At 33.6% G+C, this 118,382-nt stretch overlaps 4 protein-coding genes and 3 non-coding genes across 13 annotated transcripts; 3 read left to right on the top strand and 4 right to left on the bottom strand.

Annotated features, from left to right (window-relative positions):
- Window positions 1–13,620: 13,620 nt before the first annotated feature.
- On the bottom strand, window positions 13,621–13,761 carry LOC130648330 (U8 small nucleolar RNA). The gene has a single exon (XR_008982937.1). It is a non-coding gene; the product is annotated as a U8 small nucleolar RNA (small nucleolar RNA).
- Window positions 13,762–16,722: 2,961 nt separating this feature from the next.
- On the bottom strand, window positions 16,723–16,863 carry LOC130648332 (U8 small nucleolar RNA). The gene has a single exon (XR_008982939.1). It is a non-coding gene; the product is annotated as a U8 small nucleolar RNA (small nucleolar RNA).
- Window positions 16,864–19,818: 2,955 nt separating this feature from the next.
- Window positions 19,819–19,960, bottom strand: LOC130648327 (U8 small nucleolar RNA). The gene has a single exon (XR_008982934.1). It is a non-coding gene; the product is annotated as a U8 small nucleolar RNA (small nucleolar RNA).
- A 256-nt stretch (window positions 19,961–20,216) lies between these two features.
- LOC130647327 (cilia- and flagella-associated protein 299-like) lies at window positions 20,217–30,607 on the top strand. The gene is made up of 11 exons (XM_057453137.1): window positions 20,217–20,529; window positions 25,670–25,723; window positions 26,097–26,173; window positions 26,370–26,460; window positions 26,672–26,710; window positions 26,801–26,839; window positions 27,256–27,320; window positions 27,424–27,478; window positions 27,576–27,650; window positions 28,031–29,138; window positions 29,538–30,607. The coding sequence occupies exons 1-10, from the start codon at window positions 20,422–20,424 to the stop codon at window positions 28,127–28,129; spliced, it is 702 nt and encodes a 233-aa protein (XP_057309120.1). The 5' UTR covers window positions 20,217–20,421; the 3' UTR covers window positions 28,130–29,138; window positions 29,538–30,607.
- A 14,335-nt stretch (window positions 30,608–44,942) lies between these two features.
- On the top strand, window positions 44,943–70,715 carry LOC130647326 (solute carrier family 35 member F3-like). The gene is made up of 6 exons (XM_057453136.1): window positions 44,943–45,149; window positions 53,277–53,521; window positions 67,689–67,944; window positions 68,309–68,540; window positions 69,318–69,443; window positions 69,556–70,715. Exons 2-6 carry the CDS (start codon window positions 53,344–53,346, stop codon window positions 70,021–70,023), a joined length of 1,260 nt encoding a protein of 419 aa, XP_057309119.1. The 5' UTR covers window positions 44,943–45,149; window positions 53,277–53,343; the 3' UTR covers window positions 70,024–70,715.
- Window positions 70,716–79,195: 8,480 nt separating this feature from the next.
- LOC130647325 (uncharacterized) lies at window positions 79,196–101,710 on the bottom strand. 4 transcript variants are annotated; one of them, XM_057453133.1, is made up of 5 exons: window positions 101,602–101,710; window positions 95,131–95,175; window positions 88,284–88,367; window positions 81,593–81,741; window positions 79,196–80,400 (listed from the first exon to the last, which is right to left on the bottom strand). In XM_057453133.1, exons 4-5 carry the CDS (start codon window positions 81,694–81,696, stop codon window positions 79,923–79,925), a joined length of 582 nt encoding a protein of 193 aa, XP_057309116.1. In that variant the 5' UTR covers window positions 81,697–81,741; window positions 88,284–88,367; window positions 95,131–95,175; window positions 101,602–101,710; the 3' UTR covers window positions 79,196–79,922. The 4 variants fall into 4 exon arrangements, with proteins under 4 accessions (XP_057309116.1, XP_057309117.1, XP_057309115.1 ...); XM_057453134.1 differs by having other exon boundaries at window positions 88,301–88,367; XM_057453132.1 differs by lacking the exon at window positions 88,284–88,367.
- A 214-nt stretch (window positions 101,711–101,924) lies between these two features.
- Window positions 101,925–115,056, top strand: LOC130647324 (transmembrane protein 18-like). Of its 4 annotated transcripts, none has more exons than XM_057453129.1 (6): window positions 101,925–102,013; window positions 113,087–113,246; window positions 113,445–113,562; window positions 114,121–114,172; window positions 114,433–114,526; window positions 114,773–115,056. In XM_057453129.1, the coding sequence occupies exons 1-6, from the start codon at window positions 101,952–101,954 to the stop codon at window positions 114,890–114,892; spliced, it is 606 nt and encodes a 201-aa protein (XP_057309112.1). In that variant the 5' UTR covers window positions 101,925–101,951; the 3' UTR covers window positions 114,893–115,056. The 4 variants fall into 4 exon arrangements, with proteins under 4 accessions (XP_057309112.1, XP_057309110.1, XP_057309113.1 ...); XM_057453127.1 differs by having other exon boundaries at window positions 101,926–102,013; window positions 114,118–114,172; XM_057453130.1 differs by having other exon boundaries at window positions 102,005–102,114; window positions 114,118–114,172.
- Window positions 115,057–118,382: the final 3,326 nt, after the last annotated feature.

Raw genomic sequence — 118,382 nt, 5'->3', positions numbered from 1 at the left:
AATGATGTGTTATTTAACGCGTGCTCTCTGATTGAAGACATTTTAGACACTCTATTCGATAAAGATCTTAAAATTTTGCCTAAATTCTGTCGATCTGCCACTATATAGACACACTACTAGAAGAGTGCTACTTATTTTGTGTTTTTGTCTGCTAAAAGACCAGTAAAAAAATAAAAGTCAGCTCCCAGACACTGTCATAATTTTACAACATTCCCTTAAAATATACTTACACCATCACAACAAGAAATTATGAAAACATTACCTACAACAATGCAATGCTAACGCGTTGAAAAACAGAGTAAGCAGGATATTTCATTTTCAGAAGAGAAGACGTGAAAAAAGCTACAAAACAGAGACGTGAGATTGCTAGAACACATATGCATAATTCATGTTGGACTGAAATCAAGTTTGGTGTGACTGCAATGTTAAATTATTCAGATGTAATTTTTTGAAAAAGAAATTGCAGTTGGCAATTCTTCTTGTTGAGTGTTCTTGTTCATTTTATAAATAACACAAGGAAAATTATTGTTGTTAATGTTTGTTCGATGTTGAAACACAAACAACGTCAAATAATTTTCACAGTTAAAAAGGTAGACTAAAAAAAGTAAAGAAAAAAATTCCCTGCAACACGATCACTTCCAGAAAAGAAGTGAAAAAGGCGCTACTCCATCAAGCCTCCTTTCTTAATAAACCCCCTATACCCCCTCCACCCCTCTATTATAACGTGGGTATATTTTTGACGCTAGTAACTGATCCAGCTACTGACTGACAACCATTCAACTCATTTCGAGCAGCAATATATTAAACTAGTTGTAAACACGTCGAAGAATCCACGAGAATTCTCCCGTCGCTACTTGAAGCTACCATCTTGATCTCAAAGCAAAGACAAACCACAAGAATTAGAATATAGAATGGCCTTTGACGCTGGGGAAAAAGCTATGAGAGTTCGTTCGAATCGTACAAATATTTCCTGCAGCTGCAGTAAGTATACCCTTGTTCACCTGTTAACACAAAGTTATAAAATTTTTACGTGGGAATTAAAAAAAGCTGTGACGCAACCACTTTTAACAAACAGAAATACGGGTATTGTTACAGAGAAGCTAGTCGATAATATGTATCGCATAAATACGGGTATTGTTACAGAGATACTAGTCGATAAAATGTATCGCATAAATACAGGTATTGTTACAGAGATACTAGTCGATAAAATGTATCGCATAAATACGGGTTTTAATGATACAAAGATTTCATGTTTGAAGAATTTTGTATTAAATTCTTTTATATTAAAGAAGATCACTCCGGTTTTGTTTTGTTTTATTAAAGATATTTTTAATTGGTAAGGTTGCCAATTGATTGAAGCCTTTCTAATAAGCCTTCAAAAACTCCAACTTAAAATCATTTCTGATAAATTAACCCATACATGCGTTATACTATAAAATGCAGATAAGGAGGAAATTACACAATACAAGGAACGGCCCCCGCTGTTACAAATCTACAAAGCGATTCTTTATGTGGTTCACACATTAACGCAAGCGTTTCTTGATAAATATAGTGTCCCGATCGATAGCCACAACAGAAATTTTCTGGTTTCGTATCAATGAACTAACGTAATTAGAGCGTTAACCCAAAAACAAGCAGAAAAATACTACGAGCTAATTTTGAGCGGTAGTTTTGGTGATGCAGACCATGGCACTAGTCTAGCATCGAAGGAAACGAAAGTTAAAATACAAGAACAACAAAACAACAACATAATAAAAACTTTTCCCAATATAACTTTCAATTCCATTGGCGTTACTTCTTTTCATAATTATTTTTATAATTTTTGTGGATACGTATACACAAATATTATTATTGGTAATATATATCTGCAACAATGTTGTTCTGGATATTATTTGACATTTGCAATCTGCCACGACCATCTGTAATTGTTGATTTACAAATATTCTATAAAACTATTGTTCTCCGTTTTTTACAATTATTTTTCTTATCACAATTTTTTTTTTGGCTAAGTTGTAAATTTTATATTTCTTTTCTTTTTATTAGACTTTTAACAATACAAATAAAAAGGATTATATATTTTCAGTCACATCTGTACTTGCGATTTGAGACGAACTTTGTGTTATAACAAACAATAGAAGAACATAATTCTTTTAATAGTGAAAAATTAGAATGAGATTTCATTCCTTACTTCACGGAATTCCGTGAATAAGCAATTAAACGCCCCTCCTAAATGATAGGTCACGTTTGAATAAGTGTCCGAAGGAAAATCTTAGTCCAATAAAATCGGGGTGAAAACATATCCTATTTTCTTCGAAGTAATTGCTAAAACTGAACAAACACGTAGAATGTTATTTATTTAAGGTATGATTTTAAATATGTCAGAATTGTAAGTGAGGATTTCAAATAAGACAAAGCTGTGGTAGACCAAACAAACTCTTTGGTGAATGTCTATTGCCAGCATGAAAATTTTATGTTAACTGATAAAACTTCTTAACTTTATGAATTATTGCATTCAAATATTTTGTTGCTACGTGCACGTAACACAAATGTTTTATACCTCTTGCAGAGATTTAACGACAGTTACGTGCACTGGGTGGGAATATGGGAAAGAAATAACGAACGAAAGTGTTCAGTGTGACACTAAAACATCCAGAAATGATGTAATCCCGTCCAAATCGACCTATAGACATTAAATATAATATATTAGTAAAAGTAAAACGAAATAAACAAAAAATTCAAATTGGCGAATCTACATCTTGTTGTTTCTTTATTTAAGATTTGCGCTGCTTATTTCGTATAAAAAGCGGGAACATCCATTGTGGAAACATGAAACGCTAACAACAACGCACTTGCTAATGCTGATTGCTGATGGTAGAAATTTTTAGCTAATATATTTCAATGGACGTGTCAGTAAACAATGCGAGTGGTTGAAACGATTTCGACTTTCACATTGACCAAACGATAGGGTTTATCAGCCAACAATGTTTCAGGAAATACCTTTTTCTTCAAAGTTCGATTTATAAGTGATATCAAGTCTAGAAACAACTATTCGATTCGCATTGCTTTTCTTGACTTTGATTTGTTTTTCTTCTCATGACTTTGGTTTGCGTTACTTTATTTCGTTTTGCTTTGGTATTCATCGCATGATATTGCACGGTTAAAAAAATATCATTTCATTTTTTTAACAAATCATTATACTGCTAATTGACTTGTTACTGTTTTATTTTGTTCTTTATAATTTTTTATTTTTTATTAAAAATTAGTTATTTTAATAACTATAGAAATAAAACATAACGCTTAGAAAGTTTTATTGATCAGTTTTTTTAGTAATATTCCGTTCATAGTGGCATATAAAAAACAATATAATTAAATTTATTATAATATAAATAACGAAGATTCCAGAAATAAAATGAAAGACGAGGCAGACAATTAAGTGAACAAAAACAGTATATAAACTCATTGTAATACACTTTTAAGTTAGTCGAGAATAGACATGCTTTTGGAAACAGACGTAAATGCTCGTTCGCAAACTATGATCCACGGTACAGAAGATAATTCATCTTTCTATACGATTTAAATTTTCAACGTCTTAAAGATATAATTATGGAAAACATGACTATTATGAGATACAACAGTTTCGTTTTATCATCTCGAGGACGACCAACAGATTCTGCTTTGATTCCATGGGCAGCAACATCAACCTTTTTATCTTTGTCGATTCTAACAGTCAATTTATTGTTTTTATCCTGTCTACAAGTAACACATCAGACAAAAACAAAACCTCAGAAGTTATTTCTACTATTAAGTAGCGCTGATTTGTTAGTTGGTATATCTGCTTTACCATCATACATATTTCTCGTTACTGTTTGGCAACTGGAAATACTGTTTGTGATATCCTATTGTTGTCTAATCATACCGACAACTCTATTGGTTGGTGGTTGGTTCCCAAACTGCGTTGTATGAAAGTCGGTACCCGTTATTTCGTGGATTATACCCTCCCGCGAAAGGATTAAGTTGAGGTTGAAAGATGGCGGCTAAAGATATCTTAGTAAATTACACCGAGGATATGGAAACATTAGAAGAAAGCGTTTTGCAATCTATTAAAAATATTCATGGAAGAAAGAAACGTGCAGATATGGACAGTATTATTGTTGAGTCGAAAGAATTCAGTCCAGAAAAGGTAAAATATACTGTTCAACGACTTTGCGATACTGATAAACTTTTTCTCATAAACAGACGAGGATTACCTAGCTATAGGATAAGTAAAAACATTTTTACTGGCAAAATTACGAGTGTTGATAGGGAAGAAGGAGAAGATGATATCCAAGAACCAGATGAAAAAGTAGACCACCTCGATCTTCTCGCTCAGGAACTACAACAGGTTAAAAACTTTGAAGTTTTAAAAGAAATAGTTAAAATGGTATCGGACCTGAAAGAATACGTCTCGTATGAAGTCGGTAAATTAAGAAGAAATATGGTAAATGATTTGGTTGTTCACTTGAAGGAAGAAAACGATTTTTTAAAAAACGAGATAAAAGAATCTCAAAGTTTGTTGAGGGACGTTTTGTTACAAGACATAAACATAAATAATTATGAAAAAATTAAAAACAAATCAGAAACCAATGATTGGAACGAAGTAAAGAAAGGTCCCTCGGGAAAAATAGAGAAACGATATAATAATAGATTCAGTCTTTCAAATCGGTTTAGTACACTTCAGAACGAACAAAACAACAATAATCACTATGACGCACAACCACTTACGAATAATCAAAGTTACGCACCACCACAACCAAATAAATCTATAAGAAGACCAAATCCCGTTATTAACCTTTCTCCAGAAAGAGATCTTTTACAACATAACATCAAATCATCTGAAACCCGTAAAAATAAAAAGAAGATTAGAATTATCAGTGATAGCATCGCAAAAGGCATAAATACTCGAGAATTCAATAATCATTTGAGAAACGGTGATGCAAGATTTAAAGTTTTTCCTGGTTCAAATATTAAAAATTTGGGTCATTACTCTCTACCAACCTTAGTAGATGAGAATCCAGAAATAGTAGTTGTGCATGTTGGAATAAACGACTTGCTGGATATAAAGAGAAATAAATCATCAGTTAATGAAATTGCAGAAAAAATAATCAAACTATCACGCGTATACATCGATCATGGCGTCGAAAAAGTTTTTATTTCAAGTGTTATTATCTGTACTCGTATTGATTTTGAGTTTATCAAATCGTTAAATCATATACTTGAGAACGAGGCAAAGAAATATGGCTATATTTTTATCGACAATAGTAATATTATGGAATCTAATTTATGGAAAGATGGATTACATCTAATGGAAAGTGGTAAAGTTTTGTTAGCTAATAATTTCTTATTTTATATAAATAATTTTTTAGGTCTGGATTTTATAGAAACGAATGTATACTGATTTCTGATAGGATAAGCACTGAACTTACGGCATCCTGCTCCCAGGGTGTAACACATCCATATGGGGTTACTTCTTCTGAATGCAATAAGGAATTAAATGATCAATTTGAGACTGACCAATCACATGATTCTACATATAATTTACAAAATTCTCTGAAAAATGTCTGTGATATTAGAATCAAAAATCCTTTCAATCTATTGATAGGATATTTGAATATAAATAGTTTAAGGAAAAAAATAATTGACTTAAGGGAAATCTTTGTGAAATTTGCTCCAGATTATTTTGTATTATCTGAAACAAAATTAGATAGTACTTTTCCAAATAGTCAATTTACTATTGATGATTATGAATTAAGATCTAGAAAAGATCGGGATAAAAATGGGGGTGGGCTAATTGAGTATGTAAAAAAGGGAGTGGTTTGTAAGCAAATAAACATAGCTAACCTTACAAGTAATGAAATTATATGTTCTGAGCTAAACGTCAGAAACAAAAAATGGACTATTATCACCCTTTATCGTCCACCACGTCATTCTAATCTTCAAAGTTTCTTTGAAGATTTGGAGAAAATTCTAAACAAAACACTCTCATTTTGTGATAACATCATTGTGATGGGGGACATAAACATTGATACTCATAATAAAAACGAAATAATAAATTATCATTACATAACTTCTCTTTGCGATACTTTTGACCTAAAAAACTTAGTCAAAGACAAAACATGTTTTGCAAGTGAACAAGGAACATCAATTGATGTTATTTTAACAAATAAACAAAGGTCTTTTCAAAACACTATGGTTACTGAGACTGGACTCAGTGACCATCATCTGATGATTACAACTTTCCTAAGATCTCATCTGGTAAGATTGAAACCAAAACTAATTGTTTATAGAAGTAACAGAAAGTTTGATAAGAGAAAGTTTCTTTCTGATGTTAGGAATACACGTTTTGATTTTAATGAAAATGACCCTGCTTCAAATTACGACCACTTGACAAAAACGTTTAGTTCTATTATTGAAAAGCATGCCCCGTTAAAACAGAAACTGCTCAGGGGAAATGAAGCACCTTTTATGAATAAAGAACTTAGGCAAGCCATTTATACCAGGTCAAGATTTAAAAACCGATACAATAAAGATCCTACTGAAGAAAACAAGATTAACTATAAAAAACAACGAAATAAGTGTGTTGGACTCAGAAAGAAAGCCATAAAAATGTATTTTAAAAATGTTATAGATTCTGGGATTGTAGAAAATAAAACTTTTTGGAAAACTATTAAGCCGTTTATAACCAATAAAAGTGGTTTGAACAATGATAACATTATGATTATCAAAGATGGTGCTCAGATAACCAATGACAGTGAGCTTGCTGAATTATTTAATGAACACTATATTAACATTGTAGAAAAAAGTAGTGGAACCAAGCCAATATCAATTGATTATCGAAATTCCTTAGACAAAGAGAGACTAATTAATGAGATAATTAAAACATACGAGAGTCATCCGAGTATTGTCAAAATTAAAGCCTGCAACGAAAATATAAATTTTTTTAACTTTGAGGAGGTAGATGACAACACAATCAAAAAACTTTTTACTAATTTAAACATAAATTCCTCTCCAGGTAGAGACAAAATACCCCCAAAGCTTGTGAAGTTAGCTAGTGAATATCTGATTGGCCCATTGAAAAATGCTATAAACAGCAGCATAAAATTGAATATTTTTCCCGATGGAGCCAAACGTGCAACGGTAGCACCTCTTGACAAAGGAGGCAAAGACAAACATAGCATTAAAAATTTTAGACCTGTCAGTGTGTTGAATGTATTTTCAAAATTCTATGAAAACATAATGAAGGATCAAATCATGTCTTTCATAGAATCGAAACTTTCAATATTTTTGTCAGCCTATCGGAAAAAACTATAACACACAGCATGTCTTAATTCGTTTACTAGAAGAATGGAAAAAAAAACTTGATAAGAATTACGTGGTTGGTGCAGTCTTAATGGATCTATCAAAAGCATTCGATTGTGTGCCACATGATTTACTAATCGCTAAACTTGAGGCATATGGATTTGAAATTAATGCCCTGAAATTTGTCCTGTCATACCTAACAAACAGAGAACAATCTACTCGTATAAACGGACACTACAGTCTTTTCCAAATGATTCTTTCAGGCGTGCCGCAAGGATCAATCTTAGGCCCGATAATTTTTAATATTTTTCTTAACGATATTTTTCTTTTTATAACCAGAAGTGACCTACACAACTATGCTGATGATAATACATTGTCAAGCTTTTCCAATTCAATTCCAAACCTCATTAAAATTTTAGAAGGTGAGTCTGAGCAGGCGTTAGCATGGCTACATGAAAATAAAATGATTGCTAACCCTGACAAATTTCAATGCATTATAATCAGCAAAGATAGGATAGAAAACACAAGTAGTAAACTGATAAGAATCGGAGATAAAAACATATATTCGCAAGACACAGTCAAACTGTTAGGAGTTAAAATTGACAATAACCTTAGATTTGATCAGCACTTAAATGAGGTTTGCAAGAAAGCATCTGCGCAACTAAATGCTTTGTATAGATTTAAAAACATACTTCCTTTTAAAGCTAAGAGTGTCTTAGCAGAAAGCTTTGTGTATTCAAACTTTAACTACTGTCCACTTATTTGGAATTTCTCATCTTCAAAATCACTTTCTAGGGTCGAAAAACTCCATAAGCGAGCCCTAAAATTTGTAGATAGCGGATATTCAGAGAGAAAAGAAAGGTACATTTCTACCAAGAACAAAAGTAACTACATGAAAATTATGCGAATACGAAATCTATGTATAGAGATTTTTAAATCTCTTAATAATTTAAATCCGCCATTTATGTTAGACATCTTTCAACGCAGCGAAACAAACAGGCCAGTACGAAGTCAATATTTAAATAATCTTAAAACATTGAACTTTAATACAAAAAATTTTGGGGAAAAATGTCTTCGCTCATTGGGGCCTAAAATTTGGAATACTTTACCTTCCGAATTGAAAAGTTGTAACAGCCTTAAAAAATTTAAAACGAAACTAAAGGAGTATGATTTCAGTCACTCGGTCTATTTAAATATTTTTTCTTAATTTTTATACATTTTTCATAAAACCATAAACAAATTTTTGTCGGATTTGATTAGTTTCCTGTATATTTATAAGTATGTATTTATTTATTTTTTTATATCAGGAAGCTATATGTACATAGTTATTTCTCCGACGTTAAATAAATTAAGAAGAAGAAGAAGAAGAAGTGTAACGTTTGTAATGGCTATAGATATGTATATAAAAGCAGTATATAATTACAACATTACACTAAAACGTTTAGTGGTGCCGGTATTAATCATGGTGTTATTACTGGCACTGCCACAGATCGTTAAACCAATGCTCGTGAGGCTTCCTGATAATATATATTTAGATACATATTTGGATTTGCTTTTTATCGGTGTTTCTATAGCTGGCATAGCGGCTATTACTGTAGCTTACACTCGTCTGATGTATTTTGTTCACAAGCAGTCAATATCAGTCAGGGATCGGCAACATACAGGAAGAAACCAGGTTCATTACAGTAAACGTTTAATCCGGACAGTGAGTTATTTGCTGATTTCGCAGGTGTCTTGTTACTCAGTTTATATTGCAATACGGCTTACACTGACAGCGTTTGAAGAGATTAAGCAAGATAAGTTGTCGAATGCATCATTCGGGATGGTGATAGTGTTGTGCAGCAATTCATTCACAAGTACTTCTATATGCATTTGGAGAAATAAAGAAGTCAAATCCCTTATCAGAAGGAAATTATTAAGAAAACTTTAAAGATTCTTTTGTATATTTTGAAGTGGCATGTGTTTTTTTCTCCAATAAATTCTTTATCTAATAATCTTCTAATAATGATTTTGATAGATGCAGATTCGACACACCGCGTCTAAAATCAACCTCCTCTGTGGGAAAGGATAGTTTGCTTGTGTGAGTTTTACGTTCATCAGCCGTGTGATTTTTCATGTTTGTTTTAGTTTTCCTGCAGGCCAGTATTAAGTATTAAAGAGTCAAGCTTCGTTCAAAAGGTTGAAATGCAAGGTTTTATTTGGCACTAGAATTACAAATGATCCTTAACTTGTAATTGACAAGAAAGAGAATATGTGAATACAATATTTTGATACCCACACGTTGCCATTGTTGGTCTATCTGAAACTGAAAAATGCTAGATTTATTAAAACAATGTTGATCTCGGCTTCGGTACTATGTTTGGTTTGGAAATGGCGAGAAATTAGTTAGCTCACGCGTTTCTAAAGTTCAGAATCTTTCAAGAACATATATAGCTGATTTCAGTCTAGTAAGGTGATTACATTTAAGTAGGGTTTTCGCGAGTATTTTTAACGTAGAAATGATCGACTTTTAAACACGAAAAAATCACACAAGATTCGAACAGCACTAAGTATGACGTTGTAACACAGACCGATACATTGGCTATACAGGGTATAACTGAGTTTAAAATTTGACAGAAACCTTGCTCTCTATTCGGGTAAATTTTCGCATCTTAAAGTCAATCGAAGGATTGCGAAAGTTTTGCTCTAAAACTCACCCATGCTAAACTGATGAAAAGACGGTGACAGTTAAGTAACAGTTGTTAGGTTCAAAGTGATACAAAAGTGACGATGAATATTACACATGAAATTTTTTACTGAGCAAACAAGTTACAAAATTGTTTCACAACAAAACATCGTCTCTTTTTATTATTTTTTTATGCTAGCGTTAATAATTACTTTGTAAGCTTCGCAAACGAACCTACTACACGACTTGTTGAAATATGATGTGAACACGCAGGTCATTTATTTGAATGAAGTGTATAGGTGCAATACATGTATTACTTTCGATCTCAAGATAATATGCATTATCTACAGAAAACCTATACACCTTACCTGCCATATACAGACGCGTTTAGCGTAATATTATATACTAGCTGTTTCCCTTGGAAGAATCCACTGTATTTATTATTTAATTCATATATCAGATATACGTCCATCAAAAAACAAACAATACAGCAGTGCGCATCTTACCTTTGCATTATTATTTAAATGACCAAAAAAATGAAGGTGTCTAACAACTGCAGTATATATGTCACATTTACAATCTAAATCTACTAAAATTAATTGCTCTGACCATCTGACAAATGCGAAATTTATTCGGAAAGAAGTTTACCAAAGCATTTCAAAATACATCTCACCCATAAAATTTAAATCACTCAAAATGTCACATACAAAAAAAAGCTGATCAATGTCAAAGACAAATCTCTCTCAATGTATATGGTAAAATCAGTTAATTTATTGCAAACCCTGCCAAAGGTTGACACAAAATGTGAAAAATAAACAATAAATTGTGCCTCTGGCAGAAATTTTTTATCTAAGATGTAAAAAACTGAATTGCAAGGATAAATTACAATGCAATAAAACGTTTTTTGATATATTGCATACGGTCCTTCCTCACCAAACTTTTACAAAATGTAAAAAAAAGGTTTTAAACCCGAAATTAATAAAAATCAGTCCTTTTAGCAACTTGCATGCTGTTTTACCATCAGTAAAGTCTAACACAAAATTTCAAATCTCATATAGTATTCTGTCATAAATTTTTACATAAAATATATATAAAAAAATAACAGCTTGTATGGTGTGAAACTGGAGTCATAATGAGTCATGTTAAAATAACAACAATCAATCTAACAGTTTATTTTATGTCAAATTTTGTACCAAATTTGCAACACAAAATACAAATTCTAAATAATCCTAAATTCTCTTGTCCATTGCATATCCTCGGTCTCCCACAAAAGTTTATCTTGTAAAGGATAAGAGGTTAACAACAAAGTTTGCAAAATTTTATTATTTTGGTATATATATATCTATTGCGTATGTCCTCTAAAACAATATTTTAATCCAAAATGCAAAAGAAAAACAGCTTGCAACGATAATCAGTTATTTCGCTGATATTGCATACACTCTTTCCTCACAAAAGCTTCACAAAGTGTAAAAAAAGGAATGGTTGTAGGGAGTACATCGGATTCAACAAAAGTCAGTTCTTTTGACATTTTGTATGTTGTCCTTACCCATTAAATCTTACACAAAATTTCAAAAAACTACGATTTGGAACGCATCAAAAATTTAATGAAGTAGGATCAGTCATTTCGGTATGTTGCTTCAGTAAGAATTTCTACAAAATATAGAAAAAGCAGCAGCTATTGCCCTTCCTCGCAAAATAACATAAAATGTCAAATAAAAGTTTCAGTTATAACATCTAAAACAACAAAGATCGGTTCTATCAGTATATGTCATGCCATTGTCTTCAACAATGTTCACCCTAAAGTTTTATAAGCCACTGCTTGTAAATTAAAAACAACTTATCAGGTATTTTGGTCTATTTCATACCATCCTGTCCCAAAGAATTTATATAAAATGTGGAAATTGAGTGGTAAAACAGAAATTTAAAAATTTCTATTTCTTTATATGCATATTGTATATGCCTTCTACAACAATAAGAAGCGACGGGCACGGCTGTACACCCTTCCAATGTTTTGTGTGTTTTTTTAGTACACTGTTAAGGCAGGAGGAGTTATCCTTAGAAAAAAATGGCCAAATATTAAGAACTGTCTTTTATCTATTTTTAAACACCAATTTTATCTTAGAATACAGCGGAAAAGTAGTGCTAATGATAAATTTCAGTTCATATTTTACAATCCGGTAAACAAGCGCCCATAGCAACCATGTTCAACGACCTCAAGTATCTTTTCAACCACTTTACTTGTATTTAACGCCTTTTAATCATGGCATTTCTGAAAGACTTATCACAAGGTCTTATGCTTAGAAATGCTAAATTAATTAAACCACTAGTACTCAGTGCTCTGAAAGTTGAACTCCGAAAATGTTTGGACTTTGCGTTATTTTTCTGAGTAATTACCAGTTTCGACCTGCTTTAGTCTTATTCTCCTTCTAGAAGTTCTGCTTCAATGACGCTTGAGAAAAACGCTTAAAGCCGCACACGCTATTTAGCTATTTCGTTTGGCGTTGAGTTATGAAATGTCATATTTGTGAGACATCAGCAATTTTTTAAGAGTTCCAGAGACCTCCGAATATAAATTTCACTGAGGTAAAGTTGTTGAACGAAACGTTCCGTTTTTACTGAGCAAATATACTTAGTTTGCCATACCACAATTGATTGAGAAAACGAAGAGAAGTTGATCTATTTCACATTTCCGATTCAATTATTATATTGGCGTTTTTTCTCCAACTCGTTTTTCGCGAAGCATTGTTTGATGGTGTTTTCGGATCTTTTAGAACCTGGATCAAAAATTCTGATATACACAAACGTTTTTTAAACTTTTAGCCAAAACACAGTCTTGCACCAACTCGTCTATTTGCTGTCCTCTCTTCAAACGCCTCACCAGCCAAATCATTCAACACTGGCTCAATTTCTACATCCTTGTTAACCTCACCCAACGATATCGCCGTCAGATTTCGAAGATCGTTGTGTCGCTGCATAACAAAACCGCATTTTTACAAAACATTGAATGCTAGCAATTAAACTTTTTCCACAGGCACGTCGCGTCGGAAAATTTGGAGGTTGCCGCCATACCTCACCCTAACCGCATCTCAAATTTCGTTCTTAGTTAATGCATATTTGAAATCAAACAAAGGTAGCGTTGTCAACCAATTGAGCTTTCTGGTTTCTGATGGATCAGAAGTAACTTTCTTTGCTGACCACTCATCGGCTATTTGATGTTTTGCACTTTTTCATCTTTAACGTCAAACAATGTCTAAAGACAGATTATCACCGTTGATAGCTGGCATAATGTCATCTCACAAAACCTCCTCACCCGGGTTAGTATAGTAACTAATATCAGCGACAATTCTGATAAAATATATATAAAAAAATTGTAACCGTGCGTGTATACTTTATAGGGTGCTTGGGAAGCAATCTCAGCGATCTTTAACAATAATTTTAACTTAGACACTCGTCAATCAACCAGAATACCAACATATTGATTCTTATAATCACCACTACCTACGATTGCTCAAAGATAATGCTGACCACGTGAGGTAACCTGGATTTCGCCAAATATCTCCTTCGCAATTCTATATATTTAACACAATGAGGCTCAATTCTTTATTTGTAATAAGATGGTGATCAGACTTGACCATAAAGGGTGTTGTAGACCTTTAGGCCCAGAGCGTATAATCATATAGATCATTCAGCTCCATGTCATCACATACCTTACTGAGGATGACATTAGTTATCCACAGGTAAGGATTACACCATACTGATGATGGATGTAAAAAAACGGTAAAAATATAGCAATTTAGCGCCCTTTGTTAACACTTGTGGCGCAAGCTTACAAACGGTATTGCGTGTAATTGTGTTTACATTTATTCTTTGTTTTTTTTGATATTTCTCCATCTAGATGATTCAAATTAGTTGTATTAATAGAGAAAATTTGATTCAAATTTTGATTCTGGGCTAAAAAATAATTTTTTTTTAAAGGCACAATTTAGTTGCTCAATCAGATCACCTGATAAAAACGATTAATATTGGGACCACTATGGACATCAGCAAACGAAGGGTATATAAACGATGGATTGTGATAAAATTCGAGAATGTGTAGATTCCATTTAAGCAAGCTTATGTTATCGTTCATATCCAGTCCTTTTCGACAAACGTTCGTGTGTGGAGTCTTGACTTGAAATTTCGTGCTTCCGTAGCACCATAGAGTTACTAGTAAACAATAAATATGGAGGACGAAAGTGTGTCAGCCACAGACAATGTTGTCACCGAGTTTGCTTCCTATGAAGACTTTCTAGACAGCCAGATTACACCACTAGATTTGTATTATTTGGAGGTAGGTCAATTTTTTATCCTTTCCTTAATGCTGCTTTTTTATCTTTTCTCGTACTTGCACGATGGTGACGATGAAAAAAGCATGGGTTAAAGTTAGGTAGGGTGATGATGTGATGATAAAGAAAAGACACCGAAAACCAAAGTAAAAGTGTGCACTTCTGACATGAGATTGGTAGTTAAAGACAAGAAAACACTGATTGAGGGAATATTTAGGAAAAAAGACGCGATATTGAATACCTCACATGAGACAAAAGCAACAAACTTGTACTTCAACTTTTCAAGCAACTTTATCAAATAAAACAATTTTGAAGTACAGGAGAGCTTAGCTTAAGTACGTAGGTTCGAGCTTTGAATATGCAAAATACGAACATTGTCTCTTCAATGCCTTTCTTGTACACAATTTCTGTACACTCAGTAGATTTCGCTGGAGACAAATTTATACAGATCTTCTATCACCAATAAATGAAAAATATTTGTTTTGTTTCTCTGCATTTAGTCACACTAATGTGACAAACAAAAAATAATGTAATAGTATATAATAAGAAGCTTAAGCTTAGAAAAACATTTTATAATCTATTTTTTTAAAAAATTGACTTAACTTGTTGCCAAGGATATGTTCCTGCACATAGATGGGAAAAAGTAAATAAACATTTACGGCACTATGTTATACAAAAACTTAGAAGCAATGAAAATAAACCAATAAATACATAAGTATTTACATAAAAGGTGAAGAATAAAATCTCTTTGATTTGGAAGTTCAGTCTTCACTATGCGCGAAATATATTTTAGATAATTCAGTCCACACTGTTAAGGCAGGAGGAGTTATCCTTAGAAAAAAATGGCCAAATATTAAGAACTGTCTTTTATCTATTTTTAAACACCAATTTTATCTTAGAATACAGCGGAAAAGTAGTGCTAATGATAAATTTCAGTTCATATTTTACAATCCGGTAAACAAGCGCCCATAGCAACCATGTTCAACGACCTCAAGTATCTTTTCAACCACTTGACTTGTATTTAACGCCTTTTAATCATGGCATTTCTGAAAGACTTATCACAAGGTCTTATGCTTAGAAATGCTAAATTAATTAAACCACTAGTACTCAGTGCTCTGAAAGGTGAACTCCGAAAATGTTTGGACTTTGCGTTATTTTTCTGAGTAATTACCAGTTTCGACCTGCTTTAGTCTTATTCTCCTTCTAGAAGTTCTGCTTCAATGACGCTTGAGAAAAACGCTTAAAGCCGCACACGCTATTCAGCTATTTCGTTTGGCGTTGAGTTATGAAATGTCATATTTGTGAGACATCAGCAATTTTTTAAGAGTTCCAGAGACCTCCGAATATAAATTTCACTGAGGTAAAGTTGTTGAACGAAACGTTCCGTTTTTACTGAGCAAATATACTTAGTTTGCCATACCACAATTGATTGAGAAAACGAAGAGAAGTTGATCTATTTCACATTTCCGATTCAATTATTATATTGGCGTTTTTTCTCCAACTCGTTTTTCGCGAAGCATTGTTTGATGGTGTTTTCGGATCTTTTAGAACCTGGATCAAAAATTCTGATATACACAAACGTTTTTTAAACTTTTAGCCAAAACACAGTCTTGCACCAACTCGTCTATTTGCTGTCCTCTCTTCAAACGCCTCACCAGCCAAATCATTCAACACTGGCTCAATTTCTACATCCTTGTTAACCTCACCCAACGATATCGCCGTCAGATTTCGAAGATCGTTGTGTCGCTGCATAACAAAACCGCATTTTTACAAAACATTGAATGCTAGCAATTAAACTTTTTCCACAGGAACGTCGCGTCGGAAAATTTGGAGGTTGCCGCCATACCTCACCCTAACCGCATCTCAAATTTCGTTCTTAGTTAATGCATATTTGAAATCAAACAAAGGTAGCGTTGTCAACCAATTGAGCTTTCTGGTTTCTGATGGATCAGAAGTAACTTTCTTTGCTGACCACTCATCGGCTATTTGATGTTTTGCACTTTTTCATCTTTAACGTCAAACAATGTCTAAAGACAGATTATCACCGTTGATAGCTGGCATAATGTCATCTCACAAAACCTCCTCACCCGGGTTAGTATAGTAACTAATATCAGCGACAATTCTGATAAAATATATATAAAAAAATTGTAACCGTGCGTGTATACTTTATAGGGTGCTTGGGAAGCAATCTCAGCGATCTTTAACAATAATTTTAACTTAGACACTCGTCAATCAACCAGAATACCAACATATTGATTGTTATAATCACCACTACCTACGATTGCTCAAAGATAATGCTGACCACGTGAGGTAACCTGGATTTCGCCAAATATCTCCTTCGCAATTCTATATATTTAACACAATGAGGCTCAATTCTTTATTTGTAATAAGATGGTGATCAGACTTGACCATAAATGGTGTTGTAGACCTTTAGGCCCAGAGCGTATAATCATATAGATCATTCAGCTCCATGTCATCACATACCTTACTGAGGATGACATTAGTTATCCACAGGTAAGGATTACACCATACTGATGATGGATGTAAAAAAACGGTAAAAATATAGCAATTTAGCGCCTTTTGTTAACACTTGTGGCGCAAGCTTACAAACGGTATTGCGTGTAATTGTGTTTACATTTATTCTTTGTTTTTTTTGATATTTCTCCATCTAGATGATTTTGTATTAATAGAGAAAATTTGATTCAAATTTTGATTCTGGGCTAAAAAATAATTTTTTTTTAAAGGCACAATTTAGTTGCTCAATCAGATCACCTGATAAAAACGATTAATATTGGGACCACTATGGACATCAGCAAACGAAGGGTATATAAACGATGGATTGTGATAAAATTCGAGAATGTGTAGATTCCATTTAAGCAAGCTTATGTTATCGTTCATATCCAGTCCTTTTCGACAAACGTTCGTGTGTGGAGTCTTGACTTGAAATTTCGTGCTTCCGTAGCACCATAGAGTTACTAGTAAACAATAAATATGGAGGACGAAAGTGTGTCAGCCACAGACAATGTTGTCACCGAGTTTGCTTCCTATGAAGACTTTCTAGACAGCCAGATTACACCACTAGATTTGTATTATTTGGAGGTAGGTCAATTTTTTATCCTTTCCTTAATGCTGCTTTTTTATCTTTTCTCGTACTTGCACGATGGTGACGATGAAAAAAGCATGGGTTAAAGTTAGGTAGGGTGATGATGTGATGATAAAGAAAAGACACCGAAAACCAAAGTAAAAGTGTGCACTTCTGACATGAGATTGGTAGTTAAAGACAAGAAAACACTGATTGAGGGAATATTTAGGAAAAAAGACGCGATATTGAATACCTCACATGAGACAAAAGCAACAAACTTGTACTTCAACTTTTCAAGCAACTTTATCAAATAAAACAATTTTGAAGTACAGGAGAGCTTAGCTTAAGTACGTAGGTTCGAGCTTTGAATATGCAAAATACGAACATTGTCTCTTCAATGCCTTTCTTGTACACAATTTCTGTACACTCAGTAGATTTCGCTGGAGACAAATTTATACAGATCTTCTATCACCAATAAATGAAAAATATTTGTTTTGTTTCTCTGCATTTAGTCACACTAATGTGACAAACAAAAAATAATGTAATAGTATATAATAAGAAGCTTAAGCTTAGAAAAACATTTTATAATCTATTTTTTTAAAAAATTGACTTAACTTGTTGCCAAGGATATGTTCCTGCACATAGATGGGAAAAAGTAAATAAACATTTACGGCACTATGTTATACAAAAACTTAGAAGCAATGAAAATAAACCAATAAATACATAAGTATTTACATAAAAGGTGAAGAATAAAATCTCTTTGATTTGGAAGTTCAGTCTTCACTATGCGCGAAATATATTTTAGATAATTCAGTCCACACTGTTAAGGCAGGAGGAGTTATCCTTAGAAAAAAATGGCCAAATATTAAGAACTGTCTTTTATCTATTTTTAAACACCAATTTTATCTTAGAATACAGCGGAAAAGTAGTGCTAATGATAAATTTCAGTTCATATTTTACAATCCGGTAAACAAGCGCCCATAGCAACCATGTTCAACGACCTCAAGTATCTTTTCAACCACTTGACTTGTATTTAACGCCTTTTAATCATGGCATTTCTGAAAGACTTATCACAAGGTCTTATGCTTAGAAATGCTAAATTAATTAAACCACTAGTACTCAGTGCTCTGAAAGGTGAACTCCGAAAATGTTTGGACTTTGCGTTATTTTTCTGAGTAATTACCAGTTTCGACCTGCTTTAGTCTTATTCTCCTTCTAGAAGTTCTGCTTCAATGACGCTTGAGAAAAACGCTTAAAGCCGCACACGCTATTCAGCTATTTCGTTTGGCGTTGAGTTATGAAATGTCATATTTGTGAGACATCAGCAATTTTTTAAGAGTTCCAGAGACCTCCGAATATAAATTTCACTGAGGTAAAGTTGTTGAACGAAACGTTCCGTTTTTACTGAGCAAATATACTTAGTTTGCCATACCACAATTGATTGAGAAAACGAAGAGAAGTTGATCTATTTCACATTTCCGATTCAATTATTATATTGGCGTTTTTTCTCCAACTCGTTTTTCGCGAAGCATTGTTTGATGGTGTTTTCGGATCTTTTAGAACCTGGATCAAAAATTCTGATATACACAAACGTTTTTTAAACTTTTAGCCAAAACACAGTCTTGCACCAACTCGTCTATTTGCTGTCCTCTCTTCAAACGCCTCACCAGCCAAATCATTCAACACTGGCTCAATTTCTACATCCTTGTTAACCTCACCCAACGATATCGCCGTCAGATTTCGAAGATCGTTGTGTCGCTGCATAACAAAACCGCATTTTTACAAAACATTGAATGCTAGCAATTAAACTTTTTCCACAGGCACGTCGCGTCGGAAAATTTGGAGGTTGCCGCCATACCTCACCCTAACCGCATCTCAAATTTCGTTCTTAGTTAATGCATATTTGAAATCAAACAAAGGTAGCGTTGTCAACCAATTGAGCTTTCTGGTTTCTGATGGATCAGAAGTAACTTTCTTTGCTGACCACTCATCGGCTATTTGATGTTTTGCACTTTTTCATCTTTAACGTCAAACAATGTCTAAAGACAGATTATCACCGGTGATAGCTGGTATAATGTCATCTCACAAAACCTCCTCACCTGGGTTAGTATACTAACTAATATCAGCGACAATTCTGATGAAATATGTATAAAAAAAAATTGTAACCGTGCGTGTATACTTTATAGGGTGCTTGGGAAGCAATTTCAGCGATCTTTAGCAATAATTTTAACTTAGTCACCCGTCAATCAACCAGAATACCAACACATTGATCCTTATAATCACCACTACCTACGATTGCTGAAAGATGATGCCGACCACGTGAGGTAACCTGGATTTCGCCAAATATCTCCTTCGCAATTCTATATATTTAACACAATGAGGCTCAATTCTTTATTTGTAATAAGATGGTGATCAGACTTAGACCATAAAGGGTGTTGTAGACCTTTAGGCCCAGAGCGTATAATCATATAGATCATTCAGCTCCATGTCATCACATACCTTACTGAGGATGACATTAGTCATCCACAGGTAAGGATTACACCATACTGATGATGGATGTAAAAAAACGGTAAAAATATAGCAATTTAGCGCCCTTTGTTAACACTTGTGGCGCAAGCTTACAAACGGTATTGCGTGTAATTGTGTTTACATTTATTCTTTGTTTTTTTTGACATTTCTCCATCTAGATGATTCAAATTAGTTGTATTAATAGAGAAAATTTGATTCAAATTTTGATTTGGGGCTAAAAAATAATTTTTTTTTAAAGGCACAATTTAGTTGCTCAATCAGATCACCTGATAAAAACGATTAATATTGGGACCACTATGGACATCAGCAAACGAAGGGTATATAAACGATGGATTGTGATAAAATTCGAGAATGTGTAGATTCCATTTGAGCAAGCTTATGTTATCGTTCATATCAAGTCCTTTTCGACAAACGTTCGTGTGTGGAGTCTTGACTTGAAATTTCGTGCTTCCGTAGCACCATAGAGTTACTAGTAAACAATAAATATGGAGGACGAAAGTGTGGCAGCCACAGACAATGTTGTCACCGAGTTTGCTTCCTATGAAGACTTTCTAGACAGCCAGATTACACCACTAGATTTGTATTATTTGGAGGTAGGTCAATTTTTTATCCTTTCCTTAATGCTGCTTTTTTATCTTTTCTCCTACTTGCACGATGGTGATGATGAAAAAAGCATGGGTTAAAGTTAGGTAGGGTGATGATGTGATGATAAAGAAAAGACACCGGGAACCAAAGTAAAAGTGTGCACTTCTGACATGAGATTGGTAGTTAAAGACAAGAAAACACTGATTGAGGGATAATTTCCACATAACCAAGGACAGATTTCTATTTTAGACTTTAAAAACATCTTCATAACAAACAAAGGTGATTCAACATGGGCGGGTGAATGTTACACTAGCCCAGGGTTAACCCAAGCTATGTGAGGGAAATTGGGGAGATGGCTCCATGTGTGTGCCGTTGGATGTTGCCAGGAGTTGTTTAGTAGAGTGCGGGCCCTAATACACCGGCTCACAGTTTCAAAAAAAATACTGCATGCGCATATCATAACATGTAATACACATGCGCAGAAAATGCAGTAAAGTATCTTTCGCTCAGGGAATTCAAAGGCAAAAAACGTTTTATTTAAGAATCCTCGTTGAACAGGTTATTAGAAAACTCAAGTCATTTTGTATCTTACCAAATCAGTATGATTAAACTATTTGATGATGTTATTGTGTGTGGAGCGTTATGTAGCCTTGGAAAATCTATTATCTAATGTATATATGAATATATATATTCAAGATTTGTAAATAAAAAAGATATTTTATATTTTTATAAGGTATTTATTTCTTATATATATATACTTATATATTAAAAAAAAATTATAGTATTACTTGTGTTCATTTAATACATAGGAAAGAATCAGAGTCCAATGGAATATCTTCTTCAGTCCTTATCTTAACACAACTAAAGTGAAACCCACCATTACACAAGTCACACAAAATCCCCCTCAGTTGAATTGGCGAGAAGATTTAAATAAGTTTTTAGGGCATTTTCACTCCACATTTTAAAATCTTTCAATGTATTTTCCTTATAAAGGGATGCCTCTAAGTTCGATGACATAGTTAAATTAACTGTATATTTTTTTTCACTGATAAAAATCGAAAGAGAAAGTAATCGCAAAAAAACCCACGTGCGCGTAGATATCTATTTATAAATAGATATCTACTTTGTTTCTCTTGATCTGTTATTTACACTGCTTTCTCTGTTTTAAAACAAAGATGGAAAACGAAACAGTGATCTTCGGTTTCTCTGGCAATGCATTCGCCTTAATTTTGTTATGCATAGATGAATTATAGCTGAAAAAAAAATTATTACATCTAGGTAGAGGCATTATTATTTGTTTTTTATCATATCAAAGCTTAGTTGGGTGATTTTTTTGATTTCCGAGGCAAAAACAAGATAGGGACTTGTATTTCTACGTTGTTTGTTTACATTCTTTACTGCCTTTTCTGCGCGTGCATGTGCATTACGTAATGCTATGATATGCCTGTGCAGTATTTTTGGAAACTGTGAGCCAGTGTATTGGGTCTGCATAGCTTAAAATAAGCATTAAATACTCTAGGACTCTTCATCTAAGCGATGGTGATGGAAATAGACAGGGTATATCCCTCGATATTAGCGAGGCTAGCCATGTAAAATATCTATCTAAAAGATGCAGTCGCTAAGTATAGCGAGGTTTCTTTATGTAGCTAGCAGTACTAGTGATTTTATATTTTTTGTTGTTAGCCATACCCTATCAATTGTTACCAGGAGGGACCACAAAGGTGGAAATTTCTGCCCAATTAGACAATAGTTGTGTGGGGATTAAACCCACAACCTTTTAGACATGAGTTGAGTGCTCTTCTGACTGAGCTACCAATCTCCATGTATATTTTTGCAAAAATATGATTAGCTTGGATGGCTTGTTATGTCTTCAATTACCACATTTGTCATTGGGTTTGCCTTGAGAAAAACGTTTTTGATTTGTGGACAAGTTCATTAATATCAGACCATATTTTAATGATTTTTGGACATTGGTATCAGTTGTTTTAAGTTTATCAGAACATCTTTATGAAGAATAAGTTAAAAAACCAATTTGATTTTAGACTTAGAATTATAGTCAAAAGTTCCTGAATATGAAATCCCTGTTTCATAACAGCATATATTAACATAGTTATTATAGCTTGTTCCAGGAACAATAAATTGATAAAAAATTAACAAGCCCAGAATTTTGAAATTGATATAAAAATCCTCTAAACTCCTTATTTTTATGAGTTATTATGAGTATTTTGCTTTGAATATGATGTTTTTAGGAACTTTCTGCGCAATTTTGCATATTTTTTATTTCCAGGACACAAAATTGATAAAAATATAAAACATTAAAGCTACAAAATTGTTAGGTTTTATCAGCTTGTGACTTGTAATTATTTTATGAAAATACAGTTAACTGAAGTAGTACTGAATATATATCCCATGTAGAGCAAAAATGTGATTATTTCTTAACAAATCTAAATACTCCACTTCTAGTTATTTTGTAACCAAATCCTGTCCAATTCATTCATTAAATATATAGTATGGTAAACATATATAGTAAACATTGTCAACCATATGTGGCAGTAACCATTTATGCACTCAATACTCAATGAGTCTAACACAACAGTCTAAAAAAACTTAAAAAGGCAATATTAAAGTAGAGTTTGGTTATTTAAATTGTTAAGATTTTATCATTTTATTACCTCTAAAATTGTTTTCAGGCATTATTAAAGAAGACTTGATATGATTTTAATGCTCTTTACAAAATACAGGACATCTATCTAAATTAAAAACTGAGTTTCATTTTGACATTTCAATAATTTTTGTTTGTTAAAAGTTTATCAGTATATTGTTCAAATACTCTGATATATTTGTGTCCTGATTTTTTTTTTAGTAAATATACCACTAAATGATAAGGAAATTAAAAACACAGGGATAACCAAAGAAATGATAAATTGCTGACAATGTTACTTTTTTATCAAGATCATCTACCACAACAGTTTTTTTTTGGTATTTTGACTAACTTATACGCAGCATCCCTGAAAATTTTAGCAAACCAAGCGGATTTATAAACAAATTATGAGGAAATTTTGCTTTTTTGCAATGTCCAAATCAGTGTTTGATATTTATGAACTTGCCCTTGTACCACAGCCGACCTTAGGCTGTCATCAAAAATATCTTGCGTTTGCGTCCTCCGACCGACTCCCTTTTGGTAATAAAAACCCGAGTCGGTAAGTCGGAAAAAGACAGGGAGAAAATTTTGCGAGATATTTTTCAAAAAGAAAAATTTTTTTCGCCAGAACTAATTTATGCAAAATTGACAAAAACTTGTGTAAATTAATTTCAGTAAAAATTAATTTCTTAAGGGCACTCCTGTGGCTACTGACAGTTTACAGGGTGGCGAAAAATAGTCTACAAACGATGTCGAGTGGTGCTATACTGTCTTGGCCCTGGGAACGAATTTGCTTGCTCAGATTTGAAAATCCCGGGAAAGAATACGCCTGACCTCCGACCGACTCATTTTTGCAGGGTCTTCAGGACGCGAACAGAACATATTTTTGATGGTGGCGATATGTACAGTATGTGGGTCGGTTGAGATTAAGATAAAACAGTGCTTTGCGTTGTCACTTTTATTGAAAATATATATACATATATATAAAAAATTTGCCATGGAAAAATATTGCTTAGAAGATGAGCCCCTGTGTGGAAAAAATCCATAAAGCATTACAAAAAATGACTGTTACTAAAACCTAAAATGCCTCTCTTCAGCAAGCTATAGCATCTTTTCTCCTGCAACGAAGTTTCCAAAGCCTAAGGAGCCTTCCACTGAAAATGTACAAACACAGAAGTCTGCATGGAAACAGCTTTCATTGTTCACAAAAATAGAATAAAGAATTAAAAACAAACCTAAGAAATTTGCATTGGAATGGGGCATAGTTTTGTCACGTTAACAAATGGGGCATACTGCTTATAAACTGGTTTGCTTAACCGATTCGCCTAAAAATGTTCAGTGCTGTTCACAGACAGGCCAGCCAAGCATTTCAAAAATGGATAATATTTGCAACACATATAGAACAGTTCTTGTTTCTGACTATACTCACTACAACTTTTATTGTACTGTTTTGCACATCAGACAAGGAATTTCAGATCAGCATTTAGCATCTAGAAGAAAATACTTAATTTCTTCATCTTTAAATATGTACATTACTAAAAAATGCTAAGCATCTACTACAAGAAAGTTAGTTTGTTAAAAAAGGAAATTAGAATGTGTAAATACACCTAGCTAGAATAAAACAGCATAATAAGATATGAAGTAAAAATTAGGCATGTATAATTAATTTTTCTCCCTACCGTTAAATGATCGCATAAACGCCCTTGGTCAAATAAATGCCCCTGTGGAATAAACTCCCTCCTCCCCCCCAAAAATGGATTTTTGAATAAACGTCCCCCCCTTCAGACAGAAGATTTTGAATAAACGCCCCCCTTCCGCTCATAATACCCTTCTCTCTCCCCAATACACAAAAACAATCCGTACAAGGTCCTTATTAGAACTGATCAGTCTTAATACAGACATATACAGACTACAAAAGGGCCTGTATGCAGTGTTCTTGCCTTGAAACACCCTTGAAAATCGCTTCCCATTGCCAGTAAAAAGAAAAATTAAGTTGTACTAAACAGATTCAATTCTATTTTTAATGGGAAATTTACAATCTTCGTTTTTATTTTTCCGGCAATTCAAGTCAAAATGTACAAACAACAAATTGCACATTTTATCAAATTTTTGTTTTTTTGTAATAAACGCCCCTGTCAATTTAACGCCCCTGTCGATTAAACGCACCCCTAAAACGTCAATTTTTGAATAAAGGCCCCCTGCGGTTATTCAATCATTTACGGTATACCACATCTTAACTAATTCCGTCCTAGTAATACATTTTAAACCCGCATAAATATTGTGCACCTAGAAATACACAAGTTTTCTATATCAAGCTTATAATACTTAAATTTAATTCCTAACGAGGGTATGGGTAGCCCTCCAATAGCAGATGTCTTTATTTTCATATTTCTTTTTAAAACTTTTGATGGAACATTTGTTTTTACATATGTTGTTAAAGAAAATCAGTGTGTACCTTACATGCTTTGACAACAATGTGTTATACCATAGTTTGAACATATATCTAGGATGAAGAGTTAGCAAGGCAGCTTGTTGAACTTGGTTATCGTGGTAGTGGCGAGGTAAGTTTGATAAACTCTTTTAGGAATGGATATTGGTGCAACCAATTTTAAAGAAGAATAAAGACCTAACGAAACTCTTTTGAAACATTCTTTGTGCAAAACATCATTTCAAAAATGTATGCATGCTTTAATAAATGCACTTCTGCAATACAGAAAAATATTTCAACAATATGCAATAATTAATACCAGGTTTCAAATTTTTCTTGTACATGTAGGCGATTGCATTGTATGAACAAGTCTATGGCTTATATTAGCCATTTTTTAAGAAATAGGGAGATGATACAATATGAGACAATGATTGTTATTCAAGATGATATAGTAGAGAGAAAAATATTTTTTACATAATTTTGTCTTTCTGATAATTATATTTTAGGTTTTAAAAAGAGAGGAATTTGTTGCAAGAAAGCAAGCAGCTGAAGCTAGCAGATTATCTAAACGAAGCCAACAAAAGTTTGTTTTAAACCCTCGTTTTTTATACATGTTTCCATTTGGACCCTGTTATGAAATTAACCACTTTAAGAACATGCTTAGTTTGCACAAAGTACTTGTGTTTTCTATACGTAGCGACTTTGTTTGTTTGTTTGTTTTACTTTTTATTTACTTAAACCAGTTTATTTTACTATTACCATAAATGTCCTATTTTAAGAACTTTGGCTAGCTCTGGTAAGAACATCACAGATCCATTCTTAAAAGCCCTCCAACAACGTGAGGAGGCGAACAGAAATGGGAAGATGACTGTAAGTGAAAAAGCTCGACTTCTGAATTTTAATATCTGTATACATTCAGGATTGTCATAGGTCTTAAAAAGTCCTGAAATTTGGTAATATTTTTGAAAATTCCTATTTCGTTCTTAAACTGTTAATCTCATTTTTAAATTTTTTTTTATTATGTAAAGATTTATTTATTTATTTTCAACCATTATAGCATTTTTGTTAATATTTTTTATAGACTATTGTATTCATCAGAGATAAAAATTCAAGAGGACAAGTACGAAGTTCTTTTTTTCTCAATCTTTCTTTCTTTCATTTCTCAATCTTTTTTTCACCCGTAAACTTTCACACATGCACTAATCTTTAGGAGATTTCAGGCTATATTGATTATGCACAGCGTTTAAAGGTATGGCATCTACTTACTCTACAAAACAATAAGAACTTCATTTAACATTTTCCTAAAAACAGCACGAGCGTTTAATAAAATCTGAATGAGGGGATGTTCTTCTATACGACTATTTTACAGCAATAGCAAAGAGGATTTTAGCTAAAATGTGTTACCTCCATCACCCATTACTGTCAACAATTATCTTTTTATCAATGACTTCATTTAAACTTTAACTCTTCTGAAAACACCACGTGACTTGCATTTTTTCCTCTTTTTTGGAATTGAAAGAAGTAGCTACGTTTATTTAAAGAAGGACGTGAATAGTTTTTTTTAGATTTTTATTTTGTTTGTTTAAGAAAAGCTTATGTTTCAGACATGGGTGTATATGTGCTGGTCACCGTTCATTTTGTTTGTTAGTTTGTTTGTTTGTTTAGACAGAAGATTTTGAAATGTATTTTACTGGCAAGAAAAGATTTCTACCAAGACCATCAGATCTAAGGTATATGTCATATTATATATACCTGCGTTAGAGCTGTTTGTTTGTTTTGTTTTGTTTGTTTGTTTCTCACTACTTGGATTATTTTTAATTATCTTGTGTTTAGTTTTTATAACTGGGAAACACAAACATGTACTTCAAATCCTTCTGCAAATTATCAAGTAAGTTAAGCTGTATTATTTAACAGTTGAATTGATTAAGCAAATTGAAAGAAAACAGTTCAACAATCATTTTCACGTTTCGTTTTTTACACTGCAGGTAATAGCAGAGAACACAAGTGGTTTGTTGTTCAAAAACAAACGCGACAGAAAAATCTTAAATGTCGACCCCAAGGTATATAATGACTTATAAGTTGTTTTGAAATTTTTAGTGTTTCTAGAAGACCCTTTTTGCTTAGGCTTGTATTTTTTGTGGTCCCATAATTCACGTAATTTAAAATTGTATTAATGTAAGCTGCGCATTCATAATTTGGATGACGTAAAGAAAATAGTATTGCGTCGTGTTCTTTTTCTTGGTTTGTGAACGTGTTTACGCTCTCCCCCGGTGTGTGTTTCACAAATGAATGCCATTTTAAAATTGATTACATTATTACAAAGGTTAAAAATTTTTAAAAATGCACATTTAATTCGTTAATTATTTTCGTTAATTATTATTTTTGTAATGTCACCTGTCAAACTTTCGACAGAGTTTTCACGTCTCTCCTTTTTTTATAGGCTGCAACACCTGGGGATAATTCTACCAGGCTAGTCGTCGAAACTCCAAAATACACTCAAGTAGTGTTGTATGATCACATTACTCGGCGAAAAACTTAAAATTGGACCTTAATGTATATTTTATAAGATAGTGCAAAAAGTTTGTTTTTTAACCTGAATGTTGAAATTGTTAGCGTTGAAATGAAATAATTGTACTGGAAAACCTTTTCCGACTAAGTTTTTCTCGAACATTATTTTCAGGACGCTTTTTTAATTTTTAAGATTTTATTTTTGTTTCTGTAAATAATATAAAGTGAAATATGTGATATATATTATTTAAAAATTATAACGATTGATCTCTATTTTGTTTCTTTATAAATTTTAATGTATGTAAGATTACTAAGACAGAGGGCTGTTCACATGCTGGCCTCAGATAAGCAGAAGTATGATCTGGTGGTGCATGCTGTGTTGTTTTCATTCAGTTAACCAATTAAGCACTTTCTCCTAATAAACCCAGTCAATCGGACAAATAATTCAGGACAATAAATTTCGTAACTTCATCTCCAGTGATTTTTTTAGCGCCTGATAGATGCAAGTTTTCGAAATATAATAACTCTGTTTATATGAGATTTCTTTGATGTTCTTTCTTTTAGCTTTTATGAACCAGGAGAAAAAACAGGTTTTTTTTATTTCGCCTATGAAGTTTGAGGTCTGCTTAAAGTCGTTTTCCACTTGATCTTTTCATTTTGTTACAAAAGACAAACGTCCTGGGAACTAGGTTGACTTTATTATTAATTTAAGTGGTAATCATAATAATAGTGATTTTTTTAAAAAAACCTCCCCCGTTGTTAAATTACCACAATGCTTTCACTTAGTAAAACCCCTTAACCACGGAGAGTGACAACATACGATAATTTTATTTTATAATCTCAAATTATTGCTTGTTTCAGCTCAACTGAATGACAACCTTTTGACGTAATGTTGATGACGTCAGAAGTGGGTTCAACTTTGTATAAAATATTTTTGGTTCCGGTTAACATTCTGTCAGCGGAGGAGAGTGAATGATTTAGTATTTATTAAGGAGCGACGTCGAGTAAAATAAGTTAGTCAATACTTTGAACAGAAAAAGGTAAGATCGTTTCTAATTTTCTTTTTTTATATATTAAACTATTTTGGGATATTGGTTACTGTATGAACCTTTGCACTAGAATAACGTTTCACGCCTAGTAAAGACCTTCGTTTCCAGGGCTTAATATCAGCAAAAATATATCCTGCGTCTCCTTTTATATTAAAAAGGCAAAAGAGTCCTAGGAACGAAGATGGCCCAGTTTAACCAACAACATTATTTAAGAAAATCTGCAAGCAACTTTTTAAATGTTTAATTTTCTTCCTTTAAGGACTAAAATTTTTAAAGATTTTTTTAGTTGTAAAGATATGTATATTTAGAACTTATAATGAGCTGGATTCTTTTTGTCGAAAGTGTACGGGTAGTATATTTCATTTGTTGTTAAAATTGTTTTTATTTTAGATATTATTCCCTTATAAAAGAAGAAATGGTTGAAGCACACTTTATTCTCAACATCGTCCATTTGGTGTTATGTGCAGCGACACTAGGGGGCGGTATAGCATACATATACGCCCCTGAACACTCAGACTATAATGTGATATTACTAAAAAATCTATACGTGCCTATCTGGGCTCCGATTTTACTAGCAGTAAACCCAATATTAGGACTGATAGGAAAATGTACAGGTGTTCGTGCTTTCTTTCACGTTAAGTTTGCTTTTGATATTTGGCAATTGATCTGGTGGATAGTTGGTACGATATTCTACGCGCAGCTTGGTCCGAAATATCGCAAATGTTTTGGTAACATGCATATTCAAGACGAAAGCAGCGATAGTGACCGTTTCTGGTTACGACCGCGTTGTTTCGGATCGAACGCTGGTATAACTGGTGCAGATTCATCAGCAGACGAGGATAGCATTCGTTTGGAGTATAGGATAGTTATATATATCACTGTGATGTACTCCATACAAACAATTTGTTTGATAGCATCTTTTGTATCATATTACAAAGAGATTGGATGTTGTTACTGCTGTCGAGGAGGAACTCGAAATGAGGCCATACCATTAAGAACTGCTTAAATGATAAGAACTTAGTAATATTTTATTGTATATTGTACTTCATAAACTTGTGTAGATAGGGTTAATGTTGATACTTTAATTGAATCAAATTGAAACTTGCAAGCATAAATTTTCCCTTTTTCACCCAAATAGACATACCCGCGTCTCTCGCTTCCGCGAAAAAGAAAAAGAAAAACGTAAAAAAAATACCACCCCAACAACGAAAAAGACGTGTTGTATGACTTTGCTAATGACGCAGAAATTTCGCTAGTTGTTGAGTAAGAATACAATGGAGTCTCTCTAAAGTGGACACCATTGGTGTAAAGTCACTTTCAGAGCAAATTTCGCCGAAAACATGAATTTTTTATTTTTTGTTCTATTCCTTTCAAATCAAGGAAGGATATGTAATTTGATGAATGTGAAATTGTATTATTTATACGCTCTATTGTTATATAAACAAATAAAAACTAACAAATACATTGTATTTTATAATCTACTCGAAGAAATCTCGGATTGAAGTTTGCTTTCTTTTTGTTATTTGGAGATCCTCCACCTTTTTTCTTAATTGCATGTCTTGACTTCCTTGTCAATAATAGGGCTGCGACAAATTCTTATGTTTCCGACAGGCTTGGAAACAAGAACAAGCCAATTCGGAAAACAAGACAGGTCGAGATATCCCCTGATTTTCTAATCGATCTAGTCCCCTCTACACGACATCTTGTAAAGTGAACGGTACGTTCCTAGGTTTCCCGGTGTTGCCCCCGGTTTTACATCCATTTTTGTCTGGAAGTTTTTTATCTTACCCGGGGTTTCAAAAAACAACACTGTGTAATAGTCTTACTCGACAAGTCGTCTAGTTTGCAATTTCTAAGAAAATCTCTTCCAAGTAACAAGCTCTCTTTAACAACATATATCCTAGTATTGTATACTCCTATGTTATGCTTGATTTCGGCATTAAATTTCCTTTTTAAAGTTAAGTGTTCGCCCTAGTAAGTTTCTAAAATTACGTCAGTTTTCTCGAGCTTATTGACTTCTCAAAACTGATTATTATGTAACTTTTTGAAGACAATAGTGATTAAATAGCCAGTGTTTATTTCGAAACTAACAGTTCTATTGTTGATCACCTGCCTAATCGGAATAGTTAAGGTGGAAAAAATGACGCTGGATCTCAAACAATTTTCCGCACTCAGATCGCGCTTTTTAATTCGTAATTCTATTGTTCTTTGCTCACGTTGTCAAAATCAGAAAAATCTTTTACTTCAAGCGAGAATGGCTTCATTCACCAAAACAAATGTAATTAATTCTTGTATTCTTTAAGAGGGTACTTGTGACCACGCGGCTTTGTACTTATTGGTTTATGGTAATTCAGGGTTTGCTGTTAGGTGGATTTGAATTTTCTGTTGTCAGTATTTTTACCGCAGAAAAATTGTTTGAGACCAAGCGCAAGTTTTTCTCGGTGCTTTCTTAACAAGCTGTATGTTTTGCTTCTAATAACAGTAAGAAAGACTGCAGTTTGCTTTAGTTCTTCTATTTTTACTTGCAAAAAAGTATAATTCCAAACGTTCAACATACTCCGTCCAGTCAACTCACCTAGAATTGAAATGTTCTATAAAACCAAGTAATGTAGCCATAGCCACACAGCACTGTAGAATATATTCAAAATATTTATGCAGGAACATTCTTCATATTCTTTTAAACATTGTAGTGTTTTGCATTGAGTGGATTTACCTTTGATCTGCATTTGTACCGATGCAAGACGTCTAGAAAATGTTCATCTTCATAAATTTTCTGATTAGTGGTTTCCAAAGCTCTACAAAAAGGTAAAAAAAATATGCAATGCAGATCCAAAGACAGATAGATAACAATGCTGCTGCAAATTTTAAAAAAAAAATCAGTTTCTCAGCTGCCCACTCTTAAAATGTTTCACTCTCAACGAAGTTCGTAATTATGATGATTTGAAGAAGAATGTCCTTCTCCGTAGTTAACTTATACAATGGTTTCATTTATTTAATCTCATTAATCACGGAGAGTGACACCACAACATAATTTTAGTGGGTCCACTGTATAAGCTATTTTTATTTTCAAATAAAATAAGAGTGAATGGTTATATATCCAGAAGTGCGACGTCGAGTAAAATAAGTTAGTCAACACTTTGAACAGAAAAAGGTAAGATCGTTTCTATTTTTATTTTCTTGTATATTAAACTATTGTGGGATATTGGTTACTGTATGAACCTTTGCACTAGAATAATGTTCCACAACCAGTAAAGACCTTCGTTTCCAGGGCTTTTTGCCTGCTTGATATGATAAATATATTTTATGTTTTTTCGTATTAAAAGGCAATCGTGGGAATGAGAATGGGCAATTTTAACTACTAACATGTGTTAAATAAATACTGCATCGAACACTTCAAGTATTCTTAATTCGGTCACTGCAGAAAATATTTTAAAGATATTTTTTTTAGGTCTAGGAATGCACAGGGCCGATAGTCTTGATTTTTTTTGTTAAAGAGACAGTATATTTCATGTGTTGTTAAAATTGTCTTCATTTTAGATATTATTCCCTGATAAAAGCAGAAATGGTTGAAGTACACTTTATTCTCAACATCGTCCATTTAGTGTTATGTGCAGCGACACTAGCGGGTGGTATAGCATACATATACGCCCCTGAACACTCAGACGATAATGTGACATTACTAAAAAATCTATACGTGCCTATCTGGGCTCCAATTTTATTGGCAGTAAACCCAATATTAGGACTGATAGGAAAATGTACAGGTGTTCGTGCTTTCTTTCACGTTAAGCTCGGTTTCGATATTTGGCAAATTTTCTTGTGGAGTATTGGCACGATATTCTACGCGACGCTCATGCCGGAATATCGCAAATGTTTTCGTAACACGCACAATCAAGACGGAAACTTTAACAAACACAATGGTCTTAAATTCATGTTAGGACCGCGTTGTTTCGGATCGAACACTGGTATAATTGGTGCATATTCATCAGCAGACGAGGATAGCATTCGTTTGGAGTATAGGATAGTTATATATATCACTGTGATGTACTCCATACAAACAATTTGTTTGATAGCATCAATTGTATCCTACTTTAAAGAGATTGGATGGGGTAACAGCTTTCGAGAAAGCAGCCAACGAGAGTCTATAGCACTCGAAACTGCTTAAATGATAAATATTCTTTGCGTATTGTATGTTATAAACACTCTTAAATGATTCAAAATCTAAATACTCAATCTTCGATACCATAATTGAATCAAATTAAAACTTGTTGGCCTAAACTGTAATTGCCGCGTCTTTCTTTCTTTTTTATTTTGCCGTTAAAGAATATACAGTTTTCCGTAAGAATAAAATACAAATCTAAAGCTATTATATCGTATAATCTAAAGATAGGATTGCATATGCTAAAAATATTAGCTAGAGAGGTAAAAAATGGCAGGAGCGAGAAGAAGTCTATAATAGCCTTATCACTAAGCCCCCAACCTATATAAAAGGTTAGCATTGAAGATGATGAGGAGTTGTGTTATATGTGTCGTACGTTGTAACTTTCGTGTGTTCTAAAATAAATATAGATTGTCAGTAGTCAATAGTTTATGTTTTAGTTTATGTTTGAATTCGTTATGTGATGTAATAGTTTTCATGTCGTTATCAAGAAATGTATTCCACAATTTAGGTCCTCTGCTAGTTATAGAGAACTTTGTGATTGTATAATTAATCCTAGGTTGAAAAAAACTGTTAATTGAAAATCTGGATGAATATTTATGTTGTATCTTCTGAAGCTTTGGCGGATAACAGCTTTGGCGGATTTAGAGATATATTAACCCTTATTAGGCCTGAAATTTTTTGGAGCTCTAAAGAACAGGGATGGAAAGGCGGGGGTGGGGTGCTCCTCTCCAAATGCTCTCATCACATAATGCTGCCATAGACGGAAAAAAATCATTTTTCAAATTTACTTCTTTGATGTAGTCCGGATATCTGGCCTCGATATACAAAGGAAACACTGTCGCGTGAAACAAAATTCAAGATTTCTTTTTTCCTGAAATAAATGGTAGCTACTGTTTAAAAAGTATCAAAATTCGATAAAGAAAAATGGTTTAGATGTATGTGGCATCGTAAATTGAGTGAAACCTCTCCCAATCGGACTTTTATACAGCACAAAAAGTTTGATTTGACCCTGCTAAATCCTTTGAAAATTTTCTGCAGCTCAAACATTTTAAAATAGATCGATTTTGCATAACACAAACAGCGCATTTTAGGCTCATGTAAACATTGTGATTTTTTTTTTAAATAATTTTTTATCATTCGTTTCTTTATTATCCAAGCAATGACCTTCTTTCAATCTGTTAAAGTAATAATTACGAATCAATTTCGACAACACAAACAACAACACATTTTATTTCATCAAAACTCGCCAAAGATAGGCTTTGTTACTTAATGAGCCGTTTTTATAACAAAAAGCGGCAGGTATTACAAAACAGGCGTCGTTTTTGAAACTTTGCCTTAACGCGAAATCCCGTGGGGAAATTCTTATAAGCGGCGGTACGGTTGCCAGTATCCCGCTCTTACTATAATTATACTAAAATCACTTTGTGTTTATATGGAAAAATTTTGTCCAGAAACAATTTAGTCCTGTCCTTGCTAGGTGGGATCCCGCTTGTACTAAGCAGAATCCTGCCTCAGATGGGACGTTTTTTCTATGTAAACACGCCGTCCTGGAACGTAAAAGATGGGACATTTTTTTCTATATAATCACACCGTCCTGGAACGAAAGAGATGGGACGCTTTTTCTATATAAACACACCATCCTGAAACGAAAGAGATGGGACGTTTTTTCTATATAAACACACCGTCCTGGAACGAAAGAGGTAACTTCAGCATATTTTAAGGTGGTTCCCCTAGAAAAAATTTCTAAATTTAAGAATTGTCTTTTAGCTGTTTTTTGACAGCAAATTTATCTTAGAATACCGTGGCAAGTAGTACTTTTGACAAATTTAGGTTTTTATTGCGCATTCTGCAACTTTTTCCAACCAACCGCAAATATAAATGCATAGCAACGCCCATAGTATTTATTTTTACATTTTTGGACAGCTTTCTTGCCCCTCCGTCGATGTTTAATTCCTTGCAATAGCTAGGTGATACTTTAGGGCCTCCTAAGACAATATATGACAGTTCTGAATATTAAATGTGGTGTTCTATATGGAGTCAGAAAGCTGTCGTAACGATGCACCCTGCGAAGTGAACTCGTCATCAATTAGACTTAAGACTTAAGGTCCTAGGTATTTGGTGCTTTTTAGGTGGAAATAGTGCTGTTGTAACCTTTTGTCGATCCACAAGCCAAGAATTCTCAAGATCGAAGTACATACGCCTTACAATTTCTTCTGTGGATGCAGGCATTAGTACCACCTAGCGTTTAAATGAAGCCGATTTTCAAATCAAAGTTTTGTCCTTCAGTTATTTTGTCGAGATATTGCCTGTTCCGCCCTGTTTTAGCTTTTCAGTCGTAAAAAAAAACTACCGCATCAGTTCTCTGGAAGACGAGTCAGCCTTGCAAAAATGCGCTTCACTTAATCCATACACGTGACCCTTGAGGAACAAAAGCGGTCAAAAAGGCACTCGAAATAACGCATGTTATTAGGTTAATTGGTTGGGCGTCGAGCAGCAAAATGTCATATTTTGCCTATACTTCTCCTAGCAACGGGTAACCATGGCAACCAATTAATGAAATTTTTGACTTAATTTTGTCGTACCGTCACATACTATGATATCCTCATCAAAGTATTGTCAGCAAACACAATCGTCTGTGATATAATTTTTTTCTAGGGGAACCTCTTAATTTAAAGAGAACTTTATTCTATTTAAAGCGAGAAAAAATCTGTCAAACATCCCTTCCCACCTCTCATGTAAACACTCCCCTAATTATTTATCTATTTATTTATTTATTTTCTTAAGAGGAGCCTTCGTATGTGTAACTTCTTCATGCCGCCAACACCGAGTATGACTGGAGAAATATAACTCAAAACTTCTTTTTTAAAATGTTTACCTAAACTCTCTGACAGCCAAACTGATGTGCTTTTGATTTTTGTTTACTAGAGGGAGAGCGTTTCCTTAACCTTCAATTTCGCAGCCATCATTTCCCGTTAATAAAATTTTCATTAAAATGTTTTCTTATTTGATTTTTTGCGTTAATGTCATCCTGTTTTAGAGTTACCCCACAAAAAATGCGCGGATCGCCATCTTGGTCACAGGCTACGTAGTTTTTTTTTCTTTGTATCGCAAAATACTTTAGAATAAGATAGGTTTGACCACAGCTGTTAGTTCTGTGTACAAAGTTCTTTTCATAAAACCATGTTGAGACATAAACTTTATTTTTGAAAGTTAAGCACACTCGTCACCAGGTTCAGATTTCAATTTACAACATGCTCCGACAGGAAACAGATATTACTTCCAATGCTCCTTCCTGGTTGCAAATAAAACAATGTGCATTATCATGAAATATTTGGTGAAATGCGTTATAATTGTTATTTTATTATCTGGGGGTGCATAGTCGTCGACAGGATGCATATCAGTTATAGCAATCCATGACATGTTTTTCATATTTATACATCCATCAATTATTTTTTTGCATACTTGGTGTGTAATAACCATGTTAACAAATTCCGTTGCTACGTGTCAACAAAACGCGTTGCTACGTGTCAACAAGACACGTTGTAGTGATGCGAATGTCATTTTTTAGTTACGGTGTGAATTATAATAAAACTGAGAAAGCGATAGCAACGACGGAAAGGCTTTGTTTTTAAGTTTATATTTCAAATTATTTCACAGCAACTCGTAATCAAGTTCTGCCTTTGATTTAAAGACGGCCATAGACGTTCGTTTTAACATTCAGCAATAGATTTTGCCTCATAACATCCAACATAATTCCCATCATAGTTGACATCAAGCAAAGCAATGATTTGAAATTGTTTTAATTCAAAAATTGACAGGGTGTGGTGAGTCAGATTGTAAACATGAGATAGAAAAAATAGCGTCTCATAACCGTCATTATTGTTTTTAAATAATGATTCGCAATAATTAAAATAATTAATGTTTTGCTCAGCTTAACTTACGATGAGGTAGCGTTTTTGACATACTTTCGATATAGTATGAAGTTTTACCGTCATTGAGATGTCTACAGGACATAATATCGCCCACATGGTTTTTGTTTGAGATAACAACCCGAAATATTATAATTTGAAATAAAACCAAGAATCAATGATTACCAAGTCACGTTGGATCATTCTTTTGTTTGGGAATCAAAACAACACAATTCTTGATAACTTAAAGAATTTTCTTCTTATAAATAGTATAAATTTACATATCAACACGAATCAATTATAGAAAGAACCTCGTTTGCAGTTTCAGGTTTTGAACTGAAAAAGAGGTCGCTTCTGATCAGATAGTATAATTTGCAGAAAGTAAAAAAATAATGCAAGTTGTACACTTCTAGAATCTGCAGGATTTAATAACGGTGAACATATTTCTTTTACTACAAGATCTTCAACATAGCTAATATGGCATTCTGGGAGACCAGGTTGATAAAAAAACGTCTTACGTCACTGCTTGCAAAATTCTTTTTGTTGTTGTCAGCAACAAAAAAAATGTAAACAAAAACTATCAGAATTATTTTTCCAAAGATTGGATTGGTGACTCATCCTAAACACATTTAATGAATGTAGCACATATAATCTTAAACGTTTGCATGTCAGTATACCTTTTTGGCTTGTCAAGCTCACTGTCGTAGTTATAACAGTAATTGTAGTTATCAAGACATAACGACAGCGCGATAATCGAGCCCAAACCGCGCCATAGTCGAACACATTTAGGGCTATAATTAGCATTCCAGGGGCAGTATTTCTTAATCTTACGTAGCCTGGTACAGTTTTGATTGATGTAGTTGTAATTATCCAGTCTAAATGACAGTAGTGATCGAATTAATAGTTCCGGTTGCCGTATTTGTGAACATAAATTCTTCGTGAATTTCTTGTTTACGGTGCCAGCACAGACAGCACTTTTCTCTTGTATAACTCTGCTTGGTGATTATGTAAACAATTGGAAATAGCACGCATTTGAGCAATGCTATACCGTAGGAGTATTGTATGGCGTCCAAGTTGGCAATCATAACCTCTTTGTTGTTTACCACGCTTAAGATTACAACAACAGTAACCGGAAGCCAGAGGAATAAAAACAGCATGGCGTAATGTTGAATCAACTTTAAATCTTTCACGTCAAATATTAAATTGACTTTTAAGCGGCAATTTTCTTTGCTTGTTTTGTTGCCAGTAGCCATGGTGATGGGAACAGAGTTCTCATAAACCTGTTTTTGCCTCAAACGATTGTTTCTCTTTGTGGAAGAAATTTGTTTAATTGTGTACGCTTGCCCGTCATTTTCGTCTGTAGTATGGTCGTTTTGAAAATGTAACGTGTTACTAGAATAACAGCTACTTGTTTGCGAGCTTATTGTCCGCATGTAATATAGCATCGACTCTTCATGTCGCCGTAAAGTTATGGATATTTTAATAAACAGAAATGCGAAAAGGAAACAAGATGGTACGATAAAAGATGGAAAAATTATTTTCTCGTACAATTCAAAACAATCGAATTTGTCCATTCGTAAATAGTAACGAAACATGCCGTAAACTGTCGCAACAAATAAAATGGACAAAATCCATATTAACACTAACATTCTCACAATCACTTGTCGATAAATTGTCCGATAATATGGTTTCGTCAAAGCGATTAATTTTAGAACAGTTAACGCTATTAGTGTCAACGTCGTAATTATTAACGAAGTGCGTAACAGAAAATTTTCGATTATTACGATATATTCCCAAAATAAATTTCCACTATCTTTTCTGTTTTCGCAATGAAAAATATACAACACTCGCAAGAGGATGAGTAAAAATCCTGTCGTTAAATCGCAAATAGATAAATTTAAGATGAACGCCGTTGTTGTGTCCATGAGTTTGTCCTTCTTTTTTAGAAAAACCAACAAAATTTGTGACATGTTTGCGAGCATAATCAAACCTCCCAATATCGGTACACAATATTCATACTTGTACACAAAGAAAGTCATTGCTTTTATAAACTTGAACTTAGTAAAATATACCCGCTTGTATTCACTGTTTATGCACCCAGATTGAACTCATTCAAGTTAAGCTCTATGATAATTGCCCTTAGGATTATTCTTTAATCCTTTACGATTTCGATCGTGTTCGATTTGTTCCGACCATTCATTAACTTTTCTAATGTTTATTTTCAATATTTTCTAACTTTTCTTTGAAGCTACCACGAATGAGTACAGACCATTGAGAACAATTTATCACACAATAAAAAATCTTTGTAAACTCAACTTAACACCAACTTATAAAGGATTTCTTTTTATTAACGAAACTTGAAAAAAATCTTTCATGTAACCACTCTGCTAAGGAAGTCATAAACTACTCCAATGAGGTTGAAACAAAGTTGCAATTTCTGTTTTCGTCGCATCTATTGTTGACAAAAGAGACTCTCATTAATTAGGAATAATAGATGTTTAATTAACCGACGGTATATTGACGTCCGTCATCTCGTCGTCATCAAAGTAAAAGTACGCTTTGTTTATATGATGGTCAAATCCAGTTCGTTTATAATCTTCGTTTTTGTACATGGACCAAGACATTCAAATATGTCAGGGATGTTTTATGTTTAAAGCAGTTTTTTTACCTTACAAAAAAGCGATTTTCCTTACTTTTTTGCAAACGCCGAAGAAATCGCGCTTCTTATCAGAAAAATTTTAATCAAAGGGTCTGTAAAACGGAATACGTTTTTCGACTGCAACGGCTTACACAAATTGAGGCCGTGGTCAAGTTTATAGCACAATATTTTATCAGACATGAGACATAAAACATGAGACATCTCCAAATAGTGTTAACAGTACGCTCACCTTTGACAAGCTGAAGTAAACAAAATCAGTCAACTACAGTTTGCAATATGGGTTTTATCTCAGTGCGACATATAAAACATGACTCGCATGTCTGTGGTCACGCCTAATTTAATTCAAACAAGGTAAATCAGCGAAAGGAAACGATGGTTATTAATTAACATATGGCTAGTGCACATCTGTTCAAATATTAACGACGTGGTTTATAAAACCTCGTTACTGCAACGATCTATTATTTACTGAGCACGATGCTTTTTCATAGAGCTTGAAAGAGCAAGCTTTTTGGATATATTGCATCACTTCTTGCAAAACGTTTAACATAGATCGGCCTTCCAATGCGCTTATTCCCGCGAAAAATGCTTGTTTTTTCCGGTGTGTTGCAAGCGAATGAGATTTTAAGGTGGTGAAGAATCATTGCTTTTAGGTAATGGTGATGTATAATGATGGTTTCTAGATTATACCTGCCATCAGACTATTTGGGAAAGAATTGAATTACAGTTTTCTCTAAAGAAGATTCATTCCATTATGTCACTACTTCATCATTACTTAAAAATGTTCAAACGAAACAAGCAGACGGATGTTGCTATGTTTCGTAAATATGTAATAGATAACAACACACATTTGGTTAGAAGGAACACAGAGTTTTCGTCAAAAGTCTGAGTAACTTTCGAAAAAAATGTATTTGCAAGCGTTAAAATTCTCAGCCTTTCTTAGGACCTTTGTCAAGTTTTAACGACGAGCTTCAGTTTCTCACAATAATGCTTCTATCAAAAGACATTTTAAGCAAGTCCATACTAAAGCAAGTTTATTTTTTTAATTATTATTTTTTTAGATGACTTTTATGTAATTTAGTTAGCTAGTCTCCAGTACTTTTTTGAATCGTTGGTAAAGTTATATATAAACGTGGCGGGAAAATAAAGAGCAGTTGACCAACGTTCAGAATTGGGTATCTAAAGGATGATTTACGTTTTTAAAATTTTATTCATTTGAATGCATTGCCTTATTGGGAATAAAACCAAGAATAATGACTTAGTTTGATCAGCCTATTTTTATTTAAAGTTTCCAAATTTGTTCCTACTTAAAGTCAATCGATAATTTTTCATATTAACAATAATAACGAGGAACCTTTTTTATATGTCTAAGATTAAATTTTAGTCTAGTGGAAGGGGACCGACACACTCGTCACTAAAATTTTCCTCGCTTTTTAATTTGTTCAGACTAGCCTAAACACAGTTATCATCCCCCGATGAGGTTCCACGACTTAATGAAGGTAAAATCAGTGAAAGAGTCGTTAAACATTATGACTCCAACGTGTCAATGTCAACCTTCATAAAGATACTCATTTTCGTGAAGGTCCTTGACACATAATTGTTATGGTTTGTGTTCATCACTTTTGTCCTGTTTTAGATGACCCCTAGTTATTATAAATAGCTGAACTGAAGCACAAACATGAGTTTATAATTAACTACAAGAGTGGCTAATTGCCACTCAAGTTCCGTTTTTTTTGTTATACCACCTCAAAATAACGCAATGAGCAGACATTATATTCATTAGAAAGCTAAAAACCAACCTCGCTTACAGACGGTATGGGCAAGGTTAACTTAAAATCTACTACGTAGCAAGTAGTATCAAACAAAGAGATATTTTTCTCATTAACAAAAAGTTAACAAATGAAGCAGTTCTTTTTCTTAGTCAATGATATTCTGCAAATTGGACAAGGAAAAAAATTACAAAATTTGTCCGATGATAAAATGTCGTGTTCCTAATTTCCATCTAATCTTCGGAAATTAGCCAAATCATCCAAATGAATAAGCGCTCTATGATGTGCATTACTATTGTGTACAAAAATTGGCACCTCTGTATTATTACAGGACACATACAAATTTTTAGCGAAGTGATGTCAACGGCAACACTTAGATTTGCATCAAACTCTTGCGGTGAGTAATCCTGGCATTAACGCTAGGCCTGATCACGTGATTAAGGGAAAGTTCCTGCTGCTTGTTAGTAGTTTCAAAAAGTACGTTTATATCTTTATGAGTGAAGAATAAATATGTATCATCAGCAAATAAAATTAAATTTAAGACACTAGATGCTCTAAATATATCATTGATATAAATAAGAAACAACAGTGGCCCTAAAATTGACCCTTGAGGTACTCCACATGTTATAATCCTGTAGTTAGTATGTCCTTCGTCATAAGAAATATATTGTTTTTTTTCGAAGAGGTAGTTATTGAACCATGCGAGATATGTAATTCTTATGCCATAATATTTTAGTTTTTCTAATAGAATCTCATGGTTGACTGTATCGAATGCCTTACTGAGATCAATAAAGACCCCAATTGTAAATTTATTCTCATCAAAGGCTTGAAATATTTCCTGACTCAACTGAATGATTGCGTGATCAGTTGAATGACCTGCTTGAAATCCAAATTGCTTATTATACAAAATATCGTTATTGTTCAAGAAAGAATAAACTCTGTTGTACATGATTCTCTCTAAAATCTTCGAGAAGCAAGGGAGTATTGAAATTGGTCTGTAGTTAGATACTTTACAAACTTTTCCTGCTTTAAAGACTGGGACAACTCTAGCTATTTTTAACTTTTTAGGAACAATGCCTGTAATTAGAGATGAATTAAATATATGCAGTAGTGGAGATTTTAGTTCATTGAAACAGTTCTTTAAGACATTGCTGCTGATTTGATCAAAGCCAGGACTTTTGTTGATTTGCAAAGAATGAAATGCTGCTTCTAGTTCCTCCTCACTTAGCTTTTTTTTCTCTATTTCATTATCGTAATATAACAAATACAATCTAAAGGATTCTGCACTGTGACCTATTTTCGACGCCAGGGTCGGCCCCACTTTAGTGAAAAAATTGTTAAATTCTTCAGCCATCAAAGATGGTTCCTCAATTTCATTTTCGTCGTTTACAAGTTTTGAAGGAAAATTATTACTTCTAATTTTCATTTTACCAATCACTTTCTTGATGATATTCCATGTTTTTCTTGCATTATGTTTGTATTTATTAATTTGTTCATTGAAGTAAAAATTCTTAGCACGCTTTTTTATCAATTAAAAAAGGTTTTTATAATTTTTATACAGTTTTTTATACATTCCTGTAGGTTTTCTTTCTTAAATACTTTTCATATAGTTTTTGTTTTCTTCGGGAAGATTTTTGGAGGCCCCTAGTCATCCAGGGATTAAAGAATGTTTTGGTCTTAATAAACTTAATTTCTTCTGGAAATGCCGCATCATAACTTTCCAAAAAAATTTTCAGAAAGCTATCATATGCGTCATTTGCATCCGTTGCTTTTACCACGTCGCGTTGCTTTTACCACGTCGACTTTAAACTGTAATTGTTAAGTCCGCATTCTACTAGATAGTTAATTCGTCAAAAACGATTTTGACACCCCATTTCTTACAGTTTGTAGCCTATAATTTCATGTCACAGTTTTGTGCAATCACATAAAAAAATTTCTGATTCATGTCTAAAATACATGCAGCGTAAATACCTGACCACAATTAGATATGAAAGAAACGCACCCCTAATAAATATGAAAGAAACGCACCACTAATGAATATAAAAGAAACGCACAAATAATGATTATGAAGGAAACGCCTTCTGATACAGGAATGTAAACAAGATCTGTTCTACGTGCTTCGTTGTCACAAACCCAGAACGAAAGAGGCTATGTAAGCATGTAGTATCAAAGAAAATAACTGTAAAAGCAACCAACTGGTAAAGTTAGTTACTTTTAAAGATCGAGAAAATTAACTTTTGTGTTACCGCAGCTACACAACAACATAACATATAACTTCAAAAAAATGTGTATCCTGCAATGTCCACACAAATGCTGTACTTTTAAGATATTCCTCGCGTCTTATCATCATCGCGCAGTTGTTCTACTGTATATTCAAGTTTTGTCATTCTTTAGCATTCATTCTCTCTGAGGAAATTTTTATAAGCGCTATTACAGGGTATTAACCCTTTTAAAGGCTGTGTATAAAAGCTATTTCCTGGTTTTGATTAAAAAGATTTGTTTTACTAAAAGGCTAATGACGGTAATTAAATTTTTCTTGTATGTTTAAATATTAAAATATTTTTTATTGAAAAGGATTACATGCCATTCATTTAAAACTTCAAATCTAAAGTTTACAGCTTTAACCTTTTAAGCTGAAACAATTCTTAAACGGTTTTACTGACAAAAGATGTTCTCCTTTGTCTGAATCACCTTAAGCATACAAGAGATCACGTGGAGAAGTATATGAACTAATGGCGTGGTAATATAGACCATTCTTGAAAGGACATATAACACATGAAAAGACATATAACACTCAACATCAACAAAAACTACTGCGATTGATCATTACTATTCCTGCTTTTTCTGATTTCAATTATCGCCTAGCAAACTGGCTAACAGACTAAAATGATTCGCCGGCAGGTTTCGCAAGACCTGCATGGTTATTACTTTATTCGGGTTATAACTTTTTCACACGCTCTCCATCGATTCAAAGGTTAGTATGGAATATGCACCACATGTTGGAAAACAAATTGCTTTTATTTAAACTCTATTATCATCGCCATTTATAGTTGCTTGGGTGTGGAAAAGGCTAAAGAATATGCAGTCAATCACGAGTGTATTTCTCGTAGCGACCTTACCATACTTAAACCTACTGATGTAATCACAGGCGGGTGCGAAAGGCTGATTTTTGCAAAAAGCTTATATAATTAATATAACACACCGAAGTTGTGGATCATTTTAGGCAATAAAAAAAGAATGTGTAAAAAGGGATTTTTAGATATTGAAAGCTTTGAGTTTTCTAACGTAAAGAGATAGGGATGAGTGTGCACAAGATGTGCGGAATGATTTGATTTCAGTCTTTTGCAATCGCAGATAAAAGGTGTCCAGGGTATTTCAGCCCTGGTTTTGAATTGTGTTTACCGAATTTCGATTTTGATTCTCGGATTTTACGGATTTCAAATCGCGTCCAAAGCATGTCCTGCCTGTGCTGATTTGGGTAGTCACAAGACAAGACAAGAAGACCAGAGGGTAATTGTTTTAATTTCAATATTAGTTTACAATTAATTATTGACGTTACAACGTTTAACGTGGTTCTAGCTAGCTAGATCTAGAGCTAGTAGCTAGAGCTAGTAGCTAGTAGTTAGTAGCTAGTAGCTAGAGCTAGTAGCTAGAGCTAGTAGCTAGTAGCTAGAGTTAGTAGCTAGTAGCTAGAGCTAGTAGTTAGTAGCTAGTAGCTAGTAGCTAGAGCTAGAGCTAGTAGCTAGAGTTAGTAGCTAGTAGTAGCTAGAGCTAGTAGCTAGAGTTAGTAGCTAGTAGCTAGTAGCTAAAGCTAGTAGCTAGAGCTGGTAGCTCTAGAGCTAGTAGCTAGAGCTAGTAGAAGAGGATGCCGATAAGCCGCAAACGCTCGCAAATATACGGGCGAGTTCAGGCGACTTCTTGAATAAAATTGGCGGTTGTCCCCCGAAACTACCCACACTTTCCCGAGCTCGCCTGGAACATTCCCGAAATGCAATTCCTTGTAACAAACCATGCAGACGCTAGTTGGGAAGAAGGCGCTAGAAGAGAAAGGAGTTAATAAGCCCGCGCTCTACTAGACAACTCCCGGCAACATCCAACGGCCCACACAGTGTGCCATGTTCCCAATTTCCCTCACATGGCTTGGGTTAACCCGGGGCTATGGTAACATTCACTCGCCCATGTTAAATTGCTGTCAAGAGGAATCGAACCCCGGTCTCCCGCACAGAATACGAGAGCTATAACCACTAATCTACGGCGCCATACAAATCCATCTTTGTGACCAACCGTCAGTACAAAAATAATACAAGAAGATGCAATACCAGTGGCATACAAAGTTTGTGCCTAAACAAGGTATATTCGTTTTTACTTGCATTTAAGGAAATTTTGTTTGCATTGAGCAATTGTGTTAAGAGTTTGAGATCAATGTTGATTCTCTTGGAAAGTGACTTTAACAAATTGTTGAAGCATATTTGATTAGTGTCATCGGCAAAGTGATGGACAAGAGAGTACTTTATAGCATGATGCAGATCATTTATGTAGATAAGGAATAGAAGAGGACCGAGCACAGAACCTTGAGGGACACCATGAAGGACATGTTGAGTTATATCAATTTATTGATACAAATTGTTGCCGATTTGAATGATACGATTGCAATAAATTAAGTGGTTTGCCTCTGATGCCGTAATGGAGAAGTTTTTTGAGGAGAATTTCATGATCAACAGTGTCGACAGCAGGTCAATAAAAACACTACAGGCAAAATCACCAGAATCTAATGCATCCAATAATTGTTGACTGATATTTTGAAGGGTCTGTGCACTGGAGTATTTGTTCCTAAAACCAAACTGTTGCATAAAGATAATTTTATGCCCAGTTAGAAACTGATATACACGTTTGTATTAGCTTCTCAAAAATTTTATCAATGTTAGATAATAAAGAAATAGGGCAATAATTGGTGCAATTTGTTTTGGGACCTTTTTTATGAACTATTTAGCAAGTTGTTAACATTCTTACAAACAGCCTTGTCAAATGATTCGATCAATTCCTTAACACCCATCGTGATTATCTTGGGATTAATTTAAAAATATCAAATAATGTTTTTTACAAATGCACTGCAGAATATTACTTTTAATAAATTTGACACCGTTCATACGCTGCGTTTTTATGAGCATGCTAAAATGATGAAGGGGCATCGTGGGGTGAAGCGCCATATTGTACACTGTATTCATCAGACAAATATATCCAGATCTCGCATTTTTGTCTGTAAGTGTGTCCACCCGCACTTCAGTAGTTCCAACCCGTGGTATTTGAATATCTGGACACAATTCTATGCGGGGCTTGGATGCCTCTGACTCAAGGGCTATTTTGTGAGTTTTGTCTGAATATCTGGACACAATTCTATACAGGACTTGGATGCCTCTGACTCAAGGGCTATTTGTGAGTTTTGTCGTTTACATGACGATTTATCTAGGAGCATTGAAAAAAAGTCAGGAGCTTTTTTCAAAAACTTTGTAGCAATGTTTTTAAACTTTAAAATCAATAAAACTTACGGCATCACTCGTGACATTGGAAGTACCATTAATAAACGATAAAGCTGATGCTTTCGAAGCTCCCTTAATAGAAGGGTGGTTCAGAACACAGCTCTTGTTATTTGCACAAACTTTGCACCAAACAAAATTTTCAAATGTAATGGAATTTTCTACAACCTCCTTGTATCCAAAAATATTTTCAACTCCCCACTTTTTAAAAGTAAGAGATTTAACTTTCATTCCTTTCATAATATTTGCAGCCATTTTATAAACAATTACTAAAATTTTTTCGACTGAACTACTACCAAATTACTAAACAATGATTAACGAAACCTTAGAGCGCATCCACAATTTCGAATGAATGAAGCTACAAAAATGCAACACAAGCTGCTTTGTTGGTAGAAAACAGGTCTTTTGAAAAAACGTTATATACAGCAGGTACCACGAGTATGATTTCCTTATGAAAAGTTCATGATGGATCAGGGAACGAGAATTTTAAGCTATTGCGTTTTTAGCTGCCTTGACCTTTAGTTCATAAATGGAGTGTTTGCATCCTAGTTTCCATTGGCTTTTTTACGTTCGTAAGCAGGAAACAGATTGCAAGTCATTCACTCAACAAAGTACACCAACAGGAAGGTAGGTCAATAGGACTTGTACTTCATAGCTTTGCAATTTTTTCATATCAAAATTCAGGAGATTTTTAGCACGATAAAAACATCTCATTCCCAGGGCTTCTTTAAAGTATCTTGTTCCCAGGGCTTTTTTGTTCTTCAGTACCACTGGACAACACAACATGTTTCCATGTCAAAAATGGTAGCATAGCTATATACATATTTGAAAGTTAAAGCCAGCGAACCAGTTAAGCAAAGAACTTTTTCCAACTCGAAAAACATTTCAAAACACATTATTTTTTAATGGGATGTAATCTGTAACGCAGGTACAGTGCAGTCTGAATGTAATCTACAGCGTACACGCTAGTAACACCTTTACTTGGAGGATGGCAGTTGTTTGTCTTTTGTTATAACAAATTCCCTTAAGTATTTTGCGAGTTTAAACAATGCATCTCGCTATTACAAGAAATATAATTGCTCCGATATTTCATTGTGGGCGAGTTGTTTTTTAACACGCAAATAGAAGCTCGCAAACCCTTAAGGGATTTAATTATAACAAAAGACAAACCACTGCCGTCCTCCACGCAAAGGTGTGATATTAGCGTGTGTGCGGTAGATTACATTCAGACTTTACTGTAGATGCATTGTGTAAATGTATTGATAAGCTATTCCCTTAAGTATTAGCGTGAAGTAATTAAATAATAAAAATCTTTCGCGAATTTTTATAATACATTGCGAGAGAATGTATTGTTGATTTAATTACTTAAGATTCCAGCGCGTTTAATTTAAAAAACATATACATGAGAAGCATTGTTCACAACTATTTAATGACTTGTGCGTTTTTTTATTAAAAGAATACAACTACGGTTTATTTTTGTAAAACAAATGGTGTATATTCTAAATACAATATCTACATTTCTCGATTAAAACATTTCCTTCTTAACAAATAGCGTAAAATAAATTCTTTCACATACTTTTTTATTGAAACAAATAAAAACATTTCTATCGCCGCTTTTTGTTTATAAACTTTTAAATTGCGATTTAAAAAAACATTTCTATCACCTCTTTTTGTTTTAAAATTTTTAAAATACCATCTAACTAAACTTTTATATTACTGCAATTAAAAATTTCAAAAGAGTTCGCGCAAAATAGATTGCTAAAATTGATTTTGCAACCTATTGTGATTAAACAATTGATCATGTGCGGTCATTGTTTATTAGCGAGGCAATTATTTTCTTAAAAAAACAAAAGCTATCGCAATGTTATTGTTCTGTGTAACTATTCATGCGAGTTTCGCGTCCGTGGTAGATTACATTCAGACTGTACTGTACGCAATTTATCACATGCCTTAGGTAATTTAGGTACGTGATAGGGCGCGGGTACGCGATCACTTACCTCAAAATGAGAATCCTGGAGCATATTGGTCCAAAAGGGTCTCAACTCTGTTGAAAAAATTGCAAAAAGAGAAATTTATATCATCAGATCCCACATTTAAAACTTCACTCCAGCTTGTATCGTTAAACTCTTGGACAAAACTTTTGCGCTTTAGTTTTTTCCAATCTCTGAATATTATAAAGTTTTTTTGAGGAGGATCATAGGGATTTCTTTCACAGGTAAGAAATTGTGGTAAATGGTCAGAGTTTGCTGTACAAATATTGCCCGACACAGTATTTGTATTATGACAATTGGTAAAGTTATTATCAATAAGAGTACTGGATAGATTTGTTATCCTTGTAGGATATGTTATATATGAAGTAGTAATGAAAAAGAGGATGTGATGTCTAGGAAGTTATTGACACTGTTTTAGAATCGCAGTAAGGAGGTTTATGTTAAAGTCACCTAAAAGAACCAATATTTTGTTTTCCCCAGAGACAGCTTCCAATAGAGGAGAGAAATATAATGAATTGAATTCATCCACCAACATACATGGATGTCTGTAGATGAATCCAACAACTATATTCCTCTCCTTGGTTTGGGTTATTTCTATAAATATAGACTCAAGCTCTTTGCTTTAAAGGCTAGTTGACTTAGGTATTCATGGCAAGTGTAACTAGGAGAGGAAGAAATATACAAAGGAGAACCACCTCTTTCAGAATCACAGGGCACGTGTTCCATATTGTAATTTAATAGGGAACAGTTTTGAATAAAATTAGATAAGCAAAATTTAGTCTCAGTGATGCCAATAATCCTAGAATCAAGGCCCATTTGGCCAAGTAGGAGCTTAAGTTCTTCTTGGTGGAGAAGTCATCATTATTCTCCGCTTAACGTCCGTTTTCCATGCTAGCATGGGTTGGACGGGGTATATTAATGACGCTCTTCTAATCTGATCTAGACTGTGTTAGATCCAAACTCAACTTCCTCTGTATCAAGTCTGTCCTTATAACCTCCTGCCAAGTCTTTCTCGGTCTGCCTCTGGGCTTTGCCCCAGGAACTATCAAGTCTCTACACTTTCTTACCCAATTATCCTCCTCCATTCTTTTCAAGTGCCCAGCCAATTCAATCTTCTTATCTGGATAATATCTTTAATTCTACGGATACTTAGCCTGCTTCTTAGCTCATCTGAACTCTTTTTGTCTCTCAGACTGGTGTTACACATCCACCTAACTATTCTCATATCATTCCTTTCTAAACGGCCAAGATCTTCCTGCTTCGCTGCCCATGTCTCACTACCGTACAACATAACACTTCTTACACAGACCTCATACAACCTACATTTTACCTCAAATTTCAAGACTCTGCTCTGTCAACAAAGGAAGTAACTCTCTGAACTTTTTCCAAGCAGAACCTATCCTGCAAGTAACACTTCTTCCAACACCCCCTTCACTGCCCAACAAATCACCTAAGTAACAAAAGTTCTCAACTATCTCTAACAAGGCACTGTTGTACATCATTGAAGCTGGAAATACATTTTAGCATTGCTGTACATAGACTGTACCATCGTAACTAGCCACTCATCCACATCTAATTATCTCATACCCACCAAATAATTTTACATGGCACTCTATTAGAAGCTTTCTCTAAGTCTACAAAGGCAAAATAGAGATTCTTTCTCTTTCCTAAATACTTTTCCTGAAGCTGTCTGCGTAAAAATATTGCATCTGTAGTGCCACGCCCTGGAATCATCTTATCTATATCAATTCTTTCTCTAAGTAACTTACCAATCACTCTTTCAATAACTTTCATTACTTGATCAATATGGGTCCCCCCATGTCAACAGTTTGGTCTAACCAAAAACGTTTTTGATCTTTATATGCCTTATTTTTATGAAGGAGAAAAGCAATGCAGTGTGAAAAAGATAAAAATAGGAATTTGGAACAGCTTAAACTTAACTAAACTTTCCAGAATCTTAACAGAATTTTAACAGAACTCTTGTGACCCCGCGAATGAAATAGCTATATAGCTACTGGAATATTTATCTGAAAATCATAATCACGGAAACATCTTAGTATTTGGTTAAGGCTTTAAGGGGAGCATAAATATACTAAACTTTTTAATTATGATTTTTTTTTTCAAAAATTCCATCTGGATCTTTGTTTATTTTGTTTGTTTATGTTTACCCACTAATAATGCTGTGATGATCTTTAACTAACATGTATACATGTTAGTTAAAAACACATAAAGAACAAGGGCATTCTTTTCCACTACCTATCTCTTCAAAAATGAAAGGCACATCAAGGGCACATAAAAAGTCTTCAAGCTGTCGTTAAAAAGAAAATATAGGAACTGTTATTGCAGCCCTTAAAATTAGAATTTTTTTTTGGCAATAAAACTGCCGACGTGAGATACATTTCAACTGATTTGCGTCGGCATTGCGTCAGCATTTTTTTTTTCATAGTAAAATTTTTCAGCAGGCAAAAACTTTCGTCATTCACCTTGTATTGGGGTAGACCTCACATAAATTCGATGTATTGATTTTCTAAGACGATGACAAATGGAAATGGACTACAAGTCCCATGACCTACTTTCCCGATGATGTACTTCGTTAAGTTAATAGTTCACTGCCAACTGGCTTTCTATATGTTTCGAGACAAACTCATTAGAAAGTACGTTGTGCACGTGCTATTTACGAACTGAAGGTCAGGGCATTCAATAAGTTGTATATCGCAGAAGTCGCCGGTGACATGTTTCGAAAATGCTTGTCCTCGGCACAGTTCACCATGAAGCAAAACTGTACAGGAGACTCAATTTATAGAGTCTTCGCAGAACATCTCTCCTCACAAAACCGAGGGCAGAGCTGACTTATTGTCTGCTGTGTCGTGTGGGAGAGAGAACTACCGGACTTCTTTTTAATACGATATACAATTTTTTGATTATTGTTATTACGAATCGAATGGCACCACGGTATTTCTGTAACGTGAATACTTTTAGTGATAATGACCTAAATTACTGAAAATCGAGTGTAATTATTCTTCAGTCGCAATGAGTGGGGGAAGCTCAAACAATATCACAATTAACATTATTTGATTCTGCTTGCCACAGTTCCTTTCAAATTTTCATTATTTTTGTTGTTTTGATAATGACATCTACAAACTTTGCAAAGTACTTTAGCAATTTCATTAGAGTCATTTTCCGATTCAAACCCTAACTCAGGAAAATTCCACGAAAGAACCGTTTTCTTTTTCACCATGTTTACTTTATTTTATTTTCGTGAATTCAGGAGATTATTCCATCTGTTTAGTTTCGAATGAAATAAACCACCCGCCGAATACTGTGTGGATTCCCGTGTGAATTCCCATGTGGAGACCTGGTTTCTTTTAGGATAAGGAACTCAAGAAAAATGTATGCCAGTTTTCATATTACGCCAGAGAAAATGTGATGTAAAAATTCACCATAAAGGCTTTAATATTACAAAGAATAACATGCGATTAGTTGAAAAGTTTGTTTTTCAAAAAAAATGGTAGTAGAAACCAGGTTATAATACGTGAGCAGGTACGATAGAAATATACATGATAACATGTTCTTAAAAGTCCGCCAAAATAAAAATTAATTCTTTGTTAATTTTTTTCTTCGTGGATGGTGAAAATGAGTTGTTGTTTTTAAAAATTTCACAACAAAATTATGTCGTCAATTTTTTTTGCCGACGCAACTACGGTGTTTTCTCATTTTACGTCGGCAATCACGACAATGCCGACGCTAATTTTAGGGGCTGTATTGTGCTTAAAAACTCTGAAACAAATTATTTTTAGCCCAAAAACAGTTGCAACATTTGGTAAAACAGCATTGCATGTGAGCTAGATTCTTAGGGAATGAACCAGTTGACAGTTTCCTTTGAAACAAAATTATTTAGTGGTATTACATGAAGAAGCTGCTTGTTTAATAATTTTAGCATGATTGCAGTATTATTTTTTAAGAAATACACTTAACAACTTTAAGCCAACTTCAGATCAATGTATTTTTACATGGAAGTGCAAAATTGCTGTGTGTTTACACCTTCATATTTTATAAAAAACAAGTTTATTATTAATATTATTATTATTATATATTATTATTATTTTATTTAGATAAAACAACACTGATATTGGAAGCCCATTGATTGTCAGTGTGTCATGCAACAGTGTTTGAACAGTTATGTTGCAGGTTGAAGATCCAGCACACCTGCACAGTGGTAGCATTACTCACATTGATGAGCAACCAGTTATTGTTTCATCAAAGAAAGCCAAAAAAAGTAATGGGTCAACTACAGATCATCACACAGAGGTTGATCATGAAGCAATAAAGTTTATCGACAAACATCTGGCTGCTATCGGTAAGTTAATATTTTTAGATACTTTATTTTGTATTTCAAGGATCGAATTAACGTAAATGGTTCGCAAATTTTGACATTGCGAACCGTTTTGGCATCTTTGCGACCTGTTTTTCATCAATTTCCGAATCAATTTTGTTATTAAATTGGAGCAAACAGCGAATCAAAATATCCTTTCCTTGAAACAACCCTGGTGTGAATATGAATTCAATCTACCACATTTGAAAGTAAAGTTTTTATGTGCTGAATACTTACTTATTTGCTTGAATTTACGTTGTAGACGTATTTTGGAGAAAAGGGTTAACTTCGTTACCATGAAAACAAGTTTAAAGTGATTTTCCAAAAAGTTCCGCGGTTGTTGCGCAACATTGCTGCAACAAGTTGTTGCGCAACACTATGTTACCGAAACAAAAACATCCTAAAAATGGCACATGTGAACACTCGATTTATCCTTCTTTGTCAGCTCAAACTGTTGATCAGTATACTCGCGAAGAGACGAAAACAAAAGCAAAAGAAGAGAAGAAGTCATTGATTTTGGGTTAGAGATATTCTCAAAAATTAGAGATAATTTCAAAATTTTTGAATTCAAAAATTCAAAAAAAAGATTTTGGGTTAGAGATATTTTCAAAAAATTTTTGCCCAAGTAGGGAACCAATAACACCTGCTGAGCGATTAATAGTAACATTTAACGTTATTTGGCCACAGGGGAATCCCAACAAACGCAGTTATTTTATGGTATGTAATATCATAAGTGAAACTACTCAAGCTATATGGGATAGTTTGATGCCGATATACTTAAAGTCGGCAGACACTATCGAAGAATGGAGAACCATTGCTTTCGAATTTGAAAAAGAATGGAACTATCCTAACCGTGTAGGGGCAATTGATGGTAAACATGTATGCATAGAAGCTCCAGCTAACTCTGGTTCCGCACTACAAAACGTTTTTTAGTATGGTTCTTATGGCAATATGCGATGCCAAGTACTGTTTAACAATGTTTGATATAGGAAGTTATGGCAGAGTTAATGATGCGTCTATATTCAATAAAAGCGAAATATACAACGCTTTTCAAAATAATTTATTAAATCTTACCGAACACAAAACAACATCATCGAAATCGAAACTTCTACCAGTTTTAATTGGAGATGACATTTTCACTTTAAAACCCTGGCTCATGAAACCATTTCATTCTCGGCTTAACGTCCGTTTTCCATGCTAGCATGGGTTGGACGGGGTATATTAATGACCCTCTTCCAATCTGATCTAGACTGTGTTAGATCTAAACTCAACTTCCTCTCTATCAAGTCTGTCCTTATATTTCCTGGTAAAAATCTATTATTTGAAGAAAGAATATATAATTATCGTTGAAAATACATTTGGTATTACTGCAGCAAAATGGAGAATATTTCGCTAACCAATAAAAGCTAAACCCACAAAAATTGAAGGAATAATTAAAGCTACTGTTTCTTTACACAACTACCCACGTTTAACAGATGTCCCAAAATATACTCCTTCTGGTTTTGTTGATTGTGAATCGAATTCAGGTGAAATAATACCTGGAGATTGGAGAAAGGAGATAATTTGTAGTTCAACTTTTTAAACTTTGCCAAAATCTAGAAGTAACCGCTCAACAAATGATGCTAATTTGATTTGTCTTTCTTTTTCCCAGCACTGAAGGAGAATAGACCTATTTCAATATCGCCTTTTCATGATTAGCCGTGGTGGCAAAAAATCAAAACATTGCATGAAAACGAGGTTAGTTTTAGATAAAGTTCAGGACGCCTAGTTGTTTACTAGCTGTCCTGACCTTAGTTATACACAAATGTTGGTTTTATGATTTTCAACTGCCATATTGAAAGGATCGTAGTGAATAAAAATATATATTGAGGGTATTAGTAGTGGTATTGTGACAAAAAATATGAATATTTATTGATATTAAAGAGTGTATTTATGGCAACTTTAATGTTATTTAGTGGTTTAATGAAATTAAACCACTAAATTTTCAAACAACAAATGTCAGTGTAATTAATGTTAGGGACACTGTATTAGCTTACCTGTAAACCTATACATGTGTGATTAGAGAGTAACTGGCACGGTCTTTATGGCAGGAAAATTTTGCGGGATTTTAATTTTGGGGTCATGCTAATTTCGCGATCGTGTTATTTTGCATTTAAACATTCAAGTGTGATTAGATGGTCACTGGGACGGTATTCTTTATAGCACGAAAATGTTACGGTATTTTAATTTCGCCTCATTTTTTTTGGCTGTTATGTTATTTAACCTGTAAACCCATGCTAGTGTGATTAGAGTGAGGACCACTGGCACGGTATTAACTTACCTGTAAACCCATGCAAGAGTGATTATAGTGATGGTCACTGGCACGGTATTAGCTTACCTGTAAACCCATGCGAGTGTGATTATAGTGAGGGTTACTGGCACGGTATTAGCTTACCTGTAAACCCATGCTTGTGTGGTTAGAGTGAGGGTCACTGGCACGGTATTAGCTTACCTGTAAACCCATGCGAGTGTGATTATAGTGAGGGTCACTGGCACGGTATTAGCTTACCTGTAAACTCATGCGAGTGTGATTATAGTGAGGGTCACTGGCACGGTATTAGCTTACCTGTAAGCCCATGCAAGTGTGATTATAGTGAGGGTCACTGGCACGGTATTAGCTTACCTGTAAACCCATGCTTGTGTGCTTAGAGGGAGGGTCACTGTCAAGGTATTAACTTACCTGTAAACCCATGCTTGTGTGCTTAGAGTGAAGGTCTCTGGCACGGTAATTCCGACTTTAGGACTAAACCAGTTTGGTATTGTGTAATCTTTCGTGACTCCCTCTGTTTCTTTTCATCATTTTTAACTTTCCCTTTCTCCCTGACTCCTTCTACTTATCATTATTATCTTATATATTAATTCCCTTGCGTGAGTAAAACTGTGAGTCCACGACACGGAAATCACGGGTCACTTTCTTATGACGTGGCTGTACGCTAAAATTTAACTAAAAAGATTAGGGATGTACTTCATAGAAATCGCACATAAGGTGTAAATATATAACCCGCTGCTAATAACGATATATATATATATATACCCTTATGCCAAAAAACTCTATGTTAGCATATATATATATAGGTATCGCTACATATGAAACGGTATTAGATATTCACAAAGCATACGGACTGTTAAATGAAGTTCCTAGCATAAAACGGAAAATGTGTTTACGAAAAAGATGGCTGTTCTTTTTGAGTATTCTCTACTCTTTCATTCAAAATAAATCTTTAAAAAAACATTTGAAGAAGAGCATGGTTTTATAAATTAATCATAGCAAGGTTCTGTAAGGTTTTTTCATGTTTTATGTTCAGTTTTGATTATATTATTGTTGCCAGACATGTTTTATAGCTAGCATCATAAAAAGCCAACCACCACCAACAACTAGCTAGCTAGCTAGGAATATATATATATATGTAGCCATGTTCTTTATACCTAGCTAAGTCTCCAGTTTATATTTAAGTGGCTAGCTATTAGCTGCTGTAGCTAGCTAATGCTAGCTTTAAACTAAAGATTCCCAGTATATATATTCCCACAAAACCCATCAAACGTTATTAGCTAACCCTGAAAATTTTAAACATTTTCCTGGTTTTTTTTTGGTTTGCGAAGTTCTTTTCCTCCAAATATTCTGAAAATAAAGTTCAGAAATTACTTATTTTTAAAATGTAAATTTAATTTGTTTCAAATTGTGGTTTTGACATTTTCATGTAAGAATTTGTGGGCAAAAACCTTAATCAGCATGCTAAAAGAACTGACTTTTCTTAATTTAGAATTACTAAACACAACCATTTTCTTACATTTAGTGTAAACTTTTGTGCATATGGCTTATATTTAATACACCAAAAAAGCTACTTTATTGATTTCAATTTTATACTCTTTGTAAGCTATTTTTTTCTTCTTTTTGACATTTTGAATTAACTTATTGTTGTAGAAGGCATATAATATACATGCATATAAAAAAATTGAATTTTGCAAATTTCTGTTTTACCACTCAATTTTTACATTTTATAAGTTATTTGGAACAGAATGGTATGAAATAGACCAAAATACCTGATCTTAGTTGTTTTTAATTTACAGGCTGTGTCTGTGAAACTTTAAGGGGAACATTTGGTGGAAGACAATGGCATGACATATACTGATAGAACTGATTTTTGTTGTGTTAGATGTTATATCTGAACCTTTTTGACATTTTATGTTAATTTTGCGAGGAAGGACCATATATATATACACAGAAGAAGAATTCAATTTTTCACCTTGCAAGCTTTGTTTTTCTATATTTTGTATAAATTCTTACTGGGAAGGACTCCGTGCAATATATCGAAATGACTGATCCTTCTCGATTTAAATTTGATGTGTTCTAAATCGTATATAGTTTTGGAAATTTTGTGTAAGATTTAATGGGTAAGGGCTAGATGCAATATGTCAAAAAAACTTTTTTTGTTGAATCAGAAGCACTTCCTACAACCATTTTGTGCTTTTGTGAGGAAAGAGTGTATGCAATATTATCGAAATAACTGATTTTTGTTGCAAACTGTTTTTCTTTGGCATTTTGGATTAAAATATTGTTTTAGAGTATATGTACCGAAATAATTAAATTTTGCAAACTTTGATTTTGTTGTTACCTCTCATTTTTTACATTTTGATTAAACTTTTGTGGGAGACCGTCGGTATGTGAAGGACCAAAATAAGAGATTTTAGTATTATTTAGAATTTGTATTTTGTGTTGCAAAATTGGTGCAAAAATTGACATAAAATGAACTTATATACAGATTGATTGCTGTTGTTTAACATGACTCATTATGACTTATATATATATTTTATGAAAATTTGTGACAGAATACTATGTGAGATTTGAAATTTTGTTTACTTTATTGATGGTAAAACAGCATGCAAATTGCTAAAAGGACTTCATTAATTTTAGATTTAAACACCGTTATTTTGTTGGCATTTTGTCTAAAGTTTGGTGAGGAAGGACCGTATGCAATATATCAAATAATGTTTTATTGCATTATAATTTATCCTTGCAAATCCCTTTTTAACACCTTAGATAAAAATTTCTACTTAGGCAAAATTTATTGTTTACTTTTCACATTTTGTGTCAACCTTTGGCAGGGTTTGCAATAAACTAACTGATTTTAACATATACAATGAGAGAGATTTGTGTTTGACATTGATCAGCTTTTTTGTATATATGTGGCGTTTTAAGTGATTTAAATTTTATGGGTGAGATGTATGTTGAAATGCTTTTGGAAACTTCTTTCCGAATAAATTTCGCATTTGTCAGATGGTCAGAGCAGTAATTTTAGTAGATTTAGATTTTAAATGTCACATATATACTGCAGTTGTTGAAAACCCTTAATTTTTTTGGTCATTTATATAATAATGCAGATGTAAGATGCGCACTGCTGTATTGTTTGTTTTTTGATGGACATATATCTGCTACATAAATTAAATGGAATACAGTGGATTCTTCCACGGGAAACAGCTAGTTATTACTATTATTATTATGAAAGTTTATACAGGATGAATATAATTCAGTTTTTAAAAAACTGCTCTTAATATATGTCCTGTGACATATATTTCAGCACCAGGTTTTTTGTTCTTGTTTATTTTGCATTATCTTTTTTCTCTCTTTAATTTTCTTTTTTTTTTTTGCTGCTTCTTTTAAACGTTTCTTGTATGGTGACGATGTAATTATCTTTAATCCTTCCCCCTTTCTTTTCTTCGCGGGCAATGTTGACGTTGTGCAAAATTGATTAAATGATATATTTTATTTCAATTTTTCCAATGCAGATAATTTCACAAAAAAATCACAAACTTTGATTTGTTTTCTACCATTGCACTGTCTATGTTATATTTATCAGTTGCATTGGTTTCAATGATTTTATCAATAAATTCATCTGATGAGATAACGTTAGAGTTAAATGAACAAATACCACTTGTTTTAAATCTAGGATTCTTAATTGTGTCTGATTTAACATATGCTTCCCTCAATAGTTCACCTAACTGCAAAATTGTTATTTGACGACCAGAATGAGCCCATGTCCACTTTCATATTGCTTTAAATGCAGATTTAGTGTCTTGAACTTCAATTAAGTGGCTGTAGTTTGTGAGATGTATGTGGGGCCAAACTCATTATATAAAGACTATTTTCCTTTGCAATTAGGTTTATTTCTTTAGAGCACCTTGTAGGTTTAAACAAATGTTTGATATATCTCATAAAAAACCTTCTTTTATATGTCATAAGATGGGGCACATATTTAGCAGTGGTACCAACACAACTTTAGTTGTCACCTTTCTCTCTACTAGTAATTGACGCAATCTTTCCCTTTTTCCGCTAATCCGCTAATCCGCTAACACTACTTCCACTGGTTTGTAAGTAAGTCCACAATAATCTATATTATAAGTTTGGTGTGGTTGAAACCCATGTTCTTGAAGCAAAGATTTTATGTGTTAAAAAAACAACGCAACACTTTTACGGTTTACACTATACACTCCTGTTAATCGAGACACCCTGTGGTTTTTATAATGATATCGCTTTGTTTCTCTTCAAAAAACTATACACAAAATCTGCGCCTGCCATCTTTCATTCCTTTTTAACCCTATTTGTACCGGGGGTTTTTAAACGTCAAAATCCCAGGTCGCGCTGATTGAGCGCACCCCAAGAAAATCTTTGGCATAAAAGCGGTGAACCTGATCTTTTTTACAGTAACATAATGTATCTATGTTGTACCAAAAAACACCTACTTTGGATGTTTTCAAGCTAAATTACATTCTCACTGCCCCAATCAACATGAGCGGCTGAAAAAAGGGGGAAAATTTTTTCAAAAAATGTCCCTAAAGAAGGGTTTTTGACATAAATAGTTTTTTTTACACCAAAACCCTGCTATTAGTATAAAACATGACAAAAATAAACAAAAAGAAGTAAACTAATATCAGTAAGGTTCATATCATCAGCTGAAACCAGAACGTTCATTTCTTTGAACACGACATACATTTTTGTATCATATGGGCCTGACACGTTGTATTGCCACATGATTGACAAAGTGATTTGACACACGGAATAGATTTTTTCTTTTGGGAATAATTTTCTCTTGCATTCTCAGCCTGACAAACAGTACACCTTTTCCTTCTTTCTGCAAATGCAGGACCAATAGCTGCACGCGGTTCCGGATTACATTGCGCATTACCCAAGACAACATTTATTTTTTGTTTTATGATGGACAACATACCATTTTGAGTTCTTTTTTGTATGGTTGGTTTCACCAATTCCATGACTAATCGAAAGGCGTATTCAAAAGACTGTTGTAGCGGATCAATACCTTTATTCAGTGATTTACTCGAGCGGTATCCAACATGTAAGAAAACATACTTTTTCTTCATCGTGTGAAACCCCATCCTCTGATCCACAATATCAATACCCCCCTTTTTAAAGTCATATAGTTTATATAACCCCAATTTGTGGCAATTATCATCCTTGGTTGTACCTAGGATTGGTTCTAGTGTTGACAACATGAGTACATTTTTCTTTCCGTTTGAAGGTTTCACTACATCTGAAGATAAGGACAGCGGCCCATCTTTTTGTCATTACACTTCACTGGACAGTGGCTCTCTTTGTTTGAAATCTTTCATTCCAATTGGAATTCCTTTCCTGTTGATCTGCATTGTACCAACACAAATGATATCCCTTTCATACAACCAAAACGCAAGCGGGATTGATGTATATAATCTGTCGAAATATATATTACGTCCGGCCAACGAGACAACATTTAATAGTTGTTTTACCATGTATTTTACTATTTCCTCAGTGCCTGGTACATAATAAATTCCTGGATCTCTCTGTGGTTTGCCGCTATATGGAGCTGCAGTGAATGTATATGGATATCGTGCTGCATATATGGCTTTCATTAATACACCGTGTTTGGCGGGTTTGTTGGGATTGTATTGTTTGAAACTTATCTGTGTCCTCATTGGATACAAGGTTTCATGACATGCATTCATAATTGAAAGATTGCCGCAAAACGGTCATGTTTCCATCTTTCATCTCTTGTTGTCTTGTCGTCAAAACAAAGGTTTGTACATATAAAAGAAAACCTATTTCTCGACATAGTGGCGCTGAATATTGGCGGACCATATTGGTTTGAGAATATTCTATGAGCAGATATACAGTTTAGTTTGTATAGTCCTCGATATAGGTACAATTCAATAAATGCATAAATTTCTCCAACAGAGGTTTTTTCATGTACGAATACCTACTATTTGCGTCAAGAAATTATCAGGTAATTTGGACAGAGTGCGTCTAATCTTTCTGTTGGTGCACAACAAAATGTTATTCACAATTTCAGGAGTGAAGTAGAGCTCAAAAGCAGAACGGAGTGATGCAGTTTCACGAGCTTTTGGTTGTGGGCCTTATCGTCCAGTAATGACATTTGCACGATTATTTTGACCAACATTACCAGCTTGTGGCTGATTCTGGAAAGTGCGAATTATGTCATTTTTCTTCTTATTATCTATTTTGAAATTGCTTTGGATAGACTTTGATTCTGGTGGTATTGGAAAAACGTTATAATTTTCTAAAATTTGTAGCGGCAGCAATACTGTTTACTAAGCAATATTTCGTATGTCGATGTCTCCTCAAATGGTTTGCTCCGGCTTCCTCTTCACTTTCGGACGCATCATGGTCAGCATCACCTACACTGTCATCGTTATCATGTTAATGATCCTCTTCTTCAACTAATTCTTTATCTATGAGGCAAACAAAAATACTAAAAATAAATTATCACACATTTTGAAACATATGTTGCTTCTCGCAACCAATGCGCCATATAAGTTACACAGAGAGATTATATATATGTATATATAATATAGCTATAAATATTACCAATTTCACCACACAATTCTTCCAAATCATCTTAAACATCAAGTTCTTTATCATTAGCTTCGTCTACGTTATCTTCAATAAATCTCAATATATTTTAAATGGCTTCCTCAGATGAAATTCTAGCCTTTTTCAGTCCCATTTTATATTTTTTTATTAGACTAATAATATATAAAGGGGTAATTTATGTCACAAACGCAATAACGCCCTCTTTTCTAATACCATCTATCCTATTTATCTAGTTAAAGATAATTAACTCCTATATATACGGAGGTGTGGCACTCAAGTGCTAAAATATGCTGATATCAGCGGCAAAAATCTGAAAATCATAAGGCAGATCCACATTTTTTCAAAATTACCCAGGGTTCCTCGGCGTTGTCCATCACATTGGCTAGCGTTGAAATTTGTTAAAGGAGACGCAGTTGGAAGCTAAGGAATCGTGGCTTCGAACTGAAGACATGCTGAGAAATGCCATGAGTGGTGCAAGGGAAAGAAGAGGAAGTCTTAAGTAATTTTTTTTCATTTGATTTTCAAGAATTTGAGGACCCCGAAATGAGAAGTAAAGAACAGAAACGCCTTTCTGATGTCTGATGATGAGGGATGGTCACATTTGGATAAAATTTATTTTGTGATTTTAAGCTACCTGGCTAATACCATGCCAGCACTCCAGGGGCACATTTGTTATTAAATAATTAAGTGATAAAGTACAAGAGCTAAATATATTTTTATGCAGCTAGCTACACAAAAGATTTTTCAAGGCATTCTGTCATTTTAAATAAAGATAGCTACCTGCTAGCAATTTGGACTTCCCATAACAGTGAACAGTCAAGACTTCAGTATACAGCTAATTAGGTATGCAAGGCATTGCATGTTGGTTAAATATGTTGTCACGACAAACAGAAACCTATATTTCATAAATAAATTTCTGCAAATGTTCAGTTTTCTTTTATCGAATGGAAACCTATTTTTTATAAATAAATTTTTGTAGATTTTCAGGTTACTTTTATGAAACAACAAAATTTGGGAAAGTATAGCCAGAAGTAATATTCGCTTGGAGACGGAAGACGTAAAGTCTCTGTCCAGGTTAAGACTTAGTAAAGGGTAAACTGCGTCACACTGAGGACACTTAGTGTAATGTTACTGTGAAAAGTTTATCATTTCTTGAACAGTTTAGTAGGCGACGTTTCGGGAGATCCTTCTCCCATCATCGGGCAAAGTAAAATGTTGTTGAGCATGTATTTATATAATTGCAGAGGATCAAAATTCATAAAAATTAACCAATCAGAAACGAGCTGATAATTGCAGTTAATTACGGTAATTAACATTTTCAGACCTAGATGTAGGTAACTACTTCTTCTGTAGGGCTGGTAACCAAATCTCAGGAAGTTGATACGAAATGCTGTTTATGTGTTTGTTACGTGCTACACTGTTGATGGTTTCTTTAATCTTCCTGGCCGTTGTTTTGGATTCTCTGTCAATGATTTTCTTCTCATCCCAATTAAACTGATGACTTCTGCTCCAGCTGTGGTCCGCAAATTCGTTTTTCTTCACATCTCCGTTTCTCACTGCGCGCATATGTTCTTGTACTCGTTGCTTAAACTTTCTTTTTGTTTCGCCTATGTACACAGCATCACAATCTTTACACGGGATTTTGTAAACAACATTACATTGTTCTTCCAGGTTTATTTTGTCTTTTGGTTTAGACAAAGTGCTTCTTACGGTGTCTTTAGAGTTAAGAATGCATTTGATCTTGTGTTGCCTTAAAACTCGACGAAGGATCTCGCTGGTACCTGGTACAAAGGATAGGAATGCTGATGCGATAAATTCCTCTGATGTTTCCTTGCTGTCTCCATGGCATCTTCTCTTCATTTTATTTTCTACTTGCCTGATGACTTTATGACTGTATCCATTTGCGATTAATGCATTTCTTACACGTCGAATTTCTTCTTTCCTCTCCTGTTTGTCACTGACTACGCTGTTGGCACGATTCAGTAATGAAGATATGACACTTTCTTTGCAAGATTTCTGATGGTTAGATTCGAAGTTAAGGTACTGGTCAGTGTGTGTTGGTTTACGATACACTGAAACTGAAATGGAACCATTCTTGCTTTTGACCAAAGTGTCCAGGAAAGCGATACTTCCATCGTGTTCAAGCTCAACAGCGAATTTGATTTGTCGATGTAGGCCGTTGATGTGTTCATGGAACTCTTCCAGATGCGATCTTTTGATTATGGCGAATACGTCGTCAACAAATCTTTTCCAAACCTTTGGACGTCTGTCTGATGTGACTAATGCTGTTTTCTCGTGTGCTTGCATGTATATTTCTGCGACTACTGATGATGCAGGGCCTCCCATGGCAACTCCGTCTGTCACATCACTCTACACAAATGTTCCCATAAAAGACACCCTAAACATCATTATAGACCTTATCGAAAACGATGCTGCATTCGGTGAAAAGACGAAGATTCCAGTACCGCATTTTCTGCGTTTGGTCGAACTTGTTCTAACCAAAACATGGTATCTGTTTAACAAGAACTTCTACACTCAAACAGACGTCGTAAAAGTTTATCTTAAAAACTTTCAATTTTTGTTAATGTGAAAGTAATCCACTTGAAAAGGTTTCTGAGGTTTTTTATGAAGAAATCTTTCATATTACCCATATGGGGTAACTTGATGAACAATGAGTTTTCCCGCAGGTGTTCTGTAGTATGTGTAATATAATTTTAAAAACTGTGATGTAATTTTCCTCTTATGTTATGACTTTTAACCCAGCTAAAAAGCTCAGCCTTGTCCTTTCATACTTAGTCTAGCTAGCTATAGCGAAAAAGTTTAATATTTAAAATTGACCTATTTTACTGAGTATTAAGTAATAAATGCTAGTTTAATCCTTAATGTAGCTAAATAGGGTAGCTAAGCTACCTGTAAGAACAACATCAAACAACGTCGAGGCTGTTCTCTTTTGTAAACAAACCCAGTGGTATTTTTGTAATAAGTACCAAAATTTATGTGTGCATTTCTTGCGCTTATGAGTGTAACCAAAGTGCCCTGTACGTAAATCCTAAAAATTTATGTCATTGGCTCACTCTTTACGAATGACACCACATAACAAAAAAAAACCGTGGCTTGCTAATTCCCCTAACCTCTACCGAGATCTGATATATATCAGAATTAATTGTCTTTAACATCAATAAGACTGAAAATATAACACAATTCGAAATATTTCATTTTTCGCTTTTGCGCCTTTTTTGACATCGGCCGCAAAACATAAATTTTTCAGAAAAATTTGCCGGTCTTAACCGCCCTAAAAAATATTGTAAATCTGCGAAGCTCATGTGGATCACTTAATTTTTCATGAAAAGCCGCATAAAAATGAGAAAGGGTGCGCTCATTCAGCGCACTCCCGGTACAAATAGGGTTAAATGAATGTACAATGTTATTTTTCTTGAAGTCATAACTCTTCTTTGCTGTATCTTTTTTATTTGTCCGGAGTCAAAACCTGACGAATAGGTGCAAATACTTTTTTCTGCATAATAAGCAGTTAAAAGTTTCACGAAAAAATACAGCATTTTTGGGTTGTCTTCCAGATGCAAAGAAGCATGATGCAAAGAGATGCAAAGAGAGTCCATTGACGCTTTTTTAATCCTGACCCTGGTTGACTCAATCCGTCAATTTGTTGATGTTATTGCTTTTTGCAATTTTGTTTTATCTGCATTAACATCGTCCCTTTGCGTAAATATAATAATTAAAAACATTAAACATTGCTTCTCTTTTTTAATTATCACAACCAACAATAGGATTTTATAATACTTTAAAAGATCTATAAAGTATATAGATCTTTTATAGTCATTATAAAATAAGAGTTTGTCAAAAAATTGGCATGTTTGGAGTCTTCAATATTTCAATCTTCGTGTCTAGATGGTTTTCTCGACTAAATTTCCTGACGCAGTAGATTTTTATCAGCATGCAGCACGCTCTCTACCTTACATCCTCTTTTTTACGTTTTCTTTATTGAATCAATCTTTGACATACTCAGTTAACTCAGTTCCAGCCTAATCTTTCCATTCCACTCATCTTTGTTATTGCCACAACTAGCCCTATTTGGTAATGTAAGATCACGTGATGCGCGTCCATTGTCATCATTTGAGTAAATTACCTGTCTTTGCCACAACGTAACGTCCACCTATTTTTCAAAACTAATTCGTACAATAAACTATACCGTTATTTAGTTTAATGAACACTCCACTGTTATTGTTGTCAAATTAAAACTCAACCTTTTTATTGAAAGAAAAGTTTTATTCTCATCTTCATAGTAAATAATAAGATGACGGTCCCTTAAACTATTCTACAGTACGAATGAAAGATATCTGCAGGATTTTCTACCCCATGACATTTCGCCATTTGAAATAAACGCGAAATTTTGTATATTTGCGGAATAGTTTTTCGCAGTTGACCGAGTTAAATCGATTTTAATAACATCACGGGGTTTAATTTCACACTTCACACTTTTCTGCATTTCTTGGGAATTAAATTTCGCGATTCAAAAACTCAAAGTTTTTTGGAATTTATTATCGCCCTTTGCAAAAAAAGCTTGAGATTTCTTTGCGAAAATTTAATTTTGTGAATTTTGGAAAAAAACTCGAAATTTTCTTCCCGCGAGAATTTCTGATAATAAAATAATGTTCGAGTAGACTGAGGTGTTCTCTTTTTTCCCCACTTATTTTGTTTTCAGCAGTTCTCAGTACTACGCTTCTCGTGTCTTCAGTTAAAATCCACCTGTAGAAACAGTGTACCAATATACATTATTTACATACGAGTATTGGCTGCAATTTTTATTCGTCTTAAATAAGTTCATTATTATATTTTTTATGTCTCTAACTGTGCTACCGTTACACCAATATTTGTAACGATGCGTATATACACAAAACCACTATAATTGGACATTGGAAATTTTTTAGTTTTTTAGCTCTTTGTTGAAATAGGCGAAAATCACTAAAATTTTACTTTGCAGGGGATGTGCCAACGTCGATAGCCATTTTTTATCAAATATCAAAGTCGGTATACGAATACTCAATCAACTATTTCTTAATCAGTTGTGAAGCTTGACAAGTTTAAAAATTTTATTGCAAATTGCGTATTATCCAGAAAAAGCTAGATATCAGTATATTACTTAAAGTAATAACTAGTTGGTATGTTTACATAGGTGAAGTGGTGGAAGACGTGTATGTTCTTTTTCTCCTTTCATAGCAATCCCTGAAAATGATGAAAATTCGTGCTGTTCTCCATCCGTTCAAAAAGTAATAGTGGGATCGGTGATTGTTGTATTGATAGCTGTATCGTGGACAGGCGCTACTCAGTTTGGTAAACAGACCTACTCCGCAACATTCAATGCACCTTACTTTACAACATGGTTTTCAACATCTTTTATGGTCGTCATTTACCCTGTATTTATTGTACCGCTCATCTGTCAAAAGTCGCCATGGCGCTTAAGGACATTCTTCCGGTAATTGTTTCTAAAGGTGTACTTAGTGTTTGCGGAAGAAACTTTCGCAGTTCAGATTTACCTCATTTTGCGGGGAAACAAAACTTTCAGTAGTTTTAATTGATTTTTTTCTTATAAAAGCAAAAATTTTCAGACACCATTTCACTTATCAACATGTTTATGCTTATCAGCATTTATTTGTTCCAGATATATTTAAAATGGAGAGTGTTTGAGGAAAAGAGAGTCTATTTTGCTATGGCTAAATTATGATAAATAAGCAATCTAATACCTAAGGTGGTGCCCTCGTCTTGTAGGTGTCGTCCTCTTGCTGAATGTAATATCAGGTATTAATTTTATTTACTGTATTACTTTCCTTCTTTAATAGGCAGAGTGCCATGATATTTGGACCGCGTGGTTTTTGCTTAAACAGTCTCGTCATTTACCTGTTTAAAGTCATCCTTCCCTTCTGCTTGTTATGGTTGCTAACCAATTATCTGTACCTTCATTCTTTGAGCAAATTATTTCCCGGTACCGTAACAGCCGTCTTCTCCTCGGGAAGTTGTTTTGTTTACATCCTGTCGCTGCTCTTCTTGAAGGAGAAGCTGTACTTAGTCAGAGTAAGTAGCCAATTATGTTTTTTATTCTGCGTGGTTGCATGAACTGTGTGGTAACGAAATGTTATTGTAGGCCTGTTATTATTCGACTGATTGTAATTATATCAAACTTACATTTTTGATTATCTTTTAGCATGCTAATTTTACAAAGTTTTAACTGTAACTACCTAATTACAATTGTTTTGTGACTTTCGTTAGCCCGCCCAATCGCGTAATAATTAATCAAGAATAAGGAATCTTCTAAGGAATTCAGATGTTGTTGAAATAAGTTAACACTAACATGTTTTAAAAAACTACACATGCTTTTACACTTTATTGTCTAAATGCGTGGTAAGAACTGTATCGAATTCGGTATACAGCTTCCCGTACATTTTAGTGTCTCGCTGTTCTACTCTCCATCCCGTATATTTCAGTGTTTCGCTGTTCTACTCTCCATCCCGTATATTTCAGTGTTTCGCTGTTCTACTCTTCATCCCGTATATTTCAGTGTCCCGCTGTTCTACTCTCCATCCCGTATATTTGAGTGTTTCGCTGTTCTACTCTCCATCCCGTATATTTGAGTGTCCCGCTGTTCTACTCTCCATCCCGTATATTTCAGTGTTTCGCTGTTCTACTCTCCGTCCCGTATATTTCAGTGTTTCGCTGTTCTACTCTCCATCCCGTATATTTCAGTGTTTCGCTGTTCTACTTTTCATCCCGTATATTTCAGTGTTTCGCTGTTCTACTCTCCATCCCGTATATTTTAGTGTCTCGTTTTACTACCTATTTCGTATATTTTAGAGTCTCGCTGTTCTACTCTCCATTGGCGGTATTATACTGATGAGTTACAGCGAAGGATTCGGAGCCTCCAATGCGATATATATTGCTTTCGTTGTACTGGCTGCGTTTGGTGCTGCGCTTTACCAAGTAACGTTTTTTTACCATTGGAAACTAGCCTTTAGACTTTGCCTTTTAATTATGTGTACATGGAAAGATATATCACTAGTTCGCTACATCCTACAGTCGTTTTTTTTTCCAGGTGCTTTTTAAATTGGTGTTGGGCAATGCTAGTGGATCAAAAGTGGCTTTATTTCTAACTCTGGTGGGTTGCGTCAATATTCTTTTGCTTTGGCCGATTGTCATTTTGTTGGATTATCAAAACTGGGAAATGATAGTGTGGGACGATCTTCCGTGGACTTTTCTTGCGGGCACAGCAAGTTTGGGTGTTTTGTTCAACTATCTTGTCAATTTCGGTATCTCCTACACCTACCCTTTGTTCATATCGGTTGGTACATTGCTGGGCGTGCCGTTCAATGCAATTGCCGACTATATCTTCCGCGGAGAAGATTATGGAGGCTGGAAGATTTTTTCAACCTTGTTGATATTCTGCGGGTTTCTGTTTATGTTGATATCTAGCGACGCGTTAGACCGTTACGAGAAGAATTTGCAATGTCGCGGACAAGTTGTTGATGGATGTCACGTTGAAGCGAATTCAGACGAAACGTGATTGTTACGTGTCCACATCAGGTACACGATTGATAATTATGCAAAGGTTTTGATTGCAAACTCGAGAGTCACCTTCAATCCACGACAGTTGACAGCGGTATGTCAGATGCCGTCGAAATGTTGACACAAAGTTTCAGTCGCCTTATAAATAAAAATTAATTTAAAAATGTTACATATTCGCGAAAGAGCGAATGATTTATTCTGTGCGCGACTGAAGATGACTTTCGCGGTTTATTAATGACGACATTTTTTTAAATTTTCTACATGTTTTATATGTTTAAATTTTTATACTATCAAATTAAATATATATGAAGTTAAATTTAAATTATTACAGAAGTTTTAACGAGTTTAATTCGTTGTTGTTAGGGAGCTTGCAAGTTTTGTTTTGCTCATGAAACTGATTTCGTTCTATGAATTTACGTAAATTTTCAAATTTTTTATAGAGAAACTTAATCATTAAAGCAGAGTAAGTTTTTTGCTGTTTTTTTTTTGCCATTTCACAACACTTTTTGGTCACATGTTTTGCAAGTTTTGTTATCGGGAAAATTAATCCCCTTATTAACCATCTATTTTTTGGACTCTTAAAAATTTACTGGATAACCTGTTCTTTTTATCAAGCTAGTCCGTTTGAACGTTGACGTTTGTATTAAATTGTTTATATCAGCAAAGAATTAATATATGAACTCACAAGAAGCTGTAATAATCTTTTTGTGTACTTTTTTTTGAGCAGTACAGTTTAGACCTTAAATTAAATTGGATCAAAATCTTTCAGGCGTAACATCTACTGTCGGACACTTTTCACGGCGTAAAAAATTCATGGTCTTTTTTTTTCATGTAAATTGAGTAACGAAGCTCCACCACAATTTGATTACAGAGCAAATTTATTTTGTAAATTTTAATCTTTTAAGGTCAGTTTCATTTGCAGCTTTTTTGAACGCAACTCCTAGACATTGAAAGTCAGCGTCCCCGATCTCAATTTCCATTCCCAACGCCCGGGATACTTAAAATTTTAAACAAACCAATATGGCTGCCTTTCACAGAAGACGGCTGTCAATGTTAAATTTTATTGCGTAGATAGCAAACTCGTAAGAAGAGGCCTGGTTTTTTTAACGAGGAATATTTAGAGAGTTAAAACTCAAAGTAGATTTTCATGTTTACTGCAGGAGACAACAGTATTATTCAACAATGTTTTTTCAGATGTTTCAAACGCTTACCGCTTTCATCAACATTTGAGGAGCTATTGCGACTTGTTGCACCTTTCTTGACAAAGCCAATTGCTTGGAGAGAACCGATTCCCCCCGGAAGAAATGCCTGCGTCACCTTTCGGTATATAGTCACGGGAGACGCATTTTTAACAATATCTGCCAGTTATCGTATGAGTGAGTCATCTGTGGGGAGAATTGTAAAACAAACATGTCGGTAATTTGGGAAAAACTACTGAAAAAAGGCTACTTGCGTTGTCCGAATACAGAAGAAGTGTGGAGCGATGTTGCAGCCTTTTGAACATTATGAAACTTTCCTAATTGCTTGGTTGCTTTAAATGACAAGCATGTGAGCATTTAGTGTCCTCCACCAGGTGGATTGATTATGTTAACTACAAAAGTTTCATAATATTGTGTTGATAAACGTAGTCAATGCTTGCTATCAATTTACTATTTAAAGCCATCAATTTACTGTGTAGACGTACGAGATTATGGCAGGTTGAGTGATGGCAGTGTTTTCGCAAGCCGGTACAAATGATCGTAACCCACTGGATATACTAACAGAAGGGTCGGAGATGTGTTAAGAACCAAAACAAAATGGCGACGTTGAACGTAAAAAGCTTCCATCCTAACCTTCTAAGCCAGCCTGTTAGACATTCCTGAATAATTTCAATCCGCAATAGTAAAAATGGCGACAGAAGATTGCGACAATGTTTATGTTGTCGTTGGTTATATTTCCATAAAAAACTTTGAATTATAAATTTAAATACGAGTATAATAATTCGTTCCTTGTAAAAAGTAACACGTGTTATACCAAAGTAGCCGTACCTTTTTACAGTTCGTTGTTGTTTAGACAGCCTTTCAAAAATATTACAACTTTTTACTTGTTTAGATAAATAAGTGAAAATAAAAATTGGAGATGTAGCTTGCGCTTCACACTATAATGGAGATGCAACTTGTGCTTCAAACTCTATAATGGAGATGCAGCTGTCGCTAGAATTTATACACAGTGAATACAAATACTTTTTTAACTACATTTTTAACTATATATAAAAAAGATGAAATAATACACGCTTTTTTATAAGAATATGGTTTATAAGAATATGAGGCTAGGATTTAGGTTAAAAACAATAGGTCTATTTATTGTTTAGAATAATACAGAAAAAAGAATACTGATCACCCTGGTTAGAAGTTTGGTCTTCCTATAAAAAAAGTGTTTAACAACAAAACATTTAGAATTTACAAAAACGTCACGGACTTTAAAAAGACAAAGATTTTTAATTGTGCGGCGGGCATATCAACACGGGAGATTGAATTTGCACATGACGCGCCAAACAAAGAAATATTACTTGAATAAAAAACATGATAGTAAAAAACTAAAAATCTCTCTCATCCTTCAACCACACATTTTTTGCTAAGTAATAAAATTTTGAGAAATTCCCATATAAAGAATCACAGGTGTAAAATTTATTCACACTCTTAACCCCCTTATTTTCCGCTGTGTAGAATGGCCAACCCCCCCCCCCCCCTCCACCCAGTTCCTTTTTGAAAACTGTGTCGTACAGCCTGTCAGAGTATTTTAAATCTGTCGAGGCGTCAGTCGCAGATGAGATCAGAATGATACATTATAAACATATCATACTTCGTTAAAGTGCACCATTTCTATCTCCTCCCTTCTCTCTTCTTCCTCCTCTTCAACGCAGGCTCCTCTAAATTGTATAATTAAAGATAGTAGGAGGGTACAACTTATTTGTGTACAAAACAACATAAAACCTCGACCATATGAAAAATGACGCAGATTTACGTGATGCCATCTGTTACGCTGCGAAGCCATTAATGATGCAGATACCGTATGAACTGCAGCTGAAACGAAAATATTATTTTATCACTTATGGCCAGTTTGGGAAAAAATCGAACCTTTAATCACTACGGCATTGCAAAAACGAGGCATATGTTAGATAGTAAGGCAAAAAGTGATTTATATCCGGAGTGATTACTCTCCCCCGGGTGTGAATGATTTAAAGAATGAATCATTTCTTACGGGAACCAGCAACGAAAGCAGCTGGAATAGGTGCTGAAAGTGAGGAAACAACACAAAACATCATGTTATGAAAAAGGTGAGGGAGACTTTTTAAGCTCGTTAACATTGAGCTAGAAGCCCGTCAGCGTTCCTTACCTGCGAATACCATACATAGGAAGGCACTAGGAATCGATTTAAATTCTTTGCCTGTGATATAGAGCATGGTGGAAACTACTGTTGCAAAACATCCAACTACAACTCCAATTTGTGTGATGACGTGAACTAAAATATCAGAAAGAGAAAAATATAATATATCGAACTTTATAAACGTTGAAAAACACATCCGCAGGGGTTGTTGCCTGATGTAACAGCCGATGTCGCTTTTTTAACGGCCGATAAGTTTTAAAACCCTGGGAATGAGGTTGTGCAAAATATGTAGAAGTCATACTAGCTTTTACACCGCCTATTCTCGTGATACATTGACCATCCGCACAAATTTCAAAAATTCCGATATAAACGTAACCAGAAAAGTTATAATTGTTGATGATTTCGTATAGTAGCCAGCGTTTATCATGTATTGACACGATTTGAAATGTTATCACCATCATACACATTATAGATATTGTTATTTTCAAAAACTTTTTTACAACGTTAGAAACCATGATTTAACTTGGTAACAAGTTTCTTCTGTATGCTATGTTTTTCGCGTTAAGTTTTTGTATTTTAGAAATTAAATCAACAGGTAGACTGTTGTTCTTACAATATAAGGATATCAAAGTTTTATCATACTTGCAGCACAATTTTTTCAGTGGAAACTGGAGAAACAAAACATTGTGCATGGTTTATGGCATAATTATTTTTTCTAGCCTAGTTAACTAAGCTTTCTTCGAGGATATTAAAATTCAGTTTCCCCCATACGAAAGCTTAGACGCAAAAGATGTGTCAGAGCAAATTCCAATTTCTCAGATCAGATCAAACCCCGATTAAATTAACCAATAAGTATAAAGCCAGCGTAGTCACATCTTACCCTCTCAAATAGTACAAGAACTAATTGGTATTTGTCCAGGCACGCTTAAAACAAAATATATTTAGTTAATGATCACGTGAGTTAAGAACAATAGAAGTAACTAAACAAGAAGCGCAGTCAGGAAACGGTATTATTAAACTATGGAACTACCCAAAATCACCCATAATCAGCCATAACCACCCAAAATCAGCCAAAACCAGCCATTAACACTCAAAATCAGCCAAAACCAGCCATAACCACCCAAAATCAGCCATAACCAGCCATAATCACCCACAAATTAGACACAAAAAATAACCCGACAAACATTCATTCTTGAGCATGGATCTCTCACGATATTTTTAATTTTGCTGATACACTATGTACAAGATGCTTTACGGTCAGCAAACTTGTTCCTGGGGCGACCCTGCTTTTTTGACAATCTCATGTTGGAAGACAGAAGGCTCGGTGTACAAGGTTGAATAAAAAGCTAATATATAATAATAAAGCTTTTTCTTCTCTTAGGAGCTGCCTTGAATAGAAAGAACAGACGGACACGCCAAATTCGCCGATAAGGAGAAGAGGCTCTGAGCACGAGATTGCGTTTTTGAAGATAGATAAAACAGGGGTGCAAACTTGGTTCAGACAAGGTGTCATTTTTACGAGGAGACTGGAAAAAGGCTGTGTTCGAGGTTGGGCAAAGGTCAAATCGTTCTCGTCAAACTCGCACGTCAATTCTTACGCTGCTATTGAAATGTTTTTTTTTAATTTTCTATAATACTGAACTATGGGAACGAAAATAAATGTACAAATCGAGAAAGGAAAGACATATATTAAATATAAACTCGTTCTCTACAACTTTTTCAAAAGTTCTATAGAACAATATATGAGCAGTTCCAACAAAACAAAGAAGACTACATCCGGCATGTGCTTTGACAATTCGTCGGGCAATGATGGCTATACAATATTTACTAAGTGAAGCGTAAACCTAATGATTTTAGGAACCTTCGCTCATCTCCAGTCAAACATTTCTGAGTATCTTCAGTTACATCCACATTTTGGTAAGAGAAGTTGTCAAAATACGATTTTAAACAATCCTCTAAAAAGTGCACATATACCGGACCTTCACGCGTTTGCAAGTTACCCTGCTTCTCAGTGAATTTAACAACACCAGTCGATTTAACAATCAAATAATCGTTTGCTGTGATTTTCGATGAACAACTTGGAGCAACACATCTATTGAGAAAATTAACGTTATAACTTTGAGTATTGGTACGACTTTCGCTCTTTTATATTTCTGATATTTTACAACTTCGACTCCAGAACATTCATGCAATTTCATCAAAATATTCAACATTTTCAAAAACCGAAGTATAAATATTTGAATTAGCGATGAAATTTAACTGGCATATTACATTTTGAAGCAAACGTGTCCCCAACGCTTCTTAGGTTTAAGTTTCCGTTCCAGGGAAAAAACCTAAGAAGCGCTGGGGACGAGTTTGCTTTTGCTTTTATGTTTTATGCATAGACTTTAAACGTAGCATCATACACTTCCCTTCTGTTTTCCTTTTAGGATCGATCCTGCTAAGATCCATTGGTTTGGCTTTATGACATTCGTAGTCTCCACCTTTCTTTTTTTCACAACGAGTGGTGTGACAGGTGCTTGGAATGAAGCGTCGATTCTGTTTTCCACTATTAATGCGTCGGTTAACTTTCGTTTTCTGGTGAATTGACCTGGTAGATCTTGAATTTTCTTTTTTTGAGTTTCCATGACATGATATCTGAAAATTTGGATCAGTAACTTCGTTCTCAGTCCATTCATTGATAACTAAACAAAACTTCAAAAAGCAGCCAGTTTCGATACTTTTCACCCTGCAAACAGTATTTGAAAACCCTTTTTGTGTATTGTGAACACGATAACCACGAATCAATGCGAAAATCTTTTGCTTGTCTACACATTCATCGACATATTTTCTTCCGATTCTACGTTATATAAACTAGCTTTCATTTTTCAAATGAGCCTTCTTACATTCAATACCATTATAGTAAACGTAGCTGCATGGAGAACCTTTATATTTGTAGGCTCTATTATCGTCTGCTAAGATTTAATCCAAGGTAAATCTGCTGTTATCAACAAGGTAAACTCTTGACGTAACAATACCTGAAGAAAAAATAAACATCGTTTTTTGCATGAAAGATATTTTTTAGGACTTAGGATAACTAATGAAATAAAATAATCTGTTACCTTTTGGTGGACTAGCATTTGCATCGAAGAATAGACTTTCGTCAGGTGTGATTCAGAACTTGTTGTAGCATTTATTGTTATCTTAGGAAAAAATAACCAAAATATAACATTATAATAGTAACTAACTATTGCAAGATTATTAAAGCGATAAAAACAAACCTGGAATATGGAAAGTATGTAGCCCGGCTAGAAAATCAACATTCATGATTGAAAAAACAACAACAAAAACAGTGAATCAAAAAATATTGTACTTACTGTTGCAAAAACTTGTTCATGATCATTTGAACTCGTGTTTGGATCGTCATGTTGAGATATTTAGATCGTATTTTACCCTATAAAGAAGCCAAAGAAACGTCGTAGTAATTGGTCTAACAATTTCTTCCGACAACATGCAAATAACCCCTTAACTTTATCCTAAAAACAGCCATGTGATACATGTCAATTTCTCCTCTCCATAAAATTGATGATGTAAAAAAATGTACTCACATAAAAATTTTTCGCATATTCCATGAGAATGTTTAACACAGGCACTGGGTAATTTTCGTAATCGGGCACTATATCCACAGCTTCTGGTATGATGGAGGTGTCATAATCATATATTATGCATTCTGGAGCAGCAATATTGTATCTTCTTGCGGTGCTCCAAAGTTCATTTTTGTCGCAAGAAGAGTACACGACGAACGAATTTTTGATGTGACTGACATTAAGAATCATATCCAATTCTTCAGATATGTATTTCCCTAACGGTCCAAATGGTAAACGTGTGAACTGAAAAGAGAATGGATATCATCATGCTGCGATAAGATTTCTTATTAGAAACGAAATAAATTGACAGACCGCCGATTAATTCCAGCCTAAAAAGGGGGCTAGCCAAAGCGCCCCTCTACCCGTAAAGTGGTCATAAACAACCTGATACATATCATCGGTGTTTGTGAAATTAAATATGGTAAACCAGGAAATTCATTTGCAAAATTTCAGCCTCGCCGTTGAGAGTTTTTATAAAAAAATAAATAAATTAGTTAGAATATGTAAGATATTAAAACGAAAATAAAAAAGTAGAAATTGCGTAGACATGGGCACAGCCCGTTCTCTTCCCTTAAAAATACGTTGCCGACCATAGTAACGCGTACTTATACAATACGTACTCGTAAAGTTTGTTTAGAAAATAATCTTATTAAAAATTATGTTAAGGGTTCATTTTGAACTCAGATTACTGTAATAGCCTTGAATCTACGGTCTGTAAAGTGACATCTGTTTCAATCTGTGGAGTGAGTGGCAATATTATTTTTGGTAGTAAGCTAAAATCTTAAACAAATTATTTCGAACCCCATTAACCCCAAAACATAGAATTGTAACACGATAAACAATTGTTATTAGAGTGAACTTCACAAAAAAAACTTTTATCAAAATATTGTCCTTTTGTTTTTGACACCATGACATGGTGTTTTTACTACACTTTAAAAGCGACACTATTGTATTTGGCATGATCAGTAATACAGACACGTGTAGGAACCGTAGGGAAAAGAAGGAGGTGTTATGTGGGACAATATTATTCGTGCATGGTTTTGTCGTGTCGTGATGCTTTTCGTCGTGTCGAATCTTTCTTCGTGGCGTGAATTTCTTTGACTCGTAATACTCTTCGTCGTGGTGTGTCATGCTTGGTTGTGTGGACTTCGATTTAATGCTTTTCGTCGTGGCGTATGTCACTTCGTGGCGTATTTCACTTCGTAGCGTATTTCACTTCGTAGCGTATTTCACTTCGTGGCGTATTTCACTTCGTTGCGCATTTCACTTCATAGCGTATTTCACTTCGTAGCGTATTTCACTTCGTAGCGTAATGGTTATGCTTTTTTTACACGGAATTACTTATTTCGTGAAGCTTTTACACATACTTTTTTAGTTAAAGCTAGAATCTCTTGAATTAGCTAGCTAGCTAAATCTCTCTACTAAACACTTTGTGTAAAACTAACTACATAAACATAAATTATTACATCGAATTCTTACACAACGCAATTCACATTCACATGGAAAATCAACTATATCTCTATCCGTGACGTATCTTGCTATCTTCAGAACTGTGTGATTTTAACAGAGGATTTCAAAATCTTTGTGCATCGCGATACGTTTGTTGTTGTCATTCAAATGAGGATTCTTTACAACACCGGCATTTAACAAGAGGGAAAGTAGTGAAAGTGAAAAACAACATGTGCAGAAACACCAATGCAAAATTTAGAGTCTGCTTGAATTCATTTCATCTTCGTCGCAGCTATCATCGTCAGGTTTTTTATAGCTTATTGTCTCAAGTTCTTTCATTGAATACTCTGGCTCATTTATGTAGCACCCTGTCACTTGGGTTTCATGAGAATCACTACTGTATTCCACTTTTGAAATTGCAGAGCTAGAGCTTGAATTTTTTCGTCCAGTGTCAGCATAAGCTGAATTCCGGAGCGTAACTAACGTCACAAAATAACGATGTCCCAAGTTAACCGTGGCGTCAAAAAGATAAAATATTTCTTACTGATATCTTAAGTTTTTTCAAAGTGATGTTATGATGTTTAGTGAATACATGCAAACTCGTCCCCAGCGCTTTTTGTGTCTGTTTTTTACTGAACAGGTTCAGTAAATAAAGAGACAAAAGGCGCTGGAGACGAGTTTAGAATACATGTTGAAATCGAAAAAGGCCGCAAGTTTTACAAATAGAACTAAGTTTCCAACATGCTTTGGTAATTTATTATTACATTTTATTTATAAATAGGCGTGGATAAAATCTTAGTGTAAGAAGGCTGTAAAAATGTATGCTATATATTTACAAGTGTAGAGTAGTCTAAAGTATAAACCGGTCAAATAAATAAAGCAAAATCTGGAATTTACAAATAAATAAGGAAGACTTGCAAGGGACTAACATAATGGCGGTCTAATTTCACGCACTTTCAACATGGCGCTTGATCATGTTGATGTTGTTATTTACACTTATGACTTTTATCAAACGATTAAAAATTTCGTCTACATAATAAAGCAAGAAGAACGGGTTCTAACTTTAAATCTTTTAAGCAAACTAAACTACCCACAGGTTCACAGTTATGCTTAAACATATATAATTATTAAAAAATGTTACAAAAATGCGTAAAAAACAAACAACAATCATTTTCAGGTCATTTTTTTAACTATATTTTTGGTCAGCCGAATATCAGGAACAGCGTCATTCTAATATACCATAAACGTAGATAGGAGTAACATTTAGCTTTTCTCCGTACTCGGTTATACCACAGAACACGTTAAACTGTGGTAAAAACGCCTCCTCGTCATAGTAACGGCTACAGCTGATAAACCCATTTAACAAAGCCGGTATCCTCAGTAAACTAACTTGTATACTATTTTATATAAAAATATGGCTTGAATAATGCAGAACAAAACAGAACAACGAGAAGTACTACGAAGAATCGACGTTAGGTTGAACATGATTCACATCGTGGTATTCTCTACCAAGTGAGCCGCTCGAAGTTTTCCCGTCCTGTGCTATGTCGGCCTCAACAGCAGTTTGACTTAGTATGCGTGCTGCTGAAGTACTGTTAGGCCTATCAGTGTTTTCGTCTTTAACGTTTATAATAGTGCTATTAGAACGCGACGACACGTCACCGCTATGTTGACGCGGCGTGTTTTCCGTCGTATACACGTCATCGACGTCAACTTCTCGGTGAATGTTTATGTCAGCTTCGTAGGCGTTATTATTAATCCCGTTCTGGTTTTTCAACACCCTTTCATATCCGTTGTGTCGTAAGCCGTTGTGGTTTAAATCGTCCTTTTTTTTGTTCTCTATTTTATTTTGTCTTAGCATTTCTTCTTTCATTTTCTCCTTCTCCCGTTCTTCTTTTATTCGCTCTTTTCGCTCTCGATCCTGCCGCTTGTTCCTAATAAACAAGATAGAAATATCTTCCTGTGCTGTGCTAATAAATTAGGCCGAAAAATCATTCTCAATCTTTTCTTTCTTTTTATACTTTAATGGCAGTATAAAAGTATACTTTATTCTATCAGAAAGTGGTTAAACGAGGCAACGTTTATTTAGGTCTGGCCTGTCGATAAATGTTGAGAAAATTGAACTTGTGTTGACAAGGGAACAATAGGGTCACAAAAAGAACATTAGAGTAACAAGAAGAACATTAGAGTAACAAGAAGAACATTAGAGTAACAAGAAGACCATTAACAAGAAGAACATTAGAGTAACAAGAAGAACATTAGAGTAACAAGAAGAACATTAGAGTAACAAAAAGAACATTAGAGTAACAAGAAGAACATTAGAGTAACAAGAAGAACATTAGAGTAACAAGAAGAACATTAGAGTAATAAGAAGACCATTAGAGTAACAAGAAGAACATTAGAGTAACAAGCAGACCATTGACAAGAAGAACATTAGAGTAACAAGAAGAACATTAGAGTAACAAGAAGAACATTAGAGTAACAAGAAGAACATAAGCAAGAAGAACATTAGAGTAACAAGAAGAACATTAACAAGAAGACCGCTAGAGTAACAAGAAGACCATTAGAGTAACAAAAAGAACATTAACAAGAAGAACATTAGAGTAACAAGAAGAACATTAGAGTAACAAAAAGAACATTAGAGTAACAAGAAGAACATTAGAGTAACAAAAAGAACATTAGAGTAACAAGAAGACCATTAGAGTAACAAGAAGAACATTAGAGTAACAAAAAGAACATTAACAAGAAGAACATTAGAGTAACAAGAAGAACATTAGAGTAACAAAAAGAACATTAGAGTAACAAGAAGACCATTAGAGTAACAAGAAGACCATTAGAGTAACAAGAAGACCATTAGAGTAACAAGAAGAACATTAGAGTAACAAGAAGACCATTAGAGTAACAAGAAGAACATTAGAGTAACAAAAAGAACATTAGAGTAACAAGAAGACCATTAGAGTAACAAGAAGAACATTAGAGTAACAAGAAGAACATTAGAGTTACAAAAAGAACATTAGAGTAACAAGAAGAACATTAGAGTAACAAAAAGAACATTAGAGTAACAAGAAGAACATTAACAAGAAGAACATTAGCAAGAAATTAGGGCAACAACAAAAAATTACTTACATGCTCTTGACAAGGACGCATGTACACACACTCATGACAATTACAATAAAGAGAGCTGTTGGAATGATGATGACATTGCGAAGTTCACTATCAGATAACCCCATGGTAGCAGCTATCTCTCTTCACTTGCGTCCATATTTTGTACTAAACTGAAATATAAAAAAAAAAATTCACGTAGATCAAGTTAATAGAAAAATTTTTTGCAGTACAAGTGTGGCCACATATGTAACACGTCGTCATTTTAGGAAATTTTAGTAGAATTTAGGACGTTTTGGGGTCATATTTAGGAGAAAACAATACAAAACGTATCAAAACCAGTTCATACAAGAGCAAGAGGTTTTACTAAAAATGTAGGAGAAAATAAAGAGTTACTAATAATCAAGCCTTTTCTTTTTAAATGACAGAGAAGCTGTTTATTTCGAATTGCAGTAACTATTTAGCTAAATATAATCAATTTTGCACTCTAAATCTTAACAATCTTTCTAAACATCTTTCGTTTAACGAAAAAACTTTTAAAATTGCTTAGTTCACTATAACTAGATCTTTGTCAAAAAAATAAATTATAGACCATTTAATTTCTCTTACTTGGATTTTATAATAACGCAATGTTTGTTACTAGAAACAAGATTGAAATGTTCTACATGAATACAAAGACATTCCTGGTACACACATTAAATTTTTCATACTTTCTTTCCATCAACTTAAATCTTTTAAAATACAACCCCGGATACTCCGCAACCACAAGCAATTGAGAACGCCGTTTCTTTCTAATTAAACTCCGAACTTCTCAATGTTAACAGCGGCCTTCGGATTAAGGGTGCTGATCTTTGCTACCAGCATGCCCCAACCTCACCCTATTTCGGACCTTTTCTGGTCGGGAGTCGATTGTTCCATACTGCAGACCTTGTGGAAAGTCCAGCTAACGCCTACACCTCTGTCAAAGTAAAACACTTGCAGACTTTCAGCTGCAGAGTACTGGTCAAGCGATGCTGTTTTCTTATTTCGAAAAAGAATTAAAAAAACGAATAATTTTTTCCAACTATTATTTCCATGCTTGTGGCTAGTTGCTTAACTCAGAAAGTTGCTGCTGACATATGTTTTAAAGTAGTTTGCGTATCCTTCTCATCAGATCATATAAATTATGTTACACAAGTCTAAGAAACAACTATAGCTACTCCTGCTGATGCGTGGCCGAACATACCGTAAACGTTCTAATAAACGCCCAAACTCTCTATTAAGGGTGTATCAAATAACCGACCCCTTACTCTAAAATCTCACAAAAAAATAAACGCCTACGTTTTAGACTGTTACAAAAGTCTGCCATAATACAGTGATGTAAGATAGACTTACCTAATGTTGACGCAAAAGCCTTCAGAAAATTTATAAACATCACCTGTCTAATAGCTGTTTCCACTTTTGAAATTAGTTCAAACTAGTAATGTTTTGTACATTTTTATAAGACATCAAAAAAATCTGTATACTTTAAATAAATTTAGAAACCAAGTACTTTATAATACAAAACAAAGAATATATCAATATACAAATTTTCGCAGTTTTAATTTTCGACAAACACTCGTCCGAAAATTTAGGTGTCCGAAATTTCTTGTAGTTACAACTTTCTCTATAATAATAGTCATCGTCAGTCTGTCATTTCGCAAAATGGTACCGCAAGAAGCGAGGCACATAAAATGCGGTATTAAAGAACAGGCGACCCCCTGAATTTGCCACGGGACACTGACTAGTTCTTATATAAAAAGCAAACAAGAATATATTAGTAAAATTAGATTTATCTTTGCGTGGTAAACATCAATCACTAAAAGCCTTTATGATCGTATAAAAATCATCGAGTGAGCGTTTTTAAATGATAGAGATTTTGGGGAGGGAGTAAAAGTGGGTGGGATCCCGCACTTTTACATTACGTAGTTAAAAAATTAATAATTGGGGTGGAAAATAGACGAAAAGGATAAAGAAAGATGACGTCATTGATACTTAACTTTGTCACGTAACTTCACTCGCGCTACCATCTTTAATTTTAAATTAAAAAATAAATAAAAAAACGTTGCATGCGAAACCATTTTTCACAATGTAGAAAAAATCACCTATTATAATGTTTGAGCAGATTTCTTTGAATTTTAGAAATTATAACACACAAAAAAAATTATTCCTAAAAATAATAAGATTAAAAGGATATTAAAAAAAGACAGGAAGAATGAAAGAAAAAGCAAAGCCATTGATAGACGAAAGATTTGCAAAAGAAAGCATATATCAGTTTTCGTGAAGAAAATACAATTAACACTATTTTTACAGTAATGTCGAACACACGAAAGTGAAACTTCTTTTAATTTGATAACCGCCTGTCTATTTTAACATAATTTAATGATTCGCCAAACTTTTGAAGTCGATTTTTTATTCTTTCTAGTTTCTTTCATTCTTGTTTTCTCTTAAAACAAAAACATCTGTCGCTTGGGTAAATTTTACTGCCTCCATCCTAAAACCATGGAAATTGTACACAATATTTGATGACTATGTGGGCCCTGCAGAAGCTTGTAGGTAAAATTTACAAAAATAAAAAGGGCTAATCGGGACTATCGTTTAATTGTCTCGTTTATTCAAACTTAAATATGAAGTTTTTCAACGAGCTCTAAGAAATAAGGGAGAGAATGGACGGGGTTTGAAAGTAAAAAACTAATTTTAATAAAAATTCACTGAAAGGAAATTTGAAATAATTTGAATTGATGAACCTACCTTTGAGACTCGAACAAAGTCTGGTTATCTAGCGTCGTTCTAATATTGCGTCACCTTCAGAAATTTGCGTCACCTTTAAAAATTTGCGTCACCTTTAAAAATTTGCGTCACCTTCAGAAATTTGCGTCACCTTCAGAAATTTGCGTCACCTTTAGAAATTTGCGTCACCTTCAGAAATTTGCGTCACCTTTAGAAATTTGCGTCACCTTCAGAAACTAGCGTCACCTTCAGAAACTAGCGTCACCTTCAGAAACTAGCGTCACCTTCAGAAATTTGCGTCACCTTTAGAAATTTGCGTCACCTTTAGAAATTTGCGTCACCTTCAGAAATTTGCGTCACCTTTAGAAATTTGCGTCACCTTCAGAAATTTGCGTCACCTTCAGAAACTAGCGTCACCTTCAGAAACTAGCGTCACCTTCAGAAACTAGCGTCACCTTCAGAAATTTGCGTCACCTTTAGAAATTTGCGTCACCTTTAGAAATTTGCGTCACCTTTAGAAATTTGCGTCACCTTTAGAAAGTTGCGTCACCTTTAGAAATTTGCGTCACCTTCAGAAACTTGCGGCACCTTTGGAAAGTTAGGTCACCTTTAGAAAGTTGCGTCACCTTCGGGAATTTGCTTCACTTTGAGGTCGGCTTTATTTGTGTAAGGTATTCCTTTTAATTTTTCAGAAATTATTATGAAATAAAAAGACAACAATTGCTGAAAAGGGTGGGAAGAAATAAAGATAAAATAAAAAGGTTAGCTAAGTAAAAATAGACATTAATAACCTACGCGCGAAAAAGTTTATACGCGCGAAAATTACTGCGTATAAGATAACTCAATTTATATAAACAAAAAAATTGAAGAACTCATAAAAAAAGACATTAATTCATGTTGAAAGGGTGAGGAATCGTAATAAATTGCACAGAATCACAAAATTTATATTAAAACTTCTCCACAGAATTATATTTTTTACGTTAAATGCAAAAAATATTTTGGACAAACCAAATTTAAGATGGTTGAAAGCGTATCTGAAGTTCTTATATTTCTAAAAATCACTGAAAGAACGAAATTCAGTCTAATAAACTAATTGTACGTGAAACATATAAGAAAGAATACGATATTTGATATAGAGTCTATGGAACGGAAATGATCTTGCAGTTTTAATGTATGGAGGAAAGCTTCAAAAGATTTGACATCACAGATTGAGCTTAACAAACCAGAAATCCTTTCCGTGTGCTCAAAACGAAAATCTAAAAGGTGTGTTGGTGGAAACACTGGAGAGGAAAGGGAGAGAATATTTTTAAGCACAAATTTCAGAAAGCAAAGTCGCCAACATAGCCGGCCTATTTCCACTCAACAGTTCCAAAAAAGTCTATATAGTTATATGTTGCAACAATGTTACAAATCTCAACAAGAAACACCCCTCCCCCCCTCCCTCTCTCCCGCAGACGGTAAACTTTCTATCACTCCGCAACATTTTAGTTAATCATCATTCTAAATGATCGTTCTGAACTCCATACATATAATTCAACGTTCAAGCAAAGATATTCTAAGTGCAAGCTTGATGCAGTAAAAAAACAAAAAAAAAACAAAAGCATTTATTTTAGAAGTTAAAAATTCGATTAATAAGACAAAACACCACGTGGTACCATACCTGGCATGTCTACCATCAATAATTGAAATTTTAACTGGAGTTTTTGTACGACTTTGGCGTTTAGCTATCAGACTAAGTTTTTTTCCAGTCTTTGTATTTTTTTCTCAAATATATTTTAAATCATTCGTTCATTATTAATGTTTTTTTTAGTATAATAATTATTTACTGTTGTCAAAAATTAGGAGACATGAATATTTTAACGAGGCACAAAAATTTATAGCTTATTGTTGAAAAATACTAAGTACAATAACATCTTCACAACATACAATGAAATCGAACTTTTTTTAACATAATTTCATTTAATTACTCTAAAACTTTTGTTTTCCATTTTTGCTTAAAAATTACACTTTATTACTTTTCAAAATAAAAACAGCTTTTTTTCAACTTTAACAATAAAAAAGAAAGGATTTTTTTATTTTCAGCAAGGTCAATAAATACGACTTGCTTACTAAACGTTTAAATACATATGGCTAATGTTTTCTCAACAACATATGTACGTGGAAAATTATGCGGCCAGTAGAGGAATATACCAACTTGCGCATGTGCAGTAACATTGGCGCAGAAACAGTAAACGCTATTTTTTGTCGATGACCTCCCCACTGTTTAAGCATCGGCACCTCAATGCTCAATTTTCATAACATGGCAGCGTTTTCGATATTTTTATTGGTTGTTCAAACAGTTTTCCGTCTGCAAACGCTTGTTATTTGACTCGCCTCAACTTTCATAGCTACATTACAAGCGTCGCGACAAGAAAATAACTGTAATGTGCATACAAAAATATTAACGTTGAGATTGCTGTCAGGGATAACCTAATTAAAAGCGACAGCAAACGATGTATAATTGAAAGAACAACACCCTGCTTTCAGTAACAAAAAATGCAGATTGAAGAAATTTTAAACATAATAGTGATAAGCTAGTCGACAAACTAACGTCGTCGTGTCGATTATCAAAACACGTCTACACGACAATTACACGACAATTTGCGACCACCATTTTTAACAGACATCGTACATCTCAAAAACTCTTACAATTATCACAAAATTATGAAAAACAGGAATTCCATAGAAAAAAGATCCTCGATTGAGTTCCTAATACCTTTTTGGAAATGAAGCATCCATCTATCAACGCGTACCTTCTGTTGTTACTTTCTTCATCATCACGTTTTATATAATATATAACATACAATGCGAATCTTTCTCCAGTAACATGGAATCCTACGTCATTTTTTCATGAAAACGTGGAAATTTTTAAGATGGGTGGATATTCTTATTTTCTGTAATTAAATTTAATATCAAGTGTAAAGACGTCTATCAAATTTATTGGATCAAATTCAGCGTCATTTAGTGTTCTTCTTTGATTTTTTAGGGCCTTGAATTAAGATTTTTACTCTTAACAATTTAAAAAAGAGTGTTTTGTGCATCTTAAAAATAAGTGCTTTGTACACCTTAAAAGCATACAAGTAGCTACAAGCATTTCTTGCAAAGTGGCCATTATAAAAAAGTTTTTCAGTAATTTAATCTAAACTCCAGGGTTCTTAAGAATACTTCGAGGCTCTCTGCAAATCAATATGTACGATGTTGAGTCGCCAATGATTTGCATATGATTGTATGTATACATAGAAAACCCTCTACCGACAACTATTTTCAGATTTCTGAAGTGTAGATGAAAATTAGTTGAAATATTTTTTGTTTGTTTGTTTGTTTGTGGTATTTCTTCTTTTCTCTTGTCTATTCACTGATGTTCTTAATTTTCAACCAAATCTGAGCCTAAATGTTCTTATAAAATATATTCTTATAAAACAGAATGCACATAAAATATCTTATCTTAACTTGCAGGAGGGAATAGAAAATGGATAAAAAGAAAAATAAAATTACAGAAAATGATCTTAGGTAAAAAACGCTCGACACTGAGATTAGAAAATCTGGAGACAAACCCAGTGTGCAGTTCAACGTTGAAGAAACGTCATGTGCCCGGTGGGAAGGCATTAAATTTGTTACAAAATAATTCACAGAAAATTTCGGAGTTCTTTTTTTTTTGACAATATCATAAAAGGCAGGCACGTCTTATTTTTTGATTTTTTGATAATATGAAAGCCATAGGAAAAGCAAAAAAATGTATTTGAGGCCGTTAGAAAACACGATTTTTTAAGAACAAGAAAAGTTGTCTACATTCTGGCTGTTTTTATGTTTTTGTTAAATTTGAGCCACATGAAAATCAAAATAAAATTTTCGCAAAATCACAACAATTGATTCTGCGAAAATTCTGTCTATATGTTTATTTTTTGCGAAAAAAATAGTAAAATTTCACCTTGCTATTATTCTTACTTTGTTCTTATGTTTTATTGCTCACAAAACCATATACTGTATACACCAGAGGCGTGTTGGAAGGCGGCTAAAAAAAAGATTATTAATTGGGAATTATAATGACCGCCCAAGATGCTGTACGAGAAATGTCAACCTGTAGACACGCCAAATAGCAAATGGGATATATTTTTATTTTACTTTGTAGTGACAAAAAAACAAGACATGCGTAAACTAGAAACAGATGAGCACTAAAAAACTCTACAACAAAACAAACTACGATCTCACGAGAAGTTATTTTTAAATGTTCAACTATACAACTCATCAGTCATATTACCAGGAAGAATCGACAACATTTATTTCTAAATAATATCCAAAATATATTTTGAGTAATTATAATAAGAATATTAGCCAGAACAAAAATAAAACAGATGCATACACTATCAATCCATTTTTCTTTCTGTTAAATTAAATTTTTAAAAAAGACAGAATCCACTGAGAGCATAATATGTTTCAATATACTGTATTGAAGAAAAACACGCTTTTATGCTGTTTCAAATGTTTCGCTATGGTGATGTATTAATATTTTATACTTATCATATATCTATATTTATATTTATATACTTAGTATCCTTGTCTACACATGAATGACTACTACATTGGTATTATAGACACAAAATTTGAAAAATTCACACAAAAAAAGTAAATGAGTTTTCTTCAGGTGCGGAATAAACGTGAAAATTATTATCTGTTATGTTACGTTTGTAATAACTTGCACTCAAGACTTTCACTTGAGCATGCTCGACGAACTTTTTAACGTTGACATGGCAAACTGACATAACTTTATAGAGTTTTAAAACCACACTACACGTTTTTTTTAATAAGAAACCAAGCAAACAGCCAACTATCTATTTACTAGAAAAAGTTTTTTATCAAATTTCTTTATTTTGACGCGGTCTGTGAGAGCAGGGATATTCAATAATAATATAAAGAAAGAAACTTTCATGAACACAAGAAAAGATGAAATAACGTTTTCAGTCTTTGATGTCTGTTTCGTTAAAATCCTTAATTTTTAACCATTCTTCATGTTACTTGATATTCGTCCGATTTTCCGTTATCGGGTAATAATACCTGAATGCTTCGAATGCCAGTGTTTACAACAGATATTCTTCTTCACTTTTTAGTTAGTTTCTTATAAAGTGGTTTCTTATTAAAAAAAAGTGTAAAACCTTAAAAAAAATTTAAATTAAGTGTTTGATTTTCAAGCTATGTTCAACAGTTCCAAAAATGAAGTAAAAGTTCAAATCACGATTTTTTAGAAAAGATTAAACTTTCAGCAAGTTTTGGAACTTTTTCAAAATTTGATGTCCTAATAACAGCGACCTAATGACACAATTTAATCTCTTCTATAATACATTTCTCTTGAATGAATGAATGAATAAACATAAATGGCACGCTATTAAAAACGCGTGTAAAGTAAATCTTGGGACAAACTCTTCTCGACGCATCAAACGAACTTAGATTTAAAAAAGGCCTTAACACATTCGACATAGCTAAATAAAAATAAATTATTTAAATGTACAATAAAAATTAGCTAACTATATTATTAATGAATATAAAATTTAAAAGGTCAAACGTTTTTTATCATAACGTAGTTGATAAGAACTAGAGGCTGAGATTTTGCCAGAAATGAAAAACATATTAAGAACGTCACCAATCTGAATTCCTTATAATATTATAAGAACAAAACAAAATGAGTTTAGAATTATTTTGGGACAGTTATTTTCCCTTGTAACTATTATAACCTTGTTTGTTTTTACAACGGCGTGTTTTGAACTAGGTCAATACGCACAGCAAATTTCGTACATACTAAAAAGGGTAACACCCTAGAACAAGCTAGAACAACCTAAGAACAACCTGGAATAAACTAAGGACAAGCGAGACCTATCTGAAAACATTCTAAAAGATCATGCTGATAAAGTTAAATTCGGGTAATCCCCTTTGCATGTTTTGTGAGCGATTGAGGTTATAAGCGTGTACAAAAAAAATTCAAGCGTGAGAAGCGCCGTGATTGTAACATATGCTGAATGAATACAAAAAGATACGTCAGTTGGATCGTCGAGGTAGACAACAAAATTAATTATCTACCTTTAAAATTTGGCTCCTCTACATAGCTCTTCGACAAATGATGAAATGAGTATCGAATGTGTGTTTCCGACATCTCGCTACAAAATGGGTGACCTGGTTTCCATTCATTTTTTTTTAAAAACGAAGGGTGTTTTTGAAGGTTTCTTTACCCAAAGACAAAACCAGGTATAACCACCAGTTTCACAGAACAATCAGAGAGCTGACAGTAAACGAAGAGAACAACCGGAGAACCGGCAGCGAATGGAATGGGAATTCTGTGCGGAATAGCGCAAACGCTCTGTGTTCTGCAAACTGATTTGAATGAAGAAAAATATATATTTTTCCTTCTTTCCATTCATTTCAAGCATTTTGAATGTGGCAAGACAGAAAAAAAAATAGACTTCCTTGATGCAGCGAACTGTATCGTCGTAAGACCGGGGGTTCACATAGAATGGTAAAATTCAATATAAAAAGAAATGCAATAACTAGCTATTGTTCTAGCTAAATGCTGATATTGGACTTTAGGGGTAAAAAAACCGGGACGGTTAATGCTGTTGTTGTACTAAACTAAGGGAATCCCCATAACTTGGCGAGCAGGAAACATAGCAGAAATATTCTTGTTAGAAACCCAGATTTATTTACAGAATCGATACAGAGATTATGTGAACTTCCTCTGCTCTAATAACTTTTTTATCCAAAAATTATGCAGAAAACAATTATAAAATAACCATCTCTTGCATATAGAATATTCATAAGCAAGATGTCACGTTGAATTCGTAAAATGAATTTTGTCTAACCGACAGAATTTCAAATATGTTTAGTTTTTTATTCATCATGTGCCATAACTCAAATAATTCGCTGACGGTTGATTTTTCCATTTTTTGGAGAACACAATAAAGTGTAAAAAAACAAGCACATCCAGACTTAGTTGAATTGAGACGTTCTTATAAAAATCGTCTAAAGTAACTAATTTTGGCGGAAATACATTTTCAAATAATTTGCTGACGGTGGATTTTTCCATTTTTTGGAGAACACAATGAAGTGTAAAAAAACAAGCACATCCAGACTTAGTTGAATTGATACGTTCTTATAAAAATCGTCTAAGGTAACTAATTTTGGCGGAAATACATTTTCAAATAATTTGCTGACGGTGGATTTTTCCATTTTTTGGAGAACACAATGAAGTGTAAAAAAACAAGCACATTCAGACTTAGTTGAATTGAGATGTTCTTATAAAAATCGTCTAAAGTAACTAATTTTGGCGGAAATATATTTTGGTTTCTCAGCTTTTTTCGTATACAAAAATTCCTTTTTTTATTGTCACAATTCGCAAAAATTTATGGATTTTGATAATTGGCTTTTATATTTTTTCAGAATGTAGCCATTTATACTGAAAAATAGTCATAGAGATGTGTCCAAAGTCCACAACTTTCGCATTTTCTATTTAGATCGCAAAAATAGTTTTTTGTAAACAAATACAAGCGCAGAAATTAATTCCAGCGAAATATAAAATTCTGTTTGCTTCGAGAGAGTTTATTCACGCGAATTTTTTATTTATTCTGGGAATTATATATTACTAGTTATTTAAACCCGTGGAGAATCCACTTAAATTTATTCTGCTTTTTATCACAAAAGGTTTGTAAATAATTTCAATAAAAAGGCTGAAAAAACATTTTAGCTAAACAAAATCCCGTGGAGGTGTCCACTCAAAAATTGATGGTATGTTTCTTTGTGCGAAATGATTTGTATCTATCAATTAAAACATTTAAACGAAATAGACAACAATAATAACAAGGTTAATTGCCCGTGATTTACCTGTACAATAATTTGTAACAAAGCAATCGTCACGGTAAATTTAATTTAGCATGCAATAAAATTCCCAACTAATGAAATTACTTTATTTTATCACATGATTTGTTCTAGCCAATTAAAATCGTAAACAAAAAATGTTTTAAAATACAGAACATTTTTAAAGGGGATATATTACAGATGCTTTTAAAGAAAATAGTAAAAAATATAACCCACTTTGGCTTATACAGGCACACAGACACACACAGTCTCCGTATTATTATAGATATTTCATTCATATTGTTTAATGTTTCGTTTAATAATTATTAACCCATTATAAGAATCTATTCAAAATCATGTGTTTATTGTGTATTTTATTGCAACTTTACACACTATTCCATCCTTTCTTGCAAAAAATAATAGTCAACACCTATGCCTACCTTTATTGCTAAAATCATCTGTAAAAAGTGACTAAAATGTTGTGCCGACCAAACTTTTTTTATCGACCACCTATTTTTACTGCCTTTATTTTTTTTTTATTTTTTTTTCTTTTTCTTTTTTTACTGCATTAAAAACGCAAATGCCTATAAAATTCGAATACAAATGTTGAAAATTATCAATTTAAGTTCAAGCCGAAATTATTAGCGATATAAAAAAGTGAATTTGCACTAAATCCATTTGAATAATTTATATTTTTTAAATTCAGCAACATTTTGTAACAGTGACCAATACTTTAAAAACTAAAAATTTCTACCAATTTCTTCTTTTTTTATCTATAAAGTATCGCGAAAGTTATTTCTCGCTAAAAAATTTTAAAAGGTGTCCCTTCCAAAAATTATTACCCTCCAGTCCCCGAGTTTTTTCCACAAAAGTTTCTTTCCTACACTTCGCAACGGTTTTTTGAAGAACTCGAAATCTCGTTTGCTTTTCGGCAACAATTTTTCGTCTGTTAAGCAGATTTTTGGCTACTTCATACCTAAGGTTGGTGAACTGGAGCACTACTGGATGGGAAATTAAATCCTCTTTCGATGTCACAAAGTTAAGTGATCACGAATTATGGCTAACAGACGATATGCAGGTATTTCGCCGTCCCTGCGACACAAAATCGCGTCCTTCGGAGTCCAAGGTTTAAAGCAGCTCGATCGACATTTCCTTTAAGTCTAGCCCGTATTTTATTAATAGTACCGATATATTTTGTAACCAACATACATGTAATAAATACTGACCAACCAACATCTCGCAACCAAAATCCCACAACACTCATACATAGATGAAAATATCCCATCACAGTACAAAATGTTTTAAAAACTATTTTTGTCACAAGCCCTCGTAAAATTTAGAAAAGTTACAAGATTTCAGCACTCGATTACATGCCAAACAAAACTAATGCTCAGCAAAAGAAGCCGCAGACACCTTATGAAGATTAACAAAAATAAAAATCAACAAAACAAAGAACATTAATTCACCACTTAATCAGAAGAAACGACGACATTACAATGATGAATGCGACTCACGATTGTTAGGTGCGTTCTAAACCACAATATCAAGTTGCCAGGAGGTAAATAGTAACAAAATTACTGAACTATTGCAGAAAGGCTGACCTCTTTTTTTCCTTCAAAACCAGTAGCTAAAATTCTTCCAAAACTTTAAAATTTAATTCTTCTAAAAATATATTCTTAGCATATTATATCAAAGAGGATATTGAACTTTCGAAAAAATACAAATTCGAGCTAAAAGGAGGAGGAGATATTGAAAATTTTTAAAAGCTGTAATTGTAAAGGAGTGACTTATAAAGTGATTTATAATAAATATTGCTACAAGAAATAGTGTAATATAATTGAATGGATATTAAATATCAAATTAAAAATAAAGAAAAACGTTCTAGCAAAAAACATGTTTTTAATACCATAATGCTTCAATTAAACCGCCCTACTTCTTTTAGTTTATTCGAAACATAATACAAACGTTGACTTTCACACTGGCACGGATCTTCATAGATACCCATATAAAATATGGGAAGAAGATATGCTCATGCAACACAAGCCACTAATATAATTGACGATGACGTTATTGTTAATGATGTACATATTATGTGGAAAATATATATATTCCATACAGTCATTTATTTACTGAACATGAGAGAATACATTATTTACTAGAATACTAATAACAAAAAAAAGCACAGCGGAGGAGGATTAGGAAATTTTGTAAGAACTAATATCAGGATGAATATTGTGCCAAATATAGTACAGAAATTAGCTACGCGCGAAACGGTTTGCAGGAAAATTTATATGCGAGAAAATATATTTTTATAGTTTACATAAACGTAACACATTTGTATTTTATCTAAAACCCAAAATTTTGCTATTTTTAAGTTGTTATTTGTGGGGGAAACTAAACTTGAGGGAAAATTAATGTGCGTGAAAATTAGTTTGAATAAAGTAAAAAGCACACCTAGGTACTTAGTACAGCTTCCTGATGGTAAAACTTAACTCGTGTTTACAGCGAGCAGAATTTTTGGTGAGTAATGAACAAGAATAGTTGCATCTCTCTAAGAGCAGTAGAAATGGATATTATATCCACAAACACATGGTGCAGGTGTAGAAGCTTCACCATTTGTTAAACCTCTCATCGATCCATGGCTATACTTTTACGAGATCTCTTACAAAGTTCACAACAGAAATTCCTTCACATGGCATTGTGCATACCCAGCGGTTTCTTTCTATAATTCAGCTGCGAAAAAAATTCAAATCTGAGTTCCTATGATCTGTTAAAACCTCCAGAATGGCTAAAGGTATTTACCAAAAAGAAATTGCAAAATAACTTGTTTTAAAAATAAGATAAAAATTTGCCTGGTGAATTATTCTGGGAAAATCAAAAACGTAACACCAACATGATAGCAAATAAAAAGAAAGGAAAAATGCGTTAGTGTACATTACCTTCTCACAAATTTCTTGATTCATACATGACTACTTCGCATATTTCTAAAGAAAAAAATTCAAACATATGAAATTGCCAAAACTCTAATTTTCAAGAAAAAAAAACATAAAAAATAAAGGTTTACGTTGATGCAACCTCCTTGACTGATGACATACTCATAAGAAATGTAGCCAAACACAAATGAATTTCCTTTTTTATAATACACCAAGCCTAGCAACATAATCTTAATCCAAATGTTTAGCATCAAAATCAATAAAAGTTAGTTACAATACTATGTATAAAGATTTAATACAAAACAAAAACTCCATGGTAACAATATGAATGCTTTCAGCATAAAATGTAATAATTGTATGAACAAGAAAACAGCTGTCTTTATCGACTGTTTACAATGAACACAATTATACGTTTAAACAGAGTAGCCTGATATTACGTTTGATTGGGATACAGTAACAGGGCGGCCACAGATTTTAAATGAGCTTTTAGAAAAAGGAAAGATTGTAATCAATCTATCGCTTCCATCTGGGTCCGTGAAAAAGTTAATTACTCTAATTGCTGTGATCTGATTGGTTGATTTCGATCCTCTAATTATCTCTTCAACTAATAATAGCCAAAGATGATTACACTCATTGCCCGTCGATGACAGGTGTAGCTGTTGAAACGTAGCCTAGAATAAACTTGCTTGTTCATGACATGATATTATCTATATTATTCAATGACTGATTACGTCATCATCTATGTTGTTAATGTAAAGATTAAAAGAACAGGTCCCCTGTGGTACACCACATAGCACTGGTAACCAAGCTGATTCTGTACCAGAAATAACTCTTCTTTGCTCTCTTCCAATCAAGTTTGTAACATTTCCTCCAATTCCATGTGCTAAGAGTTTTTTAAGCAGTCACTTATGTGGGACTTTATCACAAGCTTTACTGAAGTCTAAGTATACAACATCAACAGGGCAGCCTTGATCTTGATATTCAGTGATTTTATTTATGAATGTCAGGAGATTTGTTAAGCAGGATCTATTTTTCCGAAAACAATGCTGAGGGTCTTCAATCAAGTTGTTGTATTCTAAGTGTTCAAGTACAATTGACTCAAGTACTTTACAGATTTGTCAAGTCAGACTAATTGGTCTATAATTGCTAACTAGCCATTTCGATCCCTTTTTCACATTTGTACAGTTGGATATGTTGTCAGGGCCTGGTGATTTGTTCGCAATAATGCATTTAGCTTGTTGCAGACACCTTCAACTTTAATTTCAATAGACTATAGTTTTGTATCTCCGAAATACATTTGACAAGGTTTAGAAAGCTTGTGTAAAAACTGATGTGAAGGATTTGTTAAATATATTAGCAGTTTTTAACTGATCATGGATAATGTTAACGTCTGAGTCCTGCACTGACCCTACTGTATCCTTGTGGTTTTTTTTTTGCTTCTTACGTATTTGTAGAATGCTTTGGGGTCTTTTTCATGTTTTTGCTCATTTGCTCATTCAAATGATTTTTTGGCATGTTTTATTTACTTAATAGCTGTGTCTAGTGTTCTTTTATATTTAACATTTTAACTTTTTTTTTCTTGCTTGATACACTTTATAATTCCACCAGAGTAGTTTCTCCAAAGACTTTCTCTTTTTCCTTGGTACATACAATTTAACAGCTTCTTCTATTTTCAACTTAATGGTTTCTTATATTTGGTCTACAGATTTCTCATTAAAATTTTAATTCACAGTTCGAAAATATTGTTTCATTTTTTGTAATTTACATTTCTGTAATCATAATGTTCTTTTTTCCAATTGTGAACATATGTTTCGATTTGCAATTTAAAATTAACTATATTGTGATCACTAGAACCAAAAGGCTCAGTAACTTCGTCATCGAAAATCATTTTTTTTTAGTTAAAAACACTAGATCTAATATGTCTTTTCCTCTGATAGATTCACTGACATGTTGATGCAGGTAACTATAAAGAACAAGGTTAAGGATTTTTTTACTATCATTTTGTGCATGTAGAGTTTGCCAGTCAATTGATCTACAGTATAATTGAAATCTCCACACAATATCAAGGTATCATTTTCTACCACTGCTTTTCAAATGAGGCTTAGCAGGGCTTCCTATTCAATTTGAGTTCTGGAAGGCAAGTTGTAACAAACTCTTACTTTGATGTGTTCCCTCTTACTTGTGATTAAATTAAACCAAATTGATTCAGTGCTCTGTGTGAAAGATAAAATTTCATCCTGTGTAACATTTAATGATTCTTTTACATATGCAATACAACCTCCCCCTCTGTGATCTGCATGGTCTTTGCGACATGTTATGTTTAAGTTCCGCATCAGTTATTTTATCATTTGCCTAAGTTTCAGTGATCAATATAATGTCTGGTTTGACAGACAAAAAAGATGTCCAATTGCTTTAGCTACACAGTTTCCTTGAATTGGCGCAGTTTGGCTTAGTACGACCAACAAGGTTTTAGTCCAGTGGTGAAAGCAATTGGAAACTTTACTACAATCATGTCAATGTGTTGCATGTACCCCTGGAAGAGTATGGTGAATTAAGTACAGGTGCGAGGAGACGAACAACGGCGCCCCACTCAAGCAGGACACACGACTGGGGAAATAACAGGAGGGGGATGCGGTGCTGACAGTCAGAGGTATGGCACCAAGAGGTTAATAACAGGTGTAAAATGCATAAAAAGCTAGAGCTCATAAAGAGTAGGTTCTTGTGAGGTATGATAGAGGAAATGAAATCACAGGAGAGGGGCGAGAGAACACTACTAGGAGAAGAGCTCCAGATGTAGTAGAGAAGAGTGAATTTATTGGGAACATGCACATGAGCTTGAGACAATATCTTCTCTCCAGCCTAGCATTCCGCCAAATTATCCTCAGTTTATTCTTACAAAGTTAAAATAAATTTTTTAATCCAAACTTGTGTTTTCATTGGGAGATGTCCAATTGCTTATTAAATATATGATTTCAATTCATCGTATTTATTGATGATATAAAGCGCATTTAGTAGCAAGCATGTGAGCGGATCAGAGTTACATGTATACTGAAGTTTTATTTGTATTTTGTATATTAACATCATTCATAAAAACACAATTTTTGACTCAATTTGAAAACATTTAACACTGTCAGTCAGAATTTTTTTTGATTTTGTATAATTTGTTGATTATATCTCAAAACAATTTCTTTTGGTAACACAATGTGGTCTGGTCAGTTGGGTGACAGGAATCTGTGGTTATAAATTTCCCCTCTTTGAGTCTTCCAGTTTTTCTTACCTTTTGCCAAACTGGTTTAAATTCCTATCTGAGAGTAAAATCATTCTTTTGTTCATTTTGTGACATATTTTTATTTATATATAAATACATTTTTCCAGTCACTGAGATCCCTAATTTTGTTTCCAATATGCAACAGTTTCTGTTTTTGGTGCTTTTTTGCACATTTAAAAACAATTTTTTTGGGGTTCACATCATTCGGTTAAAGTTTCATTTTCTCTGCTGACAATATTTGAATGTTTTGCTGCTCAAGAATATTGTGAACAATGTATTCAACAAATTCCAAATCATTTTCGAACTCATCTTGATCATCGTCATTTACATTAATATTGTCTACATTGAAATCAGTAAATAATAACATTGCATACTTTCTCTTTCCTTCCCTTCACATCAAATATTTCATTAATATACTCTGTTTACAGTACCGCCTGAATGTAATGTTACATGTGCATGATAGTTATCACCTTTACATGAGCTTTCGGTAGCGTCAGAATTTTCGTTTTTATTATATATCCATTGTTAAGTACATGATCTAGTTTTGCATGTCAAAAACAATAGAGTTTGTGTCCCACATGTGAAGTTTAACGATCGCATGAAATTTTCGTGTGGCTTATTGTTTTTTATAATTATCGCAGCTGCTAAGGGATTAACACAAAAAAATGTTTAAAAAGTTAATTACCCTTCGTGTCTCTATTGTTTCAGCACACGAACATCTTTTATTCACACATGAATTTATTTGTTAAGTATCTCCTATTTCGTAAACGCGTAAGCGAACGTTATTGTTCTGCACACGAAAGAAATGTTATATGTTTTGTTTATACATGCAACGAGATTTAAAATTTTAAGAACGAAAAGCGGCGATAGAATTGCTTTTTAAATCGCGTTTTAAAAATTTAAGAACGAAGAACAGCAATAGCTAAATAGATAAAATAGATAGATAATAGATAGATAAAAGCTTCGTTAGATCGCATTTTATGGCAATAGAAAAGCTTCGTTAGATCGCATTTTATAAGTTTAAGAACAAGAAGCGGCGGTAGATATGCTTTTTTAGATCGCGTTTTAAAATTTTTAAGAACGAAGAACAGCAATAGAAAAGCTTCGTTGGATCGCATTTTAAAAATTTAAGAACCAAAGCGATGGTAGATATGCTTTTTTAAATCGCATTTTAAAGTTTAAAAACGACGAACGGCGATAGAAAAGCTTTGTTAGATTGCATTTTAAAAGCTTAAGAACGAAAAGCGGCGATAGATATGCTTTTTTAGATCGGGTTTTAAAATTTTAAGAACGAAGAAGGGCGATAGAAAAGCTTTGTTAGATCGCATTTTAAAAGTTTAAAAACGACGAACGGCTATAGAAAAGCTTCGTTAGATTGCATTTTAAAAGCTTAAGAACGAAAAGCGACGGTAGATATGCTTTTTTAGATTGCATTTTAGAAATTTAAGAACAAAGTTTTTATTGAATATTTACTTAAAAAGCGCGATGAAAAAAATAAATATTTCTGAGAGTATATAAATAAAACTTTTTAGCGCTACAAGAAAAAAACACTTGCAAAAAAACTTTTGAGCACAGTAAAAAGAGAGTTAATATTATTCCCGAATATTATAGTTGATATTTTGTGATTGTTAACACATTTAAACAATAACATGCATGTCTTAAATTCGAACAAAAGTTTTTCGTATATATTATTGTTAACACATGTACCTATAGATAATAATAGAAACATGCAAAATACGTGTGATAACAATAGACACAAAGTTTTTTTATGTAAACATGACATCGTTACGTGACAGCGTGAAATGCGTGTACATGTAACATTACATTCAGGCGGTATTGTAGTTAACGATTATGTTTAGGATCTTCAAGTTGTTGTACAGCCTCTACTTTGCTTTCTAGTACCGTCACCTTCTGTTCGATTTCATGTTGAATATGAGTATATTCCTTTGAAACTTTGCTTTTACATAACATTGGTTGAACTTACACAAACAACATATTTGATTATATTGCAGAAAGGCGTACATTTCATTACTTATAATTTTACATTTCAGTTGGTACCAATTTTCACAATAGTCACAACAGAGTTCACTTCAACTTTATTTTCAACAGATCTATTAAATACATTTACCACAATTATCTCTAAAAATCTTGATCTTATACTCATGGACTAAATAGTAGTTTGAGTACTTTTTTTATTTAACAGACATTCTTATGCCTCCTTCCTTTGGTTGCAAATTTCTTTTCCATTTTAAATTTTTGTTGTTGTTTGAGGAATACTTTAAAAACAATGCCATTATAGGCCATTATTTTGAATGATTTTACCCAAGTTTTGTATATTTAAGCTAGACACGTGACATAACATCTAGAGGTAACAGCTACTGTAAATGCTTGTGTCTTGCAGTTGCCATTCATTGAGGTATCTGGTGTGGGTGAACGTTTTTCATGGTAACTATAGTATGGACACTGCCTCTTAAATATCAGTTTTTCATCCAACATGCCTTTAAGCACCAACATTAAAAAGTTCATTATATATTTAAAGAATTTTAATTGTGCATTTTATACACACGATAGCCATTTGTCAGTCATATTCATAATTTTCTTCACTCAACCCAGAATACTTTTCCTATCCTTTTTCCAAGTGATTTCTCAATGAAAGACATAATACACCTTTACGATAATTCGGGAAGACTAACACTCCATCACAGCTTATTTTGTGATAAGAGGAGGTAAACATCACACTTTTATAAGAGTTTATTAAGGAGAAAACACGTTTTTTCGTGATAACTTTTCTTGCCGCCTTTTGTTTTTAATGAAAAGTACACATAAGTTGTATCTTATTATTATTAACGTTTCCTAAAAATTTGAAAGAAATTGATACGACTGAAGTTAAAAAACTGGAGAAAACACGCTTTCGTCCCTAACAAACTCTTATAAAAACACGATTTTTACCTCCTTTTTTCCGATATTGTAAAACGATGGAGAGCCGTAGGAACGCATGTACAATTGAATTATCGTAAAGGTGTATTCAGCATAGTTCTTGAAACGTCTGAGCGCAAAATGCACTTGCTACTACCTTACATTAACATAACCAAAATTGCTTTGAAATGTGTTAAGCATTAGGCAGCATGCATGCTACATCCATTATATTCTTTACTAGGAATTTTAAAGCTCGCGCAATTTTCGAATTAAATAATAAATCTTATACTTACATAGATATAGCTAGCCTATATCTTTCTGATCAGAAAAATGTCACGCTCCTTTTCTTTATGTGTTTTTTTATTAGAATACATTTTCATGTTCTTGTTCAGTGTTTACCACGACCACCGTTCCTATCAAGGATCCGTCAGGAGGGTTAAGTTATTGAAATAATATTTCTATTACCTACAAGTATTGCGTTGAAAAGAATAATTATAAAAAGAAAAATACAATAAATGTACTATTTTTTAAAATAACTTTTTTTCAATTTATTAAATAGATTATTTGTCCTTAAAATTTTTTTAAACTTTTTAAGCTCCCTACCTTTTACTTGCACTTTAAAATCGAAAACGAAAGAAAAACGATGGGCCGTAGAAGACATACAACAATCAAAATGGCCGACGATAAAGTTCCACGCAAACCAAGGTAAAACAGAGATACTGACTGTAGCTAGCTAGCTGCACTATTTTTTATGAGCATAACCGTTTGTACTGACTATGCCGTAGCAAATGAGTGGATAATAACACGTGAGTTACAGTTGAGCCTGTAGCTAAGGCAGAAGGAAGTTCTACCTCAGTTTGTACCGTCCAGGCCGCCCGCATGGAGCTATACATTTAGCTAGTTACCTACGATGGCCTCTATGGCTCACTTCTCTTCCAATTTAAAAGCACTTCTTTTCTATGATTTAAACGGTTTTCTTCTGTATTCTCACCTTTTCTGTATTTTTACACTTCTTTTCTGAACATAACACTTCTCTGCACGTGGTCCAAAACTTTTTCTTTACAACTTAATTTAAAAATCTGGTCTGCAAATTTACACACATGGTCTGTATATATATTTTTTTACTTTTCGCAGGAAGTATACCTGGCTAACAAGGGATTACAGGGGAAGTCCAGTCATTTTTCAAATTTTTTTTTAAAAATCAAAAATCGTGTGAATAATTTCTGAAAATATTTTTTTAAAAATTTGTATTACAAATGATATAGATGTCTATCAAAGTTTAGGATTGCAACTTTTTTTTTAAATGACACAAAATTTTTATTGTTATCATGGAGGTCTGGGCTCCATTGTTTATTTTGACGTATTCATGACAACAGCTTTCTGCATGCCGCAATTCTTCAGTTGTCAAATACACCACTTCAAACAAGTCATAAATATACTATTGTTTTTTACTGTTATCATGGTTACTTGTGGTGCTTAAAACTCGTCCACCAAAAAATCGGTAGCTGATGTAAAATAAACAACATCGTAAGAAATAGCTAGCAGCTATAAAGCGAGATACACCATATCCAGCAGACACGAATTTCGTTCTTTGTGGTATGCATTTCACGTCCAAATGTTTTCAATGCAATGTCAAGGTATTTCTTGCACTTCTTAAATTTTTCTTGACTTCTTTTCAAATTATCTCTTTTGTAAATAAGCTTGTTGCGAACTTTATTCACCTTCAATACAACTGTCTTTTGATCTTTTTGTCCATTAATAACCAGGAGGTAAAACTACATTTTTTTTTATTTATCTGTGGCTCTGTGAGAAAGTTTAAATTATTACCAAACGCTATTCTACGGTATTTTCATTCTCGAAGCCGCTACCTGCGTATCCGTGGGGTATATTATTGGGTAAATAATACACTATATCATGAAGAACTTACCCTGCTACAATAAGCTCAGAAGTAGTGGTTAACCGAAGAAAACCCTGCTTACATCGCCCGGGAGAAAATTGTTAATGAAAAACAGCTACTAAACGATTTTAAATACGTAGCTGATTTCAAGCACACTGGACAGCTCAAGGTTTACCATTCAAGTACTCATACGCTGGGATGGTTGCTAGGACGCAACTAGCTGTGCTTGACCACAACTCGGGTGTAGAACGACAACAAGCCACTACATCCGATGGGAGGTTGAAGTTCATTTTCACCAAAATTATGAAGGAGTGGGTGGCAAAAAAGGTAATGAATCCGAAAGAAAAGAAATACAACTTGATGAAGAAAGTGTTTGGTTTGGTTCAAAAAATTAAAGGTCCTAAATTTTTTAAGTTGCCTGAGACACCCACAAATATGGCATTAAAAATAAACCCTTGGAAGGAAGTTGTTCTCTGGAATATGCGTTCAAAATTCACCTAAAAGTAACCCCCCCTGGTTTAGAAATGAGATTTAGCATTACATCAGGAAACGCTTATTTTACAATTCCGGGGGAGATTTGTTATATTTTAAAAACATATATTGTAAAAATTTCATTCATCATCTTTACAATTGTACATGTTCTTATATTTTATTTGTCCAAATCCATTCCTGACTCTATGTATGGCACTTATACCCCATTGGGCTGCAGGTATTCATTATGGATTACCCACACAACACATAATGGTATAGGTTTTCGATAACCTATGCCCAGTCTTCTATACACCCACCATATTGTTTATAAGCAGCAAACCGATATGATCTGTTGCACAGTTTATGATGAATCCCTCTCATGTTGTGAATAGCACCTAGTGCTGTCCATAGCACGGGTTCAGGCAAACAAACCATTTTGAATTCATTCGAATTTGTAACACACCTATGACCTAAGCGAAAAAAGAAAAAAGATCTTTAAAAGGGCTTACCCCAGTGTGTATATCAACAATGTAACAAACAAGTAATGTAACAAACAAGGAAGTAAAATACACGATAAGAAGATATTTTATTCAACAGAAACTTTGAAAATGACCGTCCGGAATATCATTTTTATCACAACAACATAAACTTTCCGCTTCAGTGACCATAGTTTTACCCTTTTTGCACTGGCACCACTCAACATTTCCAACACAATTTCCAGCTTCAACATTGCAGTTTTCTGCACCAACGTTGTTTTCTAAAGCTGCAGCCACTTCACTTTGACTCTGTTCCCGTTCGAACATGAAAGGAAATAAACCAAATTCTTCATCTTCATTAAATTCACCATCGCTTACATCAGAAGAGGAAGATGACATAACTACTTCAAGATAAGTTTACTACTGCAATGAAGTAATGTGTTGTCACGAATGATGTCAGAAGAATATTAGTGTCCAGACTACTCGTTGCGGAAAAATATCATGAAGTGAAAGTAGAAATGGTATGAGGGAAAATTGCTTTTTTCATGACTTTTAGAACCTTGCAGCTGAAAAAAATATTTTGGCTGTTATACAGACATGTAATATTGTGATTTTATAAATTTTAAAAATTTACCGGACTTCCTCTTTACTTTACCAACAGCTTGTAGCAGGTCCTAGTGCATGTGCATATGAATAAAATCATATCACAAATCAATTCAGATCAGTAGCAAAGTAGTTACTGCATGGTTTTATTTATCAATAGATTTTGCCAATAAATGGCAAAAGAAAGTCCTCAAAATCATGATAGTGTCCACTAAAAAAGTACAACATGCTTTTTCTTTTTAAAGAATGTGCTTTATAGAATATGGGAGTGAGATTTAGGTTTACAATTAGTCTTTTGTTTAGAACAATAGAATAAAGAATAATGAACAGCCAGGTTAGAATTTTGTATTCTTATTAAAAAACGAAATACCAGTTTATGGTCCACTACCATTAATTTTTTTGGAGATTTATTAATTGATAACACCACTTGATCTTTTTCATGGTTGGGAACTAGTATGTCAATTATTCACCCTTGTCTACAGGAATTTTCTCCGTCATCTATTATATATCGAAAAGCCTAGTGTTTGTTATCAAAGTCCAGCTTAATCAATATTCCAGACCAGAATTTGGGCTAAGATTTTTTAGAGTTTATGGAAGAGAGTGTTTTTCACTTTGGAAGAGAAGTGCTTTGAACAGGAAAGAAGATTTCTGAGGAAAGAACCAATTGTTTCAGTCTTCGAATTTCATATATATTTGCTTCGGCAAATAAATACCGAAGTAACTTCGCAATTTTTCAAAATCACTTTGGCAGTCCTTCAGCAGAAAAAATGCCGAAGACAATGGTCAAAAGTACTGAAGACCTTCGTCAATTGCCTCGGCAGACTTCGGCACTTTCTTTGACACTTTTTAAAATGAAAAAAATATAAATATGATGCCAAGCCTTGACGAGTATCAAACATCAACAAATTCAACTGAGTTAATCCTGATGTTTTTGTTTTTCTTGGGAACGATAATACAACTTTACTTGGTCACTCCACTATTTTGAACCGCAGGCTGAACTGAATAAAACTACGGGCCAACATTAAGTTTGTCAACACAGTGCAGTGAATTGGTTGAAGGGATCGTGTCGTCTACCTTCACGTCGTTTAAGGGTTTTACAACATTCTCCCTTAAAAGAGAATTCAATAGCTGGGGGCATCGAGACTAAATGTTTTTTATTTAGTGGGCAGTAGAAAGTTATTTGTGTGATTGTGGCGATATCTGTTTGATGAAATCTAGGAGTATGGATAATATGAATATTCATAAAAAAAAGGGAAACTACAACAGTCAACAATCGAGTTTTTCTTCGGCAATATTATTGCCGGAGCGAAAGCCTTATAACTGCTAATACTTCGGCAATTGCCGAGTGCCGAAGCGAAATTCGAAGGCTGTTGTTTTGACTGAGGAAAAAAGTGTTTTTATCAAGAATAAAAGTGATCCATAAGGGCCATCATAGATCGCAGTTACCACCACGTGAAAAAGTTCATTATTTTAAAAAATGTATTATTGTCCTACTTTTCCAAAAAGGTAAAATTTGAGGCACACTACACCCTAGCACCAACATTTTACTTTATTTTTCTCTATTTTGATAAAATACTGACCAATTATAACCCTGCTCAAATCTCGCATACTTTAAAAAAAGTGTTTTTTTTACTTGGCTTACTGAACCAGACAATGTGGTTTTGCAGTGCAGTGATCACCAGGAAAATAGCTTCTTGACGTGTGCTATAACAGATGTAATGCAAGGGTCAGGGTTTTTTAAAATAACCTTTAAACACCATTTTGCATGGTAACACAAGTGCAGAGGCAAAATAATAAATAATGAAAATTTCCTAATGGTACTTTTGTGATGCAGACAACAGTATTCTGAGTTATCAGTTCCTTCAGCCTAAGAAAGCTCGACAGTCGCAATATCAGCAGGTAAATAGTTGACCTAACCTAGATCCCAACTGATCATGACATCTGACTTTTTTATGAAAAACATTTACCTTGCACCCAGCTATTTGCCACCCTATTGTGGCTTATTTTAAAGATTATTGATTAAAACTAAAGTTAAATCCTAACCACTGATGTATCACAGATGCTCTTGACCAATGGAATCTGCAGTGGTACAATTTGCAAGCAGAGGTACAATAAAAACGAAAATTTTCGGACAGAAAAACTTTCGGATTTTTTTTGTCTGAAAATTTTTCTGTCCAAAATTTGTCTCCAAAAATTTTAGTTTTTCTATTTTTTTTAAAATGGACCAGTGCATAGAAATTATGTATATATAAACAGAAAATCAATAAAAACTGCAGTTTTTGTACTTATTATTTTCGTTATTCTCACATTTGATTATGATCTAAACTACTGTGCCATCAAAAAAAAAATTAAATTTCGATGGATTTTCTAAAAAAGTGAAGAACTTTAGGTTACTAGGTCCTAGAAAGCTGAAAGTTTCAGCAATAGTGTACACTGCTATTATCTTTTATTCTAGTAGTTTACAACTTAGTAAAAATAAATAGGTTACAGAAGAAAATATCAGCTACCATTAAAAGTAACCCTGAATATTTAACCTTAATGTTACAAGACGGAAGACTAGTTTAAATGACCAAAGGGTTATAGGGTACATCTTGTTATAAAAATGTGAAAGGATTTCACTGAAGAAAAGTGAAAATTTGTGGGTTACCTTATTTTAGGGTTGCAAGAGTTTTTAAATAGTCAAACTTAGACTTTTTTTCATTGTAGTAGTATCAATTTTACCTCTAGTAGTTCAAAGTGATCATTTGAGTGAAAATTAACAGGTTACATCGAAATTTAAGTTTTAAAGTAACCCTAAAAAGCTTACATCCAACTTGATTAAGTAAAAAGGTGAATTAAATTACAATTTGCATTAAAGTTATACTGATTTGTGAGGGTAAATGGGTTACACAAAGCATTGTCAAAAACTTCCTAGAATGGCTTTTTTTGCTGAAATTTACAAAGTCTTTCAAAGAGCATATTTTGATAGTAAACTTTCTTATATGCAAATGCAAGCTATGACTTTTATCAACAAACTAATACTTTTTTCATTACGTGAAAAAATCTGGGTTATAAAGTAGAAGCAAGATGTTGCTCTAAAAATAAAGAAGAAAACAAATGTTGCTCGTAAACCATAGTATAGTTATTAAAAACTAAATATGGAAGTTTGGAAATAAACTAGCAAATCTAAAATCTAAATCAAATTGGTGATACACCAAAATGCTCAACATACCACAAAATGTCACAATAGTCAGCATCTGAAATTGTGTGAAAGTTTCCAACAGATTGTTTAAAATTACCAAGAGTGTAAACCACACTTTCTTTGAAAAAGAATGTGTGCCTTTAGCTTTCAATTTTAAACTTCAGGCCATCACTAGATTTTCCAAATTTCTCTAAAAAGCGACCCTTTAAGTATGGTTGCCCTGCAGAAATTTTTTAACCCACAGTCATCAATGGTATCACACTCTACAGTAGACTCTTCATTTGTGATCAGTATAAACCTATGTTTAAGAAGACAAATCTTTTTCTGTGTGAAAGTCAGTCCTAAAAAATCCTGAAGTCTTACTCTATACTAAAACAAGCTAAATGGGAGAAACTTAAATACTTTCTAAAAACTTCTGGAAAGGTACCTCAATACTTTCATCTGTTCTACTAACTTAAATAAAAGCCAACTGCCCTGAAGCCAAACTCTTCAAAGCCAAATTGAACATCGTATTCAATGGAATTGCTAGATCTGTCTACCAATGAACTTCTCTTATAACTTTTGCCACAAAATGTTTCAGTATCTCCTTCATGCATCTTCACATGTCTATTAAGAAACCATTGGTAGTTAAATTCTTTTCCACATACTTGACATTTCTTCTCCATCTTGCCTTTGCACTTGGAATTATGTGACTTCAATAAATCTTTTCTGGTAAAAGTCTTACTACACTTTCTACAGAAAAACTTGTTCACAACTCAGCTTATGCCTGTATAGATGTTGTCGGTGTTTTAGGTCTTTTTGCATTTGTCACATTGATAAGCCATGACTTTATATTAGTTTTTACCTAGAAAGAGTTACCAAAACGTTTTGAGTTTATATTTTGAAACTTTGTAGCACATGGTTTGATAAAAAAGACTAGGTAAAACATAATGGTAGCAAACATTGCAATGCAATGTCATAAGTTTTGGTTCAAACATCTAACCCATTTTGTTTTTGTTTGAGGAAATGGAATTTGAAGTTTGGAATTTTAATGTAAAAATTAGAAAAAAAGCAATTATGGCTTGTAACTCTGTTTTACTCACCCAGAATGTTAGTATAACCCATTTAATTTCACTTATTTCAAAATTTGTACCTGTAAGAAGATAAATATAAAGTAAACCATTTCTCAAAGTAACCTTACAGGCATTAAAAATTTTAAAAAGCAATTATTCTAATAATTTATGTACTTACCAACTAGAACAGAAACAAAAATGATGTAACACAGGTAATTTCACAGTTTTCTCAATTTCACTTTAAACTTAAAGCAAGTACATAAAAAGTACAAAACAAAATTAGTATATACAAAACTACATTCAACCTTATTTTGTGGCATTGTTAGGGCTTGTAACTCTGTTTTACTCCCCTGGAACATTAAGGTAACCCATTTAACTTCACTTATTTCAAAATTTGTATCTTTGAGAAGATAAATATAAAGTTCTATCTTTTAACCATTTCTCGAAGTAATTTTACAAGTGTTTTAAATAGTAACCTAAGCGTAACCCGGCATGCATGTAACCTGCTTTTTTTCACATAAAGTAAAAAGTTATATCTCTATACATAGTAACACATTTAAGTTGGTTCTTTTTTATATTAGTTCATAAATTATACAACTTTTTCTAAAGCATTTAATTTTAAATGTAACCTGTTTATTTTCACTTTTACAAGCATTTAACTAAACACAGGTAGAAACCCCCTTTAATTTTTGACCATGATCATTTGGCTGAGGCTCTTTATATAAAGTTAGATCCTGAAACCCCTTTTTTAGGTCTTGATTGAATATAGTACACTTTAAATGCTTCTAACCTTCTTTTTGTGTCATTTCCTGATAATCATTACTTTTGAAATTTGGTAAAGTTTGTTTAAAAGAATTACCCATACATTTTTTGACGTTATAAATCTTGTCCAAATATTTTCCGCTAAAATAATAATTTTAGTTCTTAATGTACACATTCGGATATTCCGGATAATCAATGTATATATAAAACTTAGCCTATTACTATTTTTAATTGAAAGTGAGTTTGAATGCCTTAAGGTGGCATGAATGGAGTTTATTTCTTCATGGCGAAGTTGTACCTATGGCGAAATTTTACCTCTGCAGAGTGGGTTTGCCCACATATGGCCATGCCCAAATATGGCTGAGATTATAAATTACGTGCAACCTTTCCATTTCTTACAATACTATGTTAATTCCTTTTTTGTGACACTTAAAAACTTTCAGCATCAGAAAAAATTAAAGTCTGTCAATTCCACCAATTTATTTATTAAATAATATTAAAGGTTTTCATAGATTGCGCACATTACCAATGGCTGACAAAATATTTTTCTGAAAATGTTTGGATCTCTTAAAAAGTTATGAATAGTCAAATCATTAAATCAGGTCTATGTGAATTATATATTTGGCGCTCTGTCCTTTCAACGCCCTTACCCTCACAAAGAATTTAGATAGTAGACTCAAGAACTTTGACTCCAGAACTTCCATGGTAAGAAAAAAAATAGTGATGTAATACGGCCGTAAACATTAAGTAGATTTTATGCTTTAAACATTGTAATGTTGTAATAACAATTTTCCTATCTTAAAGCATGGCAAAACACGCGTATATTTGGTCCGGTGACAAAAATGGGTCCTGTGTGAGTAGAAAGTATTTCAGTCACTGGAAATAAATAGAAAGCATTTCAGTCACTGGAAATAAACAGAAAGCATTTCAGTCACTGGAAATAAAGAGAAAGTATTTCAGTCACTGGAAATAAATAGAAAGCATTTCAGTCACTGGAAATAAATAGAAAGTATTTCAGTCACTGGAAATAAATAGAAAGCATTTCAGTCACTGGAAATAAATAGAAAGCATTTCAGTCACTGGAAATAAATAGAAAGCATTTCAGTCACTGGAAATAAATAGAAAGTATTTCAGTCACTGGAAATAAATAGAAAGCATTTCAGTCACTGGAAACAAATAGAAAGTATTTCAGTCACTGGAAATAAATAGAAAGCATTTCAGTCACTGGAAATAAATAGAAAGCATTTCAGTCACTGGAAATAAATAGAAAATATTTCAGTCATGCTAATTACACAAGAACGTATAATTACCCCAAGGAATTGCAAATTGAATGAATTCATGAATATATATCTGGTAAAAATTGATCTTTTCACAATTTATTATTTCATACAAAATTGTAAGTACAAAAATATAATTGCAACCACGCCCTGTAACGGATTGGTTTAATTTCTAACGACTCTTATAAATAAAAGCATTTTCATAGAATCATTCTGTTTTTATTAGACGTAAATGGATGCTTATTTCATTCAACAAGTCGTAATTTTTACACTAAGAATAAAAAAAAAACGTTTATCCTTTGTTAAATTGTGAAATGCGGTTTTATAATTCCGTTTTTAATTTTGACTTCGATCCTTCAGTGCTGGTGGCTTCAAACTCGTCCAACACTGCAGGGTAATCGTAATCGAGCAGTAAAAGTTTATGAAGGACTGGACTTGCTCGCTTCAACACCTCTGGCTTTACGCTTCTTTTTAAGTCTTCCATTGGTCTGACGTATTTAGGGAGGTACTGGATAATTACTCCCGTCCTGGAATCGTTGCTTTTGTTTGGCATGGCGCAGTGATGAAGTAGACCCACAAATATGATCATATCTCCAGCCTTGCCTGTTGTTTGAACCATGTTGGCGTGAAACTCATCACCGTCCGATGGGTAGGAGATTTCAAGTTGCGAGCGTGGTCTCACTGCTGTTGCGCCATTTTGAGCGGTAAAATCATCCAGTGGTATAGTCACCTGCATGTTCATATGGAAGGGAACTTCTTTTACTTTCGGCTTTGCAGGCCAATGCTTGCGGTCGTGATAGTCCCAGTATGGATAGTCGATGTGTGGCTCTTGCCCACTCCCGCCTGGAAAGATCGTGTTTGTTGCGATCGAACCAAGTTGGAAGTCATCTCCAAGTATCATCGCTCCAATGTTTACTATCAGCGGATGTTGGACGATCTTTTCCCAGATTTTGCCTTTGTTTAATAAGTTCCAAACTCTTGCTTGTAGTTCAGGTTTCGCTTCTTCGTATCCTTGAAAATGTGTCGCTTTTTTACCTTGTGTTTTAATTAAATAATGTATTAAATCGCGGGCATGTTTAATTTCAGACGGCGTAAATACTTGCGGTATATTAACGTAACCCTTACCAGCCGTAATTTCTTCATACAGCTCAGTTAAGTTTAACTTTGGGTTGATATAGTTCATCATGTCCGCTCTAAAGAATTTTCTCGGATCCTCCAATGTACAGAAATCACCAGTGCATTCATCTTGTTGGCATGGCAACACGTGTGTGTAAAATGCTACAAGTAGGAACAAACACAACCACATTTTCTAAGACGAGATCTTTGATTGTTTGTGCCAAGTTTTGCGAACTTGATTCCTCACCGATTCTATACTGACTTTTAATCCTCCCTTGACGTGTTTTTTTCAGTCGTGAAAATTAACAAAATTTTGCTTGCAACGAAAGAGTTAACAAAAACACGTTTACTACGTCGAGGGTTCAGACATAGTTGTACAGTCAATAGTTGCTATTGCTTGATGTTTAGCTTCCTGTAACTCTTCACTTACTACGTCTTCTGCAACTCTCCTACGTCTTCTGCAAATCTTCACTTACTACGTCTTCTGCAACTCTCCTACGTCTTCTGCAACTCTTCACTTACTACGTCTTCTGCAACTCTCCTACGTCTTCTGCAACTCTTCACTTACTACGTATTCTGCAAATCTCCTACGTCTTCTGCAACTCTCCTACGTCTTCTCACGTATACATCATCGATGTTGTCGTAATTTAATATAAGAATCAGTTTAAACACACGCTCCAATTACAAAGTCAATACTTTTTAAGTTTTGTGATTATATTTTAATATTTCCAGAATAACTTAAACAATGACGCCCTTTTAAGCTTTGAGCTGTGTTGGTAGGGGTTGGCCATGAAGAAATATGATACGGAATCTGTTCACACAATAATGTTTAGTAGTCCCTTAAATTTAAAGTACTTTCTATGCATTATATTTCTCTTTTCCGTCCTCCGTAACATTGACCACAAAGCAACGCCTGTTAATGTGGTTTGCTATTTATCTTTAGCCTCTTCATGAGTGCTTTTCAAGAAATACATGAGAGGTTAGCGAGACAATATGGAAACGACGAAGAAAGGAAGGTCCCGCCGAGAAGATCTCAACACAGCTCTGGTATGCCCAACCATTTCACAAGACAAGTAGATAATTATTGGGATTTCATCAAGGCGGTAATATAATTTTGCTGTTATTATTATATTTTTGGATAATCTGGTTGAGCGAGACAGGTATTAAGCAAACAAACTCTTTTGTTTGTTAACCAAACAAAAGAGTTATGTTTGCACCCGTTTTAAATCTTCTAATTTTTTTTCTTTGATTATTTCGGATATTGTGCCTTTGACGCATATAGCGTTACCATTTTTGTTTAGATACCCTGGTTTGAGCCGTGGCTAGTTGCGTTAATGGTGTTTCATTTGTTATGTTTCGTGGTCGTCGTAGCGTCAGGAAAGCATTACAATACACAATACGTCATTTTCTTTTCGCTGTGTAAGTTTTTTATTAGCATGCCTCTCACGTGTTGATCTTTTATCTGGAGGAGAAAATTTTATTTGGTATCTGTATTTAACTGTATTAGCGTTGACCTCAAAGAAAATCGTGACTTCCTACGGTTTTGTTACTTTGGGTAGTTTTAATCGTATATTCTTTACAATGAAAATAAAGCAAATTATTTTCTTTCTTTCTTTCTCTTTTGTTTTTAAGCTATGCCAATCCGTGAACGAAAATGAGTCTCAAATTCTTCCATTAAACTCGGAGAAGGACATTAAATGCACTTGGGGACTTGTCTTGCAGGCTTTATACCATAGAAAAATCTTGAGGAAGTGGAACAGCTCCTTTTTTATAAAGGTTTAAGCAAAATTGAGGGATATTTATGATACTTAGTTTAAAAAGGAATTTAATCGGGATGTCGGTGTATTTTGTATTAAATTTGGCGAAAGTTTTGGTTTGATAATTTACCAATTTTTTTAGGCGGTACTAGTTTTACTTGCTATCCAATGTAAAAAGTTTAAGAACTAGCAATTAGACTGTTCTTTTACATTTCAGTAGTGTTGGTGTATTTATCTGAAAAACTGAATGAATATTCAGCTGAAAACTGGAAGTAAGCTGCCATCTTTTATTTTGTTTCTTTGAGTTGTTTCTTGTTGTTGTTTATTTTGTTTGTTGTTTTTGTATGTTTTTTTCTGAGATTTTTTCTCCTAATCCTATTCGCCGTTATTCTCAATATTGTTTTCGTACGTAAAGAAAACCTTCCTGAAGCAATAAGAATTTTCGCGGATTAGAACAAAATTTGCGACCGTTTATGACCGCGAAGATCCCTGCACCTAGGGTACTATTCACTGGTGATTTCTCTATATTTAGATTATTTGCGAAAGAGAATTATTTCGACTCCAATGGTTTGTTCACGTCAACAGTGTTTTCTGCACCGATCCTATTCAACTGCATATGTCTAATCGTAAGTGGCACGGTTTCTTTACGTGTACTGTCACAAATTCACTTCTGGAAATCACAGCCTATAGATATAAGTTTTGAACATAACGTTTTTACGACCTGTTTAGTGTTGTATACAGCTTTTGTTGACGTGTTGAGACACACATACAGTTGTTTCTTAGATAACCACTCCCTTTTACTTTTATCTGTTTTATCCATCGAACGTTCGAGATGGTACGTTAGTTGGCACTAAATTAGAAACTTTGTTTAGATTTTGTGGTTACGAGCAGCTGCAGACGCAATGATCGAAATAAAAAAGCGACAAATTATCGACGAATACGAGAGGGAGAGAAAAGCGAAAGGTGAAGACGAGTCAAAGAAGAAGAAATAGAAGCACAAGCAGTGACATCGAAGCAGACACGTTCATAAGTAGACCAAAAGTATAACAATATCTCCAATCCATATCTCCAAATTAGAGAGTAACAACAAAAGTTGTAATTGGTGAATTTTTGTAGATGTATAATCAAGATTTGATGTCCAACTCGGTGCAAACTATTTCTTGTTGTCACTTATTTATTTGTTTTGCACCGCCAAACCGTACTCCACCATTTTGATATTTAACGAAAGAATTATTTCGTCTGCAAAAAAAATTACATCATAACAATATACTTGTGTACAACAAGTATAATTGTTTTTGTTACAGTATAAATTTTGGTATTTATTATGGCAGAAATGTTCTGTAATTTTGATGGTTTTTTTTAACTTAACTAAATCGTTTTTTACTAGTATTTTTTTTTCTATTTACACAAGTTTTATAAGATAACCGTTTTCTGAACTGAGCCTTAATTTTCTTAATAAAATACCTGAATATAGGTTAAACTTTTCCTATTTTTTATTCTCTATTTTTATTCCTCTATTTTCTTTCTTTTCTCTAACTACAATATTTCTTTACAGCTGTAAAATAACATAGTTATGTATTTTATTTGAGACATCTTTTATTTTTATTTAAAAAAAAGACTTATGTTTTGATTTTAAATGTTAATATCAAGGTCTCCAAAATTTTGATATTAACACGCTCAGGCTGAAACTTTGCTTAAAATTTTCTTAAGATTTTGAGTTTTTTCTAAGCACATTTCCTTATTAAATAACGTGTATTTGCTAATTCTTCTGCCTTACGCTCAGCTTACAATGCACTATTACATTATCTTTAATGAATTTAGAATTTAGGGATGGTGATAATAAATTAGGTTAGGTGGGTTTGTGGAATTTTTCTAATCAGACAGTGTTTATAACAGATATTTGAAGCATTCTGCTTGTATCATACTGCAAACGTTCTAATAAAAATAAGTAGGTAGATTATTGATTTCCGCCAGCGAAGGCGGAATCTTTAAAATCGCCTGAGGGGATAGGGAGATAGGGGGATAGAGAGATAGATGGAGACAGCGCAGCTAGGCTGGACGCCCGAAACTTATCCCGGCTAAAGATTTTTTTCTGGGAACGAGGCTAAAATGAGTTTTAAGCCGAACAGTGCAATAGATTATTTTATTATCCAATGAACAATACTTTATTTTAAAGTTTATATGCTATCAAAAGCTAAAGCTCGTGCAGTGTAGCATAATGAAGATCGTCTTATAATGCGCCATCCTTGATGTTACGCCATTTCTTTCTGTACAATTTTTCAAGCACGTAGATTAAAGTTATATTCAGCAGAACTAATTAATTATTCATGAATTTTATTTTTTATTTATTGAGTTGTATTCTAACATTGCAGGTAGTTAAGGCCAGGATACACTGCATAATATTATTAAATACATTCTTACAGCTATAATTTTTCTATAAAATACTTATAATTTGTTAAAATATCGTTATAATTTCATTTAATTTCATAACATCGTTTCCACAACAACGCTAGCAGATAATAGATTTATTGTCACACAAACAAAATGCATTAGAAACCAGATCACCAACAATATTATTAAAATCAAACTCATTTTATTTTATTCAAGTATTATAGCAATGCAGCAAATTATGAGGGTATAACGCACATGTCAGGTGTTGAAATTATACATATTATAGCTATATTATAAGAAATTATAAGAAAATATAACTCTATTTTAAACATATTTTAAGAAATTATATTGATATTATAAGTTATATTTCAGTGACATTGTACAAGTGTATCAGGCCCTTTACAATATTAATTGAGAATACTCAATTATTTGTTTACCCCATAATTCTCCGTTTTCAAGATCAACCTCAAATTTTAAAATCTTTTCGGCTAATGGCGGAAATCTTCAAGCCCCTGGGCTTTTTGTTTGAATATGGTAGAGAGGGTTGTTAAGGAATTGCAATAGGTGGTAAAAAGTTTTCCGAAATTTAGTGTTGCCAAGTTTTTTTATGGTAGAAATTTTGTTGAACGCAGTAATTGAATAAATTTCACACATAAAAAATATCAAATAGCTTGCAAGAACAAACTTTCGCGAACAAAGTTTTTCAGAAGTTCCAACTTAGAATTTCTGAAAAACTTTGTTCGCGAAAGTTTGTTCTTGCAAGCTATTAAGGCATAAAATTTCTTAAAATATCCTAGATTTTTACTACCTTGCGTTTAAGTATTTCAAGATGTTGATCTGAATTCGAATAATAATTTGAATTTTAAAACTAGCCAACATATCGACCCTAATTTTTGGCTCTTCTATCCCCATATTTGAACATGCCAATTACATCGCTGTATAATTTGCCGTTCACTTTATGTACTACACTTTTCGCGACTTGTTTTGACCCCTGGGCATTGTTGAACTCGGGAAGGGGTGTAAAATTGTTGTGATCAGCAAAGCGTTCCCATTAAATACGCATGCTCACAAAACGAACTAAAAACATGGTTGTCGACCGCAAAATGGACGAAGGAATATATAAAAGTACTGTTGTTTCAACTTTATACTTGATTTGAGTAAACTACTCTAGCTTCTCAATATAAACGAGTGTAACTCTAATGTCACACCTTCCGTTTAGGTTTTCACAAAATCCTTTTTGTTGCATCGTTGTGTATTGAGATCCTCAAATAACAAGAATTTTACATAGGAATTCTATCAATATTTATCATTTTTATGCTCCAATTAACTGCCATTTAATATAATGTTTTGATTTTTATCCAAGACAATGGCCTTGAATGCGCATTTTAGGGAGTATGTAGCCATTGTCGGATCAGGCTTAACATTATCAAATTTTGAAAAAAGAAAACAAGGAACTTTTGAGAAAAATAAGTGGCATATTTGTATTTATCAGCAAAAATTATATGACATAGGGAATTTAGAATACCAAAAGGATTTATTGTAATTTAAAGTTTTAAATTTTATAAGAGTTTGACCATAATATCTAACTGCAGTGAAAAATCTTCACTGCAGTTAATTTGTGTGGTCATTTTTTTATAAAACATCGAAAGTTTGGCTACTAATAGAGGCAGTTGTACTTAGTGTATACTTTAAAATTTGCGTGTTTCCATAAATTTTGGTCCTGAATTTAAATATGTTAGTCATTTTTGTTAAAAATGATCAAAAAATTTTAAGCATGTTAAGTCGGATCAGAGAATAGACATTATACGCAATTTGAGAATTAGGATACCATCTTTAATTTTCTATTGCGGTGGGGCAAGTTGGACTTTGAACCCTTCGTTATTAGTAACGAAGTATAGATGACTTTTAATGTTTACATTTTTACGGGATTCTTGCGCATGTGCAGAAAAAATCAGAAAAATCGACTGGCAAAAAAATGCAGACCATAGGTGAAGAAAGTCAAATTATGGTTAAAAACTTGTGTACTGTGGCTATTAGCATCTTTAAACTGATATATGATCTAAATCTAAACTACATGCAAGCTATATTCTA

This window comes from Hydractinia symbiolongicarpus, chromosome 6 (assembly GCF_029227915.1).
Source record: "Hydractinia symbiolongicarpus strain clone_291-10 chromosome 6, HSymV2.1, whole genome shotgun sequence".
NCBI classification, from domain to species: Eukaryota; Metazoa; Cnidaria; class Hydrozoa; order Anthoathecata; family Hydractiniidae; genus Hydractinia; species Hydractinia symbiolongicarpus.
This window is presented reverse-complemented; position numbering and strand designations above follow the sequence as displayed.

What these genes read in the sequence shown, in the direction of transcription:
- LOC130647327 (XM_057453137.1), top strand. Translation starts at nt 20,422, where the DNA reads ATGGAGGACGAAAGTGTGGCAGCCACAGACAATGTTGTCACCGAGTTT. An exon ending in GTTATCGTGGTAGTGGCGAG is followed by an intron (nt 25,724 to 26,096) that starts GTAAGTTTGATA and finishes ATTATATTTTAG; the next exon opens with GTTTTAAAAAGAGAGGAATT. An exon ending in TCTTAAATGTCGACCCCAAG is followed by an intron (nt 27,651 to 28,030) that starts GTATATAATGAC and finishes CTTTTTTTATAG; the next exon opens with GCTGCAACACCTGGGGATAA.
- LOC130647326 (XM_057453136.1), top strand. Translation starts at nt 53,344, where the DNA reads ATGTTGCAGGTTGAAGATCCAGCACACCTGCACAGTGGTAGCATTACT. An exon ending in AGAAGCTGTACTTAGTCAGA is followed by an intron (nt 68,541 to 69,317) that starts GTAAGTAGCCAA and finishes CGTATATTTTAG; the next exon opens with AGTCTCGCTGTTCTACTCTC. An exon ending in TTGGTGCTGCGCTTTACCAA is followed by an intron (nt 69,444 to 69,555) that starts GTAACGTTTTTT and finishes TTTTTTTTCCAG; the next exon opens with GTGCTTTTTAAATTGGTGTT.
- LOC130647325 (XM_057453133.1), bottom strand. Translation starts at nt 81,696, where the DNA reads ATGGGGTTATCTGATAGTGAACTTCGCAATGTCATCATCATTCCAACA. An exon ending in TGCGTCCTTGTCAAGAGCAT is followed by an intron (nt 80,401 to 81,592) that starts GTAAGTAATTTT and finishes CTTGTTTATTAG; the next exon opens with GAACAAGCGGCAGGATCGAG.
- LOC130647324 (XM_057453127.1), top strand. Translation starts at nt 101,952, where the DNA reads ATGGGCCGTAGAAGACATACAACAATCAAAATGGCCGACGATAAAGTT. An exon ending in CGTCATTTTCTTTTCGCTGT is followed by an intron (nt 113,563 to 114,117) that starts GTAAGTTTTTTA and finishes TTTACATTTCAG; the next exon opens with TAGTGTTGGTGTATTTATCT. An exon ending in TATTCAGCTGAAAACTGGAA is followed by an intron (nt 114,173 to 114,432) that starts GTAAGCTGCCAT and finishes CTCTATATTTAG; the next exon opens with ATTATTTGCGAAAGAGAATT.